Source organism: Osmerus mordax, chromosome 8, assembly GCF_038355195.1.
Source record: "Osmerus mordax isolate fOsmMor3 chromosome 8, fOsmMor3.pri, whole genome shotgun sequence".
NCBI classification, from domain to species: Eukaryota; Metazoa; Chordata; class Actinopteri; order Osmeriformes; family Osmeridae; genus Osmerus; species Osmerus mordax.
In genome coordinates, this window is record NC_090057.1 from 18789517 (window position 1) to 18924568 (window position 135052).

At 42.9% G+C, this 135052-nt stretch overlaps 6 protein-coding genes across 13 annotated transcripts; 1 reads left to right on the forward strand and 5 right to left on the reverse strand.

The window, feature by feature from the left end:
* Positions 1-24506: 24506 nt before the first annotated feature.
* Positions 24507-28048, reverse strand: LOC136947540 (uncharacterized). The gene is made up of 7 exons (XM_067241647.1): positions 28010-28048; positions 27242-27883; positions 27109-27154; positions 26729-26820; positions 26478-26588; positions 25632-25908; positions 24507-24932 (listed from the first exon to the last, which is right to left on the reverse strand). The coding sequence occupies exons 2-7, from the start codon at positions 27715-27717 to the stop codon at positions 24717-24719; spliced, it is 1218 nt and encodes a 405-aa protein (XP_067097748.1). The 5' UTR covers positions 27718-27883; positions 28010-28048; the 3' UTR covers positions 24507-24716.
* Positions 28049-29947: 1899 nt separating this feature from the next.
* LOC136947538 (putative nuclease HARBI1) lies at positions 29948-121178 on the reverse strand. 4 transcript variants are annotated; one of them, XM_067241644.1, is made up of 13 exons: positions 121025-121178; positions 33286-33458; positions 32934-33004; positions 32670-32846; positions 32518-32579; positions 32349-32435; positions 32220-32261; positions 31978-32151; positions 31876-31898; positions 31210-31529; positions 31025-31140; positions 30817-30928; positions 29948-30722 (listed from the first exon to the last, which is right to left on the reverse strand). In XM_067241644.1, exons 2-13 carry the CDS (start codon positions 33441-33443, stop codon positions 30352-30354), a joined length of 1713 nt encoding a protein of 570 aa, XP_067097745.1. In that variant the 5' UTR covers positions 33444-33458; positions 121025-121178; the 3' UTR covers positions 29948-30351. The 4 variants fall into 4 exon arrangements, with proteins under 4 accessions (XP_067097745.1, XP_067097747.1, XP_067097746.1 ...); XM_067241646.1 differs by lacking the exon at positions 121025-121178 and having other exon boundaries at positions 31210-31379; positions 31485-31529; positions 33286-33481; XM_067241645.1 differs by lacking the exon at positions 121025-121178 and having other exon boundaries at positions 31025-31116; positions 33286-33481.
* Positions 56877-70954, reverse strand: dusp10 (dual specificity phosphatase 10). Its single transcript, XM_067242305.1, has 4 exons — positions 70787-70954; positions 68770-69585; positions 61042-61410; positions 56877-60630 (listed from the first exon to the last, which is right to left on the reverse strand). The coding sequence occupies exons 2-4, from the start codon at positions 69536-69538 to the stop codon at positions 60365-60367; spliced, it is 1404 nt and encodes a 467-aa protein (XP_067098406.1). The 5' UTR covers positions 69539-69585; positions 70787-70954; the 3' UTR covers positions 56877-60364.
* On the reverse strand, positions 91711-100109 carry taf1a (TATA box binding protein (TBP)-associated factor, RNA polymerase I, A). The gene is made up of 10 exons (XM_067241202.1): positions 99863-100109; positions 99598-99761; positions 99378-99491; positions 98743-98941; positions 98319-98440; positions 98073-98231; positions 97902-97968; positions 97675-97798; positions 92304-92449; positions 91711-92138 (listed from the first exon to the last, which is right to left on the reverse strand). Exons 1-10 carry the CDS (start codon positions 99981-99983, stop codon positions 91939-91941), a joined length of 1416 nt encoding a protein of 471 aa, XP_067097303.1. The 5' UTR covers positions 99984-100109; the 3' UTR covers positions 91711-91938.
* Positions 100659-118096, forward strand: mia3 (MIA SH3 domain ER export factor 3). 5 transcript variants are annotated; one of them, XM_067241196.1, is made up of 28 exons: positions 100659-100786; positions 101642-101775; positions 101866-101952; positions 102038-104369; positions 104538-104825; positions 104906-105033; positions 110323-110454; positions 110556-110577; positions 110686-110774; positions 110879-110956; positions 111145-111255; positions 111372-111443; positions 111527-111631; positions 111763-111885; positions 112021-112108; positions 112218-112276; positions 112810-112900; positions 112988-113126; positions 113216-113378; positions 113544-113579; positions 113675-113742; positions 113921-113991; positions 114540-114653; positions 115270-115314; positions 115403-115446; positions 115599-115667; positions 116829-117141; positions 117286-118096. In XM_067241196.1, the coding sequence occupies exons 1-28, from the start codon at positions 100666-100668 to the stop codon at positions 117552-117554; spliced, it is 5391 nt and encodes a 1796-aa protein (XP_067097297.1). In that variant the 5' UTR covers positions 100659-100665; the 3' UTR covers positions 117555-118096. The 5 variants fall into 5 exon arrangements, with proteins under 5 accessions (XP_067097297.1, XP_067097298.1, XP_067097299.1 ...); XM_067241197.1 differs by having other exon boundaries at positions 115602-115667; XM_067241198.1 differs by lacking the exon at positions 115599-115667.
* A 1916-nt stretch (positions 121179-123094) lies between the features above and the next one.
* Positions 123095-126919, reverse strand: aida (axin interactor, dorsalization associated). Its single transcript, XM_067241929.1, has 10 exons — positions 126683-126919; positions 125832-125898; positions 125642-125695; positions 125184-125238; positions 125025-125088; positions 124805-124908; positions 124320-124442; positions 124067-124189; positions 123847-123964; positions 123095-123737 (listed from the first exon to the last, which is right to left on the reverse strand). The coding sequence occupies exons 1-10, from the start codon at positions 126787-126789 to the stop codon at positions 123641-123643; spliced, it is 912 nt and encodes a 303-aa protein (XP_067098030.1). The 5' UTR covers positions 126790-126919; the 3' UTR covers positions 123095-123640.
* Between the last annotated feature and the right edge of the window lie 8133 nt (positions 126920-135052).

The window sequence follows — 135052 nt, forward strand, 5'->3', positions numbered from 1 at the left end:
TCGGCAGAAAACTTGCCTCCGTATTAGTTATCCCTTCCTTCTCAGCGTGAGAAATACAAGGTATTGCGTGAGAGCGTCCTAATAAACTCAAATAAACCGTGTCGTGTAGGTACCCCCCCCCCCCCCCTTTCCACCCCATACTCTACTGTACCTCTCTGCATTAGCCGCAGCAGAATCCCATCGGCTTGTATGCTACGGCCTGCACGACCTAGCGCTCACATTAGTGGCGTAGGAGAGCTGTGAAAGGGGAGTATGGAAATTCCTAAGTAATGCAAAGGCTGTGGTATTGTGATTACTTAATTCATTTAGCTGAGTAAATGTTACTTAGAGGGCAAAAAGGCTGAAGGGATAGGTGGATATTTATTTAACAAGTTGACCTCAAAAACAGTGTTCTATACAGGGGCCAGGTCAGAGGATACAGTTTCAACTGTCCGGGGAACAAACCATTCTGAGCAATGGCTGAGCAGGCTGGGCAGGTCACTTCAGAGCAGGACGGTGTTGGGAGAGGCTTCCAAACTCTCTGCACTCTGACCTATCCCAGGCTTTGATTTGCGACTCCTGACACTTGAATTCATTGGGAAACACAAGTCATGACCCGAGAGTTAAGTAAGTCCATTAACACAATCTAGTGATGCTTCATAATGTGTTGCCAGCCCAAACCACCCAGCTTGATCAAGAGAGGAGCCACACTTGTTTTAAAAAAGCAGGATCCAGCAGGGCTGGGACTGATCCTGAGATCAGAGCCTAATAGTCATCATGTATTAGCAGGTCTCCTATTCCTTCACGTCACAAGTGAACTTGAACAGGGAAATTGAAGGAGGAAAGTATTTTTAAGCAGGACTTATTTACTAAGCCAAGCGTTATGACTCGTGTGCCGTGGTTGTTAAACAATCTTATTCTGTGCAAACGGACTCTGGAACATGAAAGGAAGTGTGTTTTCCGATCACTAATATTTAACAATGCATCTCAAACCTTCAGTGGAATCCCAGCCGCTGCTATGTTGAATGGAAAACGGGGAGCATATTTCGACACTTTCAGAAAGGAGAAAAAGGTTGGTGGGGGTGGGGTGGGTTGCGGCCTGCTAAAACAATCTCACAGATTTGATACAGGGGCTTTGTAGGACAGAAATATTAATTTAGGAAGTGGGCCTGCTAAATCTATCACTCGGTTATTCTAAGAGGAATTGAAAGAACATTTACAGCCTGCAGTTCGGGAGTGAGTCCGAACTGTTGTTTTAACGTCTGAAAGTCGGTTTATCATCCGTTTTAGGAAGGGGGAAGTGTTACTGCGAGTATAGTATGTGTTTACCCGAAAGGAAACCTGACACTGCCACCCCATGGACAATGAAATCACAGCAAGAGCTGTTGAATCACCACGTCTGTGACGGAGCGTGTTCTCAGTGACTGTATTTAAGAGACAGTGAGTCACACTCAACAGTCCCTACAGGGCTTGTTAGGGAATGGTAGTGTCAGACGGGGTAATTGTACAGACTTGGCACATGGTCAGAGTTTCTGTCATCTCTTACTGCCTTAATGTGGAAGCTTTGACTAATTCTACCAGCTACCCAAGAACATAGCTCAGGACTTTTGGGGGACTATTTAACAGATGTCCCTCACACTCACTTTCAGTGTCCTTGATATTTCACTACTACACAGGGGCACTCCATGTCACTCAGTTGTAGTTTCTGGTCTTGGGCTTGTGTTGACTGTCCCTGTCAGATATGCCTGTAGATTTGTGAGATCTGTGCAAATAAATGTGTGTGTGGGTCTGAATGGTGAGACTGCAGTCTGAACAGTGGGCAGTACCCGAGATCGTCACGGGTACGTGGGAGGTCCTGGGTTTACAGCTCGGGACTGCAGTGTGCCTCGACTGGAGTTTGTCACTCACAGATTTATATTTCTTTCTATTAAATCCCCTTTATGAGCCCACCGAGCTGGGAGGAGGGGAGAAGGAAAAGGTGGATGGAGAGTGAGAAAGGTGGAGAAGGATAGGAGAGAAAAGAAAGTAGACACAGAGACCACAGCAAGCCTGAGGTGTTATTGAGCCAGAGGTGGCAACTGCCAAACCACACATCGACTGCTGATTCATATGGCATCTGTTGCTTAGCATTCAATTCAAGTTATAGGACCTAGTGGTGGCCCATACATTGGTCCTGTCCACGAACAGACCAAGCCCCAACCCTCTAGGCACCTCTGAGAGGATTCCTGTAGGAGTGGGCATGACATCTCTGCCTAGGTTACCAAAACGCAGTGTGAGCTGGGTGCTGCTTTACTGTCACACTTTACATTTTTCAATTTAAACAGGGTCAAGTAAAGTATTGTTTGTTTTTGGACAGAGAACCAAACCTGTGTCCCAGACTGACTTTCTCCAGAGCACCTCTTCCTTTGTGCACCAGAGGGCGTGTTATGTCTTTCGTCTGACACTAAACCCAGTCTTAAACGTGATTCAGTTCCTCAGCTCTCTCTCTGCGTTCTCTCCCCGTGTGATTAATGAGCATGTCTGAATTTGAGACACGTCACCATCGCCCGTTCCCCTGCACTGCTTCCACGATGAGGACGTACATGGTGGGCATGAGCAGCATACACATGCATGTCGGGCACGGGGAAGTGGAGGTGGGGGCGCCTTTACATTCCCCTCATTTCCTCCCTTCATCGTTTTTTTTCCCTCCCCACCTGCATTATGACAAAAAGACTGCATTTCCAAGCCAAGCCAGCATTCAGTCCCCCCCCCCCCACACAAACACACACACTCACCACTTTCCCACTGCCAAGATGAGCCACCTACATTTAGCCCTCCAGACCAGTAGAGGCCCTGGCTTTAACCAGCCTCTGAAACCATTTTAGAGGTAAAGTGTGTGTGAACCGTGAGGGAAGTGTGTGAGGTGGGGGGAAGGGGCAGGTTTGACAAGCGCATTCACAAAATATATTGTCATCTGACACCTGGGATAGGGAACCCTGTAGCCTGGGCTAGTAAACCCTGCAACCCTATGCCATGTGCTGCCTGACCGCCCTTTGAATCATTACACCAAGACTGACAATGAATATTGATTTGAAACGGCAGAGTGCATCTCCAAGAGTGTGAGAGAATCAGTCTCCTACCAGACTAAGTGTTCAACAGGGCCTTTTTAGAAAGCTGAATCAAAATTATTTAATGAAGATTGAATGAGGAGATCACAGATTTGTTGTAAAGTCTTTTGCATTAGTGGACGTTTGTATTTAATTCCTTAAGGTTACTACTGATTAGGGGTGCAAAACCCACCCCTAAGGGTCCCTCAATATTTGCGCTACATAGACAACGCCGGTGTCAAAAGGTTCGTGTTGTTAGCGATTGTGTTGCTTGTATTTTTATTTACGTTCCGATGCCAATTTTAGACTTGAATTAAGTTTTTGTGGAAGAAAGTGCCTTTTGTCGCACAAGGGAACTCAGCAACGATGCATAGATACGACGTGCTAGTGCACTAGCAGCATCATATATTTAGGAAATTCAAGACTTGCATGTACAGTAAGTATTGTCAAATTAAATAATGTTTTTAAACTTAGCTTGTGTGGTGCGTCGCTGTCTTTAATGACACAGCCTACACTTTATGTCATGTGGCGGGGTGGTTGACTATGCCACTCTCACAGATGGGGTGCGAGACCCTCAGTTGGAAATACTATAACTAAGACTAGTGTCCTGTCCAATCAAATGAACCATTACAGGTACAGAGGCGGTGGTATAAAAAATAAATATGTTTATTATGGCCACAGTGTTAAAATCAGACGGTACATGCTACAAAAATAACAAACACAGGAGGACGTGACTGTGGGCCTACGATACTTGGGCCTAAAATGGTGTATGGTTGAGTGAACTCACAACTTGGGGAAGGCTACAACACACGTGACTAGGGATGCAAATATAAATAGTGCATCCGTCCCTACATCCAGCGTGCCAGCACCCACTCATCGCCTGTTACTGTAGCAGAGAGGTTGGCTGTCACACTCTGTATCCTGGCCAGTGGGGGCTCACAACAGAGTGTGGCTGCTAGCTACCGACTTGGGTCGGCCACAGTCTCTAGCATCGTGTACGAAGTTTGCCAGGCCATACACACGGCACTGAAAGATGAGTTCATCCCCTACCCATCCAGAGCTGGGTTCCAGGAAATAGCTAGGGATTTCTGGCGGATGTGGAACTTCCCCAACTGCATTGGTTGCATTGACGGGAAGCATGTGCAGATCAAAGCCCCTCCATCCGCCGGCAGCGAATATTTCAACTACCAGGGAACGCACTCCGTGGTGTGCCCAGTACCGATTCACCATGCTGAACGTTGGAGCCTACGGGAGGCAGAGCGACGGGGGGGATTTTTCAGGCCAGTCGGTTTGGGCACGGGCTTCTCCAGGGGACACTTGATCTTCCTCCGCCAGCCGATCTTCCTGGAAGTATACAGTGCCCATCCCACACACCTTTTTGAGAGATGCTGCCTTCCCCCTACACGTGAATCAGATGCGTCCCTACGGTAAGATTCCTGTTGTTACTCTCCTCACGTTGGAGGCACACAGCACAGCACCTCGTGTGGCTCTTCTGATTGTGCACCGGTAAAACTATCCTGACGGCAACAATTAAATAATTCCCAGTAAGTCCTAAGCGGAACAAAAAATTGGTTCCCCCTTTTCCTATGGTTTTGGCTAAATAATAGGAAATTACTTGACAGTAAATGTATTACTTATTTATTCAAATGATTATGCTGAAATGTACCTATTTATTGCCCCTTAAACCCAAATATGGACTGAAATATTCTCTAATAAATCTCTAAATATGAGTTGCCTCTGACGAAAATCACTTCTATACGCAGGTACCAATCTTGATGAAGGTAGAAAAATCTACAACTACAGGCACTCAAGAGCCAGGAGGGTGATCGAAAACACCTTTGGAATCATGTCTGCGCGATAGAGGGTCCTAGGTCGGCCCATCGAGTTCAATCCAAAGAAGGTGGTTGATGTGGTCAATGCCTGTGCGGCTCTCCACAACTACCTGTGTTACACAGACGCTGCGAACTCCTTGGCCACTAGGTATTATTATAAATTCAGGTGTAATAGCAGCAACAGGAATCAAATAGGAATCAAAGATCTTCAAAGTCTAGCCTTGTTATACTTATATAATCCAACTCATCACCCTGTATAATGTGTGTTTGTGCATATTTAATCTGTCAGGTATATCCCCCCAAACTTTACTGACACAGCTCAGGAGATCCAGCCAGGGGAGTGGAGACGGGTGGTTACCGGGGACAATAACCTCATGGGTATTGGGTGTCTGTCAAACGCGAGGGCATCCCCAAGCTGCCGTTGCCACCAGGGATGACCTCAAGATGTTTTTTCAATCGATACAGGGTCAGTTACCCTGGCAGCTTGACCACGTCAGAAGGGGTCTCCTCAATCCCCACCCACAACAATAACTGCAATAATGAATAATAATATACTGCAATAATAAATAAAAATATACATCTCATCAAGTTCACAAACATATTACTGGTGATAGAGGCAGATTGATAGGCGCACGCACAGCTGGGAAACCAGTTAGTTTGGAAACCAGTAGGGACATAACACCGGTGACAACGTTGTTAGAATAGCTTGTTTCAAAGGGGGTTCAGCTTGTTTCATAATAAATGGACCCATCTGCAAACGACGCAAGCAAGAACACCCTACAATTTCCCCAGAAATTGTACCCTCTCTAGTTTAATTTAGAAGACTTAAGTAAACTGTAATGACAACCAAATTGTATGTATTGAGGAATCTGAAGCGATACAAAAACATTAGACTTTTCAATATGCTGTTACACGTTGCACCTTGTGCTGGCGAAAAACTTTGGGAATACTACTTATACGCTGGTGATGGCACCTATGGGATGTATAATCATCTTTTAACCCTTGTGTTATCTTCGGGTCATTCTGACCCATCAGTCATTGTGACCCACCTTCGTATTGCGACAAATTTACCTCATACAAAAACAAAGTGAAGCATTTTCTTTTAACTGTCGGGCTGTCTCAGACCCCCCACATTGCAATGGTTAAAAGAAAATTATTTTTATTTGTTTTTGTATTGGGTAAAATTGGGTAAACACAACGATGGTTCATTATGAACCTTTGGGTCATGTGACCCGAAGGCAGCACGAGGGTTAAGTCACCTGTCAACAAACCAAACCGAAACCGTGACCCATAAACCGCAATACATTTACATTTATGCATTTAGCAGACGCTTTTATCCAAAGTGACTTCCAAGAGAGAGCTTTACAAAAGTGCATAGGTCACTGATCATAACAACGAGATAGCCCCAAACATTGCGGGCAGCCAAAACATGAAGCATACATTGTGAAAAACCAAATAAGTGCCAAAGGGAAGAACCATAAGAGCATGCAGGTAAACAAGTTACAATTAAATAACATGAACATCAAAAAGTGCAAGAGTGTACCTGTAGTGGAGTCAGGTGGCTGAGCAGTTAGGGAATCGGACTAGTAATCTGAAGGTTGCCAGTTCGATTCCCGGCCGTGTCAAATGACATTGTGTCCTTGGGCAAGGCACTTCACCCTACTTGCCTCGGGGGAATGTCCCTGTACTCCCGGATGATGTAATTCGCTCTGGATAAGAGTGTCTGCTAAATGACTAAATGTAAATGTAGAAAAGCAATCAACACTATATCACAGCAAGTACAAGAATTTAAATTTGTTACAACTAACCAACAAGTCTCTTGTTAAGAATCATTGTGATCCTGGAGGAAACTAGCATCAGGTCCAGAAAATCATTCCTAAGTACGATTTTATTCCCGGAACAAGTGCGGCTTAAGCCTTTTCTTGAAGGTGAGTGTCAGTGTCTCTGAGGTGGGGAGATGATTCCACCATTGGGGGGCCAGACAGGAGAAGAGCTTGTGTTGGGACCAGGCGCTCTTGAGCGGTGGGACCACCAGACGGTTAGAACGGTCAGAAGAAGACCGTAGGTGGCAGCTGGGGGTGTAAGGCTGGAGGAGAGACTTGATGTAGTCGGGTGCAGTCCGGTTCACTGCTCGGAAGGTCAGTACCAGGGTCTTGAATCTGATACGGGCCGTGATGGGTCAGTAAGTAAGTAAATAAAATGTATTTATACAGCTCTTTTCACAGACAGGGTCACAAAGTGCTTTACAATGTTCATTGTCAATATCACATAAAAGTCTAATAATAAAAAATTAAATAAATAAAAACAGATAAAAATTATCAATAGACCAAAGACAGAGATTACTCAAAAGCTAACCTGAACAAGTGAGTCTTCACTTGTTCTTTGCTGGTTGGCAAAGCATTCCAGAGTCTGGGTGCCATAGCGGCAAAAGCTCTATCCCCACATCTTCAGACGAGTGCGTGGCGTGGATAGCAGATTTTGGTTAATAGGTCTAAGAGACCGGAAGGGGGTGTGTAGGTGAATTATATTGGCAAGATAAGCAGGAGCCTGACCATGTAAAGCCCTACAGGTTATGGTGAGAATTTTGAATTGGATCCTGTAAATTACAGGAAGCCAGTGAAGGGAGCAGATTAGAGGAGTGATATGAGTTCGCCTGTTTGACCTTGTAAGGAGCCTAGCAGCAGCATATTGCAGACGGTTTGACCTTGTAAGGAGCCTAGCAGCAGCAGATTGCAGACGGTGAAAAACAGGTTTGTTGAGTAGCCAGTGAAGGGAGATGAGAAGCGGGGTAACATGGGAGCATCTGGGTAGGTTGAAGACCAGACGGGCTGCTGCGTTTTGAATCCTCTGAGGGCAGGTTGCGCATGCTGGGAAACCAGCGAGCAGCGAGTTGCAGTAGTCCAACTTTGAGAGAACAAGTGCTTGGACTAGCAGCTGGCTGGAATGCTCAGACAGGTATCTCCTGATCTTCCGGATGTTGTAGAGGGTGAATCTACATGACCGGGAGACTGCAGCAATGTGGGCCGTGAGGGAGAGATCGTCATCCATGGTAACCCCGAGGTTCCTGGCAGAGATCCCAGGGTCGCAGATCCCAGGGTGATTGAGAGATTGTGGGAGATGGAGGGCTTGGCCGGGATGATGAGAAGTTATGTTTTGGCGAGGTTCAGCTGGAGGTGGTGCTTGGTCATCCAGGCGGAGATGTCTGTGAAGCAGGCCTCGATCCTAGCTGAGATCCCCAGATCAGTCGGGGGGAACGACAGGTACAGCTGCGTGTCGTCAGCGTAGCAGTGGTAGGAGAAGCCATGGGAGGTGATGATTGGTCCAAGTGAGGTGGTGTAGAGGGAGAAGAGGAGGGGTCCAAGGACGGAGCCCTGATGGATCCTGACACTTTGCCTCCCCAGGAGACCTGGTAGGATCTTCCCGACAGGTAGGATGAGATCCACTGAAGTGCAGTGCCAGTGATGCCCATTTCAGAAAGTCTGGTGAGCAGGATCTGATGGTAAACCGTGTCAAACGCTGCAGAAAGGTCCAGCAGAATGATGACGGATGACCTCGAAGCCGCTCTGGCAGACGACTGGAGGGCAGTGGTGACTGACAGGAGGGCAGTTTCTGTGGAGTGGCCAGTCTTGAAGCCCGATTGGTTGGGGTCAAACAGGTTGTTCTGAGAAAGAAAGTTTGACAGTTGGTTAGATACAGCACGTTCAATTGTTTTTTAAAAGAAGGGTAGCAGTGATACTGGTCTGTAGTTCTGGAGGATGGCTGGGTTAAGGGAGGGTTTTTTGAGTAGAGGGCTGACTCTGGCCTGTTTGAAGGCAGAAGGGAAAGTGCCGGAAGCAAGAGAAGCGTTGAGGACATGGAGAATATAAGTTATGATGGAGGGAGAGATGGTTTGAAAGAGAGGGGAGGGGACTGGATCAAGGGGACAGGAGGTGGGGCGATGGGAGCAAATGAGTTCAGAGACCTCTGCCTCTCACAGGGGAGAGAAAGAGTTTAGACATTTAGTTGGGTCAGTCATAGAGGGTGGGAAAGGTGGGTTTAGGGAACCGACTGCTAATGTCTGTGACTTTTTTTCTCAAAGAAGTGGGAGAAGTCGTCTGCTGTTAAGGTGGGGAGGGGGGGGGGGAAGTGGGTTAAGAAGGGTGGAGAAGTTAGAGAAAGGTTTGTGGGGATTTGAGGCAGAGTTAATTTTGTTCAGGAAGTAGTGGGTTTTAGCACCAGTTATGCGGGCAGAGAAGGATTTAAGGAGTTTTAATTTAATTGGATAAAAGATTGATCAGAAATGTGTAGTGGGGTTACAGAGGTTAAGTCAGTGATACAGTTACGTGTCAGGATGAGGTTGAGCTGTTTTCCTGCCTTGTGGGTCGCCGGTGTGTTCAGCAGCGGAAGTCAGAAGAGACATGAAGTCGACGGCCTGCCTTCCTTCAAGGTGGATGTTGAAATCTCCAAGGATTATCAGCGGGGTTCCATCATCCGGGAGGACGCTGAGGAGCATGTCCAGCTCCTCCACAAAGTCGGCTAGCGGCCCTGGTGGGCGATAGAGAACAACTAAGAATGCTTTGATAGGATCAGTTAGCATCACATAATGGTGTTCAAATGATTTGGCGGTAACAGAGAGTGGGGTGGATGTGTATTTGATATGTGGGGAAAGAAGCAAACCTGTCCCACCACCTCGTCCGGTTGAGCGGGGTGAGAGAGAGAACGAGTGGTTGATGGAGAGAGCAGCTGGAGTTGCAGTGTTCTCTGGGCAGATCCATGTCTCTGTCAGCGCAAGGGCATGAAGAGAAGCATGAGATGCAAATGCCGGGATGAAGTCTGCCTTGTTCACAGAAGACTGGCAGTTCCAGAGCCCTATGGACAGAGAGAGGACAGGTGGAGAAGATCTGGATAGGTAGCTAAGGTTAGAAGTGGACCGTATATACTTTGAAACATGTCTACGTCTGTGAGTGGTGTAATGAACAGGAATGCTGAAGAAACACATGCTAGCTATGAATATCTTCTAGGTGGATTAGGATACAAATAGGGTGATACTTATCAGAAGATGTGATCCGGCCTCGTCGGCCATCCTCGGTGGACTCCTGCAGGTAAACTCCCTGTCTTTGTTCGACCGAGTCTTCGTGCAACGAGGCTGCCAGACGAGTCTGCCACTGCAGTGCTAGCCGCCTTAAATATGCAAGGCGCAGCTGACAATGACCCTAATTAGAGGAGTCAGGTGGCTGAGCGATGAGGGAATCTGGCTAGTAATCAGAAGGTTGCCAGTTCGATTCCCGGCTGTGCCACATGACGTTGTGTCCTTGGGCAAGGCACTTCACCCTACTTGCCTCGGGGGAATGTCCCTGTACTTACTGTAAGTCGCTCTGGATAAGAGTGTCTGCTAAATGACTAAATTTAAATGTAATTATAATACGCTCTGATTGATTACAAATCCCAGGAGCTATTTAACCACATACAGTCAATGACCCTAATTATAATGTACACAAAGCAGAGTCTGCGCGGTGGCAAGTACCCTGAAACTCGATCTCTAGCTAGCTACCTATTGACCAATTTAGATGCTTTACCCTTACACTCTGCCCTTGAGACTAAGTTTTAGCTAGACATAAACCGAACCATGGGGATTGTTGAATAGTTGCACCCCTACTACTGATTATCTTTTAAAATACCGTAATTTCATTTTTTTTTGTAAAATGTTTTGGGAGGGCGAAGTCGTTCATGGGGTAGATGATATTCTCTATTGCAGTGCTCATAGTAGTAATGCTAGTAATGCAGCCAGCGATTAAGATTACTGTAGTTGATTTGGTTTGAACTTCATTGGAGTTTGTGCACACAGGTAAAAGCATTTTACTTGTCTTGATGATGTTTACTGAAAAGCCGGTTGGCAGAGGAAAACACTGCCACCTACCGGATGGCACTGTCGAAAGGGGGGGGTGGTTGTGTTTGTGGATCAAAAAGCTATTTGTGTGTGGATCTCAAAAGACCGAAAAGAATGTCTCAATAATACGTCATTGGAAGAAGGATTGCATGCGTGTATTGGGCGATCCACAAATGCAGATTCAACACTTCGCACGCGAATTGTAGATTTACAAATGACGGACCATGAGAAATGCACACACGAAATGTTAAGTATTTTAAGAAATTACAAACGATATATTTACAAATGGACATCTATGTATACAAATCATAGCACATTTATGTAAATGCAAACTTACAAATAACGAGTAATAATTTTGTTTTTGTGGATCGAAAAACACATTTGTAAATCGTGAAACATTTGTGGATCATGGTACTTGCATTTACGAATACTTTTGAGACATACCTCTATCCATATTCGAGAGCCCTCAAAGAGTCCTTACATATGCTCCATTCAGTTTCTTTATCTGGGAGAAGTGGAGCAACCCACTCACTTTTTGAAGTACTTATGTCCTTTCGATGTCTTACAGGGTAAGTCGTTGTTGCCCATAACAGGCTAGCATTCTGCTAACGAATGCTGATTGGTTAGTGAAGGACTGCAGACATCCCAACCTGCAGAGACTAATTTCCGGGAGGTGGCTTCTCTACCAACCCCCCCCCCAATCCGCCCGCATGATGTACCCCCACAACCAGCACGTACAACAAACCCCCCACCCCCCTGGGACGCAATCAGGCCGCGCAATATGCACTGTTTAGACCATAAATGACCATTGCTGTTTTGCGCTCGCTCTAAATACAAAATTCCCGAATTGCGGGAGATTGTATAGCATTTGCGGTCGTCCGGGAGCCGCTATTGAAATGCGGGAGACTCCCGGAACTTCCGGGAGACTTGGGATGTCTGGGAATGACTAGGACCAGAGATTCCGCTTGATGGCATCCGAAGCAGAACCAGAATGTCAGAGCATTAGCAACATGAGCAACAACATTAGCAAACCAAAACTCTTTCTAGCATGTGTATTGACAGGGAGAGCCTAACCTGTCAGCTGTGTTGTCGATGCCTCGAGAGAAAAGTGGAAGTAACCAGAGCTTGCCGTCAAGCAGTATCTCAGGCCGTACAATGTGTATGACGTCAATGAGATTTTAAAAGGCTTTGTAGAACAGAAAGGCGACTTTAAAAAAATCTATCACCCAGCGGGGTTTATTTTGTTTGCCTCCCCTTTCGAATTCAGACAAAAAATTATATCCTGAGAAAAGTGGATTTTGAGGGGTATAGCTCCATAGACCTCAATTCATTCTGCACTCGGCCGTTAGCGCCCTCATACGGAACTAGAGTGGAACTGCAACCAGTTCAGAACCCGGAAGTTTCCCGAGAGTGGCAGTTCTCTCTATATTAGACATTCTCTGGAATTAGCTTACCGCAATGACTGTTTATGAGCGTTACCATGACAATCGCCGGCTCCGGAAGTCGCGCCCATAATTCAGGAAATGGATCATGGGAGCTAGGAATAAGGTGGATAGACCAATTATCACCCTACGTCACACGACTGTCAAGCATGCTCAACTGCGCATGTCGGAGGCAAAAAGACAAACTTCTCCCGGGTACAATACACTTGGAGTGTCGATCACGTCATCATATATCTCTGGCCACTGGATTTCAGGGCTTGACATTAACTTTTTGAGGCACTTGTCCTTTGGACAAGTACATTTACGTTTCATTTGTCCATGCACAAAAGTCACTTGACCCCGATACCTTTAAATAGCCTGACCAAGTGATCGTGCAAAACTAGCGTGGCTAACGGAGGTCACTTTCTCAGGCAAATGACGAATGAAACAGGCTCGGTTAAAGAAATCTGAGATGCTGGCTATCTTCATCAGGCTCATCTACAAAAGGCAGTCCTCCCTGACGTTTTTAGTGTAGAATGGAGTGAACGGGAAAAACTAGGCTGGCTCGGGCAAAACTAGCCTGGCTAACGGAGGTCACTTTCTCAGGCAAATGATGAATGAAACAGGCTTGGTTAAAGAAATCCGAGATGCTGGCTATCTTCAGCAGGCTTGTATCTACAAAAGGCAGTCCTCCCTGACGTTTATAGTGTAGAATGGAGTGAAATACAACATTGTGCACACTGCCAGTGAGCGACCCGAGTCTGACTGAGGCTAACAACGTGAAAACAGTGTAACGGGGACGCAGTCTCACTCAGATTGCTAGTTTTACACAAAAATAATCGGACCAGCTGGCTAAAAGCAGAATTCCCATATCTATTGAAAGCTGCCCTACTCAACTTTTTAGGTGTAGAATTGACTGTAAAACTGTAAAATTATGAACTTTGTGACATGACATGAAGACATGGCTGCCGCCTAAGACTATGCGGTCTACTGGGCGACATTCTCACTCAAATTTCAAGACTTTCGTAACACAAATAAAAATTCTGATGTGACAGATCAATGGGGAATCGCTTTCTCTCTTAAAGGCTGTCCTCCTTGACCTTTTTTGTCTTTTTAAATCGAACTGTTGAAAAGGGTGCCTGCCCCTTTAAGAAGAAGGACTGCGGGAGCATTCAACGACTAGTGACGGTTATTTTTATTAGAGCCCGCAATAAGTCAGAAAGAGTTCGACAGGATTTTAGAGCTGTTAAGTTTAAGTTAGTTAGCTAGGATAAGTCGAAATTGTGTGCGTCCACCTAAATGACTGTGCGTCCAACAGACTTTGTGTTGTCCGTTTATGAAAACGTGTTAGCCTAAGTAAATTGTATGTAATGTATGGATTACAGTTCAATGCTAGCCTACTAACGGAGCTAAGCGCTGTTTAGTTTCGGTTTAGGAGAACGTGCATATTTGGGTGTGCTCAAGCCTTCGGCGAGAGCACAACCTTTGTTTTCTCACATATATATTTATTATTATTATTTATTTTCGCCCCCCTAAGGATCAGTCAATATTTGGACTACATACACAACGGCGGTGTCAAAAGGTTCGTCTTGGTAGCGATTGCGTTGGTTGTATTTTTATTTACGTTCCGTTGCATGGTTTAAGTAGAAATTGCGTTTTTGTGGTGAAAAGTGAAGCTAACGGTGGCTAATTTGCTAGCCACAGTCACTGACGTTACTAACGTCACTACGTCACTAACGTCACGAAAACACGCGTGACTACCCGTAGCAGAACATTCATTTCGCATCTGTTAACTTGGGGGATAGCTAGGCTAACTATAGCTTTACTGCAAGGCAGCTGCAGAAACGCCACAAGCAAAGAGGCCAGGGTGATAACTATTTACTCATTTTACTTTGTGATGTGAAACACAATTATGAAATGTAATGTACAATATTAGCTGATATTATTAGGAGTCAGGTGGCTGAGCGGTGAGGGAGTCGGACTAGTAATCCGAAGGTTGCCAGTTCGATTCCCGGTCATGCCAACTGACGTTGTGTCCTTGGGCAAGGCACTTCACCCTACTTGCCTCGGGGGAATGTCCCTGTACTTACTGTAAGTCGCTCTGGATAAGAGCGTCTGCTAAATGACTAAATGTAAATTTATTAACCCTTGTGTTATCTTCGGGTCATTCTGACCCATCAGTCATTGTGACCCACCGTCGTATTGCGACAAATTTACCTCCTACAAAAACAAAGTGAAGCATTTTCTTTTAACTGTCGGGCTGTCTCAGACCCCCCACATTGCAATGGTTAAAAGAAAATTATTTTTATTTGTTTTTGTATTGGGTAAAATTGGGTAAACACAACGATGGTTCGTTATGAACCTTTGGGTCATGTGACCCGAAGGCAGCACGAGGGTTAAGGAAGTAGGCCCACATCTACTTTCGGAAACGGTAGTCTACTATTTCACTGAAGCATTAGCATCATGACATTAGCCTCTGTTGCCCGGGCAACACATACTACAGTGGTCTTTGATGCATCTGTTTTCAATCTTTAAAATAAACATTCCTCACAAATACATTTTCGTTGTAGGATTTATTATGACATTACATTACAAGTAAACGATTTGTGGGTGAAATTATCATTACCTGTGGTTTCAAACCAGTGTTGCTCACTGCAACGCTGTAGCCTACGCGAGACACTACAAAAATATCTACACAGCTGTAGGAAGTCAAACGGCGACAGAACATGTTCGGCACTCCCCTTACTTAAATCAAAAGTCTATCTAACTACTAACCTGAACTTCATTGCCACAGCCTAAACGTTGTCAATCTGTTCATGAAAATAATTAATTTCAGCCTAAACCGTACAACGGAACGTTAAATCCAATTCAACCAACGCAATCGCTACCAAGACGAACACAGCAGTAGTCTACTAGTACTGTACCGTAGTAGTACAATTTACCGGGGCAGCTTCTCCACACAGGGCTATATCGCATTTTGCGTTGTTACTGACAATGATCGCTACCAGTGAGCTTTTTATGAATGAGCGATTTTCCACTAAATAAATGTCAAGCTTATTTATGTTTTGGGGGGCATATTTTCAGTTAGCAGATGGTACTGTTTGAATCGCGATTCCATCTTCTACTGCTGGGTAACGTCATAGAATAATCTTCAAAGGGGGTTCTTTATTAATGAATGAATGCAATGAGTAGGCTAAATGCCTGAAAATATCATGAGAAGGGAAAAACTTAAAATGACGTTTAAGTCATAGAGATTAGATCAATTTTTACTTTAAATTTTTTCGTTTTGATTTAACGATGAGGCTGCCTCTTGCAGGGGAAATGAGAAGACATCTATTTCATTCTACACTTCACTCGTATTTTCAGTTGTAAATGAGAAGCAAAAAAAATGCTTTTAAATCTATGTAATCTTTATAAATAATAAGTATGCATTTTTATATAAAATATACAAAAATATCAGTTGTAAAAATTTCATTAAAAACGAACCCTGTGCAACCGACGCAAGCAAGCACACCCTACAATTTCCCCAGAAATTGTACCCTCTCTAGTTTATTCTGCATTACTTAGATATATATATATATGTTTGTATTTACAGAAACCACACACACACACATATATGGAAAGCTGAGTTAGTCAAAATTAAATAAATAAATAGGTAAATAAATAGATAAATACGTACATAAATAAATATGGCTATGAAATTAATTATGAAATTAAAAAAAGATGGCAATACATATATAAATTAGTGGTGGGCCGTTAACGCGCTGCGACTCTCATCGGCGATAAAAAAAATATCGCCGTTAATCTATTCTGAAAGTTGGGTTGGGAGCTGGGTCTATACTACGCAAGCTATGATGACTTTCACCTTGATATTTTAGCGCGGATGTATACCTAGCAGAATTGCACTGTAGGGGGCGAGAACGAGTCTTCGAACCTGTGTGTATGCCTTGTGTATGAAATTATCACATCAAACGTGACGTGCTAACATGGATGCAGCTATGAAGCTGCCTGGTTTGCTTCAGGGAAATGTATTTTTAAGAAGCTTTCTGTTGAGTTATACTGTTGTTGCAGCTAACGTTGTATTCGGAGGAAAAGAGTGGACGATAGGTTGATTACCTTTTAGCCGTTCTTGGCATATTTATTGTATGAGCTGCAGACACATCAGTCTCACGGTCATACAGATTCTCATTGAACATATCAACTGGAACAAAAATGACGCCGACGAGCCCTCCACAACACACACGCTACAGAGGTAGCGCCTCCCCGTGGCACAAACATACATCCAACCACAGAACAGCACAGCACCACATCACATACAATTGAGGACATAATGAACGCATTTCAACACCCCCACTTGTACTCAGGTTGCTATACTCTAAGCAAAAAGAAAACAAAAAAAACAGAATGAATGTGGACCCCTGTCATACACATTTACATTTACATTTATTCATTTAGCAGACGCTTTTATCCAAAGCGACTTCCAAGAGAGAGCTTTACAAAGTGCATAGGTCACTGATCATAACAACGAGATAGCCACAAAACATTGCGAGTAGCCAAAACATGAAGCACACATTGTGAACAACCAAAGTAAGTGCCAAAGGGAAGAACCATAAGAGCATGTAGTTAAACAAGTTACAATTAAACAACATGAACTGCTATAAGTGCAAGTGTACCTGTGGAAAAAAAAAAGACAAGCAACAATAATAAAAAACAATATATCACAGCGAGTACAAACAATTTTAAATCAGTTACCACTAACCACAAGAGCAACAAGTCTCTGAGCAAGAGTCATTGTGATCCTTGAGGGAACTAACATCGGGTCAAGCGAACCATTCCTAAGTACCGTTGTACTCCCAGAACAAGTGCGTCTTGAGCCTTTTCTTGAAGGTGGAGAGACAGTCAGTGTCTCTGATGGAGGTGGGGAGTTGATTCCACCACTGGGGGGCCAGACAGGAGAAGAGCTTGTGTTGGGACCGGGCGGTCTTGAGCGGTGGGACCACCACCGTTGTCTGAAGAAGACCGTAGGTGACGGGTGGGGGTGTAAAGCTGCAGGAGAGACTTGATGTAGACGGGTGCACGTTCACTGCTCGGAAGGTCAATACCAGGGTCTTGAATCTGATACGGGCCATGATAGGTAGCCAGTGGAGAGAGATGAGGAGCGGGGTAACATGGGAGCGTCTGGGTAGATTGTAGACCAGGCGGGCCGCTGCGTTCTGAATCCTCTGAAGAGGGCGGGTTGCACATGCTGGGAGACCAGCGAGCAGCGAGTTGCAATAGTCCAACTTGGAGAGGACAAGTGCTTGGACTAGCAGCTGGGTGGAGTGCTCAGACAGGTATCTCCTGATCTTCCGGATGTTGTAGAGGGTGAATCTACACGACCGGGAGACCGCAGCAATGTGGGCCGTGAGGGAGAGCTCGTCGTGGGGCGACTGATTACAGAAGTCAGGGCTGATTTAACCAAATTCTACAATGGCCCTAATTATGTAAACAAAGCCAGGGTCTCACTCGGCGGCAAGTACCCTGAAACTCGATCTCTAGCTAGCTACCTATTGACCAATTTATCTGCTATACCCTTACCCTCTGTCCTTGAGGCAAAGTTTTAGCAAAACACAAATGAATGAAACAAAGTCTAGTTACTTACAGTCAGATGGCAGTCACGAAGTACACTCAGTAAGACACTATTAGCTCTACACATATTAATCTCCAAAAAGAGCACCTGCAAATTTCTTCAGTTTCAACTTACTTACAGGTTCGGTCATTACATCAGCAATCATGTTATCAGTAGAACAATACATCAAAGTTACTCTTCCCTCATTTACAGTAGACCTGATAAAGTGGTACTTTATGTCTATGTGTTTACACCTCCGTCTGTTTACAGGGTTTTTGGCAAGAGCAATTGTTCCCTGATTACCCTCATGTACTATAGTTTGTGTGTACTTTTAGTTGTCTATACCTCCCAGTAACTGCTCTAGGTATAGACACTCCTGTATGGTTGAAGACAGTGCCATATATTCCGCCTCACATGTGGATAGTGCAACTGTAGGTTGCTTTCTAGTCTTCCACGAGACCAGGGAGCTGTTTTGACACAGGCTTACACAGTATCCTGTGGTACTGCATCTGTCACTGGTATCAGCCGCCCAGTCGGCATCACTGTAGGCCTGTATACCTAGCTTCTCACTTTCATTTCTCCTAAAACTTAACCCTTTTTCTGCGGTGCCTTTGAGATACCTTAGTACGTGTTTCACAGTGACTTCCTACAGCCTCCCTGTACAACCTGTCATCTTCCATCTTTACTGCATCCTCAGTATACTCTAGCTTTTGCTCACAGGGTGTTTCTCTGGTCCTACAGTCTTGCATATTAAAACGCTGCAGTATCTTGTTTGTGTACCTTTCCTGTGTCATCTTTATACGGCCATCTGACTGACTGAAATCGATACCTAGAAAATATTTGAGTTTACCCAAATCCTTCATTTTAAACTTTTCTCTTTCACGTTTTTCATTATCTCTTTATTGCTTGCTGCAATGATCAAGTCATCGACCCATATCAGGGCTCTAGAGTGCGACCAATTTGGGCGCATATGCGACCAAAATTTGTACGGGTGTATGGCGTGAAATTAGTGCCAGGAGAGCGAGCTCTGTAAAAACGATTTGTAACTTGCAAAAAAGATTTGTGTCTCTGTAGAAAATGATTCCTGTACTTGCAAAAAAAAGTTTTGTGTCTCCGTAGAAGAAGGCAAGATTTGTGCACTTGCAAAAAAGATTTGTGTACTTGTAAAAAAAAGTTGTGTCTCCGTAGAAGAAAAAGATTTGTGTACTTGTAAAAAAAAAGTTTTGTGTCTCCGTAGAAGAAAAAGATTCGTGTACTTGTAAAAAAAAGTTTTGTGTCTCCGTAGAAGAAGGCGGGAACACTGCTCCCAAAACTATCTAAGCCAATCAAATATAGCCATTTCTGTGTCTAATATCATTGGACATTTTCGTCTGTCTATCACACAAAGAACGTCAGCGAATAAGAACAAAACTAGAATGCTGATGATTTCAATGGTGAGTCATTTGGTAAGTAGTTCAAAATATACATGGGCATGTATCTTTAATGCAACATTTAAAGATTATTCGGTTAGCACACTCTTAACAGTATAAGGTATCCAGTATATGGATAAGAGTCGTAGTAAGTTGAATAGTTTTTTAATGTAAATATGTATACGGATATTTAATTAGACGACCAGTCATTAAACCTAGCATTAGTTGGACAATGTGCAGCTAAATGGCAAGGAACTGCCGCGAAATCACTCAATGTAGTTAGTGGTTTTCATTCGAAATGAAAGCTGGCAGTAAATAATACACTCTAGAGTGAAAGATCCATATCTTTTAAATTTTTTGTGCTTAACTTTCCCAGCCAACATTTGAGATCAGTGTGTCCAGCTCATGTTTAGTTAAGCATGGCGAATACACCAACATTGCAGCCGGTAAGCATCATACTAAGCGTTCACAGCTTACATAACCACCATTGCTATGGTGTCATTGAACTATTACCAATCTTTTGGTTAGCTAACTAGTGGCCCAGCTGAATGTTAGTTAAGTGTTGTTATATAGCTTAACTAATGTTTTAATGAATAAACTCTACTAGTGTTAACGTCAGCCACATCAACATAATTATCTTTTTCAGGACGAGCTACAGAACCAAATCAAGGATGCAGCTCAAAACCTGTTCTCTCTGCTGGCCAGACATACCAGCAGCCCAACCGCATCCCTGGTGGACACCCCCTCCCAATCACTTCCTGGCCCTGCATTTAGTGGTGGCCGTGGTGCGAGCCCAAGCCTGCATCTAGTACACCAGCCACCACGTACTCACCACCTAGTCCCAGCTGGTGGCCGTGGTGCGAGCCCAAGCCTGCATCTAGTACACCAGCCGCCACCTACTCACCACCTAGTCCCAGCTGGTGGCCGTGGTGCGAGCCCAAGCCTGCATCTAGTACACCAGCCGCCACCTACTCACCACCTAGTCCCAGCTGGTGGCCGTGGCCATCCATGAGTACAGGAGGAGATGGAGAGGTTATAACAGATTGAACAGCATTGTTTATCTTCATATGTTGTCTCCATGTAAACTGTTATCAATTCTTGAAATTGCTTGAATCTTTACTCAGATCCTTTCCATACTACGGAAAGCGGAGGAAGGGGGTGCCTGGAAGGAGGCCTCCGCCATCAAATAAGATTCAACCAGTGAAATACATCAGGTTGCAGTTCATACTGATGGCGGAGGTCACGGACAAGACTCCAAAACCAAAACAGGAGACCCAACTCCTTGAGGCGGGCCTTGGGAGAAGGACCATTAATATGCCGGAGAGAGCTGAATATGAAGAGGTATTGTAAAATGTATCTTTTGGTATGTTGAATATCGTTGTAGAATGTTGTGTGTAGGGATGTGATGGTTACCGGTATTAACTGTTAATGTGATGTGGAGACTTTGTGAAAATGTGATGGTTTGCCATCATAGTCAAAATATTTATTTTTGATTGAATGTGTTCAGATTGTCGGCCTTCTTGAAGACACCTATCCGAAACTAAAGCTGTTATTGGGGGGATGCTTGTTCTATAAAGCGGCAGGTAAAATGTAATGATTTGTAGGCCAAGAAAGTCATTGTTAGGAGGGTCCGATGACAGTGCAGTGATGGATATTATACCTAATGCTGTTACAATTCATCATGAATTCTCTCTTTGATAGAATATTCATATTTTTTTCCAAATTAAGGTGGTAGTGGACAGAGAAAGCTGTCCGTGATACCTTCGGAAACAGAACGGTATAATGCCACCATGCTGAAAGCTGCAACCACGAACGGAAAGAACATTCTTTACATAGTACCTTTACAAAACAGTCTGGACACATCTCCACTGCCACACACATCACCAGAATTTTCAAGAATGCCTAAATCAATTTGCAACACATGTGGCAAGACCATGCCTCTTCCATTCCTGCCTATGCATATTGAACAGTGCATGGAAGAGATCATTGAGGTAGACTACATTAAGGAGGTAACTGAAGAGGCTACACTGGCATGGAATGTGGAAAATGTAAGCAAAAGCTTTTTTGTCCAAAGTATCTTGGCATACAATATTTTGTAGTGTGATAATAAATATTTGACATATAAATATTTTCATGAGCATTTTACATATTCTTTTAGGAGAGATGTCCAACATGTGGAAAATAATTCTTAAAAGCCTTCATAGAGCTCCATGCCAGCTCCTGTGGTGACATGTAAGTATAACCTTACATAAAATCTGAAATCTTTCTGTTATTTGATCTGTCTTGATTGTGACTGCAAATTGTTTTATGCAAGTCTGATAATTGATGCGGATGACAAAGAAGATCCTTCTGCATCTCCGGAAGGCGGTATATTAAGAGGAACTGTGGCAGGAGGAGATAGAGAGCAGAGAGCTGAAGCAGGAGGTCCCAGTACGGTCCAGAGAGGAGGAGCTGAACCAGGAGGTCCCAGTACGGTCCAGAGAGGAGGAGCTGAAGCGGGAGGTCCCAGTGAAGAGGTTGCATTTGGGCCTGGCAGGTCTATTACTGAACCAACACCGGGTAAGCATATTGCCATCTCAAACTCGTACTACCTATTTAAAAGATTGTGATTGCAGTGATACTTGATGTTAACCCATTTCTCGCGTCAACAAGTCTTAGGATAGATGTTCTTTGTAGGTATACTTTTAGATGTCTTGTATAATTATGGTACTGAATTCCTCCCAGTTAAAAAAAATATCATAAGTACACTTTTTGGCTACATTTAAGACTGGATGCTCACTGAGTGCCCCCAACGAGCAGCAGTGCTTTTCAAAAGGAGTTTATTGGCAAAGGAGGTTGACAGCGAACCGCTCAAGTTTAGCCTGGATCTCAGACAGTGTTGAGGACAGAGAGAGGGCCATAATCTGCTTTTACAAGGCCAACACCACAAACTGGGCTAGACCTCTTCGGTGCTGGCTGGAAGGTAGGATGTCACTTTTGAAACAGACCTATTCGCAAATGGTCATCCTCCCATTATCGTGTGTATACATACACAAAGCATTAGGACTTTTGTAGCTCATATATTCAAACCATTTATTGCAATAGCAATATGAAATTGGGAATCTACAGCACTTTCTTTTTTAACACTTTCATTGAATTTGATGGGTCAACTTTTCATATGTCAACAATAGCTGTCTTTACACCATACATTTTCATAGCTTTAACAGTATTATTTAAGTGAAAAGATATTTACTTTATCATGAAAAGGATCTGAGGGGGCTAGCATTTGGCCAGAACTAGACATCATGTAATATAGATTGATTTAAATACAACATTATGACCGTCACTTATATCTATCTATTTATTTCTATCATAATCTACCTAACTCACAGGGGATGCTGCCATTGGTGAAGGTGTGAACCGTCATGTCCTAAACCTAACAGTTCAGACTCTCCAAACTGGCTTCCATGTGAACTATGGTATGTGGCCCAATAATCAAAGTGTTTGTCATCTGGCAAGTCCTTTTATGATAAGTGCTTAATGCTGTTTTTATCTCCCGTATCTCCATTACTTTTTTACTCAGGTAACGGAGATGTAACCATACTTTTTGAAGGGCAGCAGGACCACTTAGTGCCCTGTGCTTCTCAACTTCTTCTGGATAGTGACCTCTTCCTCATGGCTGGGAGGATTCTGGGACATTCTTTCCTTCATGGAGGCCCTGTGCTGGCCGGACTATGTCCAGCCGTGGTGTGCGTGCTCTTGGGAGACAAGCCAGACGTTACTACCATCACCCTGGATGATGTTCCTGATATGGACATGCGGAAGATTATTGCATCTGTATGTATAACAGTAATAACAAACATTGTTTTGTTATTTTATGGTCCAGGTTAACTGATTTTTTAAACGATAAGATTCCGTCTGTTGGATCGGACCAATATATCTCACTCACTGACAGGGTCTATGACAATGAAATTATCAGTGTTATTCACGTCACATGACAATGGTCATAATGTTATGGCGGTGTATTCATCCTATGCATAAAGAGCACATTTAAACTACACATTGAGCTTTAATTAAGTGACTTGGTTGTTTGAAGCTGGAGGGTCAAGCAGATATAAGCGAGGAAGAACAGAGCGCTGTAAAGCAGTTGGCGGAGAGCTGGGAGATAGGGAGACAGTTCCTCACAGAGGAGACCCGCCACTGGCTGTTCCACCGCCTTCTACAACATGCGGTACTCTACATATCTAGTCAGATTTAAACAGAGGCAGAATTTATCTTTCTATCCAAAAAACATCACACATCTTAAGACACGGAGCTGTCAATTTAATATCAAGTTCTTCACAGAAGTTAGTTCCTACTGTACTAGACTTGAGGATGGTCACCAGACCACACTAGCGTCTCACATTGATATTTGTCTTGCCTTAACTTTTATGATCATGTTACCTATGTTTTACAGTTTTTTTAGGTCCTTGGTAGAACTGCACAACAGATAGTACAGTTAGGAAAAGGCATCAAACAGACTGGAGTGTGGCTGTTGCTCTATCCACCAAAAGAGCAACAGCCAGATTGATGTTTCCCCGCTTGTCCGATGTGGCCATCAGCCCTGAGGTAAAATAAGGTTGTTGTGTGTCAGTAAGTCATTTAAAAATGTTGGTAATATACTTTGTTGGTATTGAATCTATAATGATTTTGAATATACATTTGTTTAAATCAGAAGTCACAATGGACTTGCACCTATTTAGTCATTTTCCTCTTAGCACCTTTTAGTGTAATCATGTGCAGATGAGTACAATGAAAGTGACTAACATTTGGAATGGTTCAACATGCTTTTTTTGTTTTTTTTATACATCAGACGATCCTTGATCGCATTATCTGGCCTGTGGAGAAACCAATGGAGGAGGAGGAGTATGAGCCCTACTCTCTGGAAATTAGATGCACTGTAGCAGGATACCTCCGCCAATTCATTGACAGGTTTTTGTTACATCTGCCTATTATGCTTGCTTAAAGGTGTAGCACATAAAGATATTCTTTTTTAGTTGTGAGGTTTTAAGCATTCAAAGTTGCACATCAACCAGGCAAAAGTAAAAGGCAGGAAGCTTCCTGTAATATGTATTGAATTTAGAGTTCTTACTCAGCGTCACAAAAGTCTTTGAGGGCCCTGCTTCAGTTTTGGACAGGATGGGAGGTCCCAACAGAGGATCTCCACATGGAGGTGGTCCATGGCTCGCACCCTCGATCTTCCACTTCTTTCCAGTCCCTGAAGTTGCCTGGAAACTATGACAATTATGCCATGTTCAGCTTGTCACTGGAGTCCTGCATATCAACCTGTGACACAGGTTTTGGTCTCGTCTAAGGCCAGGAATACACCAGGCTTGTTCAATTTGCAATATATATATTAGGAAGGTCTAGGTCTAGACAAATGTACCATTTCATTCAACGTTTCGTTTTTGTACAAGGTTTTATTCACAAATTAAACACTCAGAATATTTTTCATTGTCAGGATTCATTCAATTATCAGATTGCCATGTCAAAGATACTATACTCTACCAGCAAGATGTGACGCATGCCTGACACACATTAGGTAAATGTCCCTGCCAAAACTGACTGAATGTGCAGTAGGTTGTACAGCCATGCGCAGCTCCGCAATGGCGGCCTGGTCTAATGGGCAGTCGATGTCTGGGAATACAACTCCACTGTCTGGATCTTCTTCAAATCCTGTGGCATCCCAGTCAATGTCATCAATCTGCATTCCCTAAAATGGAGAACAGATCATTAGAAATACTTCCAATTTTAAATTTCTTTAGCAATCGAATGGGTTCCAGGATCTGTGTTAGGATAATTTCTCAAGTAATGCAGATGTCGGATCAAAGAAAGTACAATGGTTCAATGCTTGCCGGCAAGGAGACAAAATCTGATCGCAATACAAAGTTTGTCTGTCAGTATGTTGTGCTAGCTAAACTATTTAAGCAACACCATGCTAAACAGTCATTGGTTCATACACAGGCATGCATATGTCCCATGGCCCTTCTTTCATTGGCTCCCTTGCATAGACCTGGCACGCGTGTGTGCGTGCATGTTTACGTGTGTGCGTGTTTACGACATCAACCCTGATTCAATCACAACAACAGGATCTTGTGATCTCTAGCTCCTCCACAGATGTCAAGCAAATGGTCACCAGACCTTGCGTCTCCACCTAGTCCTTGTCACACAGTATCTCCTTAAAACAACGAAAACCCCCAACATCTAGTCTTAACAAATACTCACCCATCCCCCAGAGTTATAAGAAAAGCCTAGAGTTTGTTTAGGGAGTCTCTCTTATCTACTGACAAAGAATGCTAAGCACAGTATCATTTTATACAGAATAAAAGTTGTGACATCTTCAATTTTTCCAACAGTCTGTTATTTCAGTGTGCTGAAGGGCTTATTGTAATTAGGCCTTTAAGTGAATTACCTCTGCAGCGTCTGGCTCGGTAACTGGATTCTCCATGAGACCCAAGTGCCAAAGCTGGTTTGGGGTCCGGCCTCTCTCTGTGCGCAGAGAGTGGTCATCCCAGCCTTTAGCAAAATGTTCAAGGTCCTGCTGCAGCCGAGGTACAAAGACAAAGTGTACACAGAACAGATGCAAACTGTAAGCAAGGTCCAGGAGTCCTTCATCCTCTAAGCTGTGCAGGACATCGTAGTAGACATGGGTCACTGCAGTCCACACGTCCCTCCATAGGCGTTCAATCCTTTAAAATAAGGCCATGATAGAAGAATCAGTTTGTACAACATAACATGAATCTAATCACGTTGGGACATTTTCTTTCTGTAGATAATGGGTAATCTAAAAATGTATTTAGAATGATTCTTAACTCAATTGGATAAATGTGGGGAGTCAGGTGGCTGAGCGGTGAGGGAATCGGGCTAGTAATCCGAAGGTTGCCAGTTTGATTCCCGGTCGTGCCAACTGACGTTGTGTCCTTGGGCAAGGCACTTCACCCTACTTGCCTCGGGGGAATGTCCCTGTACTTACTGTAAGTCGCTCTGGATAAGAGCGTCTGCTAAATGACTAAATGTAAATGTCAATTGATCTGCCTTAATGTGTGTAGGTGTTTAACATATTTCCTTGTCTTGCAAAGGCACACTTGGTCTACTGCAGCCTTGATTAATGATCCTATTTGAATTTGTATGCGTTAGACAACTTTTCTAGTGGGGACAAACACAAAGTGTGTCCGGCTTTACGATTCACACCTACATGTGTTAAATTACAAAAAGCTGGCACATTGAGACAAGGCTGAGTTGAGTGTGCTGGTATTACCTCTGGTTATGGACGCTCTTTCCAGATATGAAGCTTCCATGTCCAGTTCCTCGGGTGGTGAACATTGCTCTAGCAATGTCAACATTCTCTACACCCTGATCAGCTCTCACCCTTCAAAGAGAAAGTCTATGATCAGTTTTGCAATAGTAAAGGACATTTCAAACATGCTGTATTAATTATTGAAAACACTATGACAATCACTTATCATAAATTGAACCATTTACAAAACTAAGAGGTGAGAAAAACTTTACTTGTAAGGCCAACCAAACATCATAACACCTTCCATGAAAAAGTCAAAGGCAGTGGCAGCACGGTTGTTGGTGGCTGTTTTAAGGTACATGATCTGTAGGGAAATAAAAATCCCAATTTAGAACATTGACTCATCAAGGTATGTATCAAAGATTAGGAAATGGTGCATAGATAATGATGAAACTAACCAAAAAATTAGATATACATTCTTGAACAGAAGATGTGACACTTAGCGCAGTCTATAAGTTGCAAATAGATTGTCAAGATAGCATGTGTGTGAGGAATGCAAAATGATGGTTAACAGTCAGTAGGACAATGCATTAACCTCTAACTTGTGCCCCAAATGATCAAATGGACAAAGAAAATAGACAAATTACAGTACCTTGCGTGAAAACCCGTCGATCCCGCCAAAGATCACTATGTTGTATCTAAATAGAAAATTTAAAGCATTGTCACTATTTAGATATGTTATATCTGGTTGATCAGTAACAAAGCCAAGGTTTGATGTGATATACCTGATGAGTTTATGGTTTGTGTCTGTGTGCTGTAAGTGTCTTGGTCCACGAACTGAATATACACGACGAACAACACAGCCCATGCCTGTCAACCTGTCCAAGATCCCAGCTGTATCCACACGGTGCATGGAAGCATTCACTCTCTCCCACTGCACATGGTAGCCCTCTGACTGCAGGCACCCTTTCATAAGGCGGTAACCTGTGTGGGGGAGTCTTGACTTGATTGCCCTCACTTTACCGTCTAGTTCATCATCAGTCATGGTGGAATACTGACTTCTCACTGACAGGTTGAAGTCACTCATCCGGCGAAAGATGGTTCTTCTCGACACCCCAGTTACTTCTGCAATGCAGGTAGCAGAAAGGCCAAGATCAAGCAGACTTCTTATGTGTTCTTCTGAAACTTCAAGTATCAGACGTCCATTGGGTGTAATCTGCCATGTCACGGATGGTGAGGGTGAAGAATGAGTTTGCCTCATAAACAAATGATAGAGATGTTCAAGGGCTTCACTGATTCCATTTGGCAGGATTTGGCCTGTGCACTGAGGAAAGTCCTCTCCTGTGTGACCATATACTTTAAGTATAGGTCTAGCGGGTTGTCATTGAGGGCATGCTGCAGTCTTGTCATTAGCCTTGACGTACATTCTTGAACAAAAATGTCCGGTAATAACAAGATTCAGAGGTCAGTTACAGCATTACTTTGATTTTAAAAAGTGACATTAGTTACATTAAAAAACATGTAAAGTTGTGAACGCTTAGTATGATGCTTACCGGCTGCAATGTTGGTGTATTCGCCATGCTAAACTAAACATGAGCTGGACACACTGGATAGATCTCAAATGTTGGCTGGGAAAGTTAAGCGCAAAAAATTTAAAAGATATGGATCTTTCACTCTTGAGTGTATTATTTACTGCCAGTAATGACTGGTCGTCTAATTAAATATCCGTATACATATTTACATTAAAAAACTATTCAACTTACTACGACTCTTATCCATATACTGGATTCCTTATACTGTTAAGAATGTGCTAACCGAATAATCTTTAAATGTTGCATTAAAGATACATGCCCATGGATATTTTGAACTACTTACCAAATGACTCACCATTGAAATCATCAGCATTCTAGTTTTGTTCTTATTCGCTGACGTTCTTTGTGTGATAGACAGACGTAAATGTCCAATGATATTAGACACAGAAATGGCTATATTTGATTGGCTTAGATGGTTTTGGGAGCAGTGTTCCCGCCTTCTTCTACGGAGACACAAAACTTTTTTTTACAAGTACACAAATCTTTTTCTTCTACGGAGACACAAAACTTTTTTTACAAGTACACAAATCTTTTTCTTCTACGGAGACACAAAACTTTTTTTTACAAGTACACAAATCTTTTTCTTCTACGGAGACACAAAACTTTTTTTTACAAGTACACGAATCTTTTTTGCAAGTTACAAATCTTTTTTACAAGTACACAAATCTTGTGTACTTGTACTTCTTCTACGGAGACACAAAACTTTTTTTTGCAAGTACACGAATCATTTTCTACAGAGACATCTTTTTTGCAAGTTACAAATCGTTTTTACAGAGCTCGCTCTCCTGGCACTAATTTCACGCCATACGAAATCTGGCGGAATGTCTGAGGTGGATATGCGAAGGACAGCTGACAGGTGTGCAATTTAACTAGCAAACCATCAGCCCGCGCCCACTGAATCAGTCAAGTTCTTATTATTTACATTTAGTCATTTAGCAGACGCTCTTATCCAGAGCGACTTACAGTAAGTACAGGGACATTCCCCCGAGGCAAGTAGGGTGAAGTGCCTTGCCCAAGGACACAACGGCATGACCGGGAATCGAACTGGCAACCTTCGGATTACCAGACCGGTTCCCTCACCGCTCAGCCACCTGACTCCCTATTATGTCCGCGTTAGTTTTTTATTGAGTCCCTTAGTGCCGATTCAAATTGTAATCCTTCAACACAGCGACCTGGGGCCTGTTGCACAAAACTAGGATAAGGGATTAAGCCAGGATATCTTGGTGATCCTGGCTCAATTGATCCGTAATCCGGTTGCACTAAAGATGGATAGGGGGCAGGAGGATATGTTATGGTATAAATTACCATGGAGATTTATTCTGTGGAGCTAGCCTGCTCCAGACCAGGCTAAATTCCAGGATCTATTTAATCTCATCCCTAATGTCAGTCAGCAGTCACCACAAATGGAAACCAATAGTTATTTCACTGCTCACTATACATTGTTATCACATATAACTAGACCCACTGTCATTATTTAAACGTTTGTGATCATTAATTTCAATGATTTTGGATAAAAAATGATTTTTAGATGATGTTGCTATCATTAGATAATTTACAGTTTCCCATAGACTATAAGGCTATATATAAAATGATAGAATATTAGGGCCACAGAGGGGAAAAAAACACAAGTCATAATATTGTAACCAGTTGTTTTAAAGGAGGGCAGTTGTTAAAATGACAGATGTGGGGCATTTCGTGAAATTGTACTTCAGTATGGTTTCATAAACAAAGACATGCTGATGTGCCAGAATATTAAGTATCACATTGTCATAAGTATCAAAACTGTAAAAACAATATGTAGCTTTTCTGCAGAAAGAACCAGCCTCATAAATTTATGACTTTATCCTTTTTCTTCAGTGTGGCCCTAGTACTCTGTCATATAAACAAATACACATTCCATATGAATATAAAAACACAATGTGTAACATTATGTTCCTTTATTGAATAAGGACAAAACAAAGCAGGTAAACCATCAGCTCCTTTCGAAACTGAAGTCACAGTGACTCTACAAGATGGAAAGCACAGAATCCAAGCATATTATACAAAATGATACATACACATTCAAAGGTCTGTATATAACACACCCTGCATGTCTGCACACTAAAATAAATGCAGGACAAATCCATACACATCAACTGAACAGACAAATGAATGGATGCAGTAGCCTCCCTGCAGCCTTGTATTACACACAGTATACCGCACAAACATCATAAGAGGCCAAATTCGTAAAAAAACGAACCCAAAAAAACCCAAATTCCTCTGCCACCGCAGGACATATTTAACCAAAATTGAAAGCACACATACTAACTAAAATAATTCAACACATATTGGTCCCTCAGCAGCCGACCACTGTCGTCATCAGGGAAGATTGCCGGATTGTCCCAGTCCATGGCTGGTGGCACTCTGGGGGCCCTCTCCTTCCTCAGGCAGGCCACATTGTGGAGGACAGCACAAGCCACAGTAATATCACATGCCCTAACAGGGCTGACCCTTAATTTGTGAAGGCAGTGAAAGCGTGCCTTCAGGAGGCCAAAGGTCATTTCAACTCTGGCCCTGGTCCTGGCATGGGCATGGTTGTAGGCCTGCTGTGCTTCCTGGGGGTCTGTGAAAGGTGTCAGGAGAAAAGGCTGGCAGCCATACCCCCTGTCTCCCAGCAACACACCAGAGAATTCACCTGTCAACACAAAATCTCATCATTACTACCTCATAAACACAGTGATATTCTTGACACAGCCATGATGGTTATAAATAGGGGTTGTGTGGCTTACCTTGTGATAGGCACTGATAGATTTCAGAGGCCCGAAAGATTCTGGAGTCATGGACTGAGCCAGGCCATTTTGCCACAACATTGCTGATCACACAGTCAGCATTGCAGACCATCTGAAATCATAAGATGAGGAATATTACACCAATCAATGCACATCACTGGCAATGCAGAGTGTTCGTCAATGGACAATATCAAAAAGTTATGTTCACCTGAACATTAATGCTGTGAAAGGATTTCCTATTCACAAAATCGGCCTCATGGGCACCTGAGGGGGCTTTTATCCTTATGTGTGTGCAGTCCACTGCACCAATGACATTGGGGAAACCTGTCACACAAAGTAATGAGTATCCTACTATGTGTTAACAGTTGTCCTGTAATTTGTAGATCCTCTTACCTGCAATCCTATAGAACTCCTCTTTGATGTCACAGAGTCTTCTGTGGCCAGGGAAGGAGATGAAGACATCTGCTAATGCTTTGATAGCCAGACACACACTCCTTATTGTGCGGCAAATTGTGGCCTTGTTCAGCTGTTCTGCATCCCCCACTGAGTACAGGAAGGCTCCACTAGCAAAAAAGCGCAAGGCCACACAAACCATTTGCTCCACACTCAGTGCATGGCTCCGTGCAGTGCGGTGCTTAATCCTGGGACCCAGTAGTCTGCATAGATACCTGATGCCATCTGCAGAAAACCTGTATCTTTCATATAGATGGTCATCAGGGAAGGCCAGTGGGTCCAACCGGTCCCTGAAGACCCTTTCTCGCCTGAAGGCTCTCTTCAGCACAAGTGCTTCTTCATCCACCACATCTCGCACGAATGGGCATGCCATTGTCAGAGCAGAAAGGAACACACAATTTTGGGCCTTCATATAGGCTAGTGGCCACACCTGGTGCTGGGGGGGTGGGCAAAAGAGGGCGATGCCTTATAACGATGACTTGGTTGTACTGATTGCTGGGAAAATAAAAAAAACCTTAGAAAGATGCCACCGTCCTGTGTGCTCACAATAAGAGCTCATATGTCATGGCTCACTTGACTTTACGAGAATATACCTAATTTTTATTTTCAGCTGTGTCATCTTCTTGGAGCTGGGGGAGGAAAGAAAAATAATGATTAATACATTTGTGTTACAGTTAGCATACAGTGTACATTGAAGGCATATCTCACCTCCCTCTCAAGTTTTTTTATTTCAAGGTCCAGTTTCCTAATTGTCCTCTTTTTTATTTCGGACTCCAGTGCAAGATTTTCCATCTTTTTCTTCTTGTACTGAATGTCTATGTCTGCCAGTTCTATTTGGCGCCGGAGGTGGTTGCCATACAACTTTCTGATAGCTTGTGAGCTCTGTGAACACAATACAATTAGCGCAGCTGGAATTTGGCAGGATGTGGTGTCCTTTTATTAATACGCACTATGTTGCCAGGCTGGTTTTCCCACTGTATAGCATCTGGGTCCTGTAAAAGAAATTAGATTTTTTGATTTTGATGAGGACTCCTCACCATTGTAGAGTAAATAGTACTTTCACAGTCTTAACATGATACCTCATGCCTTCTGGAATCCAGAGAGATGGTCTCCTCCTCATCATCGTCTCCATCATGTGCTGTTGCTGCTGCACTGGGGCCTTCACCCTATCACATTTAATCGGATTCATATTGAAGCTAGTAGACAAGACATGCCAGGCCTACAGTATGCCTTTGATGGAGTACTCACTGGATCAGCATCGTCTGGTGCTTGTGCTGGTGGCTCTAACAGGAACACAGTGCTGCCAGACACTGCAAGGCAATAGGTAAACCAAAGTCAGACAGTCCAAATTGATTCAATATGAATGTGGTTGTATCCCATGTAGAGATGGAAGGACATACCTTGAATGAAGCGGGTGGCATCTTGGGAGGAACCTATGCTCGTCTCTTTCCCCCCAGGGATCCCCTCTAAGACGGGCCTGCCTTTATTTAGCTCCAAGGCCATGTCCTCTGCTGGGGTAAGGTCAGCCTTTGGTGACCCACCACCCGTGCCTTGTCTGTGGGTATTCTTTTTCACTGCTAAAACAGTACAGACAATGTGTGAGCAGGCACCTTCTGGGTACAATATATGCTTGTGCTTTGTTAAATATTAGTCAGGGACCATACCATTCTGCAGAATGTTCTTGTATTTGATTTTGACCTGCTGCCATGTCCGTTTTGGCCCGTTCATGTTTAATCTACACACACACACACATATTTAATGGAGTCACACTGCAAAAAATTACTTGGTATTTTTGTCTTGTTTTCAGTAAAAATATCAAAAAATTTATCATAGCTTTATACAGTGTGATGGAGTTACTTTACACAATTTCACTCATATCTGCAGTGCATTTCAATAAAAAATTTAACCGTTTCATAATTACAGTACAACTGCATTTTTGGAGATGTGAATTAAATATTTGAATTGTAATTGTGATGTTTCAGCGGAGCGGTGAGTATGTAATTGTGCACTACTTACGCATTCAGGCGGTCTGCAATACTTTGCCACGCTTTTTCTCTTTGCTTTATCACTGTGGCGGTGTTGCCTTTCTTCTTAATTATATCTTTTACCTCCTCGTATGCCTCCATGAGGATTTGTGCTTCCGACGGGGAAAAGTACGCGGCTCTAGTTGCCATGGTAAATCAGTTAATCTGTGATCTGTGGCGGGGTCTATTTGAGTGAGCCGTCAGCGCGCACCTATCCAGGATTGGTTTCACCTGGCTTAATGAATCCGTGTCTGCTCATCCTGGCTTGGTCTTTGTGCAACCAATTAAGCCTGGACGCACATGTTTTGGCTTCATTGAGCTCAGCTGAGTCATTTATCCCGGATGTCTTAATTCTACTTTTGTGCAACAGGCCCCTGTTCTCCAAAACTAAGAACACAGCTTTGACTTTGACCTCAGTAAACAGATACTTAGAAGTCCTTGTCTTGTTAAAAACTCTACATTCTGTATCAACCTTTGATTTTTCATTTTCGAGGGATAACCAACAGCTAACTCTCCTGTCGGTGAGGTTGCGCAAGCGCACATATGTAAATTGCCTGATCACTAGTGTTTCAGGACTACATATTTACAACCGCTCAACACATTTAATTGGGTGTGCTCAAGCCTTCGGCGAGAGCACAACCTTTGTTCTCTCACATATATATTATTGGGTGTGCTCAAGCCTTCGGCGAGAGCACAACCTTTGTTCTCTCACATATATATTTATTTATTTATTTTCGCCCCCCTAAGGATCAGTCAATATTTGGACTACATACACAACGGCGGTGTCAAAAGGTTCGTCTTGGTAGCGATTGCGTTGGTTGTATTCTTATTTACGTTCCGTTGCATGGTTTAAGTAGAAATTGCGTTTTTGTGGTGAAAAGTGAAGCTAACGGTGGCTAATTTGCTAGCCACAGTCACTGACGTTACTAACGTCACTACGTCACTAACGTCACGAAAACACGCGTGACTACCTGTAGCAGAACATTCGTTTCACATCTGTTAACTTGGGGGATAGCTAGGCTAACTATAGCTTTACTGCAAGGCAGCTGCAGGAACGCCACAAGCAAAGAGGCCAGGGTGATAACTATTTACTCATTTTACTTTGTGATGTGAAACACAATTATGAAATGTAATGTACAATATTAGCTGATATTATTAAGGAAGTAGGCCCACATCTACTTTTGGAAACGGTAGTCTACTATTTCACTGAAGCATTAGCATCATGACATTAGCCTCTGTTGCCCGGGCAACACATACTACAGTGGTCTATGATGCATCTGTTTTCAATCTTTAAAATAAACATTCCTCACAAATACATTTTCGTTGTAGGATTTATTATGACATTACATTACAAGTAAACGATTTGTGGGTGAAATTATCATTACCTGTGGTTTCAAACCAGTGTTGCTCACTGCAATGCTGTAGCCTACGCGAGACACTACAAAAACATCTACACAGCTGTAGGAAGTCAAACGGCGACAGAACATGTTCGGCACTCCCCTTACTTAATCAAAAGTCTATCTAACTACTAACCTGAACTTCATTGCCACAGCCTAAACGTTGCCAATCTGTTCATGAAAATAATTCATTTCAGCCTAAACCGTACAACGGAACGTTAAATCCAATTCAACCAACGCAATCGCTACCAAGACGAACACAGCAGTAGTCTACTAGTACTGTACCGTAGTAGTACAATTTACCGGGGCAGCTTCTCCACACAGGGCTATATCGCATTTTGCGTTGTTACTGACAATGATCGCTACCAGTGAGCTTTTTATGAATGAGCGATTTTCCACTAAATAAATGTCAAGCTTATTTACGTTTTGGGGGGCATATTTTCAGTTAGCAGATGGGACTGTCTGAATCGCGATTCCATCTTCTACTGCCGGGTAACGTCGTAGAATAATCTTCAAAGGGGGTTCTTTATTAATGAATGAATGCAATGAGTAGGCTACATGCCTGAAAATATCACGAGAAGGGAAAAACTTAAAATGACGTTTAAGTCATAGAGATTAGGTCCATTTTTACACCGGTCTGCCAAATGTATTCGTTTTGATTCAACGATGAGGCTGCCTCTTGCAGGGGAAATGAGAAGACATCTATTTCATTCTACACTTCACTCGTATTTTCAGTTGTAAATGAGCAGCAAAAAAAAATTTCTTTAAATCTATTTAATCTTTATAAATAATAAGTATGCATTTTCATATAAAATATACAGAAATCAGTTGTAAAAATTTCATTCAAAAACGGACCCCTGTGCAACCGACGCAAGCAAGCACACCCTACAATTTCCCCAGAAATTGTACCCTCTCTAGTTATTATTTTTATTATTTTTATTTATTTTTGCCCCCCTAAAACTCAGTCAATATTTGGCCTACATAGACAAAGTAGGTGTCAAAAGTTTCGTCTTGGTAGCGATTGAGTTGCTTCTATTGGAATTTACGTTCCGTTGCATGGTTTAGGCTGAAGTTAAGTTTTTGTGGCGAAAAGTGAAGCTAACGGTGGCTAATTTGCTAGCCACAGTCACTGACGTTACTTACGTCACTACGTCACTAACGTCACGAAAACCCGCGTGACTACCTTTGGCAGAACATTCGTTTCGCATCTGTTAACTTGGGGGATAGCTAGGCTAACTATAGCTTTACTGCAAGGCAGCTGCAGAAACGCCACAAGAAAAGAGGCCAGGGTGATAACTATTTACTCATTTTACTTTGTGATATGACACACAATTGTGATGTGTAATGTACAATATAAGCTGATATTATTAAGGAAGTACATCTACTTTCGGAAACAGTAGTCTACTATTTCACTGAAGTATTAGCATCATGACATTAGCCTGTGTTGCCCGGGCAACACATACTACAGTGGTCTATGATGTAGCGTTATCTGTTTTCAATCGTTAAAATAAACATTCCTCACATATACATTTTCGTTGTGGGATTTATTCTGACATTAGTAAACGATTTGTTGGTGAAATTACCATTACCTGTCGTTTCAAACCAGTGTAGCTCACTGCAACGCTGTAGCTTACGAGAGACACACTACAAAAACATCTACACTACACAGCTGTTTAGGAAGTCAAACAGCGACAGAACATGTTCGGCACTCTCCTTACTTAAATCAAAAGTCTATCTAACTACTAACCTGAACTTCATTGCCACAGCCTAAACGTTGTCAATCTGTTCATGAAAATAATTAATTTCAGCCTAAACCGTACAACGGAACGTTAAATCCAATTCAACCAACGCAATCGCTACCAAGACGAACACAGCAGTAGTCTAGTACCATCTGCTAACTGAAAATATGCCCCCCAAAACGTAAATAAGCTTGACATTTATTTAGTGGAAAATGGCTCATTCATAAAAAGCTCACTGGTAGCGATCATTGTCAGTAACAACGCAAAATGCGATATAGCCCTGTGTGGAGAAGCTGCCCCGGTAAATTGTACAATTTACGATTTTCCACTCAATAAATGTCAAGCTTATTTACGTTTTGGGGGGCATATTTTCAGTTAGCAGATGGTACTGTTTGAATCGCGATTCCATCTTCTACTACCGGGTAACGTCGTAGAATAATCTTCAAAGGGGGTTCTTTATTAATGAATGAATGCAATGAGTAGGCTAAATGCCTGAAAATATCATGAGAAGGGAAAAACTTAAAATTACGTTTAAATCATAGAGATTAGGTCAACTTTTACACCGGTCTGCCAAATTTATTCGTTTTGATTCAACGATGAGGCTGCCTCTTGCAGGGGAAATGAGAAGACATCTATTTCATTCTACACTTCACTCGTATTTTCAGTTGTAAATGAGCAGCAAAAAAAAATGCTTTTACATTTATGTAATCTTTATAAATAATAAGTATGCATTTTTATATAAAATATACAGAAATATCAGTTGTAAAAATGTCATTCAAAAACGGACCCCTGTGCAACCGACACAAGCAAGCACACCCTACAATTTCCCCAGAAATTGTACCCTCTAGTTATTTTTAATTTTTGATTTACCTCACGCGGGCCGGATTGGAACAGCCTGTGGGCCGGTTGTGGCCCTGCGGGCCGTACAAAGCCCTGGTCTGCCATAACTGATTCTCTGGTGCGCAGGTCGTAATTTCAATCACACAGCACGGAGCAGTGTAGGCCTACAGGAATATCTGGACCACAGCCAATCAGAGGCAAAGACCCGCCCCATCTCTGTCTCTGATTGGTTTAGACCACGATATGATCCAACCATGAGTGCGAGTTCCGTCAAAGAAGAAACAAACGCTTCGTTCCTGGAGAGGCAGCGGATGTTTACGCTCCTGTTTCGCCCGCGTTACAAAAATGCTGCCCCCCCCCTCCCTCAGTTACGACGCACTAAATTCTAACAAATATATTTTTTAGACGCTACACATGTTATACATCATTGGAAAGCTACGATTCTTGTGCTTCCATTGAAATAAACCAATTCAAGATCAAGTCGCAATAGCAAGCAAAGTCAACGTCTTTTTCCGGTGAACATTCCTTCAACAATGCCAAAGAAAAAGTTTTACTCACCCTAAATGGTTCAAATAGGTCCAGGTGTGCAAATCATGCCATCAAAACTTGATCTGCTTACAGTCCCAAGGGTTCAAAGTATCTAACCATGTAAAGTAATTCGTCCAAATACAATGTCTCGAACTGGCTTCGACGGGCTCTGAAATTAGCTCGTTAGCCTTGTAGCTGACAGCTAGCTGAAAATGCCAATACCTCATTTGTATGTGTCTGTGGAGCCTTCAAAACAAAAGTCTATTGCACAATATGGTTGACAGAATCAGTGTTCTTTGTGCGCCAATCCTTGGAATCAGATAAAGCACTCCCATGTGTTCATGCTTCAGTTTTTGTGTTTCAGTAATACTAATTAGGGATTTAGCTATTACATATGATAGTTCTAAGTACCACCTTTCATTAGAGATAACAATTATGAAAAATAATACCTTTTTATCCTAAGTATTTGACCTTGGTTACAAAGGGTCATTTTGGAGTCTCCAAAAGGCCCTTTTAGAAAATGCCTGGATGTACTCTTATAAAAACGTGTCAAATATGAATATATTGTGGTATTATGTTTGACTTTTGATTTGAATTAGGCACATTTAACAGGAGTCTTAATTAACATACTGCAAAACAACTTTTCAGTGTTGGTGAAGATTAACTAGTTACAAATAAAATGAAACACTGATGTAATGATTATTTTAGTTTTTCTTCCAGTCTCAAATACCACCTAAACGCAAAGCTCCCTTAGCTAATGCGGAAGATGCCGGGCCAAGCACTGATGTAGCGCAGGGGAAGAGTCGTCGTCACACTACGATGTTTGAGTGCAACCGAGGCAAGCCCGTCAGCACAGCTCTATCAGCCAAGCTAACTAATCTAATAAACAGTTAATAAACACAAGTACATCTTATTGATTTATTTTCATCACCAATTATCATAGTAGAACAGCTTTCTCAAGCAGTTTGTGATGCATTTTGGAAACAGGAGATGAGCTCCTGGTCTAATGCGCCACCTGGCTTGAGAAACCCGTTCTCAAAGACTTACTTTTAGTCATTATTTTGGTAGCACACATATTCTGAATGCCTTCGGCGGAATTCAAATGAGCCATTTTAATCATTTTAATCATTTTAATCTGGAGCGGTTCGCAACTGAATGCGTTCGTGCCCAGAACACTGGTGAGGTGTTCTGGGCACGTCCCACTGGGAAGAGGCCCCGGGGAAGACCCAGGACACGCTGGAGGGACTATGTCTCTCGGCTGGCCTGGGAACGCCTCGGGGTCCCCCAGGAAGAGCTGGTGGAAGTGGCCGGGGAGAGGAAAGTCTGGGCCTCCCTGCTTAGGTTGCTGCCCCCGCGACCCGACCCCCGGACAAGCGGAAGATGATGGATGGATGGATGGCATTTTAATCTAGATTAATCTAGATTAACGCCAAGATTACAGTGAGATTAATCTAGATTTAAAACATTAATCTATGCCCACCACTAATATAAATATAGCATTATATAATTATATAGCTGAATCCATTTACCGACATCAATAAATAAATACATTTATTGAAGTTTTTGTAAAGACAACATTTATTTATTTCATGGGACATTTATTTCCTAATGCCACATTTTTTTATTTTTTGAGACATTTATTTCCACATATATTTCCACACCACATTTATTTCCACACCGCATTTATTTTTGTGCTGTATTTATTTCCGATCTCACATGCAAACGAGAGGGGCATGGTTATCTTTGGACCAACGCAGCTGCACACAAGATCGAAGGCAGATAGGGACACCGAGATTCGGTAGATGATGGAAGACATTAGTCGTGTCAGAGATCGCATGCTGGCCTTATAGATCAAATTGATCAGCATGGCTTGTCAGGATGTATTATTTTGGCAAACATTGTAGATTTAGTATAGGTACTTGGGCCAACAAGTGCTCTACAGAACATAGATATGAAGTCTTAAATACCACTTGGGAAGACGTAGTGGTGGCAGTGATTGTTAGCTTTGCAAACGAGTTACACGTCACACGAGCTAAAGCAATGTTTACAAAGGTAACTTCAGCGCTACGTCGCAGCTATCAAAGACCAAGTCCCCACATGTAGGCTACTAGGTCACCGCCATCACTCCCATTGGGAACCAATGATAAAAAGACAGAGACGACACAGACATTTTTGGGCAAAGCTTGTCTATATTGTATGCTTTTCGGCAGTGCGATGCCACTGTCACCCCCCATACAGGTAGCTCTACAGCTATCCCCTTAGCACAGGTGCTGGACACCCGCGGTGTTATCGCCCTGGTTTACAGACTACCTGGTTTCTGTAAGCATGCGAGCTGTGCGTTCACCTAACAGCAGCAGCTGCCGTTGGCCTTTATCACCAAATTCGTCACAAATTCACAAAACATTATTGGCGAATTTCAAGTCACATCTCATATCGCATCTCAAGTCGCTGCTGTAGGCTAAGAAAGAAACCGAAAATAAAACAGTTGCAAGCTGGCATGAAGTGGGATTCGATCGCACTATAGCAAAAAGACATGATTGTTGGTCAGTTGAAGCTATTCAGGCTCATGGATGAAAGGAGCTTGTAGTCACAAATTTATTGGCATTTAAGCAACATTTTGTATGGCCTGGGTTCATCGAAAACAGCTGGTTATCGTGGGCACACCATAAAATACCCGAATGTGTAGGCTAATCGCGTAGGCCTATTTGGGGTTGTCTTGAGGCAATAGACAAATTTCCCAAAATACCACAGCCCCTTATGAAACTACATCTTACAAATTAGCCTACTTAAATCGTCACTGTGAACCCAGACAATAGGTTACAATCAAAATACGCTAAACCCTAAAGGAAGATTCTTGTTTTGGCTTTCTACACTTGCCGTCTTGCACACAAACACGGTGCTTGATAAGTCTCAAACCATTTAAGACTTAGCACTTATCCGCCCAAGTACCTCTACAAAATCTACAATGTGTGCCACAATAATACATCCTGACAAGCCATGCTGATCAATTTGATCTATAAGGCCAGCATGCGATCTCTGACACGACTAAACGCCGATTTATACTTCTCCGTTTTTACGGAGACGGACACAGGGAACGCCCTCTCCGACGACGAATTCCCTCTCCGTGCCCTCTCCGAGCCCCTCGGAGAGCTCTACGTGCACCTCCTGATTTTCTTGACTATCCGTCTGTCCGTCATTTTATGGATACCCCTTGGCTGTGGTTGGTTCGTATTAAGAATCGCTTGCGTCAGGGGCGGGGTTGCCGTGATAAACAGGACGAACAGAATCCTTTGACCGCCATTGCTGTAAGTTTTTACAATTCATATTTCAGCTAAACAGTACATGTAAATCAGCATCTGAATTAAAATGTGATGCGAAATGGGCAGTGTAGTTGCTGAAAATGTGCGTATTTTATTGATGAAACGGCTAATTTGTACATTTGCTCCGACTTCTCGATTACCTAGGTAAATAAACACTCGACGACGACTTACAAAAAACCGTTGCGCCACCTACTCTTCTGGCGGTGAATTGTTTTCAGCACCCACAGCCTTCGGAGTACTATAAATTAAACCAATCCGTCCGACTCCGTCCGTCTGTCCGTAACGGAGTTGGAGAAGTATAATTCGGCCTTAATGTCTTCCATCATCTACCGAATCTAGGTGTCCCTATCTGCCTTCGATCTTGTGTGGAGCTGCGTTGGTCCGAAGATAACCACGCCCCTCTCGTTTGCATGTGAGATCGGAAATAAATACAGCACAGAAATAAATGTGGTGTGGAAATATGTGGAAATAAATGTGGTGTGTAAAAGTTTCCAAAAATAAATAAATGTTGTCTTTACAAAAACATCATTTTGAAATAAATATCCATTTACCGACATCAATAAAATGTATTGATGTCGGTAAATGGATTCAGATATATAATTATATAATGCTATATTTATATATTTATTGCCATCTTTTTAAAATTTCATAATTTTTTTCATAGCCATATTTATTTATTTATGTATTTATATATTTATTTACCTATTTATTTAATTTTGACTAACTCAGCGTTCCATACACACACACACACATATACAAACCCACATACTAAATAATCTGAGATAAACTACTATCCCAGCTCCAATCCTGTCAGTTCATAAATAAAGAATACATTTCTGGATACAACGTCTGATCACTGGAAACCTGCATGACATCACAGAGTTCTAACCGGACTCCCCACAGTGTTTTGAACTAACCCAACCACCAGATAGTTTTACTATTTTTCAATGGTCCTTTGAGCCGGATAAGCAAATTGCTGTGGAAAAATGTAAAATCTGGAGCCAAATGAGACGGTCGTCAGAAACAAAAGACAGGGACCAGTACACCTCCAAACCGTCTCTGGGAGAGACGGTTGGGAGGTGTACTGGTCCGTACCCAGGATCTGATCCGTACCCAGGATCTCCAGATCACACAAGATGACCAGCTGCTACCGGAGTCAGGGGCTCCCTCCAGGACTATATCACCTAACAGTCTAAGCGGTGTACCAGACCAATGCATGCTGACAGAAGAATGGAGACAGATGCTGGAGACCATGAGAGATGATCAGGAAGATCTGCGCCAGCAACTAAGTCAGGTACCAGATTTGACTACCAGGTGGCGGCAAGTGAACCAAGAGAATGCAGTCCTGAGGCAGCAGTCTAGCCAGGTACCAGAACTTGTGGCTGCCCTGCAGGAGATGAAGCAACAGAACATTGAGCTTCTGCAACAATTCCAGAGACTGGTAACAGAGATAAGAGCCCCACCCGTAGCTGCTACACCACAACCACCTCTACGTACCTGCTTGTCACCAGGCCTGGATGATGGAGGGCAAGAGAGACATCACCCAGCACCGGCTTGGATGCAAAACACAGTGCATCCAGCTGATCGTAGAGAGGCCTATCCCCCCCCCCCCCCCCCCACAGCTGTGCTAGCTTCAAGCAGCTGAACAAGGAACAAAAGGTAGCATGGATCAAGGGTAACAACAGGTACTGGCGTTGTGGTCGACGTCATCAAGCAGCTAAGTGCACACTAAAGGCCCCTTGCAAGACGTGCAACAGAAGACATCTGCTTGTGCTGCACGAGGTGAACGAGAGAGTGGAAGGGAAAGAGCCAGCAACGGAGAACTGTCTAGTAAACACGGCCAGTAAAGTTCTGTACGTCAATCGTCCAGCATACAACTGTAAAATGCTCTTGAAAATAAGTAAAGGGCCAACAAAAGCAGTAGGATGAATTCTGAAGTGTTTCGGGCAATATTATCTGCTCAGATTCAGCCAAATGCTTCAGAACTCATAGGACGGCGCTTCACAGTGCAGATGGACAATGACCCGAAGCATACTGCGAAAGCAACCAAAGAGTTTTTTAAGGCAAAGAAGTGGAATGTTCTGCAATGGCCAAGTCAATCACCTGACCTAAATCCAATTGAGCATGCATTTCACTTGCTAAAGACAAAACTGAAGGGAAAATGCCCCAAGAACAAGCAGGAACTGAAGACAGTTGCAGTAGAGGCCTGGCAGAGCATCACCAGGGATGAAACCCAGCATCTGGTGATGTCTATGGGTTCCAGACTTCAGGCTGTCATTGACTGCAAAGGATTTGCAACCAAGTATTAAAAGTGACAATTAGATTTATGATTATTTTAGTTTGTCCAATTATTTTTGGTCCCTTAAAAAGGGGGGGGCCACATATAAAATGTGTTGTAATTCCTACACCATTCACCTGATTTGGATGTAAATACCCTGAAATTAAAGCTGAAAGTCTGCACTTAAAGCACATCTTGATTGTTTCATTTCAAATCCATTGTGGTGGTATACAGAGACAAAATGATGAAAATTGTGTCAATGTCCAAATACTTATGGACCTAACTGTATATATAAAAAAAAATATTTTAAGTGCTTCACTGAGCTACCAAACTAAAACATTTTAAGCAAAATAAAACATTTCAAATAGAAAGTGCTACTGTTTAAAAGTGCTTCCCTGAACTGAGACCTAACATTTCATGGCTCAAAGTCTTATAGCGGGTCCCACCTTGCTGTCACATGCCCTTCAGATGGCCAACACCTGTAATTTGGCCTTCCTGCCCTATGGCCTTGGCTAAATCATCTTGCCACACTCTCCCTAGCATCAAAATCCTAGCTCCATGGGTTAGCTCCATGGCCCAGCTTCGTAACTCAGGAGTCCGCAATTCATTTTTACAAGGGGCCACATGAGAAACCTGAAATGTGTTGGAGGGCCTCATCAATTTGCTCACTATTCATTTTCTCCCATTGTAAAAAGCAGTAAAGTATATATTTTGATTAGCTGCTACTGGTTATCAGAAGAATAAGGATATTCTGTAAATATTTATATAAATATTTTAGATTTTGGTGTAGGTCAAATAGGAAAGATTATATAAGTAATAAACAGTATAAACAACAACAGTGTTTCATTTTATTTGTAACCAGTTAATCTTCACAAACACTGAAAAGTTGTTTTGCAGTATGTTAAAGATGTGGAATTGATCAACTTTATACAAAAAGCAATACGTTTTTTCAGTTCATTTTGTTCTGTGAGAGAAATCCAGTGGGTTTGAACAAGTGCATCGAAATCTGTCTGAATGTCTGAGGTGGATATGCGAAGGACAGCTGACAGGTAATGATCAGGGTCTGCAGTTCAACTAGCAAAACATCAGCCCGCGGCCACTGAATCAGTCAAGTTCTTATTATGTCCGCGTTAGTTTTTTTTTCTTCACAGCTTTCACTTTGACCTCAGTAAACAGATACTTACAAGTCCATGTCTTGTTAAAAGTTAATCAGTGGCAAAGTTTTTCATTTTCGAGGGATAACCAACAGCTAACTCTCCTGTCGGTGAGGTTGCGCAAGCGCACATATGTAAATCGCCTGATCACTGTAGTCTTTCAGGACTACATATTTACTACCGCTCAACACATTTATTTATTTTAAATTTTTTGATTTACCTCATGCGGGCCGGATTGAGACAGCCTGTGGCCGGTTATGGCCCGCGGGCCATACAATGCCCAGGTCTGCTAAACTGACTCTCTGGTGCTCAGGTCGTAATTTCAATCACACAGCACGGAGCTACAGGAATATCTGGACCACAGCCAATCAGAGGCAAAGACCCGCCCCATCTCTGTCTCTGATTGGTTTAGACCACGATATGATCCAACCATGAGTGTCAGTTCCGTCTTAGGATAACAATCGCTTCGTTTGTGGAGAGACAGCGGATGCGAGGAGGTTAGGTGCACCGGTGCGACCTAGGACATTTTTTTGTCGCACCCGTACACATTTTGGTCTAGAGCCCTGAACTGAGAGGCATTGAGAAGCGGTTGGTGAAGGCCCCAGAACAAGCTGCCGCCTATGAGGCAGAGATTCACAAGTTAGAAGATGCAGGTTACGTGGTGACGTTGGAGCCACATCAAGTGGATGAAACTGAGGAGGCATGGTATATACCGCATAATATAGTCCAGCACAACGGAAAGAACCGGGTGGTGTATAACTGCTCATTTCAGTACCAACGTCGCAAACTGAATGAGCTCCTGCTTCCAGGCCCTGCCTTAGGCTCCTCGTTACTGGCTGTGCTGCTATGTTTCCGAGAGCACTCCATCGCCTTCAGCAGTGACATACGTGGGATGTTTCACCAGGTGCAGCTGGTCCCAAAGGATAGACCCTTGCTGCGGTTCCTGTGGAGAGACCTACAGCGAGACAGTCCACCAAGGGTGTATGAGTGGCAAGTCCTTCCCTTCGGAACAACCTGCAGTCCCTGTTGTGCAACGTTCACATTACAGAAGCACGTGTTTGACCATACCCAGCCAGATGACGATGTTCGAGCTGCCATCGAGAAGTCATTCTACGTGGATAACTGTCTGCATAGCCTCAGCTCACAAGAAGCTGCCAGGGGTCTGGTAGACAAAATGCGCTATCTCCTGGCCGAAGGGGGATTTGAGTTGAGACAGTGGGCGAGTAATGACTCATCCATCATTACTCACCTTCCCTCCGTCAGATCGGACAGCTCTGAGCTATGGCTCAGTCACGGTCAACCAGATGTCCAGGAGCCTGGCCTTGGTTTGCACTGGCACTGTCAGTCCGACACCCTTGCCTACAAGCATCGTACAGTCGAGTATTGTGTAGCCACAATGAGGAACATATATAAAGTCCTAGCCAGCCAATATGATCCTCTCGGCTACATTGTGCCATACACAACCAGAGCAAAGGTCCTTGTGCAACGCTTATGGGACAACCAACGAGAGTGGGATGACCCACAGCTACCACAAGAGTTACTAAGTTCGTGGGGCTCATGGGAATCAGAGCTGGAACACCTGCCAAAGATAAAGCTACCTAGGTGTTACACCAGCCCAGAGATGGACCACCTCAGCAGTGTAAGATATATCCATGTGTTTTGTGATGCTTCAGAGCAAGCATATGGATCTGTGGCCTATCTCAGGAGTGAGAATATAGGGGGTAAGGTGGAGGTCTCCTTCCTTGCTGCCCGGTCCCGAGTAGCTCCCAAGAAACAACAATCCATCCCTCGTCTTGAGCTGTGTGGAGCCCTCACCGGTGCTCAGCTCTTTAAGGTCATCGCTACTGAGTTGACCCTCCCCATCTCTAGCTGCATCTTGTGGTCGGACTCAACGACTGTTCTTACATGGTTGTTGTCCGACTCATGCCGCTACAAAGTTATTGTTGGCACTCGAGTAGCGGAAATCCAAGAGCTGACAGGTTCTGCAACATGGCGCTATGTCCCATCCAGAGACAACCCGGCCGATGACCTCACTCGAGGACTTCTTCACAGGAACTGGGTGGTGATAGCCGTTGGACCCATGGCCCAGTGTTCCTGAAGTTGCCGTTAACAGGGTGGCCTGAACAACCAAGTTTATCATGCAACGAGTCTGAAAGTGAGGCGAAACAACCTGCTGTTACTGTTCTGACAATCTCAAGTCCGTCCTGGTCCGACATACAGCAACACCTGACTCTGCAAGACTATTTAGAAGCCACTGCAAGCCAACTTCAGGGGGAAACGGATCCTGCAGCCCCCCTGACAGCTGATGACTATGTTGTTGCTGAAAGGGAAGCCCTGCTACAGGCACAAAGAGACTCCTTTCCTAATGAAGTAGCCCAGTTGATGGCTAGTAAATCGGTGCTAAAATCTAGCCGTCTTATGTCTCTTGCTCCAGAGCTTGACAAGGCAACAGGACTTATCAGAGTTGGTGGGCACCTCCGCCGCAGCAGCGACCTCACATCGGATACGATGCACCCTATTGTCCTTGACCCTCAGCATCCACTTACCCGGTTGATCATACAGGATTACGATATCAAACTACATCATCCTGGGCCAGAGAGGGTGTTCGCTGACATCAGGAGACGATATCGGGTTCTACGCGGGCGTGAGGAGCAAGAAGTGGAGAGGTCGTCCAGATCCGCCCAAGATGGCCGACCTTCCCCCAGCGAGACATCGCATCTTCAAGCCTGCATTCTACTCTACGGGTGTTGATTGTTTTGGGCCATATGTCGTGAAGATCGGCCGCAGGAATGAGAAGAGATGGGGAATTCTTTTCACATGTATGACCACTGGAGCAGTGCATGTAGACCTTCTAACCCGTATAGACACGGATGCATTCTTATTGGCTCTGAGACGCTTTATAGCCAGATGTGGAAGGCCTCACGAGATCCTGTGCGACCAAGGCACAAACTTCAGAGGAGGAGAGAGAGAGCTCCAGCAATCCTTTGAGGCCCTACATCCCAAGCTTCAAGATCAACTGGCTGGTCAACAGATTAGGTTCAGCTTCAATCCGCCAGGATCGCCGCACTTCGGAGGATGTTGGGAAAGAGAGATCCGTTCTCTCAAAACTGCACTCCAAGTTACCATAGGGGCCCAAACAGTCACCGAGGAGGTGCTACACACTGTCCTTATCGAGATTGAGGGGATCCTCAATTCCAAGCCTCTTGGGTACACCTCGTCAGATGTGGCGGACCTTGACCCCATCACCCCCAATTGTCTCCTTATGGGGCGGCGGGATGCCTCCCTACCACAGGTAGTTTACGACAGCTCTGAGATGTTGGGTCGGAAAAGATGGCGACATAGTCAGATACTAGCTGATCACTTCTGGAAACATTTCCTTAGGTACTACCTTCCAGGACTCCAGGCCCGGCAGAAATGTCGGACTGAAGCAGCGGATCTGCAGGTGGATGACGTCAGGATTGTAAACCAGCAGTTGCCTCGGGCCCTCTGGCCTGTTGGGAAAGTGGTTCAAGTCTTCCCCGGGACTGATGGTCGAGTCCGGTCAGCTGAAGTACTGGTTAAGGATCGGACGTATACCCGGCCAGTAGTGAGACTTATCAGTCTCCCCGCAACGAAAGAAAGTATCTCATCGATATGTACACACCTTATATTGCTGCACACCAAATTACAGCTTCTTACGTTGAGATTTGAGTATGTAAATACGCTCTCAAACCGTATGTGTAGCATCGGCCTTCCGCAGCGTCAAAGTTGGCATTTCTCCATTGAAAGTGGTTGGGTGGACGATAATGGGACCCCCTGGCTATCTGCTAAAATTAGGAGAAAAAAAAATTCGAGGCATATCCTTATTGGATTTTAAAACCGGAATGTTATATGTGTATCTATATATTAAAGTACAATACTGTGACATAACGTTTTTAATTTGTATTATATCGTCATTTTCGTAAGATTTCTAACGAGCGTCCAGAGCTAGGTGGACGATAATGGGACCCCTTACGCTAGTAGTTTACCGGCTGCGGCTAGTACTACTTATGTGAATAGCTTAGTGGCTGCAGCTATTCCTGAACACGATTTGACATTGACAGGCTCAGAAGGTAAAAAAATACATTATTTAGGGGCCTCAACCCGTCTCTGCTTAGGGCCCCCAAATCACTAGAACCGCCTCTGTCCATACTACCTGTACATCTTGCACATGAACACAGTGCTCGAGAAGTAAATAAACTATTTAAGACTTCAATGTCTATGTTCTGTAGAGCATTTATCCACCCAAGTACCTCTACAAAATCTACAATGTGCCAAAATGATATATCCCAACAAGCCATGCTGATTAATTTGATCTACTAAGGCCAGCATGTGATCTCTGACATGACTAATGTCTTCCGTCATCTCTCGAATCTAGGTTTTCCCTATCTGCCTTCGATCTTGTGCAGTTACGTTGGTCTGAAGATAACCACGCCCTCTCATTGGGTGTGCTTTGCCTTCGGCAAGGGCACAACCTTTGTTCTCTCACATATATATTTATTTATTTATTATTTATTTTCGCCGCCCTAAGGATCAGTCAATATTTGGACTACATACACAACGGCGGTGTCAAAAGGTTCGTCTTGGTAGCGATTGCGTTGGTTGTATTTTTATTTACGTTCCGTTGCATGGTTTAAGTAGAAATTGCGTTTTTGTGGTGAAAAGTGAAGCTAACGGTGGCTAATTTGCTAGCCACAGTCACTGACATTACTAACGTCACTAACGTCACGAAAACACGCGTGACTACCTGTAGCAGAACATTCGTTTAACATCTGTTGACTTGGGGGATAGCTAGGCTAACTATAGCTTTACTGCAAGGCAGCTGCAGGAACGCCACAAGCAAAGAGGCCAGGGTGATAACTATTTACTCATTTTGCTTTGTGATGTGAAACACAATTATGAAATGTAATGTACAATATTAGCTGATATTATTAAGGAAGTAGGCCCACATCTACTTTTGGAAACGGTAGTCTACTATTTCACTGAAGCATTAGCATTATGACATTAGCCTCTGTTGCCCGGGAAACACATACTACAGTGGTCTACGATGCATCTGTTTTCAATCTTTAAAATAAACATTCCTCACAAATACATTATCGTTGTAGGATTTATTATGACATTACATTACAAGTAAACGATTTGTGGATGAAATTATCATTACCTGTGGTTTCAAACCAGTGTTGCTCACTGCAACGCTGTAGCCTACGCGAGACACTACAAAAACATCTACACAGCTGTAGGAAGTCAAACGGCGACAGAACATGTTCGGCACTCCCCTTACTTAAATCAAAAGTCTATCCAACTGCTAACCTTAACTTCATTGCCACAGCCTAAACTTTGTCAATCTGTTCATGAAAATAATAAATTTCAGCCTAAACCGTACAACGGAACGTTAAATCCAATTCAACCAACGCAATCGCTACCAAGACGAACACAGTAGTAGTCTAGTACTGTATTGTAGTAGTACAATTTACCGGGGCAGCTTCTCCACACAGGGATAGCGCACTTTGCGTTGTTACTGTTGTTACTTAATGATCGCTACCAGTGAGCTTTTCATGAAAGCGATTTTCCACGAAATAAATGTCAAGCTTATTTACGTTTTTGGGGGCATATTTTCAGTTAGAAGATGGTACTGTTTGAATCGCGATTCAATCTTCTACTGCCGGTAACGTCGTAGAATAATCTTCAAAGGGGGTTCTTTATTCATGAATGAATGCAATGAGTAGGCTAAATGCATGAAAATATCACGAGAAGGGAAAAACTTAAAAGGACGTTGACGTCATAGAGATTAGGTCAATTTTTACACCGGTCTGCCAAATGTATTCGTTTTGATTCAACGATGAGGATGCCTTTTGCAGGGGAAATGAGAAGATCTATTTCATTCTACACTTCACTCGTATTTTCAGTTGTAAATGAGCAGCAAAAAAAATGCTTTTAAATCTATGTAATCTTTATAAATAATAAGTATGCATTTTTATATAAAATATACAGAAATATCAGTTTAAAAAATGTCATTCAAAAACGGATCCCTGTGCAACCGACGCAAGCAAGCACACCCTACAAGACCCAGCCACTAACCCAGCGGCTGGACTGCACAAAAACTAGCCATTACAGTGGAAAGGACAACAAAATGACCCAACATGACTAGCTGTTCCTAAATCTTGGTAAAAGTCTAGGGGTGATCGGGCATTTGCTGTAGCTGCTCCAAAACTCTGGAACAGCCTGCCCATCCAAATTAGAACTGCCCCCACACTACTCCTTTTTAAATTAAGCTAAAACATTTCAATTTGATCTGGCCTCCAATATTTGATGTCTATGCTCTGTTTTTGTTTCATGTGTGACCTGTGCCTTTCTGTATGTACTTAATGTCATCCCATGTTTATGGACAGCACATTGGTCAATGACAGTTGTTTTTACTAGTGCTCTATAAATAATAAATTGATTGATTGAACATGCTCAACCCAGTAAAATGACTCAGCTTGTTAGTGCTTACAAAAGCAAACTTAGAGACTCTTTAAAATTCTCCCACAACTCCCACAAACGTCTTGGTGAGCAGTCACCTTGATTTACAGGTTAACCTAGGGATGTAACCAGCAATCATCTCAGGGGAAGGTACTTCATACAATACCCCTCCCTTTAAAAAAGAGCAGGGAGCATGGACCACCAAATAATAAAAAAATAACCCTTGTTTTGTGTATCTCATTCTATAATATAGACAGATTGTTTTTCCAAACACTATTATTTAACAATTCACCTGAAAACGCCTACAAATGTCTAATGAAGGAGAATCAAAAGTCTTAAGGAGGAATTGTGTTTTTGAAAGCTAGAGCTATGTTGGAGGGCATAGCATGGCCATCATTTTCTCTTTCTCCCATGAGAAATGGTGTTATTTACAGTAATAAAGCTGTCCCATTACCCTTGGTTACATTCATGATTCCATCCTTGGCCTGTTCATAGAGTTTGTGTTCCACAAGACAAGTAGACCTGTAAGAAGTCTGCTCTCAGGGAAAACCATAACAAGCACATTGCCATCCTACACACACAGAGGGTTACCATGGGACAAGCTAGTCCAGACTCCCTGCATCCCACACTGCCTCTGCTCAGACTGGCTCCTCATTGGTCAGTGGGTCCTTTCCCGGAGCGCCTTCCCTCTGTGTTTACTGATGTCATGGGCACAGGGAGGCTGGAACAGGCCGTGGCTCATCTCAACATTACGACCTGTGTATACCTCAGAAAAAAATGACACTTTTATTTCCTTTGCATTGTCTTAGTGTCCTGCCTGGCCTTTCCCTGTCCCATGCCCTGTCTCACCAGTAGCCCCCCTAATAGAGAGAGAGAGAGAGAGAGAGAGAGAGAGAGAGAGAGAGAGAGAGAGAGAGAGAGAGAGAGAGAGAGAGAGAGAGAGAGAGAGAGAGAGAGAGAGAGAGAGAGAGAGAGAGAGAGAGAGAGAGAGAGAGAGAGAGAGAGAGAGAGAGGAGTTTGGGAAGAGTGTGTATGGAGGTAAGGCGTGTGTGTTTACGCACGTGTGTACATGGGAACAGGTTCGGGGGGTGTCTGGATCCTGACAGCTTTAATGCTGCAGGGCAGCTGTGTCTGATAAACACACATTATTCAAAGGGGGGAGCTGGCATTACAATGGCGACAATCAGGGAAGGAGAGAGCCTAGTGAGAGTTCAGAACACTGTCCCCCTTGTTCTGTTGTAGATATGATCCCTGAGAATGGAAAAGGTCTGGAGCTATTGCAAGTTCAGACAGGGAATAGAGACAACACAAGCTGTTAGAATAACAGACTGTTGGGAAGAGGCAAAAGTAGAATGTCAAAAGAGATGGGGGGACAGCAATAAGAGTGAAGGATGAGTCTACAGGAGTATAGATTAAGTATAAAATATGGATGAAGATTGATGGGTTGATAACAATTAGAAAGCTTAAGGAGATTTTGTCCTTTAGCTGATTTTCAGATTTCCTAATAAAATAAAAAATAAAATACTTACTTGAAATACTAGAAAAAATCCAATGGTCAGAGAGAATAAGACTTGATCTTAACTAAAAACATAAACAACTTATTTCTAACAGTTAAGTCACTTGTTGAGTTCTGTCTTTGGGATAAGTGCAATAAAATGTCTATGAAATATATTTTATGTATGTTTGTATGTTTACAAAACAAGTCCCATCATGACATAAGCTGTGGATTTTAGCAGCAATTTATCAGATACCATGCATACATTTACACATTTACATTTAGTCATTTAGCAGACGCTCTTATCCAGAGCGACTTACAGTAAGTACAGGGACATTCCCCCGAGGCAAGTAGGGTGAAGTGCCTTGCCCAAGGACACAACGTCAGTTGGCATGACCGGGAATCGAACTGGCAACCTTCGGATTACTAGCCCGATTCCCTCAACGCTCAGCCAACAGACTCCCGCATAGGAGATGAGCAACCATCAAGTGAATTCACATTGCTACATGTTTGGTTATTCATAGCTATGGAACATAGGACAATGGCCTACAGATAACTAGTATGAATCACTAGTTTAGAATTCTTTATTTGTATTGGTAATTCTGGGTTGAACAGCTTTCTTCTTTCAGAAAGCCAATTTTTTTTCTCCTTTTCCAAGGTATAGGCGATGCAGAATTTAAAACTATGTTATGAGTTATTCTACTGTCCACCAGAGAGCAGCATTGAACTCCTTCACACTTCGGCATGAATCTCGGCAGGCGATAGCAGTATTCATGCTGGGAGCCACTGTATTGTTATCATGGTGAGCTCTATTTATAAAAGCCCTGATTCTGTTCCAACAATGTTTCCATCCTGAAAAAATGTGTGTGGCATTTATGTAGACCTTACAAAAACAGCTCTGTCCTGCACTTGTTTTACTATAAGACCCCTTGGAAAGAGTGTTCACCGATAGACTACACTAAAATGGAATAACCACAGTTAATCGAGAATAAATCACACATTATTATGATATGAATGATTATGCTGATCTATTGTAGAATGTTTGTAGATGTACTTTTTTTAATTTAGTGTGATTGTTTTACAGGCTCCTAAAAAGATGGGCAGATCACCTGGTCTGCATGCTAAAGATGCATCACCCATCAAATTACATCTAAAAGAAGGCATATCATAGCTAAGTGGTTTTAATTACAGTGGAAAAAATGGTGGTTTGTACCACAACTAAACTTGAACTCTGGAGCAACTTAATATATCACCAGGCTCTAATCTAAGACAGGGATTTGATTTTAATTAATAAATAAAGCTGCTCAAAGTGCAAGACCTGATGGATGACATGTAGCACCCTGGTGACCCAACACAATCTGAAAGATTGGTTTGTTAGCATGTCCCCTATATTCTTTGCATTGTCTAGGCAATTATTTTAGCTGGACAAGCATTTCCCATAAAGCATGTATTTGGCATGCTATAATACCGATATCTCTTTCATATGACAATATGATACATCCAAGTAATTACACATACAGGATTGAAGCACAGTGACCTTCAGGGTCAAAAGCTTTATTCTCAGACACTAAGAACCTGGCATAAGTCATCGCGACCTCTGACTCGCCAGACAGGATTATTTACTTGTGATTTTATCCCATGACATGATTAGATTTGACATGACAAAAAGGCGTAGTCTATTTTAATCAGCTTGACATTTTTCAAACATGATATTTTGGACGGTGTGCTTGGGTTGCATAGGCTGCTTGTTAAACTCTGCAGCTGTTGTTTGTGGATGTGTCCAAGGAAACAGATGTAATTGATATACAGACTCAGTTACACTGCATATAATCCTTCATATCTGACAGATGTCAAGGATACTAATACAGGAGCAATTTGTCAACTTCTCGTACTGTTAACATTGAGAACTGTCAATTAAGCTGAGTTCTGAGAGTGAGCGTGTGTGAGTCACAGAGAGAGAGAGGGAGAGAGAGAGAGAGAGAGAGAGAGAGAGAGAGAGAGAGAGAGAGAGAGAGAGAGAGAGAGAGAGAGAGAGAGATCGTATAAGCAAGTCACTTGTGTGTTTGTAGTCATAAAATAAAAACATATCCATTCATTTCATGTTCAGTTAATTGTTTTAAGATGTTTTGCAAGATTCTGACCCCAAATGTCTAGCTTTGTAACTTTACATTTTTATTTCAGGACAAAATCATGTCACTACAATGTGTTCAATACATATGCATGTTACATGAGAAAACATAGCTTTCTGATATAATTGTTTCCACCACAATTGTCTGCAGTACAGTAAGTGGGTAGGACTGACACATGAGGGTTAGAAGGGGCTTTCCTATGACTGAGATGAGATGGAAATGAGAGGGAGGAGAAGGGTAGAAGAGGGGGAGGGAGGAAAGAGAGAGAGGTGGGATGTTCTAAACTTTGATTGGGGGAGGAGGAGCGAGGTTTGGTCAAACTGAGAGAGTCACAGCTCCATGGAAGATGTCCTCAGACACAGAAAGCCAAAGCAGTGTCCGTTGACCTATCTCATGTCTGTTTTGGGGTGTTTGGCTGACAAATGGACAGGCACCACCTGTTAACAGCAGTTTTAAATAATTATAGAATCCCTTCCCTCTGCATGGCCATGTACTGGTTAGAACCTCTCCTTCAGGGACATATAGGCCCTTTTCTTTCCATCACATCCTTATCTCTTGTCCGTCCTGGGTCCTGTTTACTGAGGGCTTCACCACGTCGACGTGTCCAGCCTTGAGACCTCCCGTAGTCTCCTTGGTGGGTTCTGTGAAATGGGCCATGACCCAGTCTTTGCTTCTCCTTGACATCTCTTTCTTTCTCTCTCTCTCTCTCTCTCTGGCTGGGTGTGATTTCATGGGAGGAGAATTTGTACTGTGGGAGAGGAGGGGATAAATGTTTGTATGTCATTGTGTGTGATGCTAATGTTTGTGGGTTGGGGGTGCGTGTGTGTGTGTGTGTGGGGGCCTGTTTTGTGCCTGTGTGGGATGTGGTGTTAAAAAAAGGATAGCTGCAATAGAGTGGTCAAAAGTCTCTCTTTCTCTCTCCTTTTCAGCAGGATCATTTATACTCATCAACAAAGAGCTGATGACACAGAAACACAGGGCAGAACTCATTTAGGATCAGAATATATTACCGTAGCCTGAAAGGGACGCAGAATGGATAGTCCAGCGTGCATTGGTGCCATTACTGTAACGGGAAGGTCAGTCTCATTGAAATACATGATCCATATACTCTAGTTTAGTTACAGGATCAATGGGCCTCATTCACCAAATATTCTTAAGAACAAATTTGTTCTTAAACCCCACTTCTTCTGGCATTCACCAATGTTTTCTTATTTGGGATTTGTTCTTAGGTAAGAACAGAATTTACGCACACCAAAGAGCACTCTTACAAACAATTGAGAGCTGACATGTTTGCGCAAAATACATTTGTCCGTTCTAATTTAAAATTGAATATTTCTCTTTTATAATTTTGCAACTAATAATTTTCATTATTTTACACATAATGATGTTTGTTTGTTTTAATAAATACACTTACACTTATGCTCATTTAAAAAGTTCCTTGTTTCATCCCACTATGACAGAGGAAACTGTTTTGATGGTACGTCAGTGCTCAACCTGAGAGATCCTCTCTGGTTTGTGTCAGAGATCCCTCTGACTGCTCTGCACACACACACATGCGTGTGTGAGGGAAGGCATGAGCGTATTGTGTGTGTGTGCACAATGTGTGTGTGTTTATCCAGGAGATAGGCCCTCCTCTCAACCCAACTCTGGTAGGCTGCCTTTCCTAATACGTCCATATAGCCGTGCAACAGTGCTAAGATCAGAGCTCAGGGCTATTCTGGTGCCCCTGGCCTGCCCAGTGCTGATAGGAAAGGATTAATGAGCCAGGCAGCTCATCACTCGTAATTAGAAACAACACTAAAAACTATTTTTGGGCCTGTTCCTATGGAGAAAACTTGACCCTTTAACCAACCCCCTCCCCCCAATCACCATCTACCCCACAACTCACACCTACCTCACACCCCTAACCTCGCTAGCAATGAGGAGGTAGGTGCTTGCAGAGTTGAAATAAATATAGGCCCATAAGTCCTGCAGCTATGTGACACAAGGTTCAATGGACGGGCAACAAATAATTCTCAACTCTGTTTCTGCTGCTGCCGTGATGTGTGGATTCAGACTTGGGGAGAGGGAAGAACTGGGAGCATGACCACCCATCCAGGGCTAAGTAGGATGACACTTGTTGTTATCATAGAAGTCAAGATTTAGGAATACTGGGAATGCTTTTGGTCAACGGATACATCCATAAACCGAGCGATGATAACAAAAAAGGCACATGACTCGAGCTAAAATGTAAGCCTCTGTTTATTTAAAACCTCACAAGGTAGGGTAAGGGATTACAAAATTACAGTGCTCAAACCGTTTCAAGGAAGGTAGAGGAGAAAACGCTAGATCTGTTGGGGAAACTTTCAGCGGGTCATGCAAAAAGGTGTGGGAGAAGGCCTCCATAATAATAGCACCCTTTGTGAAAAAATAAATCCAGCTGTCAATACTGTAGGTCAGTGCAAAAATAGTAATGAATGTGCATAGAAAGAAAGTAGTGACTATATAGTATATACTTGACTGTTGACTACAGACACAAATGCACTGTAAATCCATTGTGTAACAAAATCCACTCTGTCCAGACTCTGAGCACAAAGCAGAAACTTTTAAACAAGTCTTAGCTGTGAAACAGTCCACATCCAATATGACAGGTTTAAACTGTTCTAATACAGAAGTGTGTTTCCAAATAAAAGCCATGCCTCACACCCTTCCTGGAGCTGTCATTCAAACCAGGCATTGCCTGAAACAAAGCCTTAAAACATGACCTCTACACTGTAGGACAAACATACACACAGCACCGAGAACCACAGGGCTCTCATAAACCTGGAAGACAAAAGACATGCCTTGTTTTCCATCCAGAGAATATTAGCACAGTACAACTATTACATTTAACAATTAAATTAAATACACTAGGCAATTAAAAAAGAAATGCCTGGGCCACTCAGTGCATACAGTAAAATAGGAGCCAGCTAAATGTGGGGCAGGGTCTTCCTTTTTTACATTGCCTCAGGTGAAAAGTACCTTTTTTTTGTTGCAGATGGTCATTATGTACATAAATTCACAAGCTGTGGTCAATGTTTTAGACCTTTGTAAAAAAATAAAGGATGAAAGTTTCACTCCCTACTCTACTATAGACCTTTATCATATCCAAACATATTGTTGAGCACCAATATTACGTCTGAATACATGACGGTAGCAACCAGACATTTCAGTTATCTTGTGTGTATTGATTCAATGCTGTATATTGTCTTAGCTGTGCGACCACTTCAAAAGAGCATGTTTATTTTTTCTCTCACAGTCGACTGTCAAATGTCATTCTTCCTTATAGAGGAGGATTTATTGTAATAATTGGGTTTTTAGGTTCAAAAGCAATATAGTATAAAGTCTTTATAAATGTGGTATACTATATAATGCAAAGTAAGAGTAAGTAAGAGTACAAGCCCAAAGGACACTACGACACAAATATTATAATTGCACGTGCAAAGCATTTTTTTAAATAAAAAAAGCAGTCTGTCTTTCCCATACTGAGTCAGACCAATGAAGTTCTATATCCCTTGCCTTCTGTTAAAGATCTCTCCATGTGAATTTTGGTCTCAGTCGAGTCAGGATGATTATGGGGCAAATCATAACATCAACACAGTCTTTTAATTACAGTGTGTGTGGCTGCCTGTTGCCTGGTTTTATCCAGCGTATTTTATTCAAGAGCACATTTTGTTGAGATTCACAGACTCAGTAAAGGGTCACACAGCACATACACAGGCAGCCATCTTCTGTCAGTGCATTCTGTGTGGATTACACTTACACCAACACCCCCGCTTTCCCTTCAGATGTCATTACCAAAACACACTTACAATAACATGATCCTCAAGGGAAAGCTAAACAGGTGTTTTTGGATTTGAAATTCACATATAGTGTCACTCCAGTATAGTTATGAACAAATACTCCCTCACAGCCTGTGTGAGGAGAAGCTGTGTGCAAAGTGGCATTTTGTTTTTGGAAACTACTAAGAGACTGACTGCTGAAGAGGAGGAGTAGGTTATACTCCACAGCCTGGTTGGCTGCTGTCTGCACGCAAACGGCCAAATCAGACGCAAGCCCTCAGGTCAAACATGTATTAAGGCATCAATTGAGGCACTAGGGCCGCATGTGACAGCAGCACTCGCAAACACAAGGCAGAGCAGACTATGTCCCTTCAGCATAGCTGAAGGGATGGGGAGTTTGAAGAGATTAGGTGAGGAATTTACCACTTTTTACCCTGACTTCGGAAAATTTATCTCATTTGAATCCAGCAGTTGGACTCAACTTATTTCAGAGCCCTATGTTATCTTGGAACAGCTGAAAAGACTACTGCACCAAGAAAACGTTACCTACAAGGGTTAGACACTACAATAGAGTAGGGCAATGAGTGAGATATCTCAACCAGACAAGGGGACACTACAGTAGCAGGCAGTGATAATCTTAATGCTACTGTACAACAGCAGAAATGTGCCAAACACGATAGAAGCCCGCTCTTCTATCTGTTCCCAGTACTCATGCAGTACCAGGTTTTTATGGCTGTTAAATCTTATTATTTCCATGTATTGCTAAAGTAATAATGCAGATGGTGGATGTGGGGGTGGAAAACCAAGTTAGACAAGAAAGGTCAAGGCAAAATGGGGCTGTGAGATGGTTTTCATGTATTCTTTAAACAGGACAAACAAAATGAAACCAACGTACAAAGACAACAACCGACACAACATAAAGCAGTGACACAAAATTTAAAAAACACAACTTCCCATTCTAATACACAGCCTTGCAGCACTTTACAGCATAACTGTATGCATCAAAAACATAGGTCCCTACCTTGATGGTGCAATAAACAAAATGTTTTAATACAATATAGCATGATAGCATGTCAAGCATCACATATTTGAATGTGGAATACATCAACTGTTTATCTCTTTAGGAAAAGCTTTAAGAAAAAAAAATGTTTTAGAAGATCAATCCACATGAATGTTACAGCAGATTTTGTTCCAAAAGGGCACATTTTGCACTAGCAAAAAGAGACGTAAATCTACAACAATTAACAACAACAAAAAATTGCTTCAGCAGAGAGCTGGAAACATTTTTTTTTTCTTCATCAACAATATATACACATAAGATCAGGCTCTCAAGTTGCATTCCACTGCGAAATTATTGCACAGTAAGCCACTACAGGCTTGTCATGGTCACCCCTATTAACCCCGTATAAAAATAGAACAAGAACATTAACACACCAAACAAGTCTTCATCTTTTCTGACAGGCACTGCCATGGCTGGCTCGGCCGGAGCCTGCAAACATAAACATGTGCGTTGGGAGCTTGCGGTTAGAACTGGAAGAGTTCCTTTCACTGGTAACTTCTATAAGCCCACAGAGCAGCTTGCCTTTTTTCTCTGAAAGCAGTTCATCTGTTTTCCTTCATGTTTTGCTCCTCACCGTTCATGCATGGACAGCTTCCCACTGACCGCTCCTCTGTCAAACACGTCTGCTCTTCTGGGACAGCAGCCAGTTGGGAGCAGCAGGGATTCTGCTGTTTCTCATCGTCAGTGACCCGGAGCTCCAGCCCTCCGGAGACAGTCCCAGATGAGCAGGAGGGGATTCTCAAATAAAGTGCCTCTCTCTCACTCCAAACTGGACTAGTACCAAGTAGCCAGTAGCTCTTACACTGTATGTTGCGTGCATGTTTAAGTGTGTGTGTGGGCAGGATGGTTGCCTAGACAATGGTCTCCACCCCCATCAGCTTGGGAGTGAGGATGCGAGGCGTTACGCCGTTGTTGAGGTCCTCCTCGAACTCCAGCAGCTGACCCATGAAGTTGAGGTTGGGCGAGATGATAGGCCTCCGGGTCTTGACAAACTTGTACGCATCAGTCATGGTCATCCAGGTGTGCTTCATCAGGAAGGCGATGACGATGGTGGCCGAGCGCGACACGCCCGCCTGGCAGTGGATCAGCAGGCCCTGACCTGCACGCTGTGCTTCCTCTGCAAACACACAAGAGGAGGTATATACGTAGGGCTCCACACACCCGGGGAACAACAAAGGTACCTTAGACGCACCATATAAACACTAAACACATCCAACAAACAAATTAAATGTGAAGTCTACAGCAGTTTTCAAGTGTGTTTCTACAGTTCACTTTAAAACACAGTATGCCTGAGAAGTCCATAGTTACACCCCAAAAAGCAGCCAACATACTGTACATAGCCTTGGATCAATAAAAAGGTAGTTTGAATAGGCCTCAACCTCACTCAAGCCCCTGCTAACTCAATGTATATTCAAATTTATATTTTAAATGACTGACATGACAAACCTTGTCACATACCGTGTGGAGGAAACCCAAATCCCTCACTTATTTGCAAGTGACAGTAGCACTGTGGAGGCTCGGTACATACCGATGAATTCAAACGCCTCCTCAAAGTATTGGCGCAGGTTCTGCTTGTTGCTGTCAGTGGCGGGCAGCCTTTTGTAGCTGAACAGGCCTGTGTCGTAGTGGTAGAGGGGCAGGTGGGTGGTTACATTGAGGATGAAGCTGATGTTCAAGCGCTGCAGCTGGTGGAGGTCCTGAGCATCCTGTTCGTTCCCTAGGTACAGGAACGGCAGGATGGGGGTCAGCTGGGTGTTCTCGATGTCTGGGGTGGAGGGCAGGGAGTGAGGTAGCGCCCCCGAGAGGCCGGAGGCCCCGGCGGCGTCCAGGCCCTCGCGCAGGTGCAGCGAGTGGTCACACAGGTGCTCGTGGTTATGCCTGAAGAAACTAAGGCCTCCTGGGTAGGTAAAGAGGATCAGAAACAGGAAACGGTCAAACAAATATTGATGTTTGGAACTGAAATGTTTTTGTTTGTTGTGGGGGTTTGTCAGGGACACATCAGTGCAGCAGACAAGGATAATTATCAAATGAAAGACAATTTCTATGATCTGCTGTGCGGTTAAAATTGCCTTCCTCTAATAATCACTTCTTTTTTTTCTTTTTTATCTCAGCCAGTTCTATCTTTAGGAGAGCATAACTGGATTTTGCATACCAGTTTTGATAGGCTGACAAAATAACAGACCACTGCATTACACAAAAAGGCTTTCAAATAAGATAAGTCCAACAATAATCAAGCACCCCAGGATCCAAGGATCCAAGCTACTACAGTTGGTTATTTGAATTTCCAATTTGAATTGGATGAAATCCACATCAGATTGGATTTGGGTGAGAGAGCCACATTTTCACTTTGCATATTGTATGTATGTCTGGAGAACTTCCCCCTTCATCAGTCTGAGGGAGAGAGATGAGGGAGAGCTCCAGGGTCGTCACAGACAGGCAAAAATAAAGATGATAATGTGTCACTGGACAAATAAACCAACTGTTTACATCAGGCTTATGTTTTCAGTTACTTTCAGTTCTTCAAATGGGGGACATTTGCACCTGTCGCTATGAAATCATTGGGTGGGGAGGTGAGGGGTGGGGAGGTGGGGTGGTGAGGTGTGTATTGGGGAGGTGTGGAAAGGGATGGGGAGGTGAGGGTTGTAGAGGTGGGTTGTGTGTTGGGGAGGTGAGGTGAGGGGGCACACAGTGGCCCAGGGTATCAGTTCATGTATTGTACACAAAAGTTCAAATCCTGTCTAGGTCACTGTTTGGGATCTACTGATGAATTGTCAAGCAGTTCATCAGTAGTTCAAAACAGCCACACTGATAGGCCAGTGAACAAACAAATTAGCAGTTAGGTGGAGGGTTTTATCTGTAAAAGCTTGTTTTGTTCATCAACAACCAAGCGGGCCCTTTGGGGATTAACAACAATCAAGCGGGCCCTTTGGGGATTAACTTTTCCAGAGTTAAATTAATAATGTGGTATTTTTCACCACCACCTTAATATAACAATCAAGGCTTCTCTCTTATCAGGATAGAATTCCCTAACAATGTGATAACATTGTTCCTTTTCTGGCTTAATTAACACGTCAACAAATGTGTGTATTAAAGCAATTCTATCATTATTTGCAATTATCTCATTGAAGAAAGCACAGAATGTCTTTCTCCCTTTCAGAATGCCATCAGAATTTTCATCAGAAATTGGTGCACACTAAACATAAATAATAGAGTGTTTTGATAAGACCTGTGGCTGATACATAAATCAAAACTAAACTTTGGGTTACAAAATTTAAGACAAGCTTGGACTAGCGATTGCTACCGTTCTCAGATCCAGTATGTCACGCAGCAACATTATGGTTCTGAGTCATTTTCAGCATGATCTACTGGAGCAATTCCAAGAATAAAACTGATGACATGGTCATCTATGGAGAGAGATGTCTCAAAATTATTTGTAAATGCAAGTACCATGATCCACAAATGTTCCACGATTTACAAATGTGTTTTGCGATCCACAAAATTCTTAATCATGATTTGTACGTTTTCATTTACATAAATGTGCTATGATTTGTACACATAGATGACTATACGTAAATATATCGTTTGCAATACTTAACATTTCGTGTGTGCATTTCTCATGGTCTGTCCCCCCCCACCCAAATTACAAACGATATATTTACGAATAGACATCTATGTGTACAAATCATAGCACATTTATGTAAATGCCAACTTACAAATCACGATTAAGAATTTTGTTTTTGTGGATCGCAAAACACATTTGTAAATCGTGGAACATTTGTGGATCATGGTCAGGGACCGAATCGGCAATATAAGTTCTATTCCCATGACACATGCCCCGTGTCCTGGAGACACATGGAGACCACAGTGACAGATGAGGTGGGAAGGAAAGAAGGAGAGGGAGAGAGAGTGGGAGAGAGAAAGAGAAAGTTGGTGGAGAGGGAGAGAAAGAGAGAAGGAGAGGGAGAGAGAGATTGAGGGAGAGGGAGAGAGAGAGAGATATAGCTAATGAGAGAAAGTGAGTGAGTGGCAGACCAAAATTGACAGAGGATACACATACATAGATAGAAAGCGAGAGAGACAGAGAGATGAAAGGGAATACAGAAAGCGTACGTAAAGACCTGCAGGAGAGACTGGAACATGTAACCTGTTAAAGGATATATGTTACATGTGAAGGAACATGTGAACATGTTACATGATGTATGTTACATGTGAAGGAACATGTTGACCAGTTAAAGGATGTATCAGGGCTGGACTTGCCATCCGAATCCCCGATATAATTTATAGGCTTTTTTTGGTCGGGCCAGCCCATAAAGAACTGACAGCGGCCCATTGGTTAATTTTCTTTATTGTCACTGGCCTGACCCAATCAAATCCAGGAACCCCCTTCCCCTGATTCATAATATCGCCTTCCGCAGGCCCTAAGACACGAGCTGTTGGCTAATGCGTATGCTGGTTTAGCATCGTTACATTTACATTTACATTTACATTTACATTTAGTCATTTAGCAGACGCTCTTATCCAGAGCGACTTACAGTAAGTACAGGGACATTCCCCCGAGGCAAGTAGGGTGAAGTGCCTTGCCCAAGGACACAACGTCAGTTGGCATGACCGGGAATCGAACTGGCAACCTTCGGATTACTAGCCCGACTCCCTCACCGCTCAGCCAACTTACCCCCTTGTTAATGTTTAGCATCGCTAAAAAGGAGAAATTACCACCAAAGCGCAAGGGAGGCGCAGAAAAGTTATGCGATAAAAACCTACTGGCGAATGCCACAAAATGTGCAAAAATGTCGAACATGTTTGGGGGGCTTTAGCTGCTTCAACTTCAGCATTACCTGTAGAGGAAGGAGGAGAGGTGGCTGGCTCAGAGAGGAAGAAACATACTGACAGGGTCAGGCAGGGTTGCCAGGTCTGTGTGACAAAGCCAGCCCGATGGCCAATCAAAACCAGCCCAAAAACCAGCCCAATATCAGAACTCAAAATATGCCCCTGCCAAACCATATACACTGCTTTTAAAGTCCAACAGCATTGCTATCATTGCCAAATGTATTGTAATATCTACAAAGTAACACCAAATGTTTAGTATGCCAGCATTAAAAGCAGTTTTCAGGAGGTTTTCTCCAGAGACTGAGAGCATTAGGCACGTGTGCACACGCACAGTGCGTGTGTGTATGTGGGCTTGTCCCATGTCAATGTGTGTACGTGCTGATCTGGAGTCAGTTTGGTAGGATTTGGGTATACATAAATTATTTTATTTAAAATATGGATTTTTATTTAAAGATATTCATGTAATTTACATGCAAAATAGGTCTGCCCGAACCAGCGGACAAAAAATTCAACCCGCGGCAACACTTCAAAAGTAGCCCAATTCCGCGGGAAAACCGCGGACCTGGCAACACTGGGGTCAGGGAAGAAGCCAAGGAGGAGGAGAGTGACCATGACAGGGCCATGGGAGCGAGAGAGTAAAAGATGGAAGAATGAGTAGTTGACGACGTGGTAAGGAGTAGGCAAATTAACAGGTACTCTCAGCAAGGAAGGGGGGATGTGTGTGTGTGTGTGTGTGTGTGTGTGTGTGTTTTATGTGCGCCCAATATGAATCTTACAATAGTTAAAATTAACAGTAAACTGTTTTTAAAAGTTGCTAAGCCAATATTAAGCAGAATAGTAATAATAACAATAAAATATCAAATTTAGTCATTTACATTTAGCAGACGCTCTTATCCAGAGCGACTTACAGTAAGTACAGGGACATTCCCCCCCGAGGCAAGTAGGGTGAAGTGCCTTGCCCAAGGAAACAACGTCAATTTTGCAAGACCGGGAATTGAACAAGCAACCTTCTGATTACTAGCCCAATTCCCTAACCACTCAGCCGCCTGACTCCCACTCCCAAATATCAATAATAATAATTTTTTGTCCCAGTCCAGCCCTGATCATGGTACTTGAATTTACGAATAATTTTGAGACATATCTCTCTCCATAGTCATCCTCCTGCCATGATATAAATAAATACATGCCTAATCTTTCTATATGTTTTTGTAATATGTAATATTTTGTTGAATACATTCTGAAAAGCGACAAATAATTTTAACATTAACGTAATCTTCGCACTCCAATCTTGAGGGGGGCCACAATAATTAAATAAAAAGCGCCACTAAGCACACAGCCAAGATAACAAAGGAGTGGCTTTGGGACAACTCTGTAAATGTCCTTGAGTGGCCTTGCCACAGCCCAGACTTGAACTCGATTGAACATCTTTAGAGAGATCGGAAAATGGCTGTGCACCGACGCTCCCCATCCAACCTGATGGAGCTTGAGAGGTCCTGCAAAGAGGAATGGGAGAAACTGTCCAAAAATAGGTGTGCCAAGCTTGTAGCATCATACTCAAAAAGACTTGAGGCTGTAATTGCTGCCAAAGGTGCCACTTTCTCATTATGGGGTATTGTGTGTAGAATTTTTGGGAAAAAATATGAATATAATCCATTTTGGAATAACTTAAGCGCTGAGAATACTTTCCAGATGCACTGATAAGGCTCCCACATCACCATTAGCCTACCTCTTGCACTAAGGAAAATAAGAGAACCCTGTTTCATTCTACACTTTCATGCTTTGCATTTTGAAGGGTAAGTAAGAAGCAAGAAATGTATGTTGTATGCTTTTGAATCTATGCAATCTTCGAAAGTAACTATGCATCCTTTTTTTCAAATATACAGACATATCAGTTGAAAATCTTTTAACGTTTTCATATTTAAAAAAATATTGTCATTCTCCAAATGTTTGGATGTTTGATATTAGTTTAAACAGTTGGTTAGGAGGGATACAGTAAAAAACTAAGAAAACTGCCCGAGCTGCAACGGGCGCAAGCACACCTCACAATTTCCCAAGAAATGGTACTCTCTCTAGTTATTATATACTATTACACAGGGAGTACGGGAGTCAGATGGCTGAGCGGTGAGGGAGTCGGGCTAGTAATCTGAAGGTTGCCAGTTCGATTCCCGGTCATGCCAACTGACATTGTGTCCTTGGGCAAGTCACTTCACCCTACTTGCCTCGGGGGAATGTCCCCGTACTTACTGTAAGTCGCTCTGGATAAGAGCGTCTGCTAAATGATCTAAATGTATACAGATACCATTGTAGATATATCATTATTGAGTATGTAACACTCAGTTGTTATTTGTGTATTGCATATGTTATTTACATGTAACATTAAACATGTTTGAGTCATTCCACAAAAAGACGACAATTTGTGTCCTAACAGATTTTTAAAAGCTTTTTAGGTAACATTAAATTAACTTACAAATTGTTTGTATGTGATTCTATTCATGTTTTTTTTTATAGTATCTAGCATGTCCCATTATGAATATAACGTATAAAAATCCAATAATGTTAATAAAATCTGAACTTTGTTATAAAGTGCACACTGTCTTTTCACTGTTCAAAGTTTAATTTTTATAAATGATTGTAACATGTAAAAAAACTATTTGTCAGTGTTCCTCAGTTTGCTATCCTCTACTCTGGTTAAACTCTCCAATAAAATAGTTGTACTGTTTCTTAAGTAGTAAGATGCTAATGAAATGACATTGTTGGCCTAGTATGAAGACCATGGTACACACACTGCCTTTTTACACAATGTATTCTAATGTTTTACATTGTTAAACACAAGGGGAAGATCCCATGTCATCCCTGTCACCCTAAATCAACCCTGTTCCTGTCAACCCTGCTATTGTCAACCATGTAATCGCCAAGCCTGTTACTTTTCCACAGGGACAGTGGAGTAACCGGGTTGGCATGAATACATTTTGCACTACACAGTCAACCCTGTTACTGTTACCTAATGTCAGCCCTGATATTTGTAAATATGTATTTAATATTTAAGTTATTCCTATATTTTACCAATAATAGCACATGTAATTGCTTTTATGTGTATGTAAAGTAGAGAGCAATCATCAAACCTGAAAATGTATAACAATCTGTAATAAATGTGTTTGCTTTGACGCAACATAAAACAAATTATATTTATCTTATAAACTCAAATTAACAAGAGACAGTTTATGCTAAACATAATACCGATGTTTCAGAACCAATAATCAAAATTATGTCTGCCGATAAATTACACATGTTGGTAACCCATATGTCGATGGGTCTTAACTTCACATGCTTTCCTCCATCTACACAGTGCCAGTGAGACCAGCAGTGTTACAGACAGTCAAACATACAAGCGAGATACAGGCTTGAGGAAATTAAGAATGGATTCCAGCAGGAGCTGAATACTTCCATTTCAGGGGAATTAAATCAGGAGAGAAAAAGACTGTCTGGCATAAACCGCTCCGTGTTATCCTCTACATTCAGAGACAGAGGGTGTTCAGATAAGTCTCTTCCATCAAAGCACTAGAGGGAGAGGAGAGAGAAGGAGAGGAGTGGAGAGGAGAGAGGTGTGGGAGGATAGAGGATAGTATCAAGGTGCTGTGATCTCCCTGCAAGAGAGGCAGACTAGAGGTAGACAAAAGTCCCTGTCCCAGCCCCAAACTCAGTCGACAGCCCCAGCTTCACAGAGACACACACACACAGACACACACACACACAGTCGATAAAAACTTGGCACAGACCCAGGAGCTGCTGCCTCAACAGGACTACATATTTACCAACAGCTGCTTCCCCATCTCTGCTAAACATGTGTGTGTGCGGGTGTGTGTGTGAATCGTGCATGCGTGTTTTTGTGTGCTCAAGTGCGCTCATTTGTGTCTTGCTAGACTGAAAAATAGTAAACTTTGTACTGATTGGATTGTCCAAAACACTGTGGGGAGTGGATATTCTCTTGGGAAGGATCAGCTTTTGTTGTATTACTGATATCTATACATATAATCATATACAGTAGCAAGGTGTCACACAATGATTTATTGTGTAATGACCATGAGTTGACAATATAAGTTTACTACACAGAGCAAAACAAGTCTCTAAAGCTACCCTAAATCAACCATGTGGATTTATCTCAGAAGAAACAAATGGGAGAGCTTAAACAAATTACTTTGCAACAACTCTGCAAACCCGTCAACACACAACGGAAACGGGTTAAATAATCCTTGAAAAGTATCGGGACTGACAGTAAACAAATCTCTCTATCCTTCCCTAAGGCCCAAAACAGAAGTCTCAGAAATGTAGCTCCTTATATACCCCCATGGCTTCATACAACACCCTCTGTCCTTAACCCACCAAGCAGTCCTGGTGTTTCTACCATCAAGTTCCACTGAAAATGTCCTACCTTTGAGAACGATGGGATCCTTGCCCTCCCTCTTTAGTGACTCCAGAACCACGTGAAGGGGCTGGGAGGGGGTCACCCTGGAAGGGTCCATGGTGTTGTCATCGTAAACCACGATCTCTTTGGAGAAAATGCCCTTGTAAGAGTCCTTGCCCTGGCGGCAGGAGATAAGGTCCAGCACAGTGATTTTGCCCTGCTGCAGCCTTCGCCGGCTGATCTTGTCCGAGCAGTTGATGTGAACGGCCCCCTGAATGTGGCTCTTGTTGTACTCCATGAAGGGCCTGCAGTCGATGATGACCGGCAAGGGCCCCACGGGGTGGCCCATGGGGCAGCGGGCCATGCGCCTGGCCAGCTCATTGGGGTGGATGACCCGGACAGGGGAGGCCTTGGGCTGGCCCGGGCTGTGGCTAGTCAGAGCCTCATGGTTGCTGACCATAGGGATGGAGGCCCCAGCGTAGCTGAGGTTGGGGCTGCTGGCACTCACCTGGCTCAGGCTGTGGCTCTTGCTGTGGGCGTCCTTCTCATAGGTGCTCACCGAGCAGCAGCTGCCACTGCTGCATCCACACGACAAGGAGCGCGTGGAGCCGTTGGATGAGGGCATATACGTGAGGTTGGTCGTCTGGATCTTCACCACAGTGGAATTTATGACCGTTTTGCCGCTGGAGGTAACGGAGTCCAAATAGCTGGTGTCCAGGCGCAGTCGGAGTTCCTGAGGTCGGATCGGCCTTGGCAGCGCCACCACAATTCTGTCGTCGAGAGGAGATGGAGGCATGGGGAGGCTGAGAGCTGACGTCTACTGAGAACTCAACAAGCCTGCGTCTACAGGAGGAGAAGAAAGATCCAGAAGAAGATTCCGTCAGGGCTAAGGGTGCACAGAGAGTAGCAGTTCCAGAATATATCCACTGAAGATGACACTGGACCATTTATTTGCTGTCATACAAAGTAACAGTCAATCTTAGTTGTTCCTACACAATATCAAGTCGTTTGGAGATTTATTGAAGACTAAATGATTGGCCTGGATGATATTGCTCCTGAATGAAAGCTTTCTTATCTGTTTAAACTTCCTGCAAAATAGTAAACCCTTAATAGCAAGCAAATATCAGCAACATACTGAAGACAGCAATTGGAATAGTTTGGTAACACATAAACAGTAAGTGTCTTGAGGATATTCTGCACATATGTAAAGTACCATTTGAACAGTCAAAAGGACTTACCATAAATGTAAAATCTACACCATCTATGAAAGCATCTGCGGGTCATGTGGGAAATGTATTTTCCAGCATAGTAATGCTGTTTGCGTATTTGGCAAACAGTAGGATTTACGCTATTGTTGAACAAAGGTTATAGCCTAGTGTCGGTGTGACAAAATACTGCATCAAGGCAGCTTACGCCGCAGTTTGGTCTCTCCCTTCACATCACATCTGGAACAGTCATGGGTTGAGAGAAGCTGATTTCCCTCAAACGTTTTAATAAGCCATGTCCTCAAGACAAACACTCAAAATCGCGGAGCCTGCCCATAGTGCATTATTCCCAACAATTTTAGATACTGGCTACAGTAAGGACAGGGGAAATCCTTCAAGATCAATTCATTCAAGAAACCGGCATGACGACGTGCTAGGAATGTGATATGGGTAGCCTATTCGATGCACATTGACTGAATCGTATTAATAGCATTATTCGCTTTGAACGCAGCAATTATTTAACTAAACATTATTATAAAAATGTGATAGGATGCCTATAACACTGTCATTGCTGTAACCAAATACAAACTTCACGTATTTAAACCAACAATTATTCAGAAAAGAACACACCGATTGACTGCATGCAATCTGCTACATTATATTTCTGTATTTCAGTATTTGTAACCATATTTGCGGTAGCCCATGCTACATCACGTGAATTTAGATAACGATGCCTTTTAATGTTGCATTCGTCAGTAGAGCTATAACCGTAGCATTTTCTAAAGTTGAAGGCTAGACAATATTGACCCACACCTTTAAGATCACTAAAGTTTACTCACATTTTTTGAAGTAATATCTTGTGCGCTCCAATTTAATGTAGACGTATATTATTTGCGCTCACAGAAAAGGTTGACTCCATTCAGCCTGTCCCAGTGCCGTGGGTACGCAACATTTTTACTTTTACCCTGGTCCTCTGTAATAATATACACGGGGGTCAGCCAACCTACCGAAGTCGCACTCTAAGATTGACACGGGTATAAGCCAATAAACGACTTCATTAATATTAAATTAACACGTTTTATATCGTGAGAGCCAACCCAACAGTGGGCGGAGGGTGTTCGCCGGCTGTTAAATCAGCTTTCCGATGCTAGGACTGTCGAATGAACAATGCTCATAGTCCCATGTCCTACGAGGCAGGGGTGATGTCATTGGCAACCAATCAAATGGCTCTCTGGCGAACAGGGGAAGAGCAAAGTCGACGTTGGAGACACACTACTGATAGATTCAGTGTGATTGATAGGATGCACGGGTATGGACACAGTGCTCCCACTGAGGTTTAACATAGTCTCAAACACGCTCTCACCCACATTCTCTCACTCACACACAAACGTACACTCTTACCTATTTTGATCTTAAGAATAAACAGCTCTGCATTTACAATCTAGGAGACTATGTGAAAATGCTCAGTATTTACATCAAACATTCACAGTTAGAACTTCGCAAAGTTCACTGCTCATGCCAGTGGGGATCAGACAAGAGGCACAACCCCAGTCAATACAACAGACACGACTCCTGAACTGTGTAAAAATGTGAGGTAACATTATTAAAGGTAAGTAGTGATCTTTGGAAGCATCCCCTCACAGAAAGTGCCAACTTGGCTGACAGCATGGCCCCCACATGTCATGACACATGTCATGGTGTAAGTGTCTCACCAACACCAAAGCCAGAGTAACATCTGAGCTGGCTATAAATATCCATTGGCAGCCGTGAACAATGCAGGGCATTCAAAATTGCTTCTATTCTTAGCAACTGTGCAGAGAGCCATTTTCACCATAATATTCCAGACAGACTATGGTTTGGGAGTAAAAAAAACAAACTAATACTGATAAAAGTTGTGGGTGGGCCATGATAAAAGGGGTGGTAGCATGATCAAATTTACATAACATTCAAATAAGTACTCAATCGTTGATTGAATATAGCAGCAGCTCTTGGCAATAATGTGAACAGAGCTCGTAGATTTGTTGCTCATCGAAGTTAGGTTTATGCTCAAAGCATGGCTAGTTTGGCATCCTTGTTTGTGTACACTTACTTGGCGAATAAACCTGATTCTGATTGCTGAGCTCAGTACTTTAAACCCACTGTGATCATGAAATGATCAATACAACAGTACAACTATACATCTGAAAGTCTCAATATAGTAGCTTTCTCTTCACCAAAAACAATGTCTAGATGGATGATATCTATCACTTATGTAAACTTAACTGGTTTAGCCTGGTAGCACTCTGGAAGGAAAGTATTGGTTCAGTGTTGTCAAAGAACTAGTAATGCCTGTGGATGGAGTTGCCAGTGTTGGACTAAGACAAAGAATAATGAAGTATGTTACTGTAATAGTATAGTTTTTTTTCTTGTTCATCTCAAGAATGATGCGGTCACAACAAAGTTGACTGATCATTTAGGTACTTGGGACTAGAATGCCAAATTCATTCTTATTAAGACAAACTGAAATTCAAATATGGAGATGTGGTTTTTTCTTACTCTGTGTGGAAAATGTGACAGTTCACAGTGTGATATTTGTCAGCCTTAAAGCAACAGGAAGACCCAAACCACTTCCTGTGTTCACTCACAAGTAGGCGGAGAAACAACATAGGCAGTTACATTAAGACCAGTACAAGGTGAATTTATAAACTTATGTAACCCTAGAAACAGGTTGTACTCACAGAGAACACATACATCAGTTAAAAGTAAACCCAGTAGGCCATGTTCGAGTTAGATGATAATTGTATGTACAGTTTTGGCCAAAAGAACTGGCAGTGACCCTTTTTGTTTCAGTTGTCATGGTGTTGATTTACATTGTTTTTCTCTATTATTGTGCAGAGTGATCAGATGCATTTTAAATAAAAGCTTCATTGGCCCCCCAAAAATGACTGTATCACAAAAAAAAAATCACAGTTTTTGGGCCCTAGCATAAAATGACCAGCTAACGTCATTTCACTGAGTCCTTTCATCAGCACATAGGAAAGTATGAACAAGTTCTAGTCAGGTAAAATCACTTTATTATTCTGATTGGATTATAAGAGCAGATGGATTGCTATAAAAGGGGGGACTCTTTACATTTTTTGGGTCCATATGGCCATTAATCACAAGTTTAAACCATTTTCCTCAGCAATGCTGTATATTTATGAGATGATAAGATGATGCTGCTGCTTTCTCAGAGAAAATGGCACAGATGGGCATACTGCTCTCAACAGCTTGGAAAGCAACATGTCCAGTGACTGGAAGGAGAGGAGGTGCCAGAGATTCAACAGTCTGTCGACCTGTGCCCCCATAACTATGTAGCATAACTATGTATTCATCAAATTTGAGTCTGTGTTACTTTGCCTACACTGGATTATTTTACAGACTAGGATGAAATAGATCAAGAGACAATGGGATGAGTTACATTACATTTACATTTTAGTCATTTAGCAGACGCTCTTATCCAGAGCGACATACATTACAGGGACACAGTACAGGGACCGCTCAGCCACCTGACTCCCAGTACGGAATCCCTTGCTGAAACCCATTTTATTTCAACATGAAATATCACTACTTTAATGGCTAAATTGATTTGGTTATGTTATTATGATTTTTTTTTACAATACTTTACAGAGAATAGTTTTTTTAGAGGAAAGTCTGTTGTTTACATTGACTGTAAGCAGAGACCGGTGTCTGACAGATTCTTGACTAAAGTCCTGGTTTACATCCAGCCTTAGCAGCCTTATCCCTGTATTCATAACAAGCCCAGTTCCCCCGAGTTGGGCCGTTGTGCTCAGTATTATTCATTCAACCAGGCAATTCCTTTAGCCCTAAGAGGGGGATCACAGTCTATCACTAATCACAGTCACTTAGCAACTGCCAAATATTATTTTGTTAATTATAAAAAGAAACACTGTGCCACTCCCAAACTCACTTGTTCTCATAAACACAAATCTCCTGATATAATGAATGATACACTGGATGTGTGTGTGCATTATTGTTTCAACTCATGTTGAAATATCTAACAACAATCTCAATAGTACAAAAACGTATCATTCTCCTCGTTTATGGTCACCCTTTCCCAGAACGGGAGCATATCTTGCACATGGGTGAACAATGACTAGTTATGATATTCTGCTTTGAAAACTCATTACTGATGGAACCCCACTGTAAAAAAAAAGAAAGTTGAGTTGTACTCTCTGTGGCCGAAACTAATCATGCAAAAACAGCAACTGTTTCCAGGACAGACGTTCACCGGCTGCAAGGCTGACACAGCCAGACTCTCCAGGGAGAACTGCAGGACCTCTGGTGTTAGGGCCTGCACCTCTTCCTTTCCAGCCCCCCACCTCACCTCACCTCACCCCCAACACACACACACACAACCACAACAGTCCACTGCCCGGGTCCTGGAAGGGTTTAACACTGGGCAGGTTTTTGAGGTACTGGACCCTCCGTCATGGGACGCAGTTCATTTGATGCATACTCTGTGGAGAGCATTCTCCATGCTGCTCGAATTGATCTGGACTTATGAGATAGATCCCTAAGGTCATGGACAACAATCACACACATTACACCAGGACTATATTAGGAAGGTAGGCAATGCACAGGGGATTACCTCCTGAGTCTCAGCACACAAAAATAAAAATAAATGTTGTCAAATACAATATCTTGTATATATACAAGTCTGAAGTGTCTCCGGTTCCCATGCTCGCGTCCAGAAAGGCCACGGTGTAAACAGTCTGGAGCAACTGGACCTGGCTAGACGTCAGAGCAGTGCACGTGAAGAAGATGTATCCACACAGTCTCCTGACCTGTGCCCCTTTTCCTCAGTTGAGATGTGGGGGTCTGTCCCTGAACACACACACACACATCCTCCTTTTGGTTGAGTAAGTATTTGAGCAGGCATCTGTACAATATTTCATACTGTAACAGATAATTGTTTATTCTTTAACAATTTCAACTGTATGATAGCGATGTAGAAACAATCATACTTGTTTAGTATTATCTACACTTTGGCAACAGTACAACAGTACAACAGTCAATTGGTATATTACACTGCTACAATGGGAAGGGTTGCTATACAAAATAACCAACTATCAAAAAGGCCAGCAAAGAATCAGATAACACATCAAGAGCTGATCACATGACAAAACACATTTCTATTCTTGTTGTTACTGTTCCACTTCTCTGAGCATGATGTGACCTAACTGTGCTTGGCTACTGATGAGGTGGCTACTGGCTACTGATGAGGTGAGGTCACGCCATTCTATTCATTTTCCCTTTTAAACAACAAAGTGGCACTATGTCACCAACCTGATGACAGTGCAATTGATGGTATGGGACTTAAAAAAAAAAAAAAAAAGTGTAGAGAACGAAGGAGAGAAGAGGGTTAGAGAGAGAGTGAGTGTAAGAGAAAGCAGAGAGAGTGAGAAAGAGAACTAAATTCCAAGCAATCTTTGTGGTCCGCTGATGGAGTCTGGACAGCAGGATGACAGTGGTGGTGCCTGTGACAGCGGTGCCCTGAGTCAGAGGGTGACATCAGTCCCTCCCTGCCTGTCAGACAGGTTGGAAAAGGGCTTAGTCCCACGGTCTCATTGTGCTCTGGTTAATGCTGTCATTCAGCCTGCCACCAGGCCTATTACTTGTTAATCTGACCTCACACTGTTTCACAGCACAAAGCCACACAAACAGTTAATAGAAAAAAAGACAGATGAACATACAGTCTGTCTATATGGTACAAAAATATGCACAACTGGACATCTGCCTTGCTATTTCAATAAAAAATGTAATTTGAGAGTAAAAGGAAGTTAAGCATCAACTGAAATGAAAGGCCACACATCTCTTTTAGGATGTAATGGATATGGAAATGAGGAGACTGGCAGATCAACATGCACCACTGTCAAACTCCCACAGTCCTTGTGATGTGTCTTCATAACTGGATTTTCCAACCACAGAACACCCCATACAGACATGGCAAACACACTCAGGGCCATGTTGAGGGAGTTGTGGGCTCTTTGCCTCACAGACCAAAATGAAAATGAGTCACACACAAGTGCACAAGTCACTTGATAGCCTGATAGTATACATGCAGTTGTTGCTTCACAGAAAAGCATTATTAAATGGTGATTCAAATGACTAAAATTATGTTTTTTTTCTGAATAGTAAGCTTGTGTGAAATGTGCCAGTTTTGCAGGTCACACACTGAATACCACGGATAGAATGACTCTTTAGACAAAAGTATGTACAAACCATAAACCTTGTGTTGAATCTTTCTCTAAACCTGTCACCCTACCACCCTCAGCAACAGTACTAAATTCCCGTGGCTGGTAACTTGACTGCCCCCTGGAGGGAGGGAAGGTTACCTCTGACTTACCTGTGGTGTACAATCAACACTACACACCTCAGATGTCCTTGTAGCTGAGGTTGTGGATACATTTCTGAGTAGGACAGCTGTCAGAAAAACCAAGGTTAAAGAAACGATGATATTGTTGAGCTACTTCATTTCAGCTGTTGCGTGTCTGTCTGGCTTGCCACAATAATTGATTGCTGACATAAAAACTGTTTTAACTTACATAGTAAAAACCCTTCCAAACTCTTCCCCTCTTTCCTTGGCCCATTGACTGGACTTGATGGAATTCAAAGTGACAATGTGATTCCCACTTATCTCGTGCAGGAAAGCAAGAAATTAAACTTCACCCTTTCAGGTGACTGCTCTGTTGACCGAGGCACCTAGGATTCTAGGGCTGTTTATTGTAGCAGGGTCACACCGACAAACCACGTGCCATCAAACCTTTCCCCTACCCCCGACAAGGAGAAAGGGGGTTTCCCCCCTTGTCCTTATCTCCCAGAGCAGGAGCTTCAAAGCTTCTGGCCCAGCATGGGGTCAGAAGGTAGACCAGTTAAAACAGTATGGAGACAAAGGATTTTAAGGAAGAACTAACTTTTCTGGATTTACAAACATATTCTCAAGGACTACATTTACATTTATGCATTTAGCAGACGCTTTTATCCAAAGCGACTTCCAAGAGAGAGCTTTACAAAAAGAGCATAGGTCACTGATCATAACAAAGAGATAGCCCCAAACATTGCGAGCAGCCAAAACATGAAACATACATGGTGGAAAACCAAATAAGTGCCAAAGGGAAGAACCATAAGAGCATGCAGGTAAACAAGTTACAATTGAACAACATGAAACTCCCCACAAGAGTGCAAGAGTGTACCTGTAGAAAAAATAATCAACAGTAAAATATTTCACAGCGAGTACAAGACTTTGAAACCGTTACAACTAACCAACAAGAGCAACAAGTCTCTCAATACGAGTCATTGTGATCCTGCAGGAAACTAACATCAGGTCCAGCCAAGCATTCCTAAGTGCCATTGTACTCCCGGAACAAGTGCGTCTTGAGCCTTTTCTTGAAGGTGTCCCTGATGGAGGTGGGGAGTTGATTCCACCATTGGGGGGCCAGACAGGAGAAGAGCTTGTGTTGGGATAACGTGACTACATGGCTCATGGACACTATTTCAATGACAGTAGTTGATGTGTTATAATGTATGCTTTCCCTTTAATGCTGTGTTGATATAATTTGATGTTTTAATGTAACTTCCTTTCCTGTTATGATAAATCAGTCAATCTTGATATCAAAATGATTTTAATCTACAAACTAAACCATTTATTAATGTATTGGTATATTATGAAGTATAAGCAATACATGGACATTTGAAATATCTGAACTCAAGTTATCAACCACTTCACACCCATACATAAATCTCAGGATGGACGCCCAGGTGAGAGTAACTGACCAATCAAAGAGTTCACCTCCAAAAGGATACCCCCCTTTCGCAAGGATTTTAAAACCCCGACGCACAAGCAAACATTGCTTTTTCGCAAGGATTCACCGGAAGTGTTCGCGACACATCTGACCTATCCTTCTCAATCAGCAACTCACTGGACCACCAGGAACTTGAACGAAAGATTCCTTTGCTCTAACCGTTTGACAACAACAAACGGAACTTTGACTCTTCTTCAAAGTGACAACAGTAACTGCGATATTGCTACATTTCTTACTTGTGAACATTGGCATATTTGATTTAATTTGTTACGTTTGATTTTAGTTTGCAAATGATTTAACCTAACTTTCATTAGGATTAGTTAACATACTCTCCCATTGTTCTCCAGAAGCCAATCTCTCTCTCTCTCTCTCCCTACCCCCTCCCCACGCGCTCTCAACCTACCATCTTGTACCAACCCTCATCATAGTTTAGGACCTACTGTATACAGTTCAACTCAACTCTCTCAACTAACCTATAACTTCTCTGGTATTTGTTCATTATAATTACATTTCCTTAAATAAATCATTGTTTATAATACTGGCGTTATCCCTCACGTTATCTGATCTGCTTTACTTTCATAGAATTCACTACTTAAGATTAGACTGATTATTACGAAGGCTATTATTCAATAAGGTTTCCTCTATCCCTTCAACAAATAAGAGGTGGTGCCCCCAAGAACTAGATACTTTATTATAAATTAAGTATTGCTAATCTTAAACGAGCAAACCCGCTACAACAGTTTGTAGAAAGGAGAAATGGCAAAGACGTCAAACTGTTAAGTCCAAATACCATAGCAGAACCATCATCCCAACCCCTTCCCTACTTCTCCCTCTCTACCACCATATCATATTGACTTTAAATCTCCTGCAGCTCCACCACTATGTCACCCTGGCTGTCACTTTGTAAGGCTGGATTTTAGCTTATGGTTACAAATCCTTAGGGCCTTGCAGACCATATCAGGCGTGACCCGTGTTCGCTCACTGATGTGTGTCTGTGTGTGTACTTGGGCTTGTGTGTACCCACAAATGAAGAAAAGAAACAGAGGGATAAAGAAAAACAGTGAGGGAAGACCAACTTACCGTAATTTTCGGACTATAAGGCCCATCTGAATATAAGCCGCAGCAGCTAAATTGAATGATGTGTACATATATAAGCTGCGCTGCATCAGCCGCAGGTGTTTTAATGTTTAATAACCATATGTAAGGGTTCGTGCACAGAGGGGATTGTCGGGAAAGAGATGGCTGCTTGAGGAAGCTCCCATTTATTAACATTTCAATAAACAAGTTGCATATTTGCATAACGTATTCAAGTGTTACCAGTGTGCAAAATACGGGTGGGTCCGGGGGGGCTCGACTCCCCGATTAACCCATGAGCCCCCCTGAAAGCCTCAGAAGCTAAATTTGAAGGCGGTCTCAATTTTTTTCTAAAGAAATAAATATGGTCATACATTTTTTTTTAAGCTGACCATGTTCAATATTCAGAAATCAAAACATTTATTCACCATTTTTTTGGCCAAGCGGAGCCAGCCAGTCCTGTGCACCAAACAGAAACGTTGAGAAGTCAATGGCTAGCAAGCAAAAGCTAACCAGAGTGTATCATTCACACACTTTTGGTTCACATCCAAAAAGGTGGCACTCAGAGATGAAGAGGCACCGAATGACAATGCTGTTGCAGCTAGCACAGTGGGCCCACTCACTACCAGAACAGAGGATCATCTCCCACCCAGTGATTCCCCAGAAGAAACAAGGCCGAGTGCTCCGAAGACGCAGCAGGTGCTGAGGTAACGTTAGCTGCTACTGCTGCTAGCACAAGTGACTTGCCGGCTGGTTGGTCAACGAAGCAGGTGGGCGCATGGAAAGACCGCAACTGTCTCCGATAGGCTATACCTGGCATTTATTCAGTTAATTGCTCTTGTAAGTGCGCCAGATTGGTGCCAATCATTGTCATGTCTGCATAATGCACAACGTGCATCCAACCAACTTTAGCCAATGCAACCTCTTATGTCAGTGTTGCTTTCCGAATACTAGCCTACCATATAGAATAATAGTAGAATACTAGAATAATAGCATATCGGATTATCAAAAATGGTTAAGTGTGTGCGTGTGTGTGTTGTCATGTAGGCTATAGACTGATTGTCTTGGCTTGCATCCATAAAATAGTTACTGTAATGTTATACCTACTGCCAGTAGCGGACTGACCATCGTTAGCGCCATGTTTATTTTACATAAAGCTCCCAAAAAAATGTTCGCTCAAATCAGCCAAAATGTTTTGCCTGAGCGCCATGCGCGCTCGCATTAACTGTAGAACTCCCTACTAGCATCACATCAAACCCAGAATGTGCATGCATTAGCAGGGCACTTTGGTGGCGTATACGGGGCCAGTTCTGGTGGGCCGGATTGGATCAAAGTCCAAGGCCTATTTTTACTCCCAGTCCGTCCCTGCCTACTGCATATTGAGCAAATTTAGATTGGTATTGCGCAACAATCGAGAGATGGGGACCCCCCCGAATATTGACGGGTATTTCGCACACTGAGTGTTACCATTTAGTGCAATAGTAGCTACAGAACATATACTGTGCTGTGTAAACTGTACTGTATCACATAGCGTTTCAGACACACAAACACAACTTTCAAACTTGAACGGTGCGCTCCCAGCGCACATACCGGCAGTGATCTACAGCAGTGGTTTTCAACCAGTGGTCCTTGAGGGAGTGCTAGGGGTTCCCCAGCAAAATTAGTTAATAGCGTCAAAATCATTTAACCACTTAACTTTGGCTATTTTTGAAAAACCTTGAAAAAGTGTGCACATCTTTGAATATTTATAATTTTTTTAAGCGAAAATTCGCTGATATCTTAGTGGTCGTTAGCTGTAAAAATCCATAGATTAGCCGCACCGTTATATAAACCGCATGGTCGAAAAATGGGGGGAAAAAGGCGCGGCTTATAGTCCGAAAATTACGGTAATTCAATCCAGGAGGCACCGCATCAAACAACACAGGGAGAAATCTCAAGGAGCATGCCGTGTCAGGCATGAAATTAAAACATCTTCCCTTTCTCTCACCCCCTCTATCTCTCTGTCTCTGGAAATAAGGTAAATTAAGGCTGCAGCCTGCAACACTGATTAATTGGATAAACAAGTGTGATGCCTCGTTTTCTTTTCTCTGTCGCTTTTGAAGAAGATATTAGCACATTTGAGGCAATTCAGAGGTAAATATTGGATTAACACAGGGTTAAAGACATCTTGTAAGAACACACATAGAAACTGTACACAGAAGCCCCCGCATCTGGACCACATGACTGGAAGGTGCTTTGTGTGTGCCCAGATTGGACCTCATAAAGAACACATGAAGCAGTTCAGACTGGCCTTCATCACCAGGGGTCAGCAACTTCACTGTCCTGTACTGAGGCAGGTGCCAGAGGAGAGAGAAACAGAGGGATGGTGGGGGTGCTTGACAGAGAGGGAAAGGGAAAGAGGAAGTATGGCTTTGATGAGCAGTCAGCTGGGGAGGGGGGAGATGTGCTCACTGATCTGTTCACTCACACATACACCTTGTGAAAGCCCCTCTGTGTATGTGTGGCGCTCTCTCTCGTTCGCTCTGCCTCCACACACACACACACCCAGAGGGCCTTGGACTATGCACTCAGTTGACCGACCGCTCTATTTCCTTAACCCTTGTGTTCTCCTCGGGTCATTGTGACCCTTCAGTCATTGTGACCCCCCAAGAGCCAACTTTACCGCATACAAAAATAAATTGAAGCATTTTCTTTTAACCGTCGGGCTGTCTGGCCCGTATGAGCAACCGCACACAACTGGCAAGCTGCAAGAAAATCATTACAAGCACTTCCACTTATTAAATTGGCGTGGGTCCCTTTTCACAGAATGCCCCCACCCCCTGGTCAAAGGACTCACATGAGAATAAGGAGTGTATGTAGGCCATGGTCCTTCACAGCCTCACAGAAGATAACATGAAAGAAAATTCCTTCGTCAGTTAGGGTTAAGCACCATTCACATGAGCCATATGAAATAGAAGGTTGTTTTGAGGAAGTGTGGTACAGCACATTTGTTAGGCAATGTAAAACGCAAAACAGTTTTAGCTTATTCTCTGCACATTGCATCAAAGCCAAGGCTGCCTCCAGCCAACTGCTGTTTGTGTAATGTCTCTTATAGTTGCTAGAGGCATCCGCTGCCAGATCAATCCAAGTTGCGAAGGAGCACTTATTCACACCACCTCCTTCTCTCTATGGGAGATGGACTTGAGAGAAAAGTCATTGTGGGTGCATTCAGATTGGAGCTGAGGGGTGGAGAAGGATGTTGGTCTGGCCACCATTACCCCCACCCTTCAGCTCTCTGTCTGGAGAGGCAAACTGCGTTCCAGCCCACGCTGGCCGGAAAACACAGGGAAGGACAATAGATGTGAGATTTCCATCACGAATGAGTGAATGAGTGAATGAGTGAGTGAAGATACACCATAGTGAGTGAAAACACTGTTGAGGGGGAGAGAAGGGAGAGACTGAGACGGCTAGGAAACAGGACAGCAGCTGAACAGACACCTGTGAAAGAAATGGGACAACACGATAACCTTGCCCCTGTCATGTCACATGCCCATAGTCAAGATCTGGCTTACAACATAGAAACCTGGGGCCTCATGTATAAACGTTGCGTACGCACAAAAAGCTTGCGTACGCTGGTTTTCACGCACACTTTGTGATGTATAAAGATTTACTTGACGTGAGAATGTGCGGCCCGTCACAGAAACTTTTGAGCAGACGTGAGAATGTGCGGAACGTACGCAAAGTCTTGTCTGGCTCTGTAACATGGCGAATTCTAACTGAAAAGTGCCAAAACTCACCAAACATTACAAAATAAAGTTTCCACTACTACGTTTATGACGTTGACTATTCAAAAAACATAAAAATAAAAGTTTGATCATTAATGTGGATGATCACATCAAAATGCCAAAACCCAAAACGGGAAATGCTATAGCCTTCTGTTTAATCCGCCATCACTTAACCCTTGTGTTATCTTCGGGTCATTCTGACCCATCAGTCATTGTGACGCACCGTCGTATTGCGAAAAATTTACCTCATACAAAAACAAAGTGAAGCATTTTCTTTTAACTGTCGGGCTGTCTCAGACCCCCCACATTGGAATGGTTAAAAGAAAATTATTTTTATTTGTTTTTGTATTGGGTAAAATTGGGTAAACACAACGATGGTTCGTTATGAACCTTTGGGTCATGTGACCCGAAGGCAGCACGAGGGGTTAATAACTTCTGTTAAACTTGAGGGTGTCAAACAAACGACAAAATCACTCAGGAAATGCATGTCACGCTATATATATTATAGCTGCCATGCCGTTACGATGCACCACCACTCGTTTACATTTACATTTATTCATTTAGCAGATGCTTTTATCCAAAGCGACTTCCAAGAGAGAGCTTTACAAAGTGCATAGGTCACTGATCATAACAACAAGATAGCCACAAAAACATTGCGAGTAGCCAAAACATGAAGCACATATTGTGAACAACCAAAGTAAGTGCCAAAGGGAAGAACCATAAGAGCATGTAGTTAAACAAGTTACAATTAAACAACATGAACCGCTATAAGTGCAAGTGTACCTGTGGAAAAAACAAGCAACAATAATAAAACAATATATCACAGCGAGTACAAAAACTTTAAATCAGTTACCGCTAACAACAATAGCAACAAGTCTCTAAGCAAGAGTCATTGTGATCCTTGAGGAAACTAACATCGGGTCAAGCGAACCATTCCTAAGTACCGTTGTACTCCCGGAACAAGTGCGTCTTGAGCCTTTTCTTGAAGGTGGAGAGACAGTCAGTGTCTCTGATGGTGGGGAGTTGATTCCACCACTGGGGGGCCAGACAGGAGAAGAGCTTGTGTTGGGACCGGGCGGTCTTGAGCAGTGGGACCACCAGGCGGTTGTCTGAAGAAGACCGTAGGTGACGGGTGGGGGTGTAAGGCTGCAGGAGAGACTTGATGTAGACGGGTGCAGTCCCGTTCACTGCTCGGAAGGTCAGTACCAGGGTCTTGAATCTGATACGGGCCATGATAGGTAGCCAGTGGAGAGAGATGAGGAGCGGGGTAACATGGGAGCGTCTGGGTAGATTGTAGACCAGGCGGGCCGCTGCGTTCTGAATCCTCTGAAGAGGGCGGGTTGCACATGCTGGGAGACCAGCGAGCAGCGAGTTGCAATAGTCCAACTTGGAGAGGACATGTGCTTGGACTAGCAAGCTGGGTGGAGTGCTCAGACAGGTATCTCCTGATCTTCCGGATGTTGTAGAGGGTGAATCTACACGACTGGGAGACCGCAGCAATGTGGGCCGTGAGGGAGAGCTCGTCGTCCATGGTAACCCCAAGGTTCCTGAGGATGATGAAGGGGTCACCGTCGCAGATCCCAGTCTTCTGGTATGAAATCTGCGCAATCGTTTCTTCATTTAAAGTTCTACATTTCTTCTTAATTTCTGCCATGGTCCGGTTCTCTGAACCCACAGCATTTATGGCCCTATAATAATAATAATTTTATTTGTAATGCACTTTACATTTAGCTAAATCTCAAAGTGCTACAGGTTAAAAACAACAAAGGGCTTAAATAGTGACAGTTTTCCACTCTGCCGACTTTACTTTGTCGTTAACACCTGATGACAGGCCACCAAACAGGACACATTTTCTCGCCTCCACCTCTGTTGTCAGAACCTCGATCTCAAAGTCACCGTATTTCTTTGAATAAACGCTGCGGTGTTTAAGGTTCATTTTTGGTGCGGCGTTCATTCGAGGGCGGCGTTTATTCGAAGAAGTACGGTAATTCAGACAAAGACATGACCTCAGGAGCGCATTTATAGTCCATCTGCATATTCATATATGGGAGGAGGCGAGGCGGGGTCAGTGGCTCATTCACGTGCGGTCAATCTCACGTTGATTGTGATTTATAAAGGAAAGGTGCGCAGGACCTGGCGTACGATCGGTTTTATACATGTGAATATTTCTGTGCGTAAGTACTTTTCGAGTTTTGGCCGTACGCCATCTTCTGGTATGAAAGCTGCGCAATCCTTTATACATGAGGCCCCTGAAGTGTAAAGCCTACTATTTATCAATTATAAATGAACACTCACCACACACACACACACACAACTATACCAGTCGGTAAATTCCTAATCATGTGAGCTCAATGTAATGATTGAACGCTTGTGCCCAAGGGGTGAATTCATTCAGTAGGCAGAAATTCTGCTAAAGTCATGCATTGCACTAAACACAATCTAATACTAGAGAGGGTACAATTTCTGGGGAAATTGTAGGGTGTGCTTGCTTGCGTCGGTTGCACAGGGGTCCGTTTTTGAATGACATTTTTACAACTGATATTTCTGTATATTTTATATAAAAATGAATACTTATTATTTATAAAAATTACATAGATTTAAAAGCATTTTTTTTTGCTGCTCATTTACAACTGAAAATACGAGTGAAGTGTAGAATGAAATAGATGTCTTCTCATTTCCCCTGCAGGAGGCAGCCTCAACGTTGAATCAAAACGAATACATTTGGCAGACCGGTGTAAAAATTGACCTAATCTCTATGACTTAAACGTCATCTTAAGTTTTTCCCTTCTCATGATATTTTCAGGCATTTAGCCTACTCATTGCATTCATTCATTAATAAAGAACCCCCTTTGGAGATTATTCTATGACGTTACCCGAAAGTAGAAGATGGAATCGCGATTCAAACAGTACCATCTGCTAACTGAAAATATGCCCCCCAAAACGTAAATAAGCTTGACATTTATCTAGTGGAAAATCGCTCATTCATAAAAAGCTCAGTGGTAGCGATCATTGTCAGTAACAACGCAAAATGCGATATAGCCCTGTGTGGAGAAGCTGCCCCGGTAAATTGTACTACTACGGTACAGTAGTAGACTACTGCTGTGTTCGTCTTGGTAGCGATTGCGTTGGTTGAATTGGATTTAACGTTCCGTTGTACGGTTTAAACTGAAATTAATTATTTTCATGAACAGATTGACAACGTTTAGGCTGTGGCAATGAAGTTCAGGTTAGTAGTTAGATATACTTTTGATTTAAGTAAGTGTGTGCCGAACATGTTCTGTCGCCGTTTGACTTCCTAAACAGCTGTGTAGATGTTTTTGTAGTGTGTCTCGCGCAAGCTACAGCGTTGCAGTGAGCTACACTGGTTTGAAACCACAGGTAATGGTAATTTCACCAACAAATCGTTTACTAATGTCAGAATAAATCCTACAACGAAAATGTATATGTGAGGAATGTTTATTTTAACGATTGAAAACAGATAACGCTACATCATAGACCACTGTAGTATGTGTTGCCCGGGCAACACAGGCTAATGTCATGATGCTAATACTTCAGTGAAATAGTAGACTACTGTTTCCGAAAGTAGATGTACTTCCTTAATAATATCAGCTTATATTGTACATTACACATCACAATTGTGTGTCATATCACAAAGTAAAATGAGTAAATAGTTATCACCCTGGCCTCTTTTCTTGTGGCGTTTCTGCAGCTGCCTTGCAGTAAAGCTATAGTTAGCCTAGCTATCCCCCAAGTTAACAGATGCTAAACGAATGTTCTGGCAAAGGTAGTCACGCGTGTTTTCATGACGTTAGTGACGCAGTGACGTTAGTAACGTCAGTGACTGTGGCTAGCAAATTAGCCACCGTTAGCTTCACTTTTCGCCACAAAAACTTAACTTAAGCCTAAACCATGCAACGGAACGTAAATTCCAATAGAATCAACTCAATCGCTACCAAGACGAAACTTTTGACACCTACGTTGTCTATGTAGGCCAAATATTGACTGAGTTTTAGGGGGGCAAAAAGAAAAAAATATATATATAATAATAATATATATGTGAGAGAACAAAGGTTGTGCTCTCGCCGAAGGCTTGAGCACACCCAACTAGAGAGGGTACAATTTCTGGGGAAATTGTAGGGTGTGCTTGCTTGCTTTATTTATTCTGTCGCCGTTTGACTTCCTACAGCTGTGTAGATGTTTTTGTAGTGTCTCGCGTAGGCTACAGCATTGCAGTGAGCAACACTGGTTTGAAACCACAGGTAATGATAATTTCACCCACAAATCGTAGACTACCGTTTCCAAAAGTAGATGTGGGCCTACTTCCTTAATAATATCAGCTAATATTGTACATTACATTTCATAATTGTGTTTCACATCACAAAGTAAAATGAGTAAATAGTTATCACCCTGGCCTCTTTTCTTGTGGCGTTCCTGCAGCTGCCTTGCAGTAAAGCTATAGTTAGCCTAGCTATCCCCCAAGTTAACAGATGTGAAACGAATGTTCTGCTACAGGTAGTCACGCGTGTTTTCGTGACGTAGTGACGTTAGTAACGTCAGTGACTGTGGATAGCAAATTAGCCACCGTTAGCTTCACTTTTCACCACAAAAACGCAATTTCTACTTAAACCATGCAACGGAACGTAAATAAAAATACAACCAACGCAATCGCTACCAAGACGAACCTTTTGACACCGCCGTTGTGTATGTAGTCCAAATATTGACTGATCCTTAGGGGGGCGAAAATAAATAATAATAAATAAATAAATAAATATATATGTGAGAGAACAAAGGTTGTGCTCTCGCCGAAGGCTTGAGCACACCCAATAATATATATGTGAGAGAACAAGGGTTGTGCTCTCGCCGAAGGCTTGAGCACACCCAACTAGAGAGGGTACAATTTCTGGGGAAATTGTAGGGTGTGCTTGCTTGCGTCGGTTGCACAGGAGTCCATTTTTGAATGACATTTTTACAACTGATATTTCTGTATATTTTATATAAAAATGCATACTTATTATTTATAAAGATTACATAGATTTTTTTGCTGCTCATTTACAACTGAAAATACGAGTGAAGTGTAGAATGAAATAGATGTCTTCTCATTTCCCCTGCAAGAGGCAGCCTCATCGTTGAATCAAAACGAATACATTTGGCAGACCGGTGTAAAAATTGACCTAATCTCTATGACTTAAACGTCATTTTAAGTTTTTCCCTTCTCGTGATATTTTCAGGCATGTAGCCTACTCATTGCATTCATTCATTAATAAAGAACCCCCTTTGAAGATTATTCTACGACGTTACCTGGCAGTAGAAGATGGAATCGCGATTCAGACAGTCCCATCTGCTAACTGAAAATATGCCCCCCAAAACGTAAATAAGCTTGACATTTATTTAGAGGAAAATCGCTCATTCATAAAAAGCTCACTGGTAGCGATCATTGTCAGTAACAACGCAAAATGCGATATAGCCCTGTGTGGAGAAGCTGCCCCGGTAAATTGTACTACTACGGTACAGTACTAGTAGACTACTGCTGTGTTCGTCTTGGTAGCGATTGCGTTGGTTGAATTGGATTTAACGTTCCGTTGTACGGTTTAGGCTGAAATTAATTATTTTCATGAACAGATTGGCAACGTTTAGGCTGTGGCAATGAAGTTCAGGTTAGTAGTTAGATAGACTTTTGATTAAGTAAGGGGAGTGCCGAACATGTTCTGTCGCCGTTTGACTTCCTACAGCTGTGTAGATGTTTTTGTAGTGTCTCGCGTAGGCTACAGCATTGCAGTGAGCAACACTGGTTTGAAACCACAGGTAATGATAATTTCACCCACAAATCGTTTACTTGTAATGTAATGTCATAATAAATCCTACAACGAAAATGTATGTGAGGAATGTTTATTTTAAAGATTGAAAACAGATGCATCATAGACCACTGTAGTATGTGTTGCCCGGGCAACAGAGGCTAATGTCATGATGCTAATGCTTCAGTGAAATAGTAGACTACCGTTTCCAAAAGTAGATGTGGGCCTACTTCCTTAATAATATCAGCTAATATTGTACATTACATTTCATAATTGTGTTTCACATCACAAAGTAAAATGAGTAAATAGTTATCACCCTGGCCTCTTTGCTTGTGGCGTTCCTGCAGCTGCCTTGCAGTAAAGCTATAGTTAGCCTAGCTATCCCCCAAGTTAACAGATGTGAAACGAATGTTCTGCTACAGGTAGTCACGCGTGTTTTCGTGACGTAGTGACGTTAGTAACGTCAGTGACTGTGGATAGCAAATTAGCCACCGTTAGCTTCACTTTTCACCACAAAAACGCAATTTCTACTTAAACCATGCAACGGAACGTAAATAAAAATACAACCAACGCAATCGCTACCAAGACGAACCTTTTGACACCGCCGTTGTGTATGTAGTCCAAATATTGACTGATCCTTAGGGGGGCGAAAATAAATAATAATAAATAAATAAATAAATATGTGAGAGAACAAAGGTTGTGCTCTCGCCGAAGGCTTGAGCACACCCAACTAGAGAGGGTACAATTTCTGGGGAAATTGTAGGGTGTGCTTGCTTGCGTCGGTTGCACAGGAGTCCATTTTTGAATGACATTTTTACAACTGATATTTCTGTATATTTTATATAAAAATGCATACTTATTATTTATAAAGATTACATAGATTTTTTTGCTGCTCATTTACAACTGAAAATACGAGTGAAGTGTAGAATGAAATAGATGTCTTCTCATTTCCCCTGCAAGAGGCAGCCTCATCGTTGAATCAAAACGAATACATTTGGCAGACCGGTGTAAAAATTGACCTAATCTCTATGACTTAAACGTCATTTTAAGTTTTTCCCTTCTCATGATATTTTCAGGCATTTAGCCTACTCATATTGCATTCATTCATGAATAAACAACCCCTTTGAAGATTATTCTACGACGTTACCCGGCAGTAGAAGATGGAATCGTGATTCAAACAGTACCATCTGCTAACTGAAAATATGCCCCGCAAAACATAAATAAGCTTGACATTTATTTAGTGGAAAATCGCTCATTCATAAAAAGCTCACTGGTAGCGATCATTGTCAGTAACAACGCAAAATGCGATATAGCCCTGTGTGGAGAAGCTGCCCCGGTAAATTGTACTACTACGGTACAGTAGTAGACTACTGCTGTGTTCGTCTTGGTAGCGATTGCGTTGGTTGAATTGGATTTAACGTTCCGTTGTACGGTTTAGGCTGAAATTAATTATTTTCATGAACAGATTGACAAAGTTTAGGCTGTGGCAATGAAGTTCAGGTTAGTAGTCAGATAGTTTCACCTATTGAAAGACTTTTGATTTAAGTAAGGGGAGTGCCGAACATGTTCTGTCGCCGTTTGACTTCCTAAACAGCTGTGTAGATGTTTTTGTAGTGTGTCTCGCGTAGGCTACAGCGTTTCAGTGAGCAACACTGGTTTGAAACCACAGGTAATGATAATTTCACCAACAAATCGTTTACTTGTAATGTAATGTCATAATAAATCCTACAACGAAAATTTATTTGTGAGGAATGTTTATTTTAAAGATTGAAAACAGATGCATCATAGACCACTGTAGTATGTGTTACCCGGGCAACACAGGCTAATGTCATGATGCTAATACTTCAGTGAAATAGTAGACTACTGTTTCCGAAAGTAGATGTACTTCCTTAATAATATCAGGTTATATTGTACATTACACATCACAATTGTGTGTCATATCACAAAGTAAAATGAGTAAATAGTTATCACCCTGGCCTCTTTTCTTGTGGCGTTTCTGCAGCTGCCTTGCAGTAAAGCTATATAGCTTTACTGCAAGTAACGTCAGTGACTGTGGCTAGCAAATTAGCCACCGTTAGCTTCACTTTTCGCCACAAAAACTTAACTTAAGCCTAAACCATGCAACGGAACGTAAATTCCAATAGAAGCAACTCAATCGCTACCAAGACGAAACTTTTGACACCTACGTTGTCTATGTAGGCCAAATATTGACTGAGTTTTAGGGGGGCAAAAAGAATAATAATAATAATAATATATATGTGAGAGAACAAAGGTTGAGCCCTTGCCGAAGGCAAAGCACACCCAACTAGAGAGGGTACAATTTCTGGGGACATTGTAGGGTGTGCTTGCTTGCGTCGGTTGCACAGGGATCCGTTTTTGAATGACATTTTTACAACTGATATTTCTGTATACTTTATATAAAAATGCATACTTATTATTTATAAAGATGACATAGATTTAAAAGCATTTTTTTTTGCTGCTCATTTACAACTGAAAATACGAGTGAAGTGTAGAATAAAATAGATGTCTTATTTCACCTGCAAGAGGCAGCCTCATCGTTAAATCAAAACGAATACATTTGTCAGACCGGTGTAAAAATAATAATAATATATATGTGAGAGAACAAAGGTTGTGCTCTCGCCGAAGGCTTGAGCACACCCAATTACTATTCTTATGTTACCAAGCACAGAGAGCAATGGGTGGATAAAAATAAAATAAAAACATCTCCTTAATTCAGCCATTGCATCTAAACAAAATGTTATATTACAGTGAAAATTGCTTTATTTGTCAACCACAAACTCCTTCACAACAGCAATGTAAACAGTCCCTGACAAAGTGTGCCATTGCCCTGACAGTGCAGGTCAAGAAGCAGTGAGGTTCAGAAGCACCAGAATCCATCTCTAGGTTCCACCTATTTAGCTGAAGCTAGCAGACCAGTCCCACTGGAGTGGTGGCCTGTGAAACTGAGCTGTGTTACCCAGCATCGAATGACTAGGGATTGGGGAAGGCGTTACAGGAATCAGACGTCTGTGTTGTGATGAGAAGAGGTGGAGAGACAGCACCCCATCCGCCTTCCCCAACACTGGTACTGTACTCATCTCCCAAACGAGGAGGTGTCACTCATGTGAGCACATGGAGACAGCAGACTACAGGACAGTTCTTGTTGGTTGAGGCGTGAGGTCAAGCCAGGAGGGGCGTCAGATCATTGAATACTGATTCCAAATGGAGCCCAGTTTGAGTTAATCTGTGCAGTATCCACTTTCCAGTCAAACATCAAGACCAAGTGAGGTAGCATTCCCCCATAGAACACAGCTGTTCCTTTTAAACATTGAGAAGTGGTAAGCTTTACAACACAACACAGCCACAGCATGAGCCCCCCCTGGTGGACACTAGGGTCACAGATGCATCAGCAAAGGCCTCAGAACGCTAGTTTTTGGTTTGCTGCATCTCTGCTAGTAACGTAGTGAAATTGTAACATTATCCAAATTATTACTAATTCAACGGTCCATGTAAAAAGTTATTCCTGAGTATTAAAGACTTGGTCTAACACATTGATCGTTTGTGCTGTCTTCCTCTTCATGTCTTGTTTTAGTTCACGCTTTCTCTTGAGGTGTTCCCGCCTTTTTCTCGTGGTCACATCATTTCTCTTTCGCTTAGTCTTGCGAAGTGATGCACCTCTGCACTGTCTCTTCACCTGGTTGCTATACATTGACGCAGCTGCCAAACAAGTTTTGTAGTTAATAGCAAAACAGAATCTGTGTGTTCATTAAATAATTTATTAAAGACTTAACATGCATGTTTTGTCTGCTCTGGCTAAACAGCCAATTTCATACTGTTACTCTGCATGATATGCTAGCACATGATAAATAATGAATAACTTACATGGGCAAAGGACTTCTGCCACAAAGATTTTCATTTCCTCGAGTTCTCCGTTCTCCTTGCTTGAACTGGAGTGTGTAAAATGTAGAGCAGGCCACCAGTCTTTTCTTTTCACCATCAGCTCTTCAACAATCTCCGACCATCCTTCACTAGGGAGGACATGCGATACCATTACACCACAGCAAAAGCAGCAATGCTGCATCCCAAAATGGAACGATGGAATGCTTGAGAAATACTACCATAGCATTTCCACCCTGTACCTTGACTTACGCCTGGGACACACTGGCTGCGAAGCACCTGGGAGCGCAGCCCTTTTCCTTTCGGAGCCCATGTTATCAAATTGGACCGACCACACACAAGGACATCTCCATACTATGAGCCGCCCCCCACCCCCCACAAACATGAACACACATAGACCTATATACACACACACACACACACACACACGACAGCATAGGCCAATTAGGGCCATTGTAAGTTTACAAAAAATTGCGAGACATAGAAACTCGTACATTTGTGAGAAAGGTGTCAGGTGGGAGCGGTTAGGGAATCGGGCTAGTAATCTGAAGGTTGCCAGTTCGATTCCCGGCCATGTCAAATGACGTTGTGTCCTTGGGCAAGGCACTTCACCCTACTTGCCTCAGGGGGAATGTCCCTGTACTTACTGTAAGTCGCTCTGGATAAGAGCGTCTGCTAAAAGACTAAATGTAAATGTAAATCTAGATAAAAAAATAAAAAAATCTATGCCCACCACTAATTTAGGGAGTCAGGTGGCTGAGCGGTTAGGGAATCGGGCTAGTAATCTGAAGGTTGCTAGTTCGATTCCTGGCTGTGGCAAATGACGTTGTGTCCTTGGGCAAGGCACTTCACCCTACTTGCCTCGGGGGGAATGTCCCTGTACTTACTGTAAGTCGCTCTGGATAAGAGCGTCTGCCAAATGACTAAATGTACATAGAGAAAACAACTAGGATATTCTCAGAAATTATAAAGTCACAACTGCGCACTAAAGGTATAGACCTCATCCCAATCAGTAGTCCAATGTTGTTTCCTTCTGAATAGGCCAGGTTCAGGGTAATGTATTTTCAAAGTCAGAATGCTTATGACAATCCAGTGAATAAGATAAAATCACGAGAATGCCCTTATTGCTAAATCCGATAAAATTATAATTTGATAAGGTCATACATTACTGCAGGCATACTAAGCAGGCACGTTGCTAGACAAAGCTATTGGGCACAGTTCAGGGACTTCAGTTTGATATCAGCTTTTGTAGGGATAGTTAATAGTTTGCAATTTGTTTTGCAATAACCTGAGCGCAAATACAGTTTTTTGAGCTTCATGTAATATCATCTGTTGGACTCATGTAGTTATTATGTAAAAATATTATGTTCTTTTTCCTTGTTTCTTTTTTTAATTTCTGAGGCACTCATCAGTTTGTGTTTTCAGTTAAACTGATGGTTAAAACTCAAACTTTTAACAATAAATTTTTATTGGGCCAGTCATAGGTGAGCTATTGTTAATCAATTGTTACAACGTTGTTTAAAATAAAAAACCCTGATTGATGATTGTATTGACTGACCAGCCAACATTAGTCAGTTGTTTCTAAACAGTAAACTGTGTTTATTAAAAAGAGTAAGATAGACGAGCAGGCATACACTTATGCAGGAGAGACACCAAAACCTTAATTACAAACCAACGAGAAATGTTTGAAGTAATGTTTGACGAATTAATCATCTTAGTTGCTAAGTAGCCTAGACCTACAATGAGTTGTATGACCTGGCATGTATTTTACAAAGACTTTGGCAAAAAAGACTCATGTTGCCACGTTATGTTGGGATGATGTTGCAACGGCTGTTGAAGTAACAAGTTGCCTAAATATAGCTTATGCCATGTTCATGTCAGTGTTACATGTGAAAAAGGAAAGCTCAGAGGAGGTGAAAGGCTTGGTGACCGGCACGGAGAATTGCGCGTCTAGTGTCAGAATCAGAATCAGAAAGGGATTTATTCGCCATGAAAGTTTGCACAGACAAGGAATTTGCTTTGGCAGGAAGGTGCATACAATAAACATATACCTAAAATTTTAATATGTGGACTAACTATACTAAGGGTACATAAACTAGCAGTACTAAGTGGGATTAGAATAGAATTAAATATACAATAAAATATAAGTTGCCGTAAATTACAATATAAAAATACAAATATTACAAAAAATACAAATGTACAAGATACCATGTTGTAATGCAGTGCAAAAAGCAGTGTTTTAAGCAAGAAGTCATTTGAGTCAGTGTGGTCCCTTGGCCTTGTTGAAGAGGCCAACAGCGGAAGGGAAGAAACTGTTTTTGTGGCGTGAGGTATTGGTCCTGATAGACCGCAGCCTTCTGCCGGAGGGGAGTCACTGAAACAGGGAGTGTCCAGGGTGGGAGGAGTCGGCCACAATCTTCCTCGCTCGCCTCAGGGTCCTCGAGGTGTGCAGGTCCTCGAGGGTAGGCAGATTGCAGCCAATTACCTTCTCAGCAGTACGGATGATACGCTGCAGTCTGCTCTTGTCCTTGGCAGTGGCAGCAGCGTACCAGACGGTGATGGAGGAGGTGAGGATGGACTCAATGATGGCTGAGTAGAAGTGCACCATCATTGTCTTTGGCAGGTTGAACTTCTTCAGCTGCCGAAGGAAGTACATCCTCTGTTGTGCTTTCTTGATGAGGGAGCTGATGTTCAGTTCCCACTTGAGGTCCTGGGAGAGGATAGTGCCCAGGAAGCGGAAGGACTCCACAGTGTTGACTAGGGAGTCACACAGGGTGATGGGGGTGAGTGGGGCTGTGTTCCTCCTGAAGTCCACATCCATCTCCACTGTCTTAAGAGCATTGAGCTCTAAGTTGTTCTGGCTGCACCAGGTCACCAGGTTGGCCGCTTCCCACCTATAATCAGACTCGTCTCCACCAGAGATGAGCCCAATAAGGGTGGTGTCGTCCGCAAACTTCAGGAGTTTGACGGACGGATGACTGGAGGTGCAACTGTTGGTGTACAGGGAGAAGAGCAGAGGAGAAAGGACGCAGCCCTGAGGTGATCCGGTGCTGATGGACCGGGAGTCAGAGACTTGTGTTCCCAGCTTAACGCACTGCTTCCTGTCAGACAGGAAGTCTGTGATCCACCTGCAGGTGGAATCAGGCACGTTCAGCTGGGAGAGCTTGTCCTGAAGCAGGGCGGGGATGATGGTATTGAAGGCAGAGCTGAAGTCCACAAACAGGATCCTGGCATAGGATGCTGGGGAGTCCAGGTGCTGTAGGGTGAAGTGGAGGGCCATGTTAACTGCATCGTCCACAGACCTGTTGGCTCTGTAGGCAAACTGCAGGGGGTCCAGTAGAGGGTCAGTGATGGATTTAAGGTGTGCCAGCACCAGGCGCTCGAAAGACTTCATTACCACAGAGGTCAGGGCGACGGGTCTGTAGTCATTATGTCCTGTTGGCCTTGGCTTTTTGGGCACAGGGATGATGGTGGAGGACTTGAGACAGGCTGGCACATGGCATGTCTCAAGGGAGGTGTTAAAGATGTAGGTAAACACCGGAGACAGCTGGTCAGCGCAGTGCTTGAGAGTGGCTGGAGAGACAGAGTCCGGCCCAGCTGCTTTGCGGGGATTCTGCCTCTTGAAAAGTCTGTTAACTTCACCCTCCTGAATGGAGAGAGTCGTCACTGTAGAGGGGGGGAGGTGGGAGGCCTCCTGGGTGGGAAGGGGTAGTTCAAGACTATCCAATTGTCTTTCAAATCTGCAGTAGAACTCATTCAGGTCGTTGGCCAGACGGGAGTCGTTAGTGGAGTGGGGGGCTCTGGGCTTGTAGTTGGTAATTTGCCTGAGCCCTCTCCAGACAGAAGCAGAGTCATTTGCAGAGAATTGGTGTTTTAGTCTCTCTGAGTACAGTCGTTTAGCCTCCCTCACCGCCTTGCTAAACCTGTTCTTCGACTCCTTGAAACTGTCTTTGTCCCCACTCCTAAACGTGGCCTCTTTCTCTGACCTCAACCTTCTGAGTTTAGCTGTAAACCAGGGTTTGTCGTTGTTGTAGCTTACCCTGGTGCGTGTTGGTATACAGCAGTCCTCACAGAAGCTGATGTATGATGTCACAGCCTCTGTGAGCTCATCCAGACTATTGGTAGCAGTCGTGAACATGTCCCAGTCAGTGCAGTCCAAGCACGCCCACAGATCCTCCATAGCTTCACTGGTCCACTGTTTTGATGTCCTCACAGCAGGCTTACAGCGCTTTAGCTTCAGCCTGTATGCAGGAATCAGGTGGACCATGGCGTGGTCAGAGTGACCCAGTGCTGCTCGGGGGACCGCATGGTATGCTTTGCTGATTGTAGAGTAGCAGTGATCCAAGGTGTTTCCTTCTCTGGTAGGGCATTTGATGAATTGTCTATATTTTGGGAGTTCTTGAGTGAGATTGCCTTTGTTAAAGTCGCCTAGCACAATAACCAAGGAATCCGGATTTTCATGCTCCACACTCAGTATCTGGCTGGCGAGCACACGTTGAGCCTCGTTGACGCTAGCCTGCGGAGGCATGTAGATGCCAACCAGAATGAATGATGCAAACTCTCGTGGCGAGTAAAAAGATCTACAGTTAATAAAAAATTATTCCAGATCAGGAGAACAGTGCTGCAGAATCACTGTCACATCTTCACACCAGCCACTGTTAATGTAAAAACAAATACCACCGCCTTTCGTTTTGCCAGAGAGCACAGGGTCACGATCCGCTCTCAGCAGTTTGAAACCTGCTAGCTGTAGCGCAGAGTCTGGGATCAGTTCACTCAGCCATGTCTCCGTAAAGCACAAAACGGAAGATGAATGAAAGTCTCTGTTTTTCCACACCAGTAGCTGAAGTTCATCCAGTTTGTTGCTCAGTGAACGCACGTTGGAGAGAAATATCCCCGGTAACGCTGTGCGTGCCCCACGCCGACGGAGTCGCACCAGAGCACCGGCTCGTTTGCCTCTCCTACGGCGCTTCGCTGCTAGGACAAAGCCGAGGGTGGCTTTGACTATAATTCCCACTAATTCCGCCGCTGGAAGCAGAAAAGTGGGAAATAAATCCACAGGAGTTGTAGTCCTGATGTTTAGAAGTACTTCTCTAGTTAGAGAACCCCGGAAATCTTGGCAGAACACTGAATTAACAGACAAAACAAGACAAAAAAGAGCGCACCTAACGACCGAGGCAGCCATCCTCGGCGCCATCTTGGATCTTAATCTGTGTGAACAGCCTCGCGCAATTCGTGGCCGATCGTGGCGCTTTGCGGTGCTCGGGGGTGCTTTGTAGTGTGTCCCAGGCGTTAGACAATCCAGTGTCATCTCTTTCAACGATGTAGTCCAAATGTGGACGGATGAAGCACGCCTTACCTGGTCCTCAGTCTCAGGAGGATGTTCTTCACATGGCTCCAAACATCCAAGCTGTTCCTCCAGCAGGCATAGTCCAGGAGATCCAGGCAAACACCCAGAGCCTTCCCAAAGTTACTCTGCTTTCCTGGGGAAGTAAAAAGACCTCCATAATTTTGGGGGGGGTATCGGGAGTATTTGTCATTAACAAACAATGTTACACTACGCTACATGTTAAGAGTTGTAGTTACCTGACTGCAGCAGTAAAGAACAATATTCCAACATCAAATCATGACTCGGAACCATAGCATGCAATATCTGTTTGATAGAAAATTGACAATTGATACCATTAATGCAACTACAACTTTGAGTGGATCCATTTGATACAAACTGAATTAAAACCGCTTATGAAGACGTTTTACCTTCAACACTTGAATCTGTTTTTTTGGAAGGGCATCATGCTTCTTCAGGTACTGGTAGAGATACACATGTGCATTCGGATTGGGGGGGAAACTGTTGTCGTAGGAATAGTTGTTCAGAACCTTCAGGGCACCATCATGATCGTTGTAGAATTCTAGCATCTGCAGTTATCACACGTGAAACATGGGCTGATTATACAGACTTCTTCATGAGTAGGACTTTTTGGAGGTCTTGTTATCTAGACTCACATCAACATAACTCAGAAGAAAAGGATCCCAGACACCAGGTGTCTTCATGACCTCCTTAAGGTTGACAGAGGACTGACGGAAGTAGCTGTGCATCTCTTGGATGGCACCTGCATCCGGATCATCTAAGACACATCCACCACGTCATAAATAAATTAGATTACTCTTAACATTACAAGAAAAGCTATATTTTTATGTGGAATACAGAATTATGAGCACAGCAGGAAGCCATTCAATCTAAGGTTCAATCTATTGAAAATGTAACAAGCCAATTCTCTAATTGAGGGCTTCAGTCCCCTGTAGGTGCAGTCATGCTTCCTGGCCTATAGGGGATGTTGTAGCACCAAATATGAATCTTCTCAGTCTTTCAGAATAATATATAATAGATGTTTGGGGCTTGGTTTCTCAACATACTGGATTTCCTTACCTGTGCTGGAGAGTGTGGCTTTCTTATCACACCAGATTAAGTAATCCAGGAAGCCTTTGTAGGCCTGGATCAGTTTTATTCTCTGGGACTGGCCTGCAGATTGCTTGCCATACCTCCAGCTCTCTGCAATAGACAGCTGACGTTTGGCCTCCTCAAACTGTCCCTTTACCAGAAAGTGGAAGGCATGTTCCAGACAGACCTGTAAAAACAAACACTTCAATACAGAGTACATAGCTTTTTTCAGCTAATAATTTGCTGTGTCACCTGGCAAGGGCACCCTTTCTCGTCAAGTGACGCAAGATCAGCTGCGTTTGAGGGGCCCCTAAACATTTAATTATATTACATTTAGTCATTTAGCAGATGCTCTTATCCAGAGCGACTTACAGTAAGTACAGGGACATTCTCCCCGAGGCAAGTAGGGTGAAGTGCCTTGCCCAAGGACACAACATCATTTTGCACGGCCGGGAATCGAACTAACAACCTTCTGATTAATAGCCCGACTCCCTAACCGCTCAGCCATCTGACACATGTTAGTAAAAAAAAAAAACACTTCCCTTTTGACTGTTTGAAGATATAACCATAACCATACTTGCAATCATTGCTATGTCACCAGCAACCACAGGCCAAGAACATACCACCAGGTACTGCTTCACTCCAGAGTTTTTCATACGCTCATAGAAGCTATTGTAGTCTTCCATCTTGGAATTGGGATTGTGATGTAAAATCTCGGTGCCCATCCTCCATATCATCTAAGAAACAATGAGAAAACAAACACACACACACACACACACACAAATAAATACCCTGTCACAAAATAGTTTCCATATGTTCAGTTGAGCTCCTAGGCTACTGTACCTCAGATTGAAGTTGTGGCATGGTTGCGGTTGTGTCCTCTAGTGTCTGACAATAGCTAGACATGAATTGTGATGCCTCAAGCCACCGATGGTGTAGCATGGCCTCCCTGATCTTTTGCAGACATGTCCTTATGGTCTTGTGAAAACCACTCTCTTTAGGTGTCTCTAGAATAAGACAGGGTTGTAGACATTGTGCTTATGGCAAGTATGATATAAACTACAGTTGCACACCATCATAATGTAATCAGCAGGGATTTGGTTCTCACCTTTGAATACAGAAGGCGCCAGAGGAAAGTTTGATCTCTTGCCTTGTGATTTCTTCACGTGTTCTTCTGGGGATTCATATTCACCCTCTGGCACAATCACTTCTGTTGTTAGGTCGTCCATGATCTTGAGTCTCAATGTGCCCTACGCATAGACAAGCAATACTACTTTAGACATTAATATCTACCGCCCAACTGATTGTGAAAAAGATTAAGTAGGCCTAGATGTAGACGAAACAAACACCCTCTTTCCTCCTTTTCCAGTTGAAACGTACTTCCTGACTTGCTGTCATTGGTGAAAATGCTTCTTCTACGGTAGTTGGAGACCGTTGGAGACATAATAAAGTCGTGTATTGCCATCTACAGTTTTAAACATAGACATTTTAAAGAGAAATGTATTAGATTTGAGACGGTATAAAAATGTAAACATTTTGCATTTGCTGAGATTCTGCCAACACGACTGACAGTTTGAAACATAAAGACAGTAGTATTAATCTTGTTACAGGAAAGGAATGCATCTAAACAGGAATAAAGGACACCGATACCAGTATTATTTTGTTCAGTATTAGGCGATGCTTATAAAACGTATGAATATTCTGAATGAAAGGATGCTTGATTGTATTTTTGGTTTGATTTAGTATTGGAAGACTTTTATTAATAAATCATTAACATCACCGAACTGTTGAATGATAACCAAAATGTACGTTTTGTGATCAAACAAGGGATATTACAGATTTGCTGACGTGTCCACCTCATCTGCACATGCTCGGGCGTATTTGGCCGTCAGTGGCAACAAATCTGCCAGCATGGCAGCACATAAAACATACCTATTAGTTTTTTTTGTATTTGCACATACTTTAAATTCTAAGGCCTCTGTGGAAAGACGATTTTCCGACTTTAAAAGATGCGCCGACGAGGAGTGCAGCAGTGAGTACTTTACTATTTCTACAGCGAACTTTCTGGGTGCTTTAACGGTGAAACCCGTTTACGTTAGCCTGCTCAAGTATCCCCGGCCGCATCCTCCCTGTATTTATCTTTGACCTGTTGACACTTGGATGGGTGACATGGGGTAACCCACGGTGAAAGAGTTTAAGTCACGTTACTGTGCCTTGAATTGTATATTCCTCGTTATCAGTCGCCAACTACCGCAGATAACCGAGCAATTTAACCCATATTTAGCAAAAACCTGGTTGACAGCCCTGGCTATATTCTCCCTGTCCCCGCCTCGCCAGCAGTAGTAGTACCACCACTAGCTAGCACATTTGATACTCTAGATCGCTTAGTTATTTCCAACTAACGGTTTTAGATGTTGTTTTCAGAATAACAAAGATAATCTGTCACTAAGACATTGCCTATGTTCAAATGCAGTACTGACAATGTTTAGCTTGCTACATTGTAACGTCTGAAAACATAATGTGCAAGTGCAGTGTGTATAGCTAGCCAGTTAGCAAACAAGCCAACCAGTTCTGGCTAAGTTAGCTTACTGTTCATTGTAGCCTACCGGCGGTGTCTAACCTAAACTAGATGCCAGCCTAACTATCGTTAGACTAGTTATCTCATTAAAATGTCAGCTCCGTCGGTAAGACAATTTACATTGATTGTGTGATTCTAACAACGTAAAATGGTAATTTCACAAAGGCTACCCAGCTAGTAGTGATATTGTGGGGACCCGTTATCCCCAGTCAGACCCAAGTAGACAAAAAAAAGTTTTACCTTTGTCATTTCATAAGGACAAACATACAAACTTATCTGTGAATGTCTTATCTTCTATCCTTATCTTAGTGCTCCTATGCCGGGGGAAGGCTGTCAGGGACTTCTATGGAATCGACTGTCGTTTCCTGACTTTCAAGGAGGGAGAGACAATATATGTCTACTATAAACTATCTGGCAAAAAGACGGATGTATGGGCAGGCAGTGTAAGTTAATGTTTAATCATCAATAAGGTGGATAAAGCAATGATTCAACTGTGTCATCTCTGTTTTAAAATGCTGCTGTTGTTTATATAGGTTGGCAGTCGCTTTGGCTATTTCCCAAAGGAACTTTTGGCAATAAACCATATATACACTGAAAAGGAATTTGAGATACCTGCAGAGGTAAATATCACTAACACATCACTTTATTTCTGAGACGGAGACTGCATTCTGAAATTGGTAAGAAATAATGTATTTTCTTTTTTAGGAAACAGACTTTGTGTGCTTTGAAACTGGACTCGACAAGTTTGACAACTACGATATCGATTCCTTGCTGAGAGCCTCCCTATCCTCTTTAGGGGAGAACCACAGGGACAACATTGTAGATCAAAACACAAGTCCAGATAGGACCACTGTTGAAGTTGAGTCATCCCGCGTAGTAACTTTGATAGAAGGCGATCAAATTGAGAGCGACATCTCTCCAGTTATTGATGAGGACAGCTTGTTTGGTGAGTTAAAGAGGGGCAGTGAACTAGCTGATACTGCTCCTTCAGACTTATCTTGGTCTGAGTCTGAATCATGGACAAACCCAACTTTAGACACAAAGACAGTGGAATCTGAAGCCATTGACTCAGAGCATGGTAAAACCAAAGATTCTCCCCCAGATCCCGAGGATGAAAATCTGACCCAAAATGAGTCTCTTTTAGAAAATCAAGCTACGGTATTTTCAGAAGGTATACCTATACCTGAATTGAAAACCACACTTGGAACTACATTTGATGCTGTCACTTCTGATGATGAGGAAACTGAGAAAGTTACTTCTTATGAAGAGATGAGTGAAAAAGTAGACCATCCTTCTTATGCTGAAAGTGGGTTCCCAAGAGAAATTCCATTACTGTCTCTCCCTGATGAAAGTTCTGTTTTGGAACAAAAGGACACTTTGCCATCTGAGCAAGCAGAGGAAGAGGACAGTTATTTGGACACACATCAGGATGAACAGGCCTCAGAGGACAAGACCATGTGGACAACACTCGGGGACAAAGTTTTTGCAATTGTTAGTGGAGGACCAAGAACAGCTAATGTGCCTGATTCAGAGGAGGAAGATGAAGACGAGGAAGAGATTGTGTCAGAAACCACTCTAAAGAACCCTTCTCACACACAACAAGAATTTGAGATAAGGAAAGGACAGCAGGATCCAGAGGAGACAAGCATGTCTGGTGAGCACAGTGTTGAAGACTCAAATCAGTTGAAATCAGTAATGAGCGACAGACCTGATAGCCCATCATTATTTCATATTGATGAGCAAAGATCCACTGAACAGACTGAAAATGTCTTAGCAGACTCTCTTACCTTTCCAACAACTGAAAACCCAGCTGATCTAAATACTGTCTCTGAGAGAAATACCAAGGAATTGGACGACAAGGATGTAGTCAAAACCACAAATGAGGAAAGCCATAAAGAGTTGCCTCTAGAAAACGAGGAAATGAAAAAGGATACACTCACAGATTATTCTGAACAGAAAGAAACAAAATTCAGACGATTCAATGAACACTTGATCATTGATTGGAAGAAAGATGCATCAAAGGACTTTCCAGGCGTGGATGAGGCTCTAAATCTGGATGAGGCCCCAGGTGTGGATGACGCACCAGGCCCAGTGGAGGCAACAGGCCCAGTGGAGGCAACAGGCCCAGAGGAGGCACCAGGCCCCGAGGAAGGACTAGGCCCGGAGGAGGAACCAGGACCCGAGGAGGGACCAGGCCCGGAGGAGGGACCAGGCCCGGAGGAGGCACCAGGCCCGGAGGAGGCACCAGGCCCGGAGGAGGGACCAGGACCCGAGGAGGGACCAGGTCTAGAGAAGGAACCAGGCCCGGAGGAGGCACCAGACCCGGAGGAGGCACCAGGTCTAGAGGAAGAAGGTGAAGAACTCCTTGAGGATGAGAATGCAGCCCTCTCAACATCCAAGATGGAACCCATTGAAATCCAAGGTGTGGATGAACATGAGAAACTCAAAGAAATTGAATCTATGAATATTGAACCTGAGATTGCGAGTGGTCATTTGGACTTAAATCAATATGACACAGATGTAAAAACAAAACCAGACAAGCCTGAGATGTACAATGATGCAGAAAACACAGACCCTGACCAGATTGTAATTCCTTTAACAGAAGAAAAGCAAGAATACAGTGACAGTGTTTTAAGGTTGACTCTGCTTCGAGACCACTTTAAGGAGGAGGACATGGAGCGATTTCAAAAGTTTCTGGGTCTCAAGAACCTCTTCAAGGTGGAGGCATTGTTCTCTGATTTGGAGGAAGAATTGAAAGCTGTTCGCCTCTCTCAGAGTGACAACAGTGAGGACATTGAAAAGGTGCTGGAGGGTATTCTGGAAGCCTCAGAGATGCCAATCCTTGATGACATAGAGAGAATGCTGGATAGCCGGGATAATAATGCTGACCTTCAACAGAGGGACACCAGTATGTTTGATGAGGAGGCATCCATCTTGGATGACTTCCAGGAACTAGCATTCACCCTCCGTCAGAAGTACTCTGCAATCAGCGACAGTGCTCCCTTGGCAAAGGAGAGACAATCAAGCACTGGTACAGGTAAGCTAATATTCCTAGTTTTGAAAAAAACATCTACATATTTATCCAAGCAGATATCACTGAAAATATAGAAGATTGCATTGACTGTGAACCCAACTGTCAACTATTCCAACAAATGTCATATATCTTTGCATGCTCAATGAGGCAATCTTGTGATTCATTCAACAGACATGGCTTATGCTATAGCGGAAGAGGAAAATATTCCAAATTCTGCTGCAGACTCAGACACTGTCAACTTGACCATGTCGGAGAACCAACAGAAGAATGCATCTGAGGAGTTGAGCCATGATGAAATTCAAAACTCAGCAGACATAGACGAGGACGGAGGGCACTTTAACAGAAACAAAGACAATCAGCTAAATTTCAAAGATGCAGAGGAAATGCAGGTTCCTCAACGCATTCTTGACAATGCTTTTGACATCGGACTTGGTGTTGAGACAGAGCAACCATCTTCAGGTATGTCCTAAAAAAAAATAAACATTTTAAGCCATAATGCTGTGGGCATAGTAGCATCTAAACAAATATTGTTTTCCTAGGATCTTTGAAATCAACATCAGCTTCTCATTTAAATGAGGAAGGACCACCTACATCTAAACCAGCCTATGCTTACATGCAAAATCTCCTCAGTGTGCTCTTTCAAAATTGGGGAAAAGTCGTTGATTTGGTAAGTGCGTGTTTTTGTGTTTAATTGTGTTTTTCTTGCGTTTATTTTAATAATTAACTGTTGTTTTTTGTTACGTGCATTTTGAGGAGGGGTTAGAATCTCTGGAATGTAATATGGGGAGAACTGCCACTCTCGGGAGACTTCCGGCTTCTGAACTGGTTGCAGTTCCACCAAAGAACTTAGATTGACAAGAAGTGAAAGCCAATAGAGCTCCGGACGTCACGTGACTTTACTGTTTACGTCGCCATTTTGGCCATTCTGCGCACTTTAATTCAAAAGACATAGGCTGTGTCTACTACCGCGCACTTTACTAAGTACACTGCAATACAGTGCACTGCAATACAGTGCACTTACATCTGTAGTGCACTCCGTCGCTGAGTAGTGCTGTCTCAAATGGAACACTTAAGTTAACCACTTGGCGGGAAGTGACGGACGCAAATCTGATTGTGACACCCGCGAATCTAAGGCGAATCTGCTCGCGAGTCATTTCGTCCGCCATTATTTTAGAAATTAAATGAAAAGCTGCCGAAAGGGCTCCTCCTCTTCCGCTACGTAGCCAATATGGCGCCCGTTTAGGGCGAGTAGTGTCCATCGTTGTACACTGCATTTTTTGACCGTTTGCAGTGCGTCATCTGGGTACTTTCAGTGCACTGAATTCTGCTGGTTCTGTCAGTGTAAGCGCCCTAAGCACTGACGTTATTAACGTTAATGCAGTCAGTTTTATAACTTGTATAGCTAGCTAGCGTTAGCTAGTCTGTAACGTTTGTCAACGGTTAGCTACTAACGTTAGCTAATGTAAATTATATCAGTGCACTTTTCATCACAAAAATACCATGACATATTTATTAAGTCATTCCAAGAGACTGATCGATCCTCAGTTGAACCCATGGGTGGTTGTCAGGAATTATGGGATTCTTCTCTCTGGATATTAGGAATCCTATGAAATGCTCCATTGCAATACCAGTGCCCAGTAGCAGCACTACGTTTCCGCTATTTTGGAGTGAAAGCGACTCGGCAGTCCACTAGCTTGCTGTCGCTTTTGGCAATATCGGTTGCTTTGTTAAAAAAAAAAAAAACACAGAACACAGAATAACGTAATCACTAGACTAGTGATCATCAAATCCCTTTTCACAGTTTATTTCAGACTTACAGACAAGTCTTCCACTTTTTTTTCCACAAAGAAATTAGCGCATTTTCTATTGCGCTGATTTGGCTGTGAGATTCGCTGATTTTGGGTGTCCAAGATATGATGGATTCTGATCTGTATCAAGAGTCGAGCCATGTACAGGGCTCGACATTAAGGCTTGTCCGGGACAAGTGGATTTTTTTGGTAGGGCAAGTCTGGAAGAGCTGTACTTGCCACACTTTATATGCCACTCGATCATTATGTCTATTTTACCGATTTTATATGACCGAATTCTGCATTAGCAAAACACAAAACAAGTGGCTTTGTCCCAAGATCTCTACAGACCGTGCAGCTAATTTAATGCTCAACACTTCAACAGGGGCTTATTACTTGAAAGAGGAATTATTCACTGTGTTTTCTCAGTTAGCCTACACTATCAGGGGATACTGTGACTTGCTAAAGTAGGCAAATGGCTAGTACATAACATTTCATAATAATTTCAGTAAATCAAGCAGTGCTGCAAGACTTTATTAGCTCTTGACTGTTTAAGCGCAAGTCACTGGGTCTTGCAGCGCTTAAACAGGCTTTCCGTAGACGGGTCAGAGCCTGTTTAAGGAGAGCCTTTCCACTCCCTATTAAGCCCCATTGTACCGAATTTGGTTGCAGTTCCACCAGAGTTCCACTGGGGGTGATCGTGAGCGAGTGCAAAATGAATGGGAGTCTATGGAGCTAAACGGCTACATTTGTCTCTTTCGCCTGGTTGTCGTGCAGAAATCTCAGATTTGATTGTAGTTTTTGCATGTTCAACATGGATTATAGGTCGAAAGTTGAATGAACGAGTACTTATGTACTTTCGAATTCTTACAGGGTGAGTCGTTGTTGTCCATAACACGCTAGCATTCTGCTAATGAATGCTGATTGGTTAGTGAAGGACTGACTACGACCAGAGATCCCGCTTGATGGCATCCGAAGCGGAATCAGAATGTCAAAGCATTAGCAACAACATTAGAAGACCAAAACTCTTTCTAGCATGTGTATTGACAAGTAGAGCCTAACCTGTTAGCTGTGTTGTCGATGCCTCGAGAGAAAAAAGGAAGTGACCAGAGCTTGCCGTAAAGCAGTATCTCTGGTCGTACGATGTGTATGACGTCATTGACATTTTCAAAGGCTTTTTAGAACAGAAAGGCGACTTTGAAAAAATCCAACACCCAGCAGTGTGTATTTTTTTTCCTCCCCTTTCGAATTCAGAATTCACATTTCTAGACACAAAATTATATCCTGAGAAAAGTGGATTTTGAGGGGTATAGCTCCATAGACCTCCATTCATTCTGCACTGGCTCGTTAGTGCCCTCATATGGAACTTGAGTGGAACTGCAACCAGTTCAGAACCCGGAAGTTTCCCAAAAGTGGCAGTTCTCCCTATATTAGACATTCTCTGGACAGGTTCTGGTGGCCAAGAGTATAGACCAATTATTTGTTTGTAAACATTCGGGATGCGCGCGCAATGTGGTTACAGAAAAACGGGAAAGGATAGCCTTTATAATGGCTAGAGAAGTACACGGATTATAGAAATAGTTAAAAAGACCAAAAAGGTTGAGGAGGACAGCCTTTGAGAGAAAGCGATTCCCCATTGATCTGTCACATCAGAACTTTGATTTGGGGGCAGGGCAGCTTTCAAGAGATATGGGAATTCTGCTTTTAGCCAGCTGGTCCAATTATTTTTGTGATTTGTGTAAAACTAGCAATCTGAGTGAGACTGCGTCCCCGTTACACTGTTTTGACGTTGTTAGCCTCAGTCAGACTCGGTTCGCTCACTGGCAGTGTGCACAATGTTGTATTTCACTCCATTCTACACTATAAACGTCAGGGAGGACTGCCTTTTGTAGATACAAGCCTGCTGAACATAGCCATGATCTCGGATTTCTTTAACCGAGCCTGTTTCATTCTAGCCTGGATGCCAGCCAAACTTAACTCGCCCACAAAAAAATGTGGTCGGGAAGTTGGGTCTGGGGTCGCTCGGTTGTGGAAAAACTATCTCCTGAACAAGAGCTGTTCGGACCAATCAAATTGTCAGGGCGGGCTTTATACGATGATGGACAGATGATCAACAGTAATGTAATCAACCACATCACCAAAGAGCGCTTGGGTTGAATTCGTTTTCATCAAACAACATACTACGTTGCTCTGATTGGTTGTAGGTCTATCCAATTGAGTGAAGAGGCATTTTTTTCCGGATTCGGTTGAAACACGCCCCATACTCACAGCCCACGGAGCGGTATCAGACTCATATTCTGACTAGAATTATGAGTATGACAACGTCAGGCTAGTTAAAAAAAATAAAAAATAATGTCAAGCCCTAAAATCCAGTGGCCAGAGATATATGATGACCTGGTCGACACTCCAAGTGTATTATACCCGGGAGAAGTTCGTCTTTTGCCTCCGACATGCGCAGTTGAGCATGCTTGACAGTCGTGTGACGTAGGGTGATAAGGTTGGTCTGTGTCGCTCTTGATATGACGTAAGACGTGTTGTAGTTCTAAGATCCTCCCCCTTTTTTGTTGACGTGTGCTAAGCCTTGGCACTGACGGTGGCTTGAGAAGCGTTTTTGTACATTGGCGAGTAATCAAACTATTAATGACAAATCTCGTTGGAGGCAAAAAGAAAAGCTAAAATGATAGTCACATTTTACAGAGCAGCATAGCGCTGCCAATAGCTATCTTAGTAGCTACATGTATACCTAGCACTGTAAAAACTAGCAAACGTAGCTGTCAAACTAGCCAGTCAGATAGATACCAGTAGCGAGCTGGTTAAAATGGATTCGAAAGAAACACAACCCGTTCCCATGACGGAATCTGATCATCTGTATACCTTTTATGTCTTGTTTATTACGGAATTTCAACATGTAAGTAAAGACGTCCGACTAGCTAAATTGTGAATCTCACGTAGCCTATTAGCTAACGTTTTAGATACAGATTCCTTTCTAATACATAAACATCTACTGTTGAAAGTATGAAACAAGTTGACTTACCAAACGCTCTTCGTCCATGTGTAGAAGTCTGATTCAGTATGTAGGTCTCACGCTTGGATTGGAGATTATGGACGTTAGATCACAGGTCTCCCGTCATAACCAAATGTTGTTAATCAGTTGAATTGTTTCTGCATGCTGGTAGGCCTATTATCGCTTTTGGTCACCATACTTACTTAAGGTCTACTGTAACGAGTTTGTCTCATGTCCAAAGATTTGACGTGGTCAATGGTTTATTTGTAAATTATTACCCAATTTATAGGGTTGAAAGTGCATGTGTCGCAATCTTAATCCCCAGAAGGCCAGATAGATATGCAAATTCAAGATAGCAATACAGTGTCTTGAATTTGTTTAATCTTGGATTTTCTCAGAGAAACTCTTAGCAGTTTGTTGCCTGTCTGACACGTGCACAGTTTAAATGTATCTGTTAATGGATAGGGCTCCATGGCCTCCCTGATGGTCTGTTGTGCTTAAAGCACAACCAATAACCATTTCTTAAATGCCAGGACTTAACCGCTTGTCCAGGACAAGTACATTCAATATTCGACAAGTGAACTTCTTGTAGTTGTCCAAGTACAAATAAATCTAGGCTATATGTATTAATATCTGCAAAATAGATTTCCCCCTCCTGTCAAAATCAAAGGCTATTACTAGTACAAGCTATGTCAAATATTTGTAATTATTCATGCATATTGTGCTTAATTAATCAAAAAGAAATGGCTGATTACCATAATAACTTTAAATAATTACAGAATATTGTATAACAAATAGATTTTTTTTAAATAAAGGATGCATTGTTATAAAATCATTTATTAATTGCACTTTTATATTTTGCTTTTTCAAAAACATATTTGGACAAGTAACTTAAGCTCTCAGACAAGTAAAAGATAGGCTACCTTAATTTCAAGCCCTGAATGCTCAACTGTGCCAAAGGTCCATCTCTACAGCTAGAGGCAGTGTGCATAGGGATTGATTTGTTAACCTTTCTTATTTTGTCAAAGCTGCCCTGCAGTACATTGAAGCGTACTAGATCACACCTTTCCCACACACGCATGTACGTACATGCATTCCCTGTCAATATACAGAACTGTTGTCGAAGTTGGACTGACACCGGCTGGGTGTGTTTGTGTCTTTACAGATGATTTCTAACCTGCCAGAAGAATGGAATCCAGGTCCAACATGTATGGGGTTTCCCTGGGTTCCTGTGTTGACCACTGTATTTTTAGGGTGCATCACCACTATGTGTTTCATATGGAAGAGCATTCTGATAGTAAGTTATTCTGTGTTGCATTCATTCACATAAATAAGAGGTTATACTCCATACATGTTCTCAGACTTTTGACCACCCCTTTCATTTGTGTATCCCCACAGGTGAGGCGCACGGAATACCTTGGTAAGGTTTTATTTTTCTCTGATATAGACAGTAGCGTTGTCTTTCAGATTGTTAACCTTCTGCCAATGTGAATCACTACTGAATGCATCTATTGTATTGAACCGTCAGTGGAGGAAAAAGACATCCAGAAACATCTAGACGAAGTAACCAAAGAAAACACTGCTGTCCTTGCAAAAGTTGAAGAGTTGAAGACACAGGTAATTTATTAAATCTACGGTGTTCTCAGTGGCTTATTTATGCACTCCACTCCACACATGGATGAAGTTTGAGTATTTTGGGGGGGGGGGGTTGTTTCCTTCAGCGCGAACACCTCCGAAACCAGCAAAAAATGTCAAAGGAATCAGCTGACTCGGCCCTAGAAAGGGTAAAAGAACTTGAGGTGAGGAAACGTTCATCTAATTTGCACAGTGATGGGACAGTTGCTCCTTAAAATATGTTTACAACTTCACGTTCCAATTTTTTTTAAATATATGGATGTATTGCATGTAGTCTTCGTGTAAGATGTCAAGGTAAAATCTATCCAGTCAACACGCCTGACCTATTTTTTTTACCCTCTTTCTTCAATAGATTGCTCTGAAGGAGGTTGAATCACATAATGAACTGCTGGTTGAGGAATGTGACTCAATAATGCAAACATTTGATGGTGAAAGGGCAAAGTATCTGGCCCATGTGGACAAGGTGAGCTTTCATTGTTTGACTATTACAATGATTATTATCATAGCACATTGGTATGGCTCTTTTCCTTTTCCCAACTTGCTCGATTTGTCATGCCTATTTGTATTTTTTGTCTTTAGTCGGCAAATTATGAAAAAAACATCTCTAAACTGCAACGCAGTATGAAGAAGACACAGGATGCTCTCGCTAAGGTATGGGTGGTGTGATCAATATGACTCCATATTACTTCCATATGTTATATTACACAAGTTCTGCATATTTTCAATCTCTGTAGTCCAAAGTTCTTATGGAGGAGTCAAAGATCAGAGAAGATGCTCGCAACACCCTGCACCAGTGTCTCCAGAGGGATCACACCACACTCAAGGAGGAGAACAGCTCAGTAAGTACACCACAGGATCCCGTTTCTGCATTCCATCAGGATACATTGACACACTGTTGGATGTTCAATTAAGGGATTCTGGGATCTAGGACTGCACCATTCTTCTACAAACTGTATCCTCCTCCCTGCAGCTGAAAAACACAGCCAAAGATTTGGAAGAAAAAACCCACCAATTGTGCGAACAAATAAAAGTGTTTATCAAGTCCCAGAAAGAATATGAGGACACCATCACTCAAAAGGATCATAGCAATGAGGTGAGCTTGTTTACCCAGCGTCACACTCCCTCATCTGACGGTCCCAGTTCTAAAGATTTATCTTAATAAAGGGGCCTCTAATGGACACGAGGCGCTCATTGTCTCCTGCTCATCTCCTGTCTCTCCCTGCGACAGGTCCTGACAGAGCTGCTGGTCGACCTGGAGGCCTACGACCTGCAGAAGAGCGACACCAAAGCTGTGGCTAATGGTGAAGCCGGCACCGGTGAGATTTACAGCTGAAATGGCTTGAGATTCTTCACCATGTACTTTATTTGTATGTCAGTGAATTTGTTCAGATCCAGAAAATTTACTTAACCAGAGTTTTCCTTCAGTTGCCGATCGAGCCAGCTCCATGAAGAAGAGAATCAAGCAGCTGATGGATGTTTCTCAGGTAACACAACACGCATGCACACGTACGCAAGGCTGTCAAACTAGATGTCCTTCTTTCCTTCATTTTAGGTGGAGCAGCACTCAATGAAAGTGCTAGGGATCCTGCTTCATGCTTTATACAGTGTAGACAAATGGTCTTACAGGGTATATCTGACAATCATAAGGATGAACTCTTCAGTGTTCGTCCTGGTTCCCTAAGGCAGCTCTCCTTGGCAACCAATGATCTTCATTGTCAGAAATGCTCCATGCATATCTCACACCACAAGACCATTGGCGACCATTGGAACTGATCAAATCAACCCGTTTGGTAATATTTGCATCTGGGACGCCTGTGGCTAGTAATTGAGCAGAAGTGACAGCCGAAGCTGAGTTGGAAATTATTTTTTGTCAGAGGATTCCTAAGACATTCAAATCAGAGCAAAATGTAAGGCCAGTATAAGATGGTGCCAGTCATTTCATATGTGCCCCTTAAAAGGCAAATACTCAATGTCAGAACCAAGTGTTCACCTGCCTCAATCTACGAACCATCCACAGGTTCAAACCACCCTGTCTGTTGTGGAGGAGGAGCGCAACCGGTTCCAAACCAAACTGCAGAACGAGGAGAAGGATCGGAAAGCTCTAGAAGGTTTGTTGCAGTAATATGAATCCAGTCTCTCACTGACTTGTTCTTTCACACGTCTTTTCAACATAGAACTTGATTCTGTTCGACCAGAAAAATACAGGGAGCTGGAACACGACTCCACGTCCTTGAAAAGCGAGAAGAGCCTGATCGAAAACCAGCTAAAAATCCTCCAACAGAAGTACGAGATCATGACTGAGATGTACCAGCAGAAGGAGATCTCCCTCCAGAGGTAAGCCGACATAGTGGCAGGTCTGTGCCGTGTTTTTGTGGCTCCCACTCTACATGGACCCTCCGACACATGGCCTGTTGCCCTCACAGACGCCTGACCGATGAGGAACTGGAGCGTCGCGACAAGGAGATAAAGCTCTCCGAGGTGGACGGGAGGGCCCTGGAAGCAGAGCAGGAAGTGAAGATCTACCGGCAGAGAATCAAGGAGATGGAGGAGGAGGTGAAGAAAACTGAGAAGGCCCTCAAAGTCCAGGTGAGCAGGGAACATCCTCGCCTTGCTCCTTAGTTCTCAAACCTGGAATCCAAAGTCACCTCATCAACGCTTAAGTAGGAAAGAGTTGTCAGGAGGATGCTTCCAATGGTCTCCTCCTGCAGGTTTGAGGCTACGTTCCATGACCTCTTATCTTGTGCGTTCCAGATCGCTGAGCAGGAGCGGAAGGCTCATGAGAACTGGGTATGTTGACACATCCAAGCCTTCCATGTTCATGCTCCCATCCCTGTTCTGCGTGTAGTCCTGGTGTTCAGCACAACTCTTCCTCTGGTCTCCAGGTTGCTGCCAACACTGCTGAGCGAAGCCTGTCTCAGGAGAAGACTTTAAGGAGGAATCTCCATGAGAGGTGAGCTCAACCACATAACCTTACATCTGAACTACTAGCTCCCTACCAGGTTTGTTTAAAAAGCCATGACGGCGTATTTAGGATTTTGCGGTTACATTTGAGCCTGTTACAGATTGTACGTGTGCATTGCAAGGCTCTACAGCTGATCAATCATAAATGTTGTTGCCTTTGTCTCTAGACTTGCCTCTCTCTCCAACCAACTGAACGATCTCCGTGCATCCAACTCTGGCCAGCCTGCTGTCCGATGTGGTAATCTGTCATCACCACCACGCATGCACACACACACACGAGTGAATTTAATTTAATGTCTCTATTGTTGAAGACTTGTTTTGACGTTGTTTAGTTGTATTTACGTTGACCCTGGAGGGATGGGATTGGCTGTTACTGTGGTGTTGTTACTGTGTCCAAATCCTGGTGGGGCCGCCACCAATGTGGCGGCCCAATTCTTTTTGAGGAAATTTAGGGGGAACTTTTTTACCGGCCCTGTCAGTCTCTCTAAGGGTTCTAAATGTTCCCTTAATCTGGGGTGCTTGTGGTTAAATTAGGCCACCCCACCCCAGTCCAGGGATGAACTTCTTTCACAGTCCACAACTTTTTGTCATGTTGGTTTACTGATGTTTGTGAATGTGATATCCATTGTGCAAGTGGATCATGTACATCTTGATGGCTGGGTCATTGTTGAACTAGATGGAAGAGATTTCGATTCTCGGAGCTGGCTTTGTGGAAGCAGGGGCTGGCTCTGTGCTTGGCTGTGGTGACAGTACTTGTGGTTAAAACGGGTGGTTTGGTTTGAACAGGTGACTCGTACGGGCCCTCTCCTGTGAGCGGAGGAGCCCCATCTCCTCCTCTAATGATAGAGGGCCCTGGGCGGCCCCTGTCCGCCCCCATTGGGCGCAGGATTGACTCCTACGGTGAGTCTCCAGTTGCACCGCTGCTATCCAAGGGTCCTGATCAGCCATCAGTCTACCTTTCGCATGCTCCGCCTCACTACTCTTTAAACCCTTTTTTCTCTTTTATAAGTTCTTAACTTTTTCTTCTCAGATAATCTCTTTCTCTTCCTAGTCTATCTCTTCACTATATTGATGTTCCTTGTGCCCCTTTAAAAGGACCTGATGATAACTTTCATTTTAGGTTGAGTTCTCCCTTGTGGTCACTGTCCATTCTTTTCTCCTCCCCTTCTGCCATCTTTGAACAGATAATCCAGTGTTTCATTTCTCGGGTTGCTTTCCATATTAAAGCCTGCTTGCAGTCCTGCCTTGTTATGACTTTCCTCTGTTGTCATTTGCTATTATGAAGAGATTGTAGTAGGTTGAGCCAGTGAGAAACTTTGTCAATCGATGTGTGTGCTAGTTGTGAAGTTTGAACTGCTTTAAGTTTTACTCAAGTGCCAATTGCAGGGCTTGCAAATACAGAATTGGATTCTGTCACGTAAAAGGAATGTGAACTGTAACGAATAAGAGTAAGTTCAAATGTCATATTCATCACCTGGAATCAGGATGAACCTATTTGTTTTTGTTCATTCCACAGGGCATCGGCCTCCATTTGAGAAACACACAGTGCCTAACCGTTCAGGTATGCAAGGCCAGCTTCTTATTATTACTGTTGCCCTTTTAACAGGAAATGGAAAGTGCTCTCATCATTCTACACTTCCTCTCCTCAGATCCTGGCCCACGGACCTCCTCTCCCACCAATATGGAGGATTTGGTATGTTTGTGTACTACATGTCAAAAAAACTACTTGATACATTACTTAATGTGTGTGTTCTTGTCCTGTCCTCCCCTGTCCTGAACTTTAGACCAGGTTTACCACCCTTATGTACTGTGTGTGTGCGTCTTCTATCCCTGCTCTCCTAATAGCAGACAGACCCAACACGGTCTGAAAGCCTTGAAACAGGAAATGAGGTCTCTACTGAGTGTTCAGAGCCAGTGAGTATAGAGGCAGGGGCTCAGGGTGTGGTGCGCTGCCCAGGACAGATGAAAGGTGTGCTTGTGTATCATTGCACTTCCCTACCCTGCTCGCCTGAAGGCTTGGGTCTCTGGGTGCAGACATAATGGTTGACACTCCCAATCCTTATGTGTGGTCTCACAGCACTGATTTGAAATGGTGGCATGGTTATTTCAAAGCCTTAAAGATGCTGTAAAGTGGAATTGAAAATAGTAGTTAACTACCCATCCAAATTCGAAAGAAAAAACAGACAAGTATGTTAAATTAGGCTTTGAAATCGTGAGAAAATCAGCAGTCTTCTCTGCTTGAGACTGGGGGGGGCGTGTCATCTGAAGGAGCTGAAGCTCCGCCCCCTCAAATTTATTGAATTTACATTTAGTCATTTAGCAGACGCTCTTATCCAGAGCGACTTACAGTAAGTACAGGGACATTCCCCCGAGGCAAGTAGGGTGAAGTGCCTTGCCCAAGGACACAACGTCATCTGGCACAGCCGGGAACCGAACTGGCAACCTTCTGATTACAAGCCCGCTTCCCTAACCGCTCAGCCACCTGACTCCCCCCGAATTTAGCAACAACAGCAACACTAGCTAAATCAATTGCAGATATCAGAACAGACCTACCTGCAGTTTCTGAGTGTCTAATGTGTTAATTACTTTACTGTCTTTGCATCGTACCAGCTGAGTAACAGAATGCAACCATCTGTGATCTGACGTAGATAGGTCGCTGTGACGTAGATCGGTTGGGTTTTGCCCCGCCTATACAAAACATGAGCTGAAAACGGGTGAGAAACTGTTCAACGGACTAACTCCACATTTCAGTGCGACAACGTTTTAGAGCTTTGCACATTCTTTCAGCAACTCATTTCACACGTATAAAATGTACTGAGAAGCAAATCATGGAATTTGCTTTACAGCATCTTTAACTGTTATATATCCCTGTGGTGGAAATCCTATCTTTTTTTCCCTGAAATGCTGTGTTTGGATGTGAGGTTAGCTGCAATGAAACAGTGCTAATTTTAAAATCACAGTGTGGATCTTGGTACCGTGATTGAGCATTGTGGGAGTGGCCTGACCCTAACTCGATAGCTGGGTGAGATTTGATGAGTTAAACGTTTACATTTGTTGTCTGCTGATGTTTGTCAGAGCTCCAGACCGCAGGGACCCGGATCGTTCCTGGAGTCTCCCATTAGGGACCCAGGCCCCCTGTCACACGGGCCGCCCCCCCCAGGGCCGCGACTCCCCCCACCTCCCCCCTTTGCACATGGCTACCGTCCCCCTCCACCTTCCCATCTGGCCCCTGGGATAAGACAGGCCAATGGGACTGAGGGAATGCCCAGTGCGGAGTTCCGGTACAGACCTCCTCCTAACGGACACCCAGCGATGATGGGTACCCGCCACGGGCCTCTTCTGGGTCCGGGTCCCATGCGCTTTCCTTCCAACATCCCACAACATCCAGGTAGTGCATCCCTTCTCTAGATTTGCTTTAATTTTATTTTTGTTTGGTCTCATGGCCCTGCAGTTTGTACTACGGCACCAATGTCATGTTGTTTAACCCCTAACCCTACCCCCCCCCCCACCACCACCACCACCACCACCACAGGCCCAGTGTTTGGAGGAGGCCCCCCAGGTCCATATCCCCCCTACCACCAGGACCTGCGCTTCCCTGGACCGTGGGATTACGGTGTCCCTCCCCAGCAGCTGCCCCCTGGAACTGGCCCACCCCCTCCTCAGGATGGCAGACCGCTGGCTGCTCAAGGCTCCCAGGACCTCCCTGGGGGTCCCCAGCCCAGTGGAGGCCAGGGGCAGGACTGCATATCCCAGCAGGCAGCAGCCCAGGATCCAGTCAGGTCAACCATGTCTGAGCCTTGAAAAGCAGGTGTCACAGGAAAGGAACCTGACCCCTTCTCCACCCTGAACACTCAGTAACAACCCATCTACCACTCAACCACAATTCACTTTTTTTTTTCTTTTTTTTTAAGCAGAAGAAATTATGTAAGTTCATAAATAACATGTTTATCCTGTTAAAGCATCAAAAATCTGTTGTCTGAAATGTATCTGTCTTTGAGACTTAGTGAAGCTTGCTACTTTGCAAGATGGCCTATTGTGCAATAACATTTCTATCGTATGCTTGAGGAATTGTATAGCTGTTTAGTAATAGCAATGATTTTTTTTTTTAAGGGGCAAGAGTTGATTGCTTATGTCATGATTTCCTGTGGAAATTATTTAAATAGCGATTTTTGGAACATTGTTGTTTAGGACATTTCAGAAGTACAGGAACTACCACTGTCCCAATGCTGTCTTTATTATGAACTGTTGAGACAGAATAAAGTTATGTAAAAGATGGACAGATGTATAACTTATTTTACTATGTTCACAGACATTTTAATAATAAAGTTAAGTCATGTACCGAAGTCATGTTATTCATTGCTTTGATAACCACCACACTTATATTGTGAGACCCAAAAAGTTATTTGAGTTGTTCCTCGTCAGGCACACTTTTAATTAAATGTATTTCCATTTCAGGATTAGGGTTAGTCAGGGATGGATTAACCAAGGGGCCTACCGGGCCCAGGGGCCCATGAGCTCAGGGGGCCCCTAACCCAGAGCCTCTGCGTGACGTCGCTGTTATTAACTTTACTAACTATATGTATTGTATTGATATGATGATATGACACGATGCGCCATAGCCGGTATATGCTAGGCTTAAGTCATTAATGTCTTTAACAGGGCCTCAAAAGTCCTACTGATTGCCCAAAAAAATAGCCTAAACATTCACTTTGAAGATGTCACAAGAAAGAAACCATCATGATACCTTTCAAGTGAGTGTTTATCCCCTCAGTTTATCAATAGGACTTTAGAGGGGCTGAGTACTCCATCCACTCTGGAGTTGCCTCGGTGAGAGGCGTTGAGCTGGGGTGGGAATACTTGTTTCCCCTCGGTTCGGCGCCTGTACGTTGGGGTTCACCCCGGTGGACGAGAGGGTAGCCTCCCTCCGCCTTCGGGTGGGGGGACGGGTCCTCACTGTTGTTTGTGCTTACGCACCAAACGGCAGCGCTGAGTACCCACCCTTTTTGGAGTCTCTGGGAGGGGTGCTGGAAAGCGCTTCTCCCGGAGATGCCCTCATCCTCCTTGGGGACTTCAATGCTCATGTGGGCAATGACAGTGAGACCTGGAGGGGCGTGATTGGGAGGAACGGCCCACGGGAGTGGTGTTTTGTTGTTGGGGGGGGCCCTTCTATCTCTGGGGCTGAGGGGGTTGAAAAGGGCTGTCTTGGTTGACACGACTCTGCAACATCGCGTGGACATCGGGGACAGTGCCTCTGGACTGGCAGACCGGGGTGGTGGTTCCCCTCTTTAAAAAGGGGGACCGGAGGGTGTGCTCCAACTTTAAGGGGATCACACTCCTCAGCCTCCCTGGGAAAGTCTATTCAGGGGTGCTGGAGAGGAGGGTCCGTCGGATTGTCGAACCTCGGATTGAGGAGGAGCAATGTGGTTTTCGTCCTGGCCGTGGAACTGTGGACCAGCTCTATACCCTCGGCAGGGTTCTGGAGGGTGCATGGGATTTCGCCCAACCAGTCTACACATGTTTTGTGGATTGGAAAAGGCGTTCGACCGTGTCCCTCGGGGGCTCATGTGGGGGGTGCTCCGGGAGTACGGGGTACCGGACTCCCTGATCGGGGCTGTTCAGTCCCTGTACGACCGGTGCCAGAGTTTGGTCCGCATTGCCGGTAGTAAGTCGAACTTATTCCCGGTGAGGGTTGGACTCCGCCAGGGCTGCCCTTTGTCACCGATTCTGTTCATAACTTATATGGACAGAATTTCTAGGCGCAGCCAGGGCGTTGAGGGGGTCCGGTTTGGTGACCTCAGGATCGGGTCACTGCTTTTTGCAGATGATGTGGTCCTGTTGGCCTCATTGGGCTGTGACCTTCAGCTCTCACTGGAGCGGTTCGCAACCTAATGCGAAGCGGCTGGGATGGGAATCATCACCTCCAAATCTGAGGCCGGGGAGGAGATCTTGTCCCAAGCGGAGGAGTTCAAGTATCTCGGGGTCTTGTTCACGAGTGAGGGAAGGATGGAGCGTGAGATCGACAGGCGGATCGGTGCGGCGTCCGCAGTGATGCGGGCTCTGCATCGGTCCGTCGTGGTGAAGAAGGAGCTGAGTCGAAAGGCGAAGCTCTCTATTTACCAGTCGATCTACGTTCCTACCCTCACCTATGGTCACGAACTGTGGGTAGTGACCGAAATAACGAGATCGCGAATACAAGCGCCCGAAATGAGTTTTCTCCGCAGGGTGTCCGGGCTCTCCCTTAGAGATAGGGTGAGAAGCTCAGTCATCCGGGAGGGGCTCAGAGTAGAACCGCTGCTCCTCCGCGTCGAGAGGGGCCAGTTGAGGTGGCTCGGGCATCTGATATGGATGCCTCCTGGACGCCTCCCTGGTGAGGTGTTCTGGGCACGTCCCACTGGGAAGAGGCCCCGGGGAAGACCCAGGACACGCTGGAGGGACTATGTCTCTCAGCTGGCCTGGGAACGCCTCGGGGTCCCCCAGGAAGAGCTGGTGGAAGTGGCCGGGGAAAGGGAAGTCTGGGCCTCCCTGCTTAGGTTGCTGCCCCCGCGACCCGACCCCCGGATAAGCGGAAGATGATGGATGGATGGTCTAATTAACGTTGTTTTTGGCGGCCTGTTTTAATTTTAGTTTTAGTCTAGTCTTTGTGACAAGCTGTCATTTTAGTTTTTATTACAACCCCAATTTCAGAAAAGTTGGGACATTGTGTAAAATAAAATAAAAAACTGAATACAATGATTAACAAATCTTATAAACCCATTATGTTATTCACATTAGAACACATACAACATGTCAAATGTTTAAACTGATGAAATGTACAATTTTAAGGAAAAAAAGTCATTTTGAATTTGATGGCAGCAACACGTCTCAAAAAAGTTGGGACAAGGCCATGTTCACCACTGTGTAGCATCCCCTCTTCTTTTAACAACAGTCTGTATCTCTCTGGGAACTGAGGAAACCAGTTGCCGTAGTTGTTGGAGAGGACTGCTGTCCCTTTTGTGTCTGATACAGGATTCTTGCTGCTCAATGATCCTGGGTCTTCTTTGTCATATTTTTCTTTTCATGATCCACCAAATGGTTTTAACTGGTGAAAATTCTGGACTGCAGGCAGGCCAGTTCAGCACCCGGACTGTTCTATTACGAAGTAATGCAATTGTAACAATGCAGGATGTGGTTTCACATTGTCTTCCTAAAAAATGCAAGGCCTTCCCTGAAAAATATGATGCCTGGATGCAAGCAAATGCAATGTTGCTATAAAACCTGTATATACCTTTAACCCTTGTGTTATCTTCGGGTCATTCTGACCCATCAGTCATTGTGACCCACCGTCGTATTGCGACAGATTTACCGCATACAAAGACAAAGTGAAGCATTTTCTTTTAACAGCTAGGCTGTCTCAGACCCCCCACATTGCAAAGGTTAAAATACAATTATTTTAATTTGTTTTTGTATTGGGTAAAATTGGGTAAACACAACGATAGTTCGTTATGAACCTTTGGGTCATGTGACCCGAAGGCAGCACGAGGGTTAAGCATTGATGTTGCCTTTCCAGATGTGCAAGCTGACCACTAGGCACTAATGCACCCCATACCATCAGAAAAGCAGGTTTTTGAACAGAGCTCTGATAACAAGCCAGTTGGTCCCTCTGCTCTTTAGTCTGGAGTACGCAGTGTCCAAGGTTTCCAAAAAGAATTTCAAATTTCAATTTGTCTGACCACAGAACAGTTTTCCCACTTTGGCAGTCCATTTTAAATTAGCTTTAGCCCAGAGAAAATCTCAGTGTTTCTGGATTATGTTCACATGTGGCTTCTTCTTTGCATGATAGAGCTTTAACCTGCATTTGTGGATGGCACGGCAAACTGTGTTCACAGACAATGAGTTCTGGAGGATGTTTCTGAGCCCATGCAATGATTTCCATTACAGAATCATGCCTGAGGATGACACGATCATCCTCACATTCTGTTCCTGTCAATCCTGCATGAGGGAGGGCCGAGCAAACTCACAAACAGTGAGAGTAGTCAAAACTCGGAGGAGAGCCATGACAAATCAATGCATTTTTAAAGATATGTGGTTACGGTCGAGTACGATTTCATTTCATAATTTAATTCAAATTGTTTTCACACCTATCATAGTCAAATTCATAGTTAAAACATGTATTTTTTAAAGAGCCGTTCGAGAGCCAAAAGAGCCGGCTCTTTTTAGTGAGCTGAGCCATACGAGCCGGCTCACGAAAAAGAGCCGGAATGCCCATCACTAGTGGCTAACGTTTAAAGCTAACGTCTAAAGCTAACGTTATGAGACACTAACCACAGCATCATGAGCTGGCTAATAATAATAACGCGATCAAACGTGACGAAATAACGTTATAACATTTCGTCTCGTTTTTATTTTGTAAACCACATTTTGTCTCATTTTTATTCGTAAATTATACATTTAATTATAGTCATCGTCACATGACCAGCATTTACGATACGTCTCGTTTTCGTCACGTGATAAAGGTTCGTTGATGATGATATTTAGTCATAATTTTTGTTGACGAAAGCAACAGTAGGTCTAATGTTATTTCATTTTCCTGACTGTGTTTCATTCGAAAAAATAACCTGTGTTGTCATGTAAATCTACAATTCATGATGCATGTTTGGCTATGTTGCGTCTTTGCTCCGCAGCTTTGTTCGTTGTAAACCAACCAATCAGCGCGCAGCTCATCTATTCATGAGCATACCATAAAAGGGAGAAAACCTCTTGTTTTATTCTAGGGCTATTTCACAGGGTGCATTAGGGCGCATAGAACAGCACCCGGGCCATTTTCAGCACAACCAATGTTACATACCCTATTCGGAGACCTTAAGGAACATTGTGAAATACCTCAAAAAATCATTCTGTGACTCCTTTAAAGTTATTTTGTGTGTTATTATTTTGTCATTTATGGTGGTACATCCTATCTTTCCCCTTAGTGGTTAAAAACTTGAAGACAGTCTTATGTAGTACTCTGGACTGATTGAGCCACGGCCATAAATAAAAGGGGAGCTTGGCTTGAAGTCCTCAACATCATATGACCTTTCAGTTGCAAACATCGCATTTTATCTCAAAGAACTCTCAATTGCACTCCATCGTTTTGTTTTGAACAGGCTAGCTAGCATTATTAACATAATGTGCATCTTCCTCTGAAGGCATTGTTTTGGAAAACGTAATGGGTCTCAAATTGGCGAGTTTCGTTACTCTTTAAAAACAGTCCTGTATAAATCCTCAGTCTGGCATTCAGCTCTCAGGCCACACATTACTAAATGCACCGATTTGTGTATATTTAGTAGATTCATTTACAGCTTGATATTTAGACATTACAAAAATAAAATCTAAAAATGAATTTTAATAGAAATGGGAGACGGCAGAAAGGCTGACCAGGGGGTTGAGTCATGGGAACAACATTGAAAGAAAAGTAGAATTCAACCTATTCAAGTTCCATGCAGCCTCTCATTTTTTTTCACCTCAAAAAGTTCTTTACAACATACTGACATCTTAACATTTTTAACATCAGAGAAGCGTTGGACCCTTCTACTGCACCACCGATGAAAAAACGAACATGGCTCTTTAACCCGAGGCTCGGCCCCTGCAAGAAGAGAGCAGAGGAAGACTGCAGATGTAGCTGGTTTGTAGTTTGTTTTTCCTCTGCTAGGTTGCCTGTTGTGTCTCCCACCTTCATCCTGTGACCAGATGTCTTCAACAACATTAGTTATTTTACCTTTTTTACACCATACTGTCACAGAGCTAAGAGGCCTTTTGACCAGGGTTTTAGTATTGCTGACTTGAGTGGAGGTGGTATATCAAACTGAGCTGATGATTTAAAGTAGAATATGGTTGAAAAAGAGCTTCAAGGTTCTTTCCATGCTCTTGGTTTATTCTTTGTGCAAAGTCTGATGGAGGTGGAGATAGAGTGGTTTCTTTGTCAGGAGGTTGAGCTTCTTCCTCTTGAAGTCAGTGGGCTTCTTGTACCTGACGTCCCAAAACAATATCAACATCACCCACTGATCCAATAAAGGTGAGAGCCTAATTCTAAACACGCTTATAGATGTACAGATAGTTCTCGATTGTGATAACTTACAGTTCGATTACAATGGGACCAGGTTTGATCTCATCCATTTCCATAAAGGCAAAACATTTTGTGCTGGTAAACCTTTTCTTGGGTTTGTAGTGCTTGAATTCAAAGAAAATAGCTGCCCCTAGAGCAACAGTAGAAATTGTCATATAAAATGGATATTTCACCCAAAATACAATTTACAGCAAGTTCAATTATTACGGAAATATATCGTATATCAAATTACCTTTAGGTAGTCTCTCCAGATGTCTCTGGATCTCTATATCCACACTGAAGTGAATGTAAGTGTCCTCTTTTCGGGTGGCTACTGGTGTATCCTGCACTGGGTTCAAATCAATGCCATTCAAATCTGTTGGGAAAAGGGACAAATGGATTCATGCTGGTGTGTAGAAAAGTTCAGCAAACCAAACTGCGGATTTATCCATAAATGTAGCCCTACTTGTGTACAGTATATCACACCACAGTGTTGGATCACATACCTTTAACACAAACTGTCATGTAAGGATCAATGCATTGTCCAGCATCTTTCAATCCAATCTTCTCTATTTTAAGTGTGAGTAGTGTCATCCCAGGCTCTGAGGGTAACCGGGGCAACAATGTACCTGGAAGGAAACACAAGATTTCTTACTGATATAGTACATAGATGGTGATAGATACATTGTCTGTTATAATACTATTGCTGCCATACACAAAAAATACTAGTTCAAACCTTTTCATGTCATTTGTTACATACAGGTATTGTACATTGTTCAGTTTTCATAGGGTCAGAATGCATTTGAAGCACACCTCCAGACATTTCTCAACAGAGCCATACCTTGCAAAGCTGTGTATGGAGCAGGCAGAGCAGGTGACAGTGACGAAGCCATGCACAGCCCCAAGAGAGAAACAGTAGACAACTGATTAAAGCAAAGTCCATGAAACAGCAACACGCCGACAACCATGACAAAAAAGACTCAAAACATACCTGGGACTCTGGAGGTAAAGGCTTCTGGATATCCCATACCAGTTGCAGCATCTTCCTCTTCCTCCAACTCCAGGTTCTCTTCCTCCCCAGGAGCAAGGATTTTCCTGGAAGGATGGATAGATAGACTCCCTTCATCAGGATCCTGTTTTCCACCTTCCCATTCTTACATCACGGTCTCAGGAACATACAACATTAATCCATGTGGGTCAATGAAATTTACCTCAAGGGTACTGGCTGCACATCATAAGGGAAATCTTTGTTGTATGTCAAGATATTTATTATAACTGTTGGTAAAAGGAATGAATATGCCGTTAAAATACAATCCAGAACACCCAACTTACAATGCACAGTATTAACATGGATTCCAAACTGTACATACTAGGTTCCAGTTTCTTCAGATCTTCCAATTTGAAGTCCTCCTGTGACTGTGTGCACTAAAAGAGCAAGACACCAACAATTATTTGGTAAATTACCCTCTTGGGGATTTTCAGAGGAATAGATTACTACAAGATTTACAAAATCACCCTGGCAACCCTGACCCAGCCCGTCTCATGTTTGCATTATCACATTATAGTAAGATAAAAAGAGATAAAAGACTTATAGGGCCTTTGCTATTTATCACAAGTATCACACTTCTTCTATTAATTAAAGAGTCTAGTGGGAAACTATACCATTTTAATTGCATGATTGAAGGCACAAATTAGGGTGATTTATCAACTGGTATACACATTTAATTTTGGCTCAAATTAGATGCTGTTAAACAAATAGAGGTCCAGACAGGGAACATTCATTTGGCATGCATTTCTACAATAACCTTCTATCAGGAAAAATACAAACCTGTAAGGCTGCACTTCTCATCTCCAGGCATGTTGCAAATTTTCCTAATGTTTTCTGGAGATAATTTACAATGAATATGCAGACTGTCAGAACTACTCACAAAATAATGTAAGCCTTTATAAGACTTGCAGCTCATGTATAATTGTACTGCAAGTCAGAACCCAAATATAGGAGTGAAAAATAGGGGTACCTTTTGGTCTTCTGTGAAGTTTGATGAATTTGTAGACTGGACTTCTTTTTGCAACTGTCTCGCAAGTCTTATTAAATAAAAACAATTAAATACATTAATAGCAGAGAGGAGTTTTTGCTAAATGTATTACATTTAGTCATTGATTTAGTCATTTAACAGATTACTTAACAAACAACATTGGGAGATGAATCGAAGTGATGAATCGAAGTGAAACCTGTTGGTTTCTCTACACCTAGTGGGCAAATAGAAGTGGTGCAGTGCTCTAAAAGTCACCATATTCAAAACATTGCCCCTTTCCAAATAATCAATACAATGCTCATCATTTTCATTTATTGAGGTATCATGAGATGCTGTTTTCATTTATTAAATTCAACTGTCTTCAGTCAGTTCAGACATAAATGGAAGCAAGCCACACCCATAACAATGAGGGTGTGGCAAATTATTTCTGTTATTTCTATTTCAGTGATGATCACATTCCAAATTAACCAAATGTGATGAACCCAGCAGTTGATCTGTGATTTAAGTAATAATTTAGTATGGCTTTCTTAATTAACGACGCAATTAATAATTAGCTAAAGACTAACGCAACGTTGTGACAAGTGAAAGTTGACTACCTTTGTAACAATGTATCCAACAAGAAAATAGTTGTCTTACATTGTCTTTGCTGCGGAGGTGAGGCTAATGACTTTCGGGGGAAACTAATGATTCTCAGTTCTCTGCATTTCGACGTCTAATCATAATAGCAGCAGACAAACGGCGCTGTTAGAATAGACATAGTCTTTCTATAGCAATCAAAACCAATCAGTATTGCAGATGTTCATGTAGCCTACATGTAACTTGCTGAAACTTACATTTGATACTCATCAATTGCCTCCACTAATTGTCCCCACGAATCAAAGTCGGTTCCTTTCCTAAAGCTCGCGTGCCATTTCTGGATAGTCTTATTTACATCAGACATTTTCACTCGACTTTAAGGCAGCGTCTTCAGGTTAGCATCGCCGTTAAGATCCTACGTTCCCCGCCGCATCGTAATATTCCAGACCAGGTAGCTGAGCTGCCTAGAAGCTTTCAGATAAACCGGCGATATACTGTGACCAAGCACTTCTGGTACCTCAACTTCTGGCCAATTTGGATAGGAAGTCCCGCCTCACAGTGAAGTGAACCCACATTAGGTGCGTTCGTGATCGACTGCGGCTGCATGAAACGACCGGCGAGAGTTGCCGCTTGCAGTCGGAGAGGAGTTAAAAATGCCTCCTAAAGTTGGCCATTCCTGCTTCTCGTGGTTTGCTGCGTTGACGTCAGTCATGGCCGATCAAGCGCTGTTTCCTTACTTTATCGCTGACGAACTGCATGGCTGCGAATTTAATTGTTTTCACATTAGAACTTGCACGAACCAGTGCACTGAAATGTGTCGGACGTCACGTGACTTTACTGTTTACGTCGCCATTTTGACAGGAAAGTATAGGCTAAAATGAACAGCGCCAGCACGGATTTCAACCTGTCCGAGTTCACTGCGCACTTTAATTCAAAAGACATACGCAGCTATAAAGCAAAACTTGATCGATTAAACATTAGTGATCCATATAATGCTCCCGGAGCTATTTTTACGACCTTTACGAGTGAAACGGAAGGCTTCCCTGACCTTCTGTATCCAGATATTTACAACTCTCGATCAACTTTCATTCGTCCTACTGGAGTTTTTGAAAGCCTACAAAAGCCTGGAGGGATATAAATGGACGCAATCAGATGGAAAAATTATGAATATTCAGCTTTGAAGTCTACCGGCTAATTGCTATGTGTAGCTAACGTTAATGCAGTCAGTTTTATAACTTGTATAGCAAGCTAGCGTTAGCAATGTTCTTCAAAGTACAATATCAGTGCACCTTTCATCACAAAAATGCCATTACATTTTTATTACAGATAAGTCATTCCAAGAGACTGAATGATCCTCAGTTGAAGCCATGGGGTGGTTGTCAGGAATTATAGCTAGGGTTCTTCTCTCTGGTCGTCTGGATCTTAGGAATCCTATAAAATGCTCTCCCTTTATCTTTTCCCCGATGGTTCAGGCACCCCGGCGCACAGCAGCTATCCAACATGTTGAATCAACGTTTATTGAAATAGGCAGCAAATTAAACTATGTATAATATGTATGTAAGTATATGTACACTCTGGCGCTCCACTTGGCTCTCCACTTTCCTGCAAAAATGGCGAAGACCGGTGCATGCTGGGATTGCGTGACGTTACCTCCCGGAGCTCTAATTCAAAAGGTGTGTTGGACTTCATGCAGCGGTGAATTATTGTTAGACTTTTTGTCCGACTCGAGACGGCGACTAGGCTAAGTCATTAAGTGCATTCGACTTCATGCAGCGCCGGCGGCGCCGACAGCCGGCTGACCTAAAGCAGCCAATGTCATTCACTGCTTCAAGTCAGCCAGCGGCAGCCAACTGTAGGCGGCGCCAGCGCTGCATGAAGTCGAACACACCTAATGTGACGTATCCATCAAAGTACCGTAAGATCGATTCGAGAACAGCCGGTTGTGTAGCCGAGCGCATTTTCTCCTTATTTTTTTTGTTGCGCATTTTCTCAAGAGCTGTGTTTGAGTTCATGCAGCGCCGGCTGACTTGAAGCTGTGAATGCCATTGCCTGCTTCAAGTCAGGCGAGCTGCAGGCGGCTGCAGGCGACGCTGGCGCTGCATGAAGTCGAACGCACCTACCTTAGAGCAACTGCATGTGTTCTAATGACGACACAGATATTTCATGATTGGCCAGACTCACACACGACAACTTTGACGCGTGTTTTGTATTTGTTTCTTCAGTTTCGCCAATGCTCAAATCCGGACCAAACTATTTAATTGAATTAAATATTTGTTGAAGAAAGGGTTTTGGTCCGCCTCTTCACTAACGGAAAGACTACGTTTAATTGAGTTCTGGTTGTATTATCAATCTGCAGATTGGAGAAGGAGTTTAACATAGCTCTATTCATAGTTTTCAGTCACGTGACATCCGCGGTGACCTGGAGGGCAGAAAGCTACTGGCATAGCGGCTCACACCGTTGAGACGCAGCACAAGCCGGCAAATTTACTTCCCACGTTTTTTGGGATCACCTCTTAGCTAAAGAAAAGGCAAGATATGGACACAAACTGCAAGTGGGCACTTGCGATCCATATACAGCAACCGCTGCCGTATTTCTGCCCCTAAAAACCGCAAGGTTTTTATATATGTGATGACTGTGATATAATTACCAGGGGTCAACATTAACATTTTTTGGCACTGTCCCCACCGGGCCAGTGGGTTTGAAACTTACTGGCCCCGAGACAATTTGTAATGGCCCCCCCTCCAAAAGTTGTAATTTATCATTGTTACAACAAAACCAAAGACTTCTAAGTTGTGTTATTCTGTTAACATGTTTAACCATTTATTAAACACATCCTGGATATAAAAAGAACGAAAATGAAATCACATTTCTATTGATTAAAAATAAAAAGGTAAAAGTCAGCCAAACAATTGAGTCAATTGACTTTTAACCTCAAACATGACCTGCTCTCTTCCCTGCTGACAGCCATCTCTGCTCTGTCAGGCTGGAACTGAAACCTCTGGTCCCTCAATGCTAATAAATAAAAGCTTCCATAGCATTTCATCAGTATGATACTAAGTACCCAACAGTCGACACCATTCTTCTGCTGCAGTTCGATAGCCTGGGGGAACGAGGTGAACGGCTGGCCCGTCTTAATTACGTGATATGCCGTTGTTATAAGTCGTGCAATAACACGATGGGCATCTACATTTAAATTCCTGACCAGCATGGTCAACGGCCTGGAAGATGGATTGTCAACCATCCGCTTAGCCGTCACGCAAACCAGGTGCTGTCTGCTAGCATGGCTGGTCAGGGATTGTTTTCGAAAATTGTCGGTGCCTGTGTAAAAAGATCCACTTTTGTCTGCTTTAGACGGGAACATACGACAGACGACACAGTGCATCTTCGTTCCTTAAAAAAAATTGCTTCCGTTTGAGCTCGTAGCTCTACTTTGCTGCCATCTTCACTTTATTGTCTCGCGCCAGTTGTTGTAAAAATGTATCGAGATTAGAGAATTACAATTTGACAACCACTCGTTGTCTTGATTTGCCAATTGTGCGCCCCACAAGCTGAAGTTATTTATGCATTCAGGAAAACATATGAAGGATGTTACCTTTTACAATGCGAATTTTGTTGTCAATCAATAATTTGCAGTGGCCCGATCGGGCCAGTGAGTTGCTAGTTTAACTGTCCCGACATTACTTTTTACCAGAGCCATAGAAAAAGAGAGTTGCGACACGCTTTGATCTCGCCAACACGTGATCACGTGGTTCATGTAGCTCGCTGTAGTTCCAAAAGAACCCACTGCTGTCAACCGGTTTGAATGGTTTTCAATGAAGCTGGCCAACGGAAGTCGCTTTCTCAGGCAAATGATGAATGAAACAGGCTCGGTTAAAGAAATCCAATATTCCGATATTCTGGCTATCTTCAGCAGACTCGTATCTACAAAAGGCAGTCCTCCCTGACTTGTTTGGTGTAGAATGGAGTGAAATACAACATTGTGAACACTCACTGGCAGTGAAACACAGGAAAAAAGCTAGAGCTTTTTTGTCACGTGGTTCCGGTAGCTCCCTGTAGTTAAACAAAACCCCCACTGCTGTCAACCTGTTTGAATGGTTTTCGGCGGGACAGACAGCAGCACCATCTCGATTCACGGACATTTTCGGTATATTAACACATAATGTCAATTGGTTACTGGTGTGTTGTATCATGTATGTCTGATACTTTATTAACATGTATGTATTACATGAACTTATACATAACGCAATATTGTGAAGCAGAGCTAGAAATGGCTATGCTAGCTGTACTGTACAAACTGTACTGTACCATACTGTACATACCAAACAGTAGCCTAATGAGGACTAGCGTTATATTGTTCCACTTAACGTTTAACCTTACACGGTTGAAGTAAATGGGTCTTGTTAAACGTTTTTTTATTCATCAGCCCACTTACAATTTAGCCTACCACATTAACAACACCTATATTTGTAGTACTTGATGCAAGTTGAATCTAACCATTATCACCAGCAACTGCTCAATTTAAGACAAGAAAGGAGTTTGGTAAATAGAACAGAATAAACAAGGCAACCAACTGCATTCAATAAAACATTTTATTGTACAATATGTCCTGTGTTCTTTCACTCCTTTTGTTTGTAGTGATCCGGTGATCTTCTGGCTATGATACATGTACAGCTAGCTAGAGTAAAAGTGTTGCTTACGTAGACCTACAGTCTATCTCCAACTGCATTTAGAATCTAACAAGCTTACGATAAACTTTAACTAAAGCTGGCTATATAAAATACTACTAATAACAATTGATATGTGGTGGTCGAAATATGAAAAAATGCAGGATATTCGTGAATTTACCAGCTAACTTGCTTCTGACCACTTAATTTGCAATTCATTGTTGCTCTACTAACTAGGCTAATAAGAGCTATATATAGAAGACTTACTTTGTATGCCAACGAACACCAATAATTAGAACTAGACTATAAGCCAAATGACTTCTGGCTATGATACACGTGCTCTCTAGCTAGCTTCAGTAAAAGTGTTGTTTATGTTAGATACTAGCTAGACCTACAGTCTAGCTCTAACTGCGTTTCGAATCAAACAAGCTATAATCTTACGATAAACTTTATCTAAAGTTAGCCATATGAAATACTACTAATAACAATTGATATGTGGTGGTAAAAATATGAAAAAATGAAGGATTTTCATCAATTTACCAGCTAACTTGCTTCGGAGACACTGAAAATGAATGGGGTTGAACGGTGGAAAATGCAATGTTTGGAACTACAGGTCGCATGTGACACGCTTTACTTCCGCATTCCTCGATAACAATGGGAGTCTATGGAAGTGTCGCAACTCTCTTTTTCTATGGCTCTGAGGTAGTCACGCGTGTTTTCGTGACGTTAGTGACGTTAGTAACGTCAGTGAATGTGGCTAGCAAATTAGCCACCGCTAGCTTCACTTTTCGCCACAGAAACTTCACTTGAGCCTAAACCATGCAACGGAACGTAAATAAAAATACAAGCAACTCAATCGCTACCAAGACGAAACTTTTGACACCTAGGTTGCCTATGTAGGCCACATATTGACGAAGATTTAGGGGTGGGAAAATAATCAATAATAATAAATATATATGATAGAGAACAAAGGTTGTGCCCTTGCCGAAGGCAAAGCACACCCAATGAATGAATTTGATTGGATCTATTTGCTGCACCTGTGCTCCAATAGTAATATGCCCGGCACTCAGTGGTTTATGACAGATTCAGTTTTGGGGCTGGGGGAGGGGGAAAGAGTCCTGTAGTGTGACGTGGAGCTGAGCCCCGTAGTGTGATGTGGAGCTGAGCCCTGTAGTGTGACGTGGAGCTGAGCCCTGTCGTGTGATGTGGAGCTGAGCCCTGTAGTGTGACGTGGAGCTGAGCCCTGTCGTGTGATGTGGAGCTGAGCCCTGTAGTGTGACGTGGAGCTGAGCCCTGTAGTGTGACGTGGAGCTGAGCCCTGTCGTGTGATGTGGAGCTGAGCCCTGTAGTGTGATGGGGAGCTGAGCCCTGCAGTGTGATGTGTACAGGCTTTTTCTAGCATGGATCAACATGATAGAGGACAGGCCCAGGCAACATGTCTGACTCATTGATGGATATAGAAAAGTGAACTATCCAGCAGACTGACCTTACACAACGCCACTCCTTTTACTAGGTTTAATTGTTGAACTACAAGAACTGTTAAACCTTTGTGTACTTTTTAGTGAACTTTTTATAAAATATTGCTATTTTTTATTATTATTTGCCTATAACTCTTGACTTTCTCCAGGAAGGTACAAGTGGAAAGACTGCTCTTCATTTGGCTGTGGAGCTCCATGACATTACTGCTGTGACCCTACTGTTGACCAAGGCAGCTAATGTGGATTCGGCCATGTTTAATGGCTGCACACCCCTTCACCTGGCAGTGGGTAGGCAGGACACAACCATAGCCATCCTCCTGTGTCGCTTTGGGGCTGACAAGATGCTGAGGAACATGGAGGATGAGACAGCCCTGGATCTAGCAGATGGCAATGATGATGTGAGTTTCCTATATTATTAATGACATTGTGTATGAATTGAAGAATAACTATTGCTTAGTTGGTCAAAAATACAATTAACTCTGTTTTGGTTATTCCATTATATAATTTACATATTTTAGCCACCGTACAAAAGATGTTGCTTATGTCTAACTTCCAAAATCTTCATGTATTTTCAGATTCTTGCTCTTTTTCCATTTGATGACATCCAAATCTCTGGCAGGTCAGTTGAAGTGTAATTTTAACCGTGTAGAAAACATTGAACGGTTGGATGTACCTATGCTGTGCTGGAGAGAAAAATTACCTTATAAAGTATCCAGGGCCTTCATGTTTGTTTGTTTTTAGCTCATGACTTGTGAATTTTCCTCCATTTATAAATCCTCTCAGTTCCATCTGTTATTTATCGTTCGTAGACAAGGACAGTCTTACTTAGTTATGAAGATACAAGGTTGTGTATCTACTTAACAGATTTTATATGGATTCATGTGTTCAAATCAGTCAAATTGAATGTAGAAAGTGAAACTGTCTTGTTTCTACATGATTTGTCTTTGAAGATTATGTATTTCCCCAGGAAGTCCATCTTTATTAGTGGCAGAAATCCAATAATATATTTTATCCTTTCCAAAATGTACTTGGAATCTACCTCTTTGTGACATCTACAGTACATTACATGAATATTTCCTGTAACCTAATTTCAAAAACCTTATTTGAGATATTGAGAGCTAATGCTTTTTTTTTTATCATCATGGGGAACATTAAATTCTTCTCATATACTAAAAGTATGTATTTTTTGCCCTATTTAACCTGTTGTATATATCTGTTCTTGATACCTTTGTTGAATGCAATGCCCTTTGGTATATTGGTGTTCAGCAAAGCAATAGTAGCTACATAACTGACAGTGTGGCTTCTTGGTTTGTTACATCAGTCCCTGTTCCCTTTCATATGATTGATCAGATAACATGGATTATGTACGTACTGACTTGTTAAGTGTGTGTTTTAACAGGATCAGACTACTATATTTTATAATAAAACGATGATAAAATCTTTAAATCTTGTTTTTTGTTGTACGTTATTGTGATCTCGGTGTTTTTCACAGATGTGGTTTACGGTGTACTAATAAACACTAAATTTTCACTGCTTCACAGTCCTTGTGGGGACACTGGTATACAGTGTATCTGGCTAATGCTGATTCAGTACCTTTTCCTTCAGTATGTAAAATACTACCAGTTTGTGCACTGAAGGAATTGTTTCCTTGTTGCTTACTTCTTACCAATAACACACACAGTATAATTAGTCTTAAAATTCCACTCCGATGGTTGTGCCCACTTTCTGTACTCTCCCAAGTGCTTGGCAGACAGGCCAGGATTAAGACTTCTTTCAAAAGTCAAAGGATACATTTCTGCACTTTGATCATGAGGAATGTGTAACCCCTCCCTCTTTGTTTTCCTACTTGTCTACCATTAGCCCTTTTGTTCACCAACAGTAATGTTTTTATAGAAAGGTTTTTAATTTGAGGACTGTTGTGCTGTTTTTAGAAGGATTGCGGTAAAAGCATACATATTTTGGTTTTGGGACCAACTGTTAGTCAGTGAAACTATGATGATGTTGAGGCAATGCCCTAAAAACGTATTATGTCAAGTGACATTTTTTTTTTACCTGAGTGGTTCTAACACAAATAGTACCCTACACTGACTGCAGTGAGCATAGATGAGAAACTTGATGATAGACAAGTAGCACTTCTTCTGAGGGTCGTGAGGTGTGGTTTAACAGAGGAGAGAACAATGAAAATAGTCCGTAGACCATAGGGTTGCCAACCGTCCCGAATTGTCCGGGACATCCCGAATTATGGGTGATTTTGATTTGTCCCGTCAGGGACAGCTCCAGTCCCGTATTCCAATCACAGCCTCACCGGAGAATAATAGGCTACTGTAAACGTGCCAAAACTCACGCAAACGTTGCTATGGGACACGGTTGTTGCTTGTTGGTGACAGTGTGTGAACTGGCCACTGGTGAGGTGAGCATTATTGTGTCAAAAGGAGAAACTTGTAATAATTATGACTATTACTTTGAACAATACATCCACGCGAG

Coding starts and splice junctions, on each gene's coding strand:
- taf1a (XM_067241202.1), bottom strand. CDS start 99,983: ATGGACGACCTAACAACAGAAGTGATTGTGCCAGAGGGTGAATATGAA. Junction 98,441..98,742: donor AGCCACACTCTCCAGCACAG/GTAAGGAAATCC, acceptor GATGTGTCTTAG/ATGATCCGGATGCAGGTGCC. Junction 97,969..98,072: donor AACAGATTCAAGTGTTGAAG/GTAAAACGTCTT, acceptor TCTATCAAACAG/ATATTGCATGCTATGGTTCC.
- aida (XM_067241929.1), bottom strand. CDS start 126,789: ATGTCTGATGTAAATAAGACTATCCAGAAATGGCACGCGAGCTTTAGG. Junction 125,089..125,183: donor TCTGAAGAAACTGGAACCTA/GTATGTACAGTT, acceptor TTTTACCAACAG/TTATAATAAATATCTTGACA. Junction 124,909..125,024: donor GTGCAGCCAGTACCCTTGAG/GTAAATTTCATT, acceptor CCATCCTTCCAG/GAAAATCCTTGCTCCTGGGG.
- LOC136947540 (XM_067241647.1), bottom strand. CDS start 27,717: ATGAGGCAAACTCATTCTTCACCCTCACCATCCGTGACATGGCAGATT. Junction 26,589..26,728: donor ATGTTTGGTTGGCCTTACAA/GTAAAGTTTTTC, acceptor TTCTCTTTGAAG/GGTGAGAGCTGATCAGGGTG. Junction 25,909..26,477: donor AAGAGCGTCCATAACCAGAG/GTAATACCAGCA, acceptor CTTATTTTAAAG/GATTGAACGCCTATGGAGGG.
- LOC136947538 (XM_067241644.1), bottom strand. CDS start 33,443: ATGGCAACTAGAGCCGCGTACTTTTCCCCGTCGGAAGCACAAATCCTC. Junction 32,847..32,933: donor CAAGAACATTCTGCAGAATG/GTATGGTCCCTG, acceptor GTACTGTTTTAG/CAGTGAAAAAGAATACCCAC. Junction 32,262..32,348: donor TGGATTCCAGAAGGCATGAG/GTATCATGTTAA, acceptor TTTCTTTTACAG/GACCCAGATGCTATACAGTG.
- dusp10 (XM_067242305.1), bottom strand. CDS start 69,538: ATGCCTCCATCTCCTCTCGACGACAGAATTGTGGTGGCGCTGCCAAGG. Junction 61,411..68,769: donor GGATCCCATCGTTCTCAAAG/GTAGGACATTTT, acceptor TTACCTACCCAG/GAGGCCTTAGTTTCTTCAGG. Junction 60,631..61,041: donor GGAGGCGTTTGAATTCATCG/GTATGTACCGAG, acceptor GTGTGTTTGCAG/AGGAAGCACAGCGTGCAGGT.
- mia3 (XM_067241196.1), top strand. CDS start 100,666: ATGGCAGCACATAAAACATACCTATTAGTTTTTTTTGTATTTGCACAT. Junction 100,787..101,641: donor CGCCGACGAGGAGTGCAGCA/GTGAGTACTTTA, acceptor TCCTTATCTTAG/TGCTCCTATGCCGGGGGAAG. Junction 113,127..113,215: donor AAGGAGATCTCCCTCCAGAG/GTAAGCCGACAT, acceptor TTGCCCTCACAG/ACGCCTGACCGATGAGGAAC.